The following is a 121,896-nucleotide window of genomic DNA, read 5'->3' on the forward strand; positions in this document are numbered from 1 at the left end:
TGGGACTGGTTGGAGTGGAGCTGGGAGAAACCAGAGAATCTCTGGGGAATGGGGATGAAGAGATGGGAGACACGTGGGAGGAGCACAGGGAGGTCTCTGACCTGAGGGGCTGACCCCGATAGAAATCTGGCGACGGTGGGAGAGGAGCTGGGACACACAGGAGAGTCCCTGGGGGTTGCAGGTGAAGAGATGGGAGACATGATGGAAGAGAGGCCTGAGATGTGTGAGTCTGTAGGCGATTCCTAGATTTGGGGAGTTGAGGGTTGCAGTAAGCTTGGGATGATAGGAGAGTAGCTGGGAGACACAGGAGCATACCCGAGGGCCGGGAGTAAAGAGTTAGGACACATGGGGCCAGAGCCCTGTGAGACCCCTGAGTTTCTGGTTGTTACAGTCTGGTCGGGGCGTGACTGTTGCAGGAATCTAGGGATGGTTGGAGAGTAACTGGGAGACATGGGAGAGTCCCTGGGGGCTGGGGGTGATGAGGTGGGAGACATAGGGCAGGATCCCAGCGAGGTCTGTGAGTGTCTCTGTACTTCCTGGGTATGGCAGGCTGACTGGGTCAGAAATCTGGGGATGTCTGGGGAATACCTGGGAGGCACAGGAGACTCCCCATGAACTGGGGGTGAGCTGCTGGGCGATGGCAGTAAGAACATATGGTATATTATTGATGAATGTGGCGACCCTGAAGAATCCCCAGGGGAGGACATGGGAGAGCACAATGGCTTCAGTGACTGTGCATCACGGTTAGGAAAGGGAAATGGGAAAGTGTGGCATTCTGGTGATGATGGAGGTGAGCTTGGTGAAGCCCCGCGGGATGATGAAAAGTGGCCCCGGGTCTTTGGTGAGGAGGCTGCTCTTGCGCCTACATTTCTGAGAGGGGAGAGGGATAAGCTGGGTGGGGCTGGCATGGATCTTGAGGAGGCCAGGCTTGGAGACCGCTCATAGGAGGAGCCATTAGAGGCAGACATGATTAGAAAACCCGCAGTTCCCAGTGTCACCTACCCCTTTCCTGACCCCCAGTATATGAAGGGCACTGTGTGTGTGTGTGTGGGGCGGGGGGGGGCGTAACTTGATTTGTGTCTTCCTTAAGAAAATGGGAATAAACACACAAATCAGACAGACAGACACAGATTCACTTAGCCAAGGGTTCTGTTCTTCTGTCCTCTGAATCTGCTTCTAGATCACAAGATGCTGTAAGCTTCAGGTGCTAGCAGAACCAGCGAAACTCTCCTGCCGCTGCTGTCCTCTGTGAGGATCTGAGCACAGGCCGGATAGGGTGGGTTTAAGTCGCCTCGGACAGGGCCTGAGAGTGGAAAGGGCTGAGCTTCCCGTGTCCTCTGGCTGCCACGTGGTGGCTTCACGAGGGGTCTGGGGCCCCTCACCGGAAAGACCAAGCCAACACTTGAGGGGTGGAATTTTCAGCCCCATACCCAGTTTCCGGGGATGGGAGAGAGGATGAAGTTCAACATATGTGTGTATGGTTAGAAATAGACTTTGGGGGTTTGTGTGTTTGTTTTCTCTCGAGTGGTACCACATCGAATGTCCATTCTGCACTTCGTTTATATTCACACTGTAGGTAACCTGCCCATATTCTCAAATAAACAAGTCTATCACCACCTCACCAGGGATATAGAGCATTACTGGTGTTTCATTATAAATGGCCTTCACATGTTTATTTCAATAGCGGTGCATATTCCATATATAAAAAGACACATCAGAAAAAGTGAAACTCACGCTTGATCCCTGATTTATGTGAGTGTGTGTCCAATCTTAAAGATCCCTGCCCCCCAAATGGCATAGTATCCGTTTCTGTCCCCGCGGGTCATATATCATGTATAGTTTGCCATATCATTACATAACCAAATTATTTGCAGTGCCTGCCTGTGATCCTTCAGTTTTGGGGGACATTACCCCCTTGTCACCCAGTGAACTTAACACTTTCCATTTCCGCATATCCAATGTAGACTTGCTCAGGTTCTTTAATTTTTCTAAGTTTGATAGACTAAATTTGCCCAGGTTCACGTGTTGTATTAGTTTGTTCATAAAAACTATCCAGACTGGCAAATCTTTGGTGATAAAGTGGAGCTCTCTATGGAGCGGTGACATAGGGCTGCAGTTGCTGGTTGGGGTTGGGGCCCAGAGATAGAAAGAGGAATGACTAATGTTTACAGAGATTTTATTCGGGGGGGTTTGATGAAAATGTCGTAAATTGTTATTGCAATTTAAAATGGACTGTGCACAATTATGAATATACTAAAAGCCATACACAAGACTGTCGTGACTGGAGTCTCCTACACTGAGAGATGTCATCTCAAAGCCACAGCTGCAAGCCCGGGCCCCGCCCCATGCCCCAAGCCAGGATGCTCAGTGACTCTGACGCCTGAAGCCACTTCTTGGCCAGGCAGAGCTTGCGGAAATTCCCTGGCTCCGATCCTGCACTACAGGCCACCCCTTCCTGCAGGTCCTGGAGAATCAACTGTAATTCCTGAGGACGGACAGAAGACCCCCACTGAGACCCACCTCCTCATACACTTCCCCGTTGTCTGAGACGAGCTCAGTGGGGTGCCCGACAGAAGTGGAAGTGAGTGACTCCAGACGGTCGGACATTTCCCAGAACCTCCGGCGGGGAGTTCTGAATTAGGGTCAAGACAGGGCCATAAACGCGCACCCCTTCGAGTTCTGCCCACTGCTCAGCAAGAAGAGGTGGCCCTGCGTGGTATCCCATGGTCAGATTTCAGCACCACCACTGCTTGCTTCCTTCCTTCCTTCCTTCTTTTTTTTCTTTCTTTCTTTTTGCGATGCAGTCTCGCTCTGTCACCCAGGCTAGAGTGCAGTGGCCTGATCTCACCTCACTGCAACCTCCACCTCCTGGGTTCAAGTCATTCTCCTGCCTTGGCCTCCCAAGTAGCTGGGATTACAGGCGCCCGCCACCGCGCCCGGCTACTTTTTTGTGTTTTTAGAACGTCTTTACTCATTCCTGACATATTCGTGAAGAAAACCTTACAATATTCTCAAAAAAGTCCATATCTATCACCGTTGGATATGAAGTATTACTGGTTGTTTTGGTGTAAATTATGTTTAAAGGTTTATTTCAAAAGGTTTGCATATTCAATACAAAGAAAGAAAAAAATTCTTTTTTTTTTTTTTTTTTTTTTTTTTGAGACGGAGTCTCGCTCTGTCGCCCAGGCTGGAGTGCAGTGGCGCGATCTCGGCTCACTGCAAGCTCCGCCTCCCGGGTTCACGCCATTCTCCTGCCTCAGCCTCCCGAGTAGCTGGGACTACAGGCGCCCACAACCGCGCCCGGCTAATTTTTTGTATTTTTAGTAGAGACGGGGTTTCACCGTGGTCTCGATCTCCTGACCTTGTGATCCGCCCGCCTCGGCCTCCCAAAGTGCTGGGATTACAGGCGTGAGCCACCGCGCCCGGCAGAAAAAAATTCTAACAAATTTAAAGTCTTCTGTAATCCTAGCACACGTGAGCACACTATTAATATGTTGGCTTATTTATTTTCTGATGTTTGTGAGTCTACATACATTTTTTTTAAATCCCCTCTCCCAAATGGCCCATAAAACCTTGTAACCATTTTTTTTTCCAATCACAGATAATATACTGTAGATGGTTTCTCACTACATAATGAAATCATTTGTAATGGTTGCCTAGGATAGTTTAATTTTTAGATCCCATACTACCTTGTCCTCCAGTAAGCTTATACTTCCAACTTCAGTGTGGCTAAACTAGAAATAATCATTTTCTTAATTTTATCACTACTTGATAGACTAAACATACTGACTTATTACTGACTGCATTTCCTTGATCATGGAAATGTTGAACAGGCGTCGATATATCAATCATGCTGAATTTTCTGTTTATATCCTTTGCCCACTTTCTTCATTCATTTATTTTAAATTCTGTCTAAACTAATGGTATTGACTCTCATAAATTACTAATTATTTCCCAGTTGGAAATATTATATAGTAAAGAAGTTTAAATTAAAAACACTTTGATTTGTCCAAATTTATGTGTCTTTTAATTCTGGATTCTGTATTTTCCTGTAGGATCATGAAGACTTTCCATACCGTGACTCCCAATAAATTCATGTCTATATTCACATCCAATGCTCCTATTGTTTTTAATCCCTGTGTGTGACATGAAAGGAACATCATGTTTTCTAATTCTCCAAAGGTTTGTCGAGTTTTGTCAACATTATTTCCTGAAAAATTTATGCTTTCCCTATAGATTGAAATACTGTTTTCATCGCTTACTACATTATTCTATATAATTAGATATTATCTGGGATACAGTTCTGTTCCCAAGACAGACATGTCTTTTTCTGTGCCATGGCAAGAGGTTTCAATTAGAGTGATAACACATTTCCTTATTTCTCCATTCTCATTATTGTTCAAAAATTACATCCTAGAAGTGCCAGGACTCTGTCTTCCGAATAGACTATTTAATTGTTTTGATATATTCTCAAAAACTGTCAAGGGCTCCACGGCATCCAAAGCCTCCAGGCATTTGGTCACAAACCCGCCCCTTTTTGCTTGGATATGAACTGTCCTAGTTTCCAGCCATCTTCCATTTTCACAAGTCGCTGACTTTGCCGTTATTGTTCTTCTGTCTATCCTCTCCTTTATTTTTGAACTATTACTCAGATTTCATGACCCAACTTGAATATCACTTTCTCCATGGAATCTTTATGAGTTCTCTATCATAATTCAATGACCAGATCAGTTTCTGATCCAGAAGAGCATTTGCTGTGAGTGTGGTGGATGTTATATATCACTCAGAGAATTTTCTCATTACCCTGGAAAATCAATAAATTGGAGTTTCTTAACCTGCAGAACTGAGGACCAGTCCCTATAAAATGTGGGCCCACGAATCTGTTCCAAGACGCAAGATGAACTTTCAGCCCTCATCCTCTCTCATATAAATGACAAAATATTATGTGGGATGCCTCTAATAACTGATTTTTTAAATGCTATAAATACCCACTCCCTATCAGTTTGCCATTGTTAAAGGTGTACAGCATTATGGAATACAACGGAATTGATGAAACCCATATCCACGGACAAACCGTGACTTATGATGGTTTGGTTTATGAGTTTTTAACTTTATGATGGGTTTATTGGGATATTAAATATATTTTTGAGTGCACTGGGTTTATCAGTATGTAACCCTATACTCCAGAAATAGCTGTATAAAGAAAAACAGGTGTACTGAAGGGAAAAATACTTACTGACTTGGGGGAAACCAACAGATGTTTACAATTGATGGAGAACCATGAAAGACAGATACCACTAAATAAAAACAATAACACAATTTCCTGCAACTGTCGAGGATTTCCGAACAAAACACAAGAAATAGGATGCATACAATGAATATAAAAGAGAGAGGGCAGAAGCAGCAAGAGAGGGAAGGAAGGAAGGAAGCAAGAGAGGGAGGGAGGGAGGGAAGGGGAAAACTCCTGGTGTTACTGAAACAAAAAAAATGGTTTCTCACATTTAAATATTTGAAATAGAAGGGGAAAACTAAATTTTTGCATGTTTCAAATATGTGTGGACTGCGAGGTCAAATAAAAAGAATATCTGTAAACAGTAAAAACACAAACATTTCCATCATGACTAAAAATATGAATCCTGAAAGAAAGTTTTTGGAGACATCAATGTAAAATACATATACTAGATTGTTAAAACACAAAAACCACATGATGATTTCAATAGACACAAAAGAGCATTTGACAAAATCCAACATGATTCATGATAAAAAGACTCTAGAAACTAAAAAACGTCTTTAACCTGGTAAAGAACATCCACCAAAACCCCACAGCAAACATCATGTTTACTGGCAAAATATTAAACACTTTCCACCTGACATCACAAACAAGACAAAAGGCCAGGGGCAGTGCTCATGCCTATAATCCCACTACTGGGAGGATCACTTGAGCCGAGGAAGCTGAGACCAGCCCAGGCAACACAGTGAGAGCCAATCTCTATAATAAATGACAATTATGAACAATTAGTTTAAAAAAAAAACAAAGACCTCAACTCTTGCCATATTTATTCAAGATTTTGCCAGAATTTCTAATCAGGAAAATTAGGCAATAAAAAGCATCCAGAAAACAGAGGACTAAGTAAAAAAAAGATTGTTTCTCAGAGATATTATCTTGAATATAGAAAATCTTAAGGAATGCATTAAATGATCTATTAGGACTAATACATGAATCCAGCAAGGTTTCAGGATACAAACTTAATATTCAAAAATCCACTAAATTTCCATAAAATCACAATGAACAATTTGAAAATGAAATATAGCAAATAATTCTATTAATAATGGCATCAAAAACAATAATAGGCTGAATATGGTGGCTTATGCCAGTAATCTCAGCACCCTGGGAGGTTGAGGCAGGAAGATCACTTGAACCCAGCAGATTTAGACCAGCCTGGGTGACATGGTGAAACCCCAACTCTAAAATTTAAAAAAAAACAAAAAAAAAGGCCAGTAGTGGAGGTAAGCACCTGTGGTCCCAGCAATGTGGGAGGCTTACATCAACAGTGTCACTGCCAGGTAGGACGGTCATGCTAGCCATGTCAGCGGTATTGTCACCCGCAGGGACGCCGACATGCTGGAGGTCGGTGTCAGTATGGGCGCTGGCAGCCACGTCGGCAAGCAGGAGGGTCCCGCTGCACAGCTGCGGGGCAATGATAGTCTGGGTGGTGATATCGGCCGTTAGAGGAGCCTCTTCTGCTGGCAAGAGTGTGACAGTAGCAAGCAGATGGACAGGCCTGCGTGTGAGGACGGAACGCAGGAGGGGCTCTTCTGCGGCTGGGTGTGGGGCCCTCACCAGAAATGTGGAGAAATGGCCAGGTAACTGCGTCATGTTGGCTAGTAGATTGGCCAGGCCTTTGAACTGAAGGACAATAACAGGGAGTAGCTGTCAGGCCCTGGGAGTGTCTGAGTGTAAATGGAGATGGGTTCGGGGTCACTGAGGGATACGTGGGAGCCATCGCTGTATAGACACAGGTCATAGGGAAATAATCTCGTGAGGCCTGTGAGCTTCTAGGGTTCTCGTGGGTGCCTGGGGCTGACTGCTGCAGAAATCTGGGGAAGGCGGGAGGGAAGGTGGGAGACACCGGAGAGTCCCTGAAGCCTGGGGGTGAAGAGGTGAAAGAAATGGCGGAGGGCTGCAGTAAGGTCTGTGAGTTTGTAAGTGATTCCTGGGTGTGGGAAGCTGACCCCAGCTGAAATCTGGAGACGGCTGGAGAGTAGCTGAGAGAGACAGAAGAGTCCCTGAGGGCTGGGGGTGAAAACATGAGAGAGACTGGGGAGGAACTCGGTGAAATTGGTGAGTTTGGTGGTGTGTCCTGGGTGTCTGGAACTGACTCCAGCAGGAATCTAGAGATGGCTTGAGAGTAGCTGAAACTGATAGGAGAGTCCCTGTGGGACCTGAGAGAGACTGCGGAGGATCTCAGTGAGGTCTGTGAGTCTGTAGGTGTTTCCTGGGTGTGGGAGGCCGACTCCTGCTGAAATCTGGGTGTGGTTGGAGAGTAGCTGGGACAGACAGGAGAGTCCCTGATAGCTGGGGGTGAAGACATGAGAGAGACTGTGGAGTAGCTCAGTGAAATTGGTGAGTTTGGTGGTGATTCCTGGGTGCCTGGAACTGAGTCCCGCTGAAATCTGGACGTGTTTGGAGAGTAACTGGGACAGACAGGAGAGTCCCTGAGGGATGGGGGTGAAGACATGAGAGAGACTGGAGAATATCTCAGTGAGGTGTGTGAGTTTGTAGGGGATTCCTGGGTGTCTGGAAGAGACTCCAGCTGAAATCTGGGTGTGGTTGGAGAGTAGCTGGGACAGACAGGAGAGTCCCTGTGGTCTGGTGATAAAGACATGAGAGAGACTGGGGAGTAACTCAGTGAAATTGGTGAGTTTGGTGGTGATTCCTGGGTGCCTGGAACTGAGTCCCGCTGAAATCTGGGCGTGGTTGGAGAGTAGCTGGGACAGACAGGAGAGTCCCTATGGGCTGGGGGTGAAGACAAGAGAGAGACTGGGGAGTAACTCAGTGAGGTCTGTGAGTTTGTAGGGGATCCCTGGCTGCCTGGAACTGAGTCCAGCTGAAATCTGGGCGTGGTTGGAGAGTAGCTGGGACAGACAGGAGAGTCCCTGTGGCCTGGGGATGAAGATGTGAGAGAGATTGTGGAGTAACTCAGTGAAATGGGTGAGTTTGTAGGGGATCCCTGGCTGCCTGGAACTGACTCCAGCTGAAACCTGGGCGTGGCTGGAGAGCAGGTGAGAGAGACAGAAGAGTCCCTGAGGGCTGAGGGTGAAGACATGAGAGAGACTGGGGAGTAACTCAGTGAAATTGGTGAATTTGGTGGTGAGTCCTGGGTGCCTGGAACTGACTCCAGCTGAAATCTAGAGAGGGTTGGAGAGTAGCTGACAGAGACAGAAGAGTGCCCGAGCGCTGTGGAGGAAGACGTGAGAGAGACTGGGGAGGATCTCACTGAGCTCTGTGAGTTTGTAGGTGATTCTGGGGTGTGGGAGGCTGACTCCCCCTGAAATCTGGGTGTAGTTGGAGAGGAGCTGGAACAGACAGGAGAGTCGCTGAGGGCTGGAGGTGAGCTGCTGGATGATGGCAGTAAGAACATATGGTATATTATTGAGGAACGGGGTGACTGTGAAGAATCTCCAGAGGAGGACACGGGAGAGCACAATGACATCAGTGACTGTCCTGCTTGGTTAGCCGGGGGAAATGTAAAGTTGTGAAATTCCGCTGATGATGGATGTGCGCGTGGTGAAGTCCTGAGGGATGATGAAAGGTACTTCCACATCCCTGGTGAGGAGCTGCCCCTTGGGTCTGAGTTTCTGGGAGGGGAGAGGGAGAAGCTGGGAGAGGCAGGCATGAATCTTGAGGAGTCAGGGCTGGGGGACCGCTCAAAATCTCCTGAGACCTGTGAGTTTCTGGGGGACTCCTGGCTGCATGGGGCTGACTCCCGCAGAAAGCTGGGGATGGTTGGAGAGTAACTGGGAGACACAGGGGAGTCCCTGAGGGCTGGGGGTGAAGAGATGAAAGACATAGGGGAGGAGCGCCCTGAGGCTTCTGAGTCTGTATGTGATTCCTGGGTGTGGGGGGCTGACTCCAGCTGAAATCTGGGGTTGTTTGGAGAGTAGCTGTGAGACACAGGAGACTCCCCTAGAGCTGGGGATGAGCTGCTGGGTGATGGCAGTAAGAACATGTGGTATATTATCGATGAACGTGGTGACTGTAAAGAATCCCCAGAGGAGGACACGGGAGAGCCCAGTGGCTTCACTGATTGCCCATCACGGTTAGGAAAGGGAAATGGGAGCTTTTGGGTTTCTGGTGATGACGGAGGTGAGTGTGGTGAAGCCCTAGAGGATGGTGAATGGTAGCTCCAGATCCCTGGTGAGGAGCTTTCTCCTAGGTCTGAGTTTCTGGGAGGGGAGAGGGACAAGCCAGGCGAGGCTAGCGTGACTCTCGGGGAGTCCGGGCTGGGGGACCGCTCATAGGAAGAGCCAGAAGAGACGCCACTGTTCTTAGAGGCAGACATGATTAGGAAACCTGCAGCTCCCAGGGCCCCCTACCAATTTTCTGACCCCCAGAATAAAGGAGTGTGTGTGTGTGTGTGTGTGTGTGTGTGTGTGTGTGTGTGTGTGTGGTGTGAGGTATGTGCTCCTTAAGTTAATGGAAATAAACTAATGAGACAGACAGACAGAGATTCACTTACCCAAGTGTTCCGTCCTGTCGTCTGAATCCGCTTCCAAGTCGCAAGACGCTGTAAGCTCCAAGTCCACGCAGAGACCGCAAAACGCTCTGGACGCTGCTCTCCTCTGCGAAGCTCTGAGGACAGGCCCGCCAGGGCGGGCTTAAGTAGCCTTGGGCGCAGCCAGTCAGCGGAAAGGGCGGAGCTTCACTCCTCCTTTCCAGGAGTCTCCTCCAACTTTCCCAGGCTCCACCTCGTAGGAAACTGCTATCCTGTTGTGATGTCATATCATGCATTTGGGACAATCTAAGAACCTACGCGTTTTATTGACCAAATAGAGTAGGAATTAAATGCACTTAAATCAAATGTATTCATTTGATGAAGGTGATTGGGTTAGGAATATCAAGGTGTGGTTCCAGATAATTCAATCATCTAATTAAGTTTTCAGTTAAGCTAATCTGTTTTAAAATTCCGTTTGTGTAAATCCTATTACTCAGACTGAGAATGGCAGTGCCCCAACCCCAATTCCCAGGGAGGGTTGAGAGCCTGAGGTTGAGCTGATCACCAATAGCCTATGGTTTAACCCATCATGCCTATGTAATGAAGCCTCCATAAAAACCCAAAAGGACTGGGTTTGGAGAGCTTCTGGATAAAACTTCCTGGAAAGTAGGGTGCCCCTCCCCCTGTGCCAGGCCCCATGTATCTTTTTATCTGAATTTTTTGCGATATCCTCTATAATAAAATGGTAAATGTAAGTGTTTCCCTGCGCGCTGTGAGCTGTTCTACCAAATTAATGCAACTAAAACAGGGAGTGGTGGAAACCTGATACGTAGCCAGTTGGTCAGAAGCACAGGTAAACAACGTAGGGCTTGCCGTTGTTATGAGAGTGGGAGGCCAGTTTGGCGGAACTGAGCCCTGTGGAATCTAATGCTATGTCCAGGTACAAAGTGTCATAATCGAATTAGAAGACACCCAGCTGGTGTCCACAGCAGAATGGATTGTGTGCTTGACTGACCGAGAGAAATCCCCAGACAGGTGGTCACAGAAATCTTCTGTGTTGATTGTTGTGATGTGAGAGCAGAGGAAAAACAGTTTTTGGTTTTTTCACTCAGCCTAAAATGTAAACGGGTCTATTTTCTCACACTATGGAGGATCACGTGAATTTATAATAACCATGTTTAATCTTTGTCAACTTGATATATAAAAAAGAGGTTGGTTTTCATTTTATTGCTAACAATCTAGGTGGTCGTAGTTGATGTCTTTTTGCCATTTTTCTTTTCACTGCCTTGTCATGTCTTTCACCCACTTTTTAATTATTTAATTTTTAATTTAAAAAAGTTTTTAGGCCGGGCACAGTGGCTCACGCCTGTAATCCCAACACTCTTGGAGGCCGAGGTGGACGTATCACGAGGTCTAGAGATGGAGACCATCCTGGCCAACATGGTGAAACCCCGTCTCTACTGAGAACACAAAAATTAACTGCGTAGTGGTGGGCGCCTGCAGTCCCAGCTACTCAGGAGGCTGAGGTGGAAGAATCGCTTGAACCCGGGAGGCACAGGTTTGAGGGAGCTGAGATGGCGCCATTGCACTCCAGCCTGCAGACAGAGCTAGATTCTGTCGCAAAAAAAAAAAAACAAAAAAAAAACAAAAAAAAACAAAAAAAAAAAAAACAAAAGTAGAGACAAGATTTTGCTGTGTCACCCAGGCTGAACTATAGTGGGCCAATCATAGCTCACTGCAGGCTCCAATCCCTGGGCTCAAACAATTCCCCTGCATCAGCCTGTTGAGCAGCTGAGGCCACAGGCACACACCACCAGGCCTAGCTGTTCACCCATTTTTCAAGTGTTCATTTTCCTCCCTTCATTGTTTTGTGACCATTCCCTCTTAAGGAAATTAGCTATTAACCGTCGTATGTGTTGAGAATAATTTTTCTAGTCATTTGCTATATGTTTTAATTGCAATATGTAATCAAATTCTTTGTCTTTACTTTATGGCACCTGGGTTGAGAACAATTATTTGAACCAAAAATTGGTCTGTCACTTTTTCAGTTTGAGACTTTGTTTATTTTGCCACTAGTGTTTTGTTTTTGTTTTATTTTGTTTGTTTGTTTTGTTTTTATGTTCTGGGGTATATGTGCAGGATGTGCAGATTTGTTCCATAGGTAAACGTGTGCCATGGAGGTTTGCTGCACCTATCAACCCATCACCTAGGTATTAAGCCCAGGATGCATTAGCTATTTTTCTTAATGCTCTCCCTCCCCCAACCCCACCCCATATCAGGCCCCAATGTGTGTTGCCCTTCCTGTGTCCATGTGTTCTCATTTTTCAGCTCCCACTATGAGTAAGAACATGTGGTGTTTGGTTTTCTGTTCCCGGATTAGTTTGCTGAGGATAATGACTTCACATCACTAGTGTTTTTTTTTTTTAATGTCTGCATATTTCTAGGACTTTATTTCTCTGTTTGTTAATGCAAATTACATGTATGTTTAAGATAATATTTGCTTATGTTTTAATTTATTTAAGTTGAAATGAATGTCCCCATTGCTGTATCAACCTCCTCTCTCGTTACTTTCATTTCTCTCCCAAAATTACCATTATTAACAATTTCACCTTCGTTGTTTCAGATCGGATTCTATATATTTACACACATATTTGTTTATAGTTAGGAATAGAGTTTGGGTTTTGTGTGTTTGTTTTTACTTAAGTGGTGCCATATTGACTATCTATTCTGCACCTTGTCTTGGTTTGGTTTTTTACATTGCCTCGGAGATCGTTCCATGTTCATACATATACATTACCTTATTCTTTTTCACTGTGCATAACATTTCATACTATGGGTATCTTAGGTTAATAAACTGCTATTGGTGAACATCTACTCTTTTATCTTAATAACTGTGCAGTGAACTGTTTTTGTACATATTCCTATAAATGTGTATTTCTGTAGGATCGTTCCCTAGAAATGATAAATTTAATAATTAAAAAGGAATTTTATTTTATTGTTTATTTTTAATTTTTACAATTTATTTACTTATTAGTATTATTATTTGAGACAGAGTTTCACTCTTGTTGCCCAGGCTGGCCTGCAATGGCATGATCTCAGCTGACTGCAACCTCCATCTCCCAGGTTTAAGCGATTCTCCTGCCTCAGCCTCCCGACTAGCTGGGATTACAGGCATGTGCCACCACACCTGGCTAATTTTGTATTTTTACTTAAGATGGGGTTTCTCCGTGTTGGTCAGGCTGGTCTCAAATTCCTGACCTCAGGAGGTCTGCCTGCCTCAGCCTCCCAAAGTGCTGGGATTACAGGCCTGGCCACTGTGCCTGGCCTAGGAATTTTCTTTTAAAAGGCTGAACCAATTTATAGTCTAACCAGAGTAGATGAGATGTTCATCTCCTCAAGCACACAATAAAACTGGCTGTTACTTTGGGAGGCCAAGGCAGGAGGATCACTTGAAGTCGGGAGTTCAAGACCAGCCTGGCCACCATGGTGAAACCCCATCTCTACTAGAAATACAAAAATTAGTATAGCAAGGTGGTGATCGCCTGTAATCCCAACTACTTGGGAGACTGAGGCAGGAGAATCACCTGAACTTGGGAGGCGCAGGTTGCAGTGAGCCAAGATCACACGCCACTGCACTCCAGCCTTGAAGACAGAACAAGACTCCATCTCAAAAAAGAAAAAAAAATCCTGGCTCTTATTAATCCTTTTAATTTTTAATTTTGTTCCATCAGGCGGACAATTATGGCATTATATTACTGAGAATTTTTCCAGGTAGGAGATATTGGTCATCCTCCTTTTTTTTTTTTTTTTTTTTTTTTGAGACGGAGTCTCACTCTGTCGCCCAGGCTGGAGTGCAGTGGCCGGATCTCAGCTCACTGCAAGCTCTGCCTCCCGGGTTTAAGCCATTCTCCTGCCTCAGCCTCCCGAGTAGCTGGGACTACAGGCGCCCACCACCTCGCCTGGCTAGTTTTTTGTATTTTTAGTAGAGACGGGGTTTCACCATGTTAGCCAGGATGGTCTCGATCTCCTGACCTCATGATCCACCCGTCTCGGCCTCCCAAAGTGCTGGGATTACAGGCTTGAGCCACCGCGCCCGGCCCTCCTTTTTTTTTTGAGACAGGATCTCACCCTGTCTTTAATACAATGGTGGGATCAGAGCCTCAAGCGATCCTCAGCCTCCTGAGTAGCTGGAACTACAGGTGTGCACCACTGCACCTGGCTAATTTCCTTTTAAATTTTTTTGTACAGTCGAGGTCTCACTATGTTGCCCAGGGTTGTCTCAAACTCCTGGTCTCAAGCGATCCTCCTGCCTTGGCCTTCCAAAGTGCTGGGATTGCAGGTGTGAGCCACCTCTCCCTGCCTCTTCATCCTCTTATAAGCTTATTTCTTTGTATTTCCCTTGCTATTTACTCCTTGTCTCTTTCTGGTTAGGTATTCATCTTATTTATGAACTCTTTTTGTGTATTTTTTCTAGGTTTTGATCTTTTTTCTTCTGTTATATGCATTAACAAGAAAATTACTTTCAACCTGTTGATTGACATGTATTTTCATGGTGATATGTTTTAGAAAGTAATATTTCTTAATAAGATGAATCATATTGCTAAAAGTAGTAATGATGAATTTCCATGCATTACTGTTTTACTGTAACAATTTTAATATATTGATGGATTTTGTTTGCTGCTTTTCATAAAATTTTGCAGTTCTATGAATTGAGACATTTTCCTTTAGTTTTCTGGCTTTTTTTTGTTCTGTTATGGTATATTTGGTTATCAAGATTATACTAGGATTTGTGCTACTAATGTAAGAAGTTAAGAAGCTCCTAACACATTCTGCTCTCTGGAAAAGTTGATTATAATCACCTCATTGAAGGTTTGTTTTATTTCTCTCTTAGAGCATTCAGAACAGATTTCCTATTTGGGAATTAACCTTAGGTTTCTTCTGAGGTTGTTGTTTTATTTAGCATTTATACTGCTTGTTAAATATATTTGCTTTCTCTATATATTCCCTGAAAATTATGTTCTTCATTTCATTTACTTCTGTTTTTTCTGTATTATCTGCTTTCCACTTTCTCTGGTTTTGTTTTGCTGCTGCATATCTGAGACATAGATAGTTCAGTGTTAAGAGCATGGGGCTGGGCGTGGTGGCTCACACCTCTAATCCCAGCACTTTGGGAGGCTGAGATGGGTGGATCACCTGAGGTCAGGAGTTCAAGACCAGCCTGACGAACTTGGTGAAACCCCATCTCTACTAAACAGGAAAAATTAGCCGGGCGTGGTGGCTCATGCCTATAATCCCAGCTACTTGGGAGGCTGAGGCAGGAGAATCACTTGAACCCGGGAGGCAGAGGTTGCAGTGAGCTGAGATAGTGCCATTGCACTCCAGCCTGGGCAACAAGATCAAAACTTTGTCAAAAAAAAAAAAAAAAAAAAAAAAGCATGGGGTCTGGAAACTTGCTCTCAGTTTGTTGTACTAGATTGTTTAGTAGTTGGTCTGCCTTTTACTAGACATGCTGTTCTCTGTACCTCAGTGTCCTCATGCATGCATCTGAGTCAAATTCTATGTTGACTCTGTATATAATAGATCTGATGCATCCTTATAAACTGCACCAGCTGGGTCCTGGGGTGGGGTGGGGCCCTGAAATGGGATCTCTGCTCCACTTGGTCTTTTTTTTTTTTTTTTTTTTTTCGAGAGAGTCTTCCTCTGTCAGGCTGGAGTGCAGTGGCACTATCTCTGCTTACTGCAACCTCTGCCTCCCAAGACAGGTTCAAGCGATTCTCCTGTCTCAGCCTCCTGAGTGGCTGGGATTACAGGCATGTGCCAGCACGCCCAGCTAATTGTTGTATTTTTAATAGAGACAGGGTTTCACTATGTTGGCCAGGCTGGTCTCGAACTCCTGACATCAGGTGATCCACCTGCCTCGGCCTCCCAAAGCGCTGGGATTATAGACGTGAGCCACTGTGCCCGGCCTCCACTTGCTCTTATACTCCAGCAGGTCACAGGCTCACAAAGTCATAGCAGTCACAATGGTCCGAGAAAATGAACAGAGGTGTGCATTCTGTCAGCTAAAACAAGTCACAATGCCAGCATAGATTCAAGAAATGGAAAACAGTCTTCAGCTTTTGTTGAAATAAGGGGCTACAACATCACATTGTCAAGAGTGAAGGATTTGGTCACTTCTGCCATCTCCCACAGAAAGTAATTCTTGAGCTATCATATGTGGTCTATATTTTCTTGTTCATATTAGTTTCTCAGTGCTTTTTAATGTGTGATTGAAAACTGTATTAGTTTCCTCGGGCTGCTGTAACAAAGTACCAGAAACTGAGTAGCTTCAAACAACAGAGATTAATTATCTCACAGTTCTGGAGAATAGAAATCTGAAATCAAGCTGTCAGCAGGGCCGTGCTCTCTCAAAAGCTCTAGAGAAGAATTCTTCCTTTCCTCTTCCTACCCTCGGTTTCCTGCAATCTTTGGCATTCCCTGGCTTGTATCACTCCCGTTTTTCCTCCATCTTCACATGTCAGTCTTCCTTCTGGGTGTGTCTGTGCGCAAATTTTCTCCTCCTTTTTAGGATACGAATCATTGCATTAAGGCCCACCCTAATCTAGTGTGGTCTCATCTTAACTTGATTATATCTGCAAAGATCCTGTTGGTCAATAAAGTCACGTTCATAGATTCTGGGGGTGAGGACTTGAACATATTTTTGGGATGGGGGCACACAATTCAACCCACAACAAAAGCCATGCATTTTTTCTGGTCTTTGTGATATAAAAATTATGTATATATGTAAATTTATAGCATTTTATATTTTAAAACCTTTGTATCGCCGGGCGCGGTGGCTCACGCCTGTAATCCCAGCACTTTGGGAGGCCGAGGCGGGCGGATCACAAGGTCAGGAGATCGAGACCACGGTGAAACCCCGTCTCTACTAAAAATACAAAAAAAAATTAGCCGGGCGCGGTTGTGGGCGCCTGTAGTCCCAGCTACTCGGGAGGCTGAGGCAGGAGAATGGCGTGAACCCGGGAGGCGGAGCTTGCAGTGAGCCGAGATCGCGCCACTGCACTCCAGCCTGGGCCGAGACTCCGTCTCAAAAAAAAAAAAAAAAACCTTTGTATCTTTTCATTTAATGTCACTGGCTCTGTCACTTTCTTAACGCAAATGATGTTCTTCATCACATTTGATCCCTGATCTACGTGAGTGCATGTCCATTCTTAAAAATCCCATCCACCCAAATGGCATACTATTTGGTATCTGTTTCTTTCCCTGCAGGTCATATATAATGGATAGTTCTCCACATCATTACATAACCAAATCATTTGCAATGCCTGCCTGGGATTCTTCAGTTTTTAGGGACTTTACCACCTTGTCCCCCAGTGGGCTTAACACTTTCCATTTCAGCGTATCCAATGTAGACCTGCTGACGTTCTTTCATTATTCTGTTTCATAGACTAAATTTGCCAAGGCTCACGTGTTCTATTATTCTGTTTATAAAAACTATCCAGACTGGGTAAATCTATGGAGATAGAGTGGAGATCTCTATGGAGCTGTGACCTAGGGCTGCGGTTGTGGTTGGGGGTTTGGGTTGGGGCCCGGAGACAGAATAAGAAATGACTAATGTTACAGGGATTTTCTTACGGGGTGGATGAAAATGTCATAAATCATCTTGCGATTTAAAATGGACTGTGCACAATTATGAATGCACTAAAGGCGATACAATTCATCACCTTAATTGGGTGAATCTTATCCACGGCATCCACATGGAGACAGCAGCAGACACAGGGAAAGAAGATGAGTAAATGTCTGAAATGGAGGCCGAAAGAGAGACAAGGAGAAGGCCTGTGAATGGAAGACACCGACTGCAGGGAAAACGGTCATATGTATACATCAGGGATCTGAGAACAGGGGTTCACACCGACAGTGTCACTGCCAGGAAGACAGGTCAAGCTGGCGATGTCGCTGGTGGCGTTTCCCACAGGAACGCAGATAGGCTGGGGGTTCGCGCTGGCATGGGCGCCGGCAGCCATGTCGGCAGGAAGGAGCGTCCCGCTGCACAGCTGAGGGGTAAGATAACCTGGCTGGTGATGTCGGCCATCAGAGTGGCCTCTCCTGCCAGCAAGTGTGTGATAGTAGCAAGTAGAAGGAGAGGTCTGTGTGTGAGGCCAGAACGCGGGAGGGGCTCTTCTGCGGCTGGGTGTGGGGCCCTGAGCAGGAATGTGGAGTAATGGCCGGATAACTGCATCACATTGGCCAGGAGGCTGGCAAGGACTTCGAGCTGAATGATGATAACGGGGAGTGACTGTGAGGCTCTGGGAGGGTCTGAGTGTAAAAGAAGATGGGTGTGGGGCCCCTGGGGAGTATGTGGGAGCTGTTGCTGTGTAGATGGAAGTCGTTGGGGAAGAATCTGGTTAGCTCTGTGAATTTCTAGGGATCTCCTCAGTGCTGGGGGCTGACTCTTGCAGAAAACTGGGGATGGTTGGAGAGTAGCTGGGAGACATGGAAGAGACCCTAAGGAATGGCAGTACAAAGGTCAGAGAGGTGGGGGAGGAGCACAGGGAGGTCTGTGAGTTTCTAGGAGACTCCTGTTTATTAGGGGCTGGCCCCAGGAGAAATCTGGGGATGGCTGGAGAGGAGCGGGGGGACACTGGAGAACCTCTGAGGGATGGGGATGCAAAGATGGGAGATATGGCCGAGGAGCACAGGGAGGTCTGGGGGTTGCTAGGTGATTCCTGGGCATGAGAGGCTGACTCCAAGAGAAATCTGCGGATGACTGGAGGGGAGCCGGGAGACACAGGAGAGTCCCTGAGGGCCGCAGGTGAGGAAATGGGAGACATGATGGAGGAGGGCCCTGAGATTTCTGAGTTTGTCAGTGACCCCCGGGTGTGGGGGGCTGAGTGTTGCAGAAATCTTGGGATGATTTCTGCATCCCAAGTAGCTGGGACACACACAAGAGTAGCTGAGGGCCTACTAAACTAAAGAGTTGGAGGACATGGGGATGGAGCCGTGTGAAGACCCTGAGTTTCCAGGTGTTTCCTGGGTGTGGGAGACTGACTGGTGGAGAAACGTGGGGAGTTCTGGAGAGTAACTGGGAGATGTGGGAGTGTCCCCGTGGGCAGGGGGTGAAGAGATGGGACACACAGGGGAGGAGTGCAGTGAGGACTCTGAATTTCTGGGTGTTGCCTGGGTGTGGGAGTTTGACTGTTGTAGAAACCTGGGACTGGTTGGAGTGGAGCTGGGAGAAACCAGAGAATCTCTGGGGAATGGGGATGAAGAGATGGGAGACACGTGGGAGGAGCACAGGGAGGTCTCTGACCTGAGGGGCTGACCCCGATAGAAATCTGGCGACGGTGGGAGAGGAGCTGGGACACACAGGAGAGTCCCTGGGGGTTGCAGGTGAAGAGATGGGAGACATGATGGAAGAGAGGCCTGAGATGTGTGAGTCTGTAGGCGATTCCTAGATTTGGGGAGTTGAGGGTTGCAGTAAGCTTGGGATGATAGGAGAGTAGCTGGGAGACACAGGAGCATACCCGAGGGCCGGGAGTAAAGAGTTAGGACACATGGGGCCAGAGCCCTGTGAGACCCCTGAGTTTCTGGTTGTTACAGTCTGGTCGGGGCGTGACTGTTGCAGGAATCTAGGGATGGTTGGAGAGTAACTGGGAGACATGGGAGAGTCCCTGGGGGCTGGGGGTGATGAGGTGGGAGACATAGGGCAGGATCCCAGCGAGGTCTGTGAGTGTCTCTGTACTTCCTGGGTATGGCAGGCTGACTGGGTCAGAAATCTGGGGATGTCTGGGGAATACCTGGGAGGCACAGGAGACTCCCCATGAACTGGGGGTGAGCTGCTGGGCGATGGCAGTAAGAACATATGGTATATTATTGATGAATGTGGCGACCCTGAAGAATCCCCAGGGGAGGACATGGGAGAGCACAATGGCTTCAGTGACTGTGCATCACGGTTAGGAAAGGGAAATGGGAAAGTGTGGCATTCTGGTGATGATGGAGGTGAGCTTGGTGAAGCCCCGCGGGATGATGAAAAGTGGCCCCGGGTCTTTGGTGAGGAGGCTGCTCTTGCGCCTACATTTCTGAGAGGGGAGAGGGATAAGCTGGGTGGGGCTGGCATGGATCTTGAGGAGGCCAGGCTTGGAGACCGCTCATAGGAGGAGCCATTAGAGGCAGACATGATTAGAAAACCCGCAGTTCCCAGTGTCACCTACCCCTTTCCTGACCCCCAGTATATGAAGGGCACTGTGTGTGTGTGTGTGGGGCGGGGGGGGGCGTAACTTGATTTGTGTCTTCCTTAAGAAAATGGGAATAAACACACAAATCAGACAGACAGACACAGATTCACTTAGCCAAGGGTTCTGTTCTTCTGTCCTCTGAATCTGCTTCTAGATCACAAGATGCTGTAAGCTTCAGGTGCTAGCAGAACCAGCGAAACTCTCCTGCCGCTGCTGTCCTCTGTGAGGATCTGAGCACAGGCCGGATAGGGTGGGTTTAAGTCGCCTCGGACAGGGCCTGAGAGTGGAAAGGGCTGAGCTTCCCGTGTCCTCTGGCTGCCACGTGGTGGCTTCACGAGGGGTCTGGGGCCCCTCACCGGAAAGACCAAGCCAACACTTGAGGGGTGGAATTTTCAGCCCCATACCCAGTTTCCGGGGATGGGAGAGAGGATGAAGTTCAACATATGTGTGTATGGTTAGAAATAGACTTTGGGGGTTTGTGTGTTTGTTTTCTCTCGAGTGGTACCACATCGAATGTCCATTCTGCACTTCGTTTATATTCACACTGTAGGTAACCTGCCCATATTCTCAAATAAACAAGTCTATCACCACCTCACCAGGGATATAGAGCATTACTGGTGTTTCATTATAAATGGCCTTCACATGTTTATTTCAATAGCGGTGCATATTCCATATATAAAAAGACACATCAGAAAAAGTGAAACTCACGCTTGATCCCTGATTTATGTGAGTGTGTGTCCAATCTTAAAGATCCCTGCCCCCCAAATGGCATAGTATCCGTTTCTGTCCCCGCGGGTCATATATCATGTATAGTTTGCCATATCATTACATAACCAAATTATTTGCAGTGCCTGCCTGTGATCCTTCAGTTTTGGGGGACATTACCCCCTTGTCACCCAGTGAACTTAACACTTTCCATTTCCGCATATCCAATGTAGACTTGCTCAGGTTCTTTAATTTTTCTAAGTTTGATAGACTAAATTTGCCCAGGTTCACGTGTTGTATTAGTTTGTTCATAAAAACTATCCAGACTGGCAAATCTTTGGTGATAAAGTGGAGCTCTCTATGGAGCGGTGACATAGGGCTGCAGTTGCTGGTTGGGGTTGGGGCCCAGAGATAGAAAGAGGAATGACTAATGTTTACAGAGATTTTATTCGGGGGGGTTTGATGAAAATGTCGTAAATTGTTATTGCAATTTAAAATGGACTGTGCACAATTATGAATATACTAAAAGCCATACACAAGACTGTCGTGACTGGAGTCTCCTACACTGAGAGATGTCATCTCAAAGCCACAGCTGCAAGCCCGGGCCCCGCCCCATGCCCCAAGCCAGGATGCTCAGTGACTCTGACGCCTGAAGCCACTTCTTGGCCAGGCAGAGCTTGCGGAAATTCCCTGGCTCCGATCCTGCACTACAGGCCACCCCTTCCTGCAGGTCCTGGAGAATCAACTGTAATTCCTGAGGACGGACAGAAGACCCCCACTGAGACCCACCTCCTCATACACTTCCCCGTTGTCTGAGACGAGCTCAGTGGGGTGCCCGACAGAAGTGGAAGTGAGTGACTCCAGACGGTCGGACATTTCCCAGAACCTCCGGCGGGGAGTTCTGAATTAGGGTCAAGACAGGGCCATAAACGCGCACCCCTTCGAGTTCTGCCCACTGCTCAGCAAGAAGAGGTGGCCCTGCGTGGTATCCCATGGTCAGATTTCAGCACCACCACTGCTTGCTTCCTTCCTTCCTTCCTTCTTTTTTTTCTTTCTTTCTTTTTGCGATGCAGTCTCGCTCTGTCACCCAGGCTAGAGTGCAGTGGCCTGATCTCACCTCACTGCAACCTCCACCTCCTGGGTTCAAGTCATTCTCCTGCCTTGGCCTCCCAAGTAGCTGGGATTACAGGCGCCCGCCACCGCGCCCGGCTACTTTTTTGTGTTTTTAGAACGTCTTTACTCATTCCTGACATATTCGTGAAGAAAACCTTACAATATTCTCAAAAAAGTCCATATCTATCACCGTTGGATATGAAGTATTACTGGTTGTTTTGGTGTAAATTATGTTTAAAGGTTTATTTCAAAAGGTTTGCATATTCAATACAAAGAAAGAAAAAAATTCTTTTTTTTTTTTTTTTTTTTTTTTTGAGACGGAGTCTCGCTCTGTCGCCCAGGCTGGAGTGCAGTGGCGCGATCTCGGCTCACTGCAAGCTCCGCCTCCCGGGTTCACGCCATTCTCCTGCCTCAGCCTCCCGAGTAGCTGGGACTACAGGCGCCCACAACCGCGCCCGGCTAATTTTTTGTATTTTTAGTAGAGACGGGGTTTCACCGTGGTCTCGATCTCCTGACCTTGTGATCCGCCCGCCTCGGCCTCCCAAAGTGCTGGGATTACAGGCGTGAGCCACCGCGCCCGGCAGAAAAAAATTCTAACAAATTTAAAGTCTTCTGTAATCCTAGCACACGTGAGCACACTATTAATATGTTGGCTTATTTATTTTCTGATGTTTGTGAGTCTACATACATTTTTTTTAAATCCCCTCTCCCAAATGGCCCATAAAACCTTGTAACCATTTTTTTTTCCAATCACAGATAATATACTGTAGATGGTTTCTCACTACATAATGAAATCATTTGTAATGGTTGCCTAGGATAGTTTAATTTTTAGATCCCATACTACCTTGTCCTCCAGTAAGCTTATACTTCCAACTTCAGTGTGGCTAAACTAGAAATAATCATTTTCTTAATTTTATCACTACTTGATAGACTAAACATACTGACTTATTACTGACTGCATTTCCTTGATCATGGAAATGTTGAACAGGCGTCGATATATCAATCATGCTGAATTTTCTGTTTATATCCTTTGCCCACTTTCTTCATTCATTTATTTTAAATTCTGTCTAAACTAATGGTATTGACTCTCATAAATTACTAATTATTTCCCAGTTGGAAATATTATATAGTAAAGAAGTTTAAATTAAAAACACTTTGATTTGTCCAAATTTATGTGTCTTTTAATTCTGGATTCTGTATTTTCCTGTAGGATCATGAAGACTTTCCATACCGTGACTCCCAATAAATTCATGTCTATATTCACATCCAATGCTCCTATTGTTTTTAATCCCTGTGTGTGACATGAAAGGAACATCATGTTTTCTAATTCTCCAAAGGTTTGTCGAGTTTTGTCAACATTATTTCCTGAAAAATTTATGCTTTCCCTATAGATTGAAATACTGTTTTCATCGCTTACTACATTATTCTATATAATTAGATATTATCTGGGATACAGTTCTGTTCCCAAGACAGACATGTCTTTTTCTGTGCCATGGCAAGAGGTTTCAATTAGAGTGATAACACATTTCCTTATTTCTCCATTCTCATTATTGTTCAAAAATTACATCCTAGAAGTGCCAGGACTCTGTCTTCCGAATAGACTATTTAATTGTTTTGATATATTCTCAAAAACTGTCAAGGGCTCCACGGCATCCAAAGCCTCCAGGCATTTGGTCACAAACCCGCCCCTTTTTGCTTGGATATGAACTGTCCTAGTTTCCAGCCATCTTCCATTTTCACAAGTCGCTGACTTTGCCGTTATTGTTCTTCTGTCTATCCTCTCCTTTATTTTTGAACTATTACTCAGATTTCATGACCCAACTTGAATATCACTTTCTCCATGGAATCTTTATGAGTTCTCTATCATAATTCAATGACCAGATCAGTTTCTGATCCAGAAGAGCATTTGCTGTGAGTGTGGTGGATGTTATATATCACTCAGAGAATTTTCTCATTACCCTGGAAAATCAATAAATTGGAGTTTCTTAACCTGCAGAACTGAGGACCAGTCCCTATAAAATGTGGGCCCACGAATCTGTTCCAAGACGCAAGATGAACTTTCAGCCCTCATCCTCTCTCATATAAATGACAAAATATTATGTGGGATGCCTCTAATAACTGATTTTTTAAATGCTATAAATACCCACTCCCTATCAGTTTGCCATTGTTAAAGGTGTACAGCATTATGGAATACAACGGAATTGATGAAACCCATATCCACGGACAAACCGTGACTTATGATGGTTTGGTTTATGAGTTTTTAACTTTATGATGGGTTTATTGGGATATTAAATATATTTTTGAGTGCACTGGGTTTATCAGTATGTAACCCTATACTCCAGAAATAGCTGTATAAAGAAAAACAGGTGTACTGAAGGGAAAAATACTTACTGACTTGGGGGAAACCAACAGATGTTTACAATTGATGGAGAACCATGAAAGACAGATACCACTAAATAAAAACAATAACACAATTTCCTGCAACTGTCGAGGATTTCCGAACAAAACACAAGAAATAGGATGCATACAATGAATATAAAAGAGAGAGGGCAGAAGCAGCAAGAGAGGGAAGGAAGGAAGGAAGCAAGAGAGGGAGGGAGGGAGGGAAGGGGAAAACTCCTGGTGTTACTGAAACAAAAAAAATGGTTTCTCACATTTAAATATTTGAAATAGAAGGGGAAAACTAAATTTTTGCATGTTTCAAATATGTGTGGACTGCGAGGTCAAATAAAAAGAATATCTGTAAACAGTAAAAACACAAACATTTCCATCATGACTAAAAATATGAATCCTGAAAGAAAGTTTTTGGAGACATCAATGTAAAATACATATACTAGATTGTTAAAACACAAAAACCACATGATGATTTCAATAGACACAAAAGAGCATTTGACAAAATCCAACATGATTCATGATAAAAAGACTCTAGAAACTAAAAAACGTCTTTAACCTGGTAAAGAACATCCACCAAAACCCCACAGCAAACATCATGTTTACTGGCAAAATATTAAACACTTTCCACCTGACATCACAAACAAGACAAAAGGCCAGGGGCAGTGCTCATGCCTATAATCCCACTACTGGGAGGATCACTTGAGCCGAGGAAGCTGAGACCAGCCCAGGCAACACAGTGAGAGCCAATCTCTATAATAAATGACAATTATGAACAATTAGTTTAAAAAAAAAACAAAGACCTCAACTCTTGCCATATTTATTCAAGATTTTGCCAGAATTTCTAATCAGGAAAATTAGGCAATAAAAAGCATCCAGAAAACAGAGGACTAAGTAAAAAAAAGATTGTTTCTCAGAGATATTATCTTGAATATAGAAAATCTTAAGGAATGCATTAAATGATCTATTAGGACTAATACATGAATCCAGCAAGGTTTCAGGATACAAACTTAATATTCAAAAATCCACTAAATTTCCATAAAATCACAATGAACAATTTGAAAATGAAATATAGCAAATAATTCTATTAATAATGGCATCAAAAACAATAATAGGCTGAATATGGTGGCTTATGCCAGTAATCTCAGCACCCTGGGAGGTTGAGGCAGGAAGATCACTTGAACCCAGCAGATTTAGACCAGCCTGGGTGACATGGTGAAACCCCAACTCTAAAATTTAAAAAAAAACAAAAAAAAAGGCCAGTAGTGGAGGTAAGCACCTGTGGTCCCAGCAATGTGGGAGGCTTACATCAACAGTGTCACTGCCAGGTAGGACGGTCATGCTAGCCATGTCAGCGGTATTGTCACCCGCAGGGACGCCGACATGCTGGAGGTCGGTGTCAGTATGGGCGCTGGCAGCCACGTCGGCAAGCAGGAGGGTCCCGCTGCACAGCTGCGGGGCAATGATAGTCTGGGTGGTGATATCGGCCGTTAGAGGAGCCTCTTCTGCTGGCAAGAGTGTGACAGTAGCAAGCAGATGGACAGGCCTGCGTGTGAGGACGGAACGCAGGAGGGGCTCTTCTGCGGCTGGGTGTGGGGCCCTCACCAGAAATGTGGAGAAATGGCCAGGTAACTGCGTCATGTTGGCTAGTAGATTGGCCAGGCCTTTGAACTGAAGGACAATAACAGGGAGTAGCTGTCAGGCCCTGGGAGTGTCTGAGTGTAAATGGAGATGGGTTCGGGGTCACTGAGGGATACGTGGGAGCCATCGCTGTATAGACACAGGTCATAGGGAAATAATCTCGTGAGGCCTGTGAGCTTCTAGGGTTCTCGTGGGTGCCTGGGGCTGACTGCTGCAGAAATCTGGGGAAGGCGGGAGGGAAGGTGGGAGACACCGGAGAGTCCCTGAAGCCTGGGGGTGAAGAGGTGAAAGAAATGGCGGAGGGCTGCAGTAAGGTCTGTGAGTTTGTAAGTGATTCCTGGGTGTGGGAAGCTGACCCCAGCTGAAATCTGGAGACGGCTGGAGAGTAGCTGAGAGAGACAGAAGAGTCCCTGAGGGCTGGGGGTGAAAACATGAGAGAGACTGGGGAGGAACTCGGTGAAATTGGTGAGTTTGGTGGTGTGTCCTGGGTGTCTGGAACTGACTCCAGCAGGAATCTAGAGATGGCTTGAGAGTAGCTGAAACTGATAGGAGAGTCCCTGTGGGACCTGAGAGAGACTGCGGAGGATCTCAGTGAGGTCTGTGAGTCTGTAGGTGTTTCCTGGGTGTGGGAGGCCGACTCCTGCTGAAATCTGGGTGTGGTTGGAGAGTAGCTGGGACAGACAGGAGAGTCCCTGATAGCTGGGGGTGAAGACATGAGAGAGACTGTGGAGTAGCTCAGTGAAATTGGTGAGTTTGGTGGTGATTCCTGGGTGCCTGGAACTGAGTCCCGCTGAAATCTGGACGTGTTTGGAGAGTAACTGGGACAGACAGGAGAGTCCCTGAGGGATGGGGGTGAAGACATGAGAGAGACTGGAGAATATCTCAGTGAGGTGTGTGAGTTTGTAGGGGATTCCTGGGTGTCTGGAAGAGACTCCAGCTGAAATCTGGGTGTGGTTGGAGAGTAGCTGGGACAGACAGGAGAGTCCCTGTGGTCTGGTGATAAAGACATGAGAGAGACTGGGGAGTAACTCAGTGAAATTGGTGAGTTTGGTGGTGATTCCTGGGTGCCTGGAACTGAGTCCCGCTGAAATCTGGGCGTGGTTGGAGAGTAGCTGGGACAGACAGGAGAGTCCCTATGGGCTGGGGGTGAAGACAAGAGAGAGACTGGGGAGTAACTCAGTGAGGTCTGTGAGTTTGTAGGGGATCCCTGGCTGCCTGGAACTGAGTCCAGCTGAAATCTGGGCGTGGTTGGAGAGTAGCTGGGACAGACAGGAGAGTCCCTGTGGCCTGGGGATGAAGATGTGAGAGAGATTGTGGAGTAACTCAGTGAAATGGGTGAGTTTGTAGGGGATCCCTGGCTGCCTGGAACTGACTCCAGCTGAAACCTGGGCGTGGCTGGAGAGCAGGTGAGAGAGACAGAAGAGTCCCTGAGGGCTGAGGGTGAAGACATGAGAGAGACTGGGGAGTAACTCAGTGAAATTGGTGAATTTGGTGGTGAGTCCTGGGTGCCTGGAACTGACTCCAACTGAAATCTAGAGAGGGTTGGAGAGTAGCTGACAGAGACAGAAGAGTGCCCGAGCGCTGTGGAGGAAGACGTGAGAGAGACTGGGGAGGATCTCACTGAGCTCTGTGAGTTTGTAGGTGATTCTGGGGTGTGGGAGGCTGACTCCCCCTGAAATCTGGGTGTAGTTGGAGAGGAGCTGGAACAGACAGGAGAGTCGCTGAGGGCTGGAGGTGAGCTGCTGGATGATGGCAGTAAGAACATATGGTATATTATTGAGGAACGGGGTGACTGTGAAGAATCTCCAGAGGAGGACACGGGAGAGCACAATGACATCAGTGACTGTCCTGCTTGGTTAGCCGGGGGAAATGTAAAGTTGTGAAATTCCGCTGATGATGGATGTGCGCGTGGTGAAGTCCTGAGGGATGATGAAAGGTACTTCCACATCCCTGGTGAGGAGCTGCCCCTTGGGTCTGAGTTTCTGGGAGGGGAGAGGGAGAAGCTGGGAGAGGCAGGCATGAATCTTGAGGAGTCAGGGCTGGGGGACCGCTCAAAATCTCCTGAGACCTGTGAGTTTCTGGGGGACTCCTGGCTGCATGGGGCTGACTCCCGCAGAAAGCTGGGGATGGTTGGAGAGTAACTGGGAGACACAGGGGAGTCCCTGAGGGCTGGGGGTGAAGAGATGAAAGACATAGGGGAGGAGCGCCCTGAGGCTTCTGAGTCTGTATGTGATTCCTGGGTGTGGGGGGCTGACTCCAGCTGAAATCTGGGGTTGTTTGGAGAGTAGCTGTGAGACACAGGAGACTCCCCTAGAGCTGGGGATGAGCTGCTGGGTGATGGCAGTAAGAACATGTGGTATATTATCGATGAACGTGGTGACTGTAAAGAATCCCCAGAGGAGGACACGGGAGAGCCCAGTGGCTTCACTGATTGCCCATCACGGTTAGGAAAGGGAAATGGGAGCTTTTGGGTTTCTGGTGATGACGGAGGTGAGTGTGGTGAAGCCCTAGAGGATGGTGAATGGTAGCTCCAGATCCCTGGTGAGGAGCTTTCTCCTAGGTCTGAGTTTCTGGGAGGGGAGAGGGACAAGCCAGGCGAGGCTAGCGTGACTCTCGGGGAGTCCGGGCTGGGGGACCGCTCATAGGAAGAGCCAGAAGAGACGCCACTGTTCTTAGAGGCAGACATGATTAGGAAACCTGCAGCTCCCAGGGCCCCCTACCAATTTTCTGACCCCCAGAATAAAGGAGTGTGTGTGTGTGTGTGTGTGTGTGTGTGTGTGTGTGTGTGTGTGTGTGGTGTGAGGTATGTGCTCCTTAAGTTAATGGAAATAAACTAATGAGACAGACAGACAGAGATTCACTTACCCAAGTGTTCCGTCCTGTCGTCTGAATCCGCTTCCAAGTCGCAAGACGCTGTAAGCTCCAAGTCCACGCAGAGACCGCAAAACGCTCTGGACGCTGCTCTCCTCTGCGAAGCTCTGAGGACAGGCCCGCCAGGGCGGGCTTAAGTAGCCTTGGGCGCAGCCAGTCAGCGGAAAGGGCGGAGCTTCACTCCTCCTTTCCAGGAGTCTCCTCCAACTTTCCCAGGCTCCACCTCGTAGGAAACTGCTATCCTGTTGTGATGTCATATCATGCATTTGGGACAATCTAAGAACCTACGCGTTTTATTGACCAAATAGAGTAGGAATTAAATGCACTTAAATCAAATGTATTCATTTGATGAAGGTGATTGGGTTAGGAATATCAAGGTGTGGTTCCAGATAATTCAATCATCTAATTAAGTTTTCAGTTAAGCTAATCTGTTTTAAAATTCCGTTTGTGTAAATCCTATTACTCAGACTGAGAATGGCAGTGCCCCAACCCCAATTCCCAGGGAGGGTTGAGAGCCTGAGGTTGAGCTGATCACCAATAGCCTATGGTTTAACCCATCATGCCTATGTAATGAAGCCTCCATAAAAACCCAAAAGGACTGGGTTTGGAGAGCTTCTGGATAAAACTTCCTGGAAAGTAGGGTGCCCCTCCCCCTGTGCCAGGCCCCATGTATCTTTTTATCTGAATTTTTTGCGATATCCTCTATAATAAAATGGTAAATGTAAGTGTTTCCCTGCGCGCTGTGAGCTGTTCTACCAAATTAATGCAACTAAAACAGGGAGTGGTGGAAACCTGATACGTAGCCAGTTGGTCAGAAGCACAGGTAAACAACGTAGGGCTTGCCGTTGTTATGAGAGTGGGAGGCCAGTTTGGCGGAACTGAGCCCTGTGGAATCTAATGCTATGTCCAGGTACAAAGTGTCATAATCGAATTAGAAGACACCCAGCTGGTGTCCACAGCAGAATGGATTGTGTGCTTGACTGACCGAGAGAAATCCCCAGACAGGTGGTCACAGAAATCTTCTGTGTTGATTGTTGTGATGTGAGAGCAGAGGAAAAACAGTTTTTGGTTTTTTCACTCAGCCTAAAATGTAAACGGGTCTATTTTCTCACACTATGGAGGATCACGTGAATTTATAATAACCATGTTTAATCTTTGTCAACTTGATATATAAAAAAGAGGTTGGTTTTCATTTTATTGCTAACAATCTAGGTGGTCGTAGTTGATGTCTTTTTGCCATTTTTCTTTTCACTGCCTTGTCATGTCTTTCACCCACTTTTTAATTATTTAATTTTTAATTTAAAAAAGTTTTTAGGCCGGGCACAGTGGCTCACGCCTGTAATCCCAACACTCTTGGAGGCCGAGGTGGACGTATCACGAGGTCTAGAGATGGAGACCATCCTGGCCAACATGGTGAAACCCCGTCTCTACTGAGAACACAAAAATTAACTGCGTAGTGGCGGGCGCCTGCAGTCCCAGCTACTCAGGAGGCTGAGGTGGAAGAATCGCTTGAACCCGGGAGGCACAGGTTTGAGGGAGCTGAGATGGCGCCATTGCACTCCAGCCTGCAGACAGAGCTAGATTCTGTCGCAAAAAAAAAAAAAAAAAAAAAAAAAAAAAAAAAAAAAACAAAAGTAGAGACAAGATTTTGCTGTGTCACCCAGGCTGAACTATAGTGGGCCAATCATAGCTCACTGCAGGCTCCAATCCCTGGGCTCAAACAATTCCCCTGCATCAGCCTGTTGAGCAGCTGAGGCCACAGGCACACACCACCAGGCCTAGCTGTTCACCTATTTTTCAAGTGTTCATTTTCCTCCCTTCATTGTTTTGTGACCATTCCCTCTTAAGGAAATTAGCTATTAACCGTCGTATGTGTTGAGAATAATTTTTCTAGTCATTTGCTATATGTTTTAATTGCAATATGTAATCAAATTCTTTGTCTTTACTTTATGGCACCTGGGTTGAGAACAATTATTTGAACCAAAAATTGGTCTGTCACTTTTTCAGTTTGAGACTTTGTTTATTTTGCCACTAGTGTTTTGTTTTTGTTTTATTTTGTTTGTTTGTTTTGTTTTTATGTTCTGGGGTATATGTGCAGGATGTGCAGATTTGTTCCATAGGTAAACGTGTGCCATGGAGGTTTGCTGCACCTATCAACTCATCACCTAGGTATTAAGCCCAGGATGCATTAGCTATTTTTCTTAATGCTCTCCCTCCCCCAACCCCACCCCATGTCAGGCCCCAATGTGTGTTGCCCTTCCTGTGTCCATGTGTTCTCATTTTTCAGCTCCCACTATGAGTAAGAACATGTGGTGTTTGGTTTTCTGTTCCCGGATTAGTTTGCTGAGGATAATGACTTCACATCACTAGTGTTTTTTTTTTTTAATGTCTGCATATTTCTGGGACTTTATTTCTCTGTTTGTTAATGCAAATTACATGTATGTTTAAGATAATATTTGCTTATGTTTTAATTTATTTAAGTTGAAATGAATGTCCCCATTGCTGTATCAACCTCCTCTCTCGTTACTTTCATTTCTCTCCCAAAATTACCATTATTAACAATTTCACCTTCGTTGTTTCAGATCGGATTCTATATATTTACACACATATTTGTTTATAGTTAGGAATAGAGTTTGGGTTTTGTGTGTTTGTTTTTACTTAAGTGGTGCCATATTGACTATCTATTCTGCACCTTGTCTTGGTTTGGTTTTTTACATTGCCTCGGAGATCGTTCCATGTTCATACATATACATTACCTTATTCTTTTTCACTGTGCATAACATTTCATACTATGGGTATCTTAGGTTAATAAACTGCTATTGGTGAACATCTACTCTTTTATCTTAATAACTCTGCAGTGAACTGTTTTTGTACATATTCCTATAAATGTGTATTTCTGTAGGATCGTTCCCTAGAAATGGTAAATTTAATAATTAAAAAGGAATTTTATTTTATTGTTTATTTTTAATTTTTACAATTTATTTACTTATTAGTATTATTATTTGAGACAGAGTTTCACTCTTGTTGCCCAGGCTGGCCTGCAATGGCATGATCTCAGCTGACTGCAACCTCCATCTCCCAGGTTTAAGCGATTCTCCTGCCTCAGCCTCCCGAGTAGCTGGGATTACAGGCATGTGCCACCACACCTGGCTAATTTTGTATTTTTACTTAAGATGGGGTTTCTCCGTGTTGGTCAGGCTGGTCTCAAATTCCTGACCTCAGGAGGTCTGCCTGCCTCAGCCTCCCAAAGTGCTGGGATTACAGGCCTGGCCACTGTGCCTGGCCTAGGAATTTTCTTTTAAAAGGCTGAACCAATTTATAGTCTAACCAGAGTAGATGAGATGTTCATCTCCTCAAGCACACAATAAAACTGGCTGTTACTTTGGGAGGCCAAGGCAGGAGGATCACTTGAAGTCGGGAGTTCAAGACCAGCCTGGCCACCATGGTGAAACCCCATCTCTACTAGAAATACAAAAATTAGTATAGCAAGGTGGTGATCGCCTGTAATCCCAACTACTTGGGAGACTGAGGCAGGAGAATCACCTGAACTTGGGAGGCGCAGGCTGCAGTGAGCCAAGATCACACGCCACTGCACTCCAGCCTTGAAGACAGAACAAGACTCCATCTCAAAAAAGAAAAAAAAATCCTGGCTCTTATTAATCCTTTTAATTTTTAATTTTGTTCCATCAGGCGGACAATTATGGCATTATATTACTGACAATTTTTCCAGGTAGGAGATATTGGTCATCCTCCTTTTTTTTTTTTTTTTTTTGAGACGGAGTCTCACTCTGTCGCCCAGGCTGGAGTGCAGTGGCCGGATCTCAGCTCACTGCAAGCTCTGCCTCCCGGGTTTAAGCCATTCTCCTGCCTCAGCCTCCCGAGTAGCTGGGACTACAGGCGCCCACCACCTCGCCTGGCTAGTTTTTTGTATTTTTAGTAGAGACGGGGTTTCACCATGTTAGCCAGGATGGTCTCGATCTCCTGACCTCGTGATCCACCCGTCTCGGCCTCCCAAAGTGCTGGGATTACAGGCTTGAGCCACCGCGCCCGGCCCTCCTTTTTTTTTGAGACAGGATCTCACCCTGTCTTTAATACAATGGTGGGATCAGAGCCTCAAGCGATCCTCAGTCTCCTGAGTAGCTGGAACTACAGGTGTGCACCACTGCACCTGGCTAATTTCCTTTTAAATTTTTTTGTACAGTCGAGGTCTCACTATGTTGCCCAGGGTTGTCTCAAACTCCTGGTCTCAAGCGATCCTCCTGCCTTGGCCTTCCAAAGTGCTGGGATTACAGGTGTGAGCCACCTCTCCCTGCCTCTTCATCCTCTTATAAGCTTATTTCTTTGTATTTCCCTTGCTATTTACTCCTTGTCTCTTTCTGGTTAGGTATTCATCTTATTTATGAACTCTTTTTGTGTATTTTTTCTAGGTTTTGATCTTTTTTCTTCTGTTATATGCATTAACAAGAAAATTACTTTCAACCTGTTGATTGACATGTATTTTCATGGTGATATGTTTTAGAAAGTAATATTTCTTAATAAGATGAATCATATTGCTAAAAGTAGTAATGATGAATTTCCATGCATTACTGTTTTACTGTAACAATTTTAATATATTGATGGATTTTGTTTGCTGCTTTTCATAAAATTTTGCAGTTCTATGAATTGAGACATTTTCCTTTAGTTTTCTGGCTTTTTTTTGTTCTGTTATGGTATATTTGGTTATCAAGATTATACTAGGATTTGTGCTACTAATGTAAGAAGTTAAGAAGCTCCTAACACATTCTGCTCTCTGGAAAAGTTGATTATAATCACCTCATTGAAGGTTTGTTTTATTTCTCTCTTAGAGCATTCAGAACAGATTTCCTATTTGGGAATTAACCTTAGGTTTCTTCTGAGGTTGTTGTTTTATTTAGCATTTATACTGCTTGTTAAATATATTTGCTTTCTCTATATATTCCCTGAAAATTATGTTCTTCATTTCATTTACTTCTGTTTTTTCTGTATTATCTGCTTTCCACTTTCTCTGGTTTTGTTTTGCTGCTGCATATCTGAGACATAGATAGTTCAGTGTTAAGAGCATGGGGCTGGGCGTGGTGGCTCACACCTCTAATCCCAGCACTTTGGGAGGCTGAGATGGGTGGATCACCTGAGGTCAGGAGTTCAAGACCAGCCTGACGAACTTGGTGAAACCCCATCTCTACTAAACAGGAAAAATTAGCCGGGCGTGGTGGCTCATGCCTATAATCCCAGCTACTTGGGAGGCTGAGGCAGGGAATCACTTGAACCCGGGAGGCAGAGGTTGCAGTGAGCTGAGATAGTGCCATTGCACTCCAGCCTGGGCAACAAGATCAAAACTTTGTCAAAAAAAAAAAAAAAAAAAAAAAAAAGCATGGGGTCTGGAAACTTGCTCTCAGTTTGTTGTACTAGATTGTTTAGTAGTTGGTCTGCCTTTTACTAGACATGCTGTTCTCTGTACCTCAGTGTCCTCATGCATGCATCTGAGTCAAATTCTATGTTGACTCTGTATATAATAGATCTGATGCATCCTTATAAACTGCACCAGCTGGGTCCTGGGGTGGGGTGGGGCCCTGAAATGGGATCTCTGCTCCACTTGGTCTTTTTTTTTTTTTTTTTTTTTTTCGAGAGAGTCTTCCTCTGTCAGGCTGGAGTGCAGTGGCACTATCTCTGCTTACTGCAACCTCTGCCTCCCAAGACAGGTTCAAGCGATTCTCCTGTCTCAGCCTCCTGAGTGGCTGGGATTACAGGCATGTGCCAGCACGCCCAGCTAATTGTTGTATTTTTAATAGAGACAGGGTTTCACTATGTTGGCCAGGCTGGTCTCGAACTCCTGACATCAGGTGATCCACCTGCCTCGGCCTCCCAAAGCGCTGGGATTATAGACGTGAGCCACTGTGCCCGGCCTCCACTTGCTCTTATACTCCAGCAGGTCACAGGCTCACAAAGTCATAGCAGTCACAATGGTCCGAGAAAATGAACAGAGGTGTGCATTCTGTCAGCTAAAACAAGTCACAATGCCAGCATAGATTCAAGAAATGGAAAACAGTCTTCAGCTTTTGTTGAAATAAGGGGCTACAACATCACATTGTCAAGAGTGAAGGATTTGGTCACTTCTGCCATCTCCCACAGAAAGTAATTCTTGAGCTATCATATGTGGTCTATATTTTCTTGTTCATATTAGTTTCTCAGTGCTTTTTAATGTGTGATTGAAAACTGTATTAGTTTCCTCGGGCTGCTGTAACAAAGTACCAGAAACTGAGTAGCTTCAAACAACAGAGATTAATTATCTCACAGTTCTGGAGAATAGAAATCTGAAATCAAGCTGTCAGCAGGGCCGTGCTCTCTCAAAAGCTCTAGAGAAGAATTCTTCCTTTCCTCTTCCTACCCTCGGTTTCCTGCAATCTTTGGCATTCCCTGGCTTGTATCACTCCCGTTTTTCCTCCATCTTCACATGTCAGTCTTCCTTCTGGGTGTGTCTGTGCGCAAATTTTCTCCTCCTTTTTAGGATACGAATCATTGCATTAAGGCCCACCCTAATCTAGTGTGGTCTCATCTTAACTTGATTATATCTGCAAAGATCCTGTTGGTCAATAAAGTCACGTTCATAGATTCTGGGGGTGAGGACTTGAACATATTTTTGGGATGGGGGCACACAATTCAACCCACAACAAAAGCCATGCATTTTTTCTGGTCTTTGTGATATAAAAATTATGTATATATGTATATTTATAGCATTTTATATTTTAAAACCTTTGTATCGCCGGGCGCGGTGGCTCACGCCTGTAATCCCAGCACTTTGGGAGGCCGAGGCGGGCGGATCACAAGGTCAGGAGATCGAGACCACGGTGAAACCCCGTCTCTACTAAAAATACAAAAAAAAATTAGCCGGGCGCGGTTGTGGGCGCCTGTAGTCCCAGCTACTCGGGAGGCTGAGGCAGGAGAATGGCGTGAACCCGGGAGGCGGAGCTTGCAGTGAGCCGAGATCGCGCCACTGCACTCCAGCCTGGGCCGAGACTCCGTCTCAAAAAAAAAAAAAAAAACCTTTGTATCTTTTCATTTAATGTCACTGGCTCTGTCACTTTCTTAACGCAAATGATGTTCTTCATCACATTTGATCCCTGATCTACGTGAGTGCATGTCCATTCTTAAAAATCCCATCCACCCAAATGGCATACTATTTGGTATCTGTTTCTTTCCCTGCAGGTCATATATAATGGATAGTTCTCCACATCATTACATAACCAAATCATTTGCAATGCCTGCCTGGGATTCTTCAGTTTTTAGGGACTTTACCACCTTGTCCCCCAGTGGGCTTAACACTTTCCATTTCAGCGTATCCAATGTAGACCTGCTGACGTTCTTTCATTATTCTGTTTCATAGACTAAATTTGCCAAGGCTCACGTGTTCTATTATTCTGTTTATAAAAACTATCCAGACTGGGTAAATCTATGGAGATAGAGTGGAGATCTCTATGGAGCTGTGACCTAGGGCTGCGGTTGTGGTTGGGGGTTTGGGTTGGGGCCCGGAGACAGAATAAGAAATGACTAATGTTACAGGGATTTTCTTACGGGGTGGATGAAAATGTCATAAATCATCTTGCGATTTAAAATGGACTGTGCACAATTATGAATGCACTAAAGGCGATACAATTCATCACCTTAATTGGGTGAATCTTATCCACGGCATCCACATGGAGACAGCAGCAGACACAGGGAAAGAAGATGAGTAAATGTCTGAAATGGAGGCCGAAAGAGAGACAAGGAGAAGGCCTGTGAATGGAAGACACCGACTGCAGGGAAAACGGTCATATGTATACATCAGGGATCTGAGAACAGGGGTTCACACCGACAGTGTCACTGCCAGGAAGACAGGTCAAGCTGGCGATGTCGCTGGTGGCGTTTCCCACAGGAACGCAGATAGGCTGGGGGTTCGCGCTGGCATGGGCGCCGGCAGCCATGTCGGCAGGAAGGAGCGTCCCGCTGCACAGCTGAGGGGTAAGATAACCTGGCTGGTGATGTCGGCCATCAGAGTGGCCTCTCCTGCCAGCAAGTGTGTGATAGTAGCAAGTAGAAGGAGAGGTCTGTGTGTGAGGCCAGAACGCGGGAGGGGCTCTTCTGCGGCTGGGTGTGGGGCCCTGAGCAGGAATGTGGAGTAATGGCCGGATAACTGCATCACATTGGCCAGGAGGCTGGCAAGGACTTCGAGCTGAATGATGATAACGGGGAGTGACTGTGAGGCTCTGGGAGGGTCTGAGTGTAAAAGAAGATGGGTGTGGGGCCCCTGGGGAGTATGTGGGAGCTGTTGCTGTGTAGATGGAAGTCGTTGGGGAAGAATCTGGTTAGCTCTGTGAATTTCTAGGGATCTCCTCAGTGCTGGGGGCTGACTCTTGCAGAAAACTGGGGATGGTTGGAGAGTAGCTGGGAGACATGGAAGAGACCCTAAGGAATGGCAGTACAAAGGTCAGAGAGGTGGGGGAGGAGCACAGGGAGGTCTGTGAGTTTCTAGGAGACTCCTGTTTATTAGGGGCTGGCCCCAGGAGAAATCTGGGGATGGCTGGAGAGGAGCGGGGGGACACTGGAGAACCTCTGAGGGATGGGGATGCAAAGATGGGAGATATGGCCGAGGAGCACAGGGAGGTCTGGGGGTTGCTAGGTGATTCCTGGGCATGAGAGGCTGACTCCAAGAGAAATCTGCGGATGACTGGAGGGGAGCCGGGAGACACAGGAGAGTCCCTGAGGGCCGCAGGTGAGGAAATGGGAGACATGATGGAGGAGGGCCCTGAGATTTCTGAGTTTGTCAGTGACCCCCGGGTGTGGGGGGCTGAGTGTTGCAGAAATCTTGGGATGATTTCTGCATCCCAAGTAGCTGGGACACACACAAGAGTAGCTGAGGGCCTACTAAACTAAAGAGTTGGAGGACATGGGGATGGAGCCGTGTGAAGACCCTGAGTTTCCAGGTGTTTCCTGGGTGTGGGAGACTGACTGGTGGAGAAACGTGGGGAGTTCTGGAGAGTAACTGGGAGATGTGGGAGTGTCCCCGTGGGCAGGGGGTGAAGAGATGGGACACACAGGGGAGGAGTGCAGTGAGGACTCTGAATTTCTGGGTGTTGCCTGGGTGTGGGAGTTTGACTGTTGTAGAAACCTGGGACTGGTTGGAGTGGAGCTGGGAGAAACCAGAGAATCTCTGGGGAATGGGGATGAAGAGATGGGAGACACGTGGGAGGAGCACAGGGAGGTCTCTGACCTGAGGGGCTGACCCCGATAGAAATCTGGCGACGGTGGGAGAGGAGCTGGGACACACAGGAGAGTCCCTGGGGGTTGCAGGTGAAGAGATGGGAGACATGATGGAAGAGAGGCCTGAGATGTGTGAGTCTGTAGGCGATTCCTAGATTTGGGGAGTTGAGGGTTGCAGTAAGCTTGGGATGATAGGAGAGTAGCTGGGAGACACAGGAGCATACCCGAGGGCCGGGAGTAAAGAGTTAGGACACATGGGGCCAGAGCCCTGTGAGACCCCTGAGTTTCTGGTTGTTACAGTCTGGTCGGGGCGTGACTGTTGCAGGAATCTAGGGATGGTTGGAGAGTAACTGGGAGACATGGGAGAGTCCCTGGGGGCTGGGGGTGATGAGGTGGGAGACATAGGGCAGGATCCCAGCGAGGTCTGTGAGTGTCTCTGTACTTCCTGGGTATGGCAGGCTGACTGGGTCAGAAATCTGGGGATGTCTGGGGAATACCTGGGAGGCACAGGAGACTCCCCATGAACTGGGGGTGAGCTGCTGGGCGATGGCAGTAAGAACATATGGTATATTATTGATGAATGTGGCGACCCTGAAGAATCCCCAGGGGAGGACATGGGAGAGCACAATGGCTTCAGTGACTGTGCATCACGGTTAGGAAAGGGAAATGGGAAAGTGTGGCATTCTGGTGATGATGGAGGTGAGCTTGGTGAAGCCCCGCGGGATGATGAAAAGTGGCCCCGGGTCTTTGGTGAGGAGGCTGCTCTTGCGCCTACATTTCTGAGAGGGGAGAGGGATAAGCTGGGTGGGGCTGGCATGGATCTTGAGGAGGCCAGGCTTGGAGACCGCTCATAGGAGGAGCCATTAGAGGCAGACATGATTAGAAAACCCGCAGTTCCCAGTGTCACCTACCCCTTTCCTGACCCCCAGTATATGAAGGGCACTGTGTGTGTGTGTGTGGGGCGGGGGGGGGCGTAACTTGATTTGTGTCTTCCTTAAGAAAATGGGAATAAACACACAAATCAGACAGACAGACACAGATTCACTTAGCCAAGGGTTCTGTTCTTCTGTCCTCTGAATCTGCTTCTAGATCACAAGATGCTGTAAGCTTCAGGTGCTAGCAGAACCAGCGAAACTCTCCTGCCGCTGCTGTCCTCTGTGAGGATCTGAGCACAGGCCGGATAGGGTGGGTTTAAGTCGCCTCGGACAGGGCCTGAGAGTGGAAAGGGCTGAGCTTCCCGTGTCCTCTGGCTGCCACGTGGTGGCTTCACGAGGGGTCTGGGGCCCCTCACCGGAAAGACCAAGCCAACACTTGAGGGGTGGAATTTTCAGCCCCATACCCAGTTTCCGGGGATGGGAGAGAGGATGAAGTTCAACATATGTGTGTATGGTTAGAAATAGACTTTGGGGGTTTGTGTGTTTGTTTTCTCTCGAGTGGTACCACATCGAATGTCCATTCTGCACTTCGTTTATATTCACACTGTAGGTAACCTGCCCATATTCTCAAATAAACAAGTCTATCACCACCTCACCAGGGATATAGAGCATTACTGGTGTTTCATTATAAATGGCCTTCACATGTTTATTTCAATAGCGGTGCATATTCCATATATAAAAAGACACATCAGAAAAAGTGAAACTCACGCTTGATCCCTGATTTATGTGAGTGTGTGTCCAATCTTAAAGATCCCTGCCCCCCAAATGGCATAGTATCCGTTTCTGTCCCCGCGGGTCATATATCATGTATAGTTTGCCATATCATTACATAACCAAATTATTTGCAGTGCCTGCCTGTGATCCTTCAGTTTTGGGGGACATTACCCCCTTGTCACCCAGTGAACTTAACACTTTCCATTTCCGCATATCCAATGTAGACTTGCTCAGGTTCTTTAATTTTTCTAAGTTTGATAGACTAAATTTGCCCAGGTTCACGTGTTGTATTAGTTTGTTCATAAAAACTATCCAGACTGGCAAATCTTTGGTGATAAAGTGGAGCTCTCTATGGAGCGGTGACATAGGGCTGCAGTTGCTGGTTGGGGTTGGGGCCCAGAGATAGAAAGAGGAATGACTAATGTTTACAGAGATTTTATTCGGGGGGGTTTGATGAAAATGTCGTAAATTGTTATTGCAATTTAAAATGGACTGTGCACAATTATGAATATACTAAAAGCCATACACAAGACTGTCGTGACTGGAGTCTCCTACACTGAGAGATGTCATCTCAAAGCCACAGCTGCAAGCCCGGGCCCCGCCCCATGCCCCAAGCCAGGATGCTCAGTGACTCTGACGCCTGAAGCCACTTCTTGGCCAGGCAGAGCTTGCGGAAATTCCCTGGCTCCGATCCTGCACTACAGGCCACCCCTTCCTGCAGGTCCTGGAGAATCAACTGTAATTCCTGAGGACGGACAGAAGACCCCCACTGAGACCCACCTCCTCATACACTTCCCCGTTGTCTGAGACGAGCTCAGTGGGGTGCCCGACAGAAGTGGAAGTGAGTGACTCCAGACGGTCGGACATTTCCCAGAACCTCCGGCGGGGAGTTCTGAATTAGGGTCAAGACAGGGCCATAAACGCGCACCCCTTCGAGTTCTGCCCACTGCTCAGCAAGAAGAGGTGGCCCTGCGTGGTATCCCATGGTCAGATTTCAGCACCACCACTGCTTGCTTCCTTCCTTCCTTCCTTCTTTTTTTTCTTTCTTTCTTTTTGCGATGCAGTCTCGCTCTGTCACCCAGGCTAGAGTGCAGTGGCCTGATCTCACCTCACTGCAACCTCCACCTCCTGGGTTCAAGTCATTCTCCTGCCTTGGCCTCCCAAGTAGCTGGGATTACAGGCGCCCGCCACCGCGCCCGGCTACTTTTTTGTGTTTTTAGAACGTCTTTACTCATTCCTGACATATTCGTGAAGAAAACCTTACAATATTCTCAAAAAAGTCCATATCTATCACCGTTGGATATGAAGTATTACTGGTTGTTTTGGTGTAAATTATGTTTAAAGGTTTATTTCAAAAGGTTTGCATATTCAATACAAAGAAAGAAAAAAATTCTTTTTTTTTTTTTTTTTTTTTTTTTGAGACGGAGTCTCGCTCTGTCGCCCAGGCTGGAGTGCAGTGGCGCGATCTCGGCTCACTGCAAGCTCCGCCTCCCGGGTTCACGCCATTCTCCTGCCTCAGCCTCCCGAGTAGCTGGGACTACAGGCGCCCACAACCGCGCCCGGCTAATTTTTTGTATTTTTAGTAGAGACGGGGTTTCACCGTGGTCTCGATCTCCTGACCTTGTGATCCGCCCGCCTCGGCCTCCCAAAGTGCTGGGATTACAGGCGTGAGCCACCGCGCCCGGCAGAAAAAAATTCTAACAAATTTAAAGTCTTCTGTAATCCTAGCACACGTGAGCACACTATTAATATGTTGGCTTATTTATTTTCTGATGTTTGTGAGTCTACATACATTTTTTTTAAATCCCCTCTCCCAAATGGCCCATAAAACCTTGTAACCATTTTTTTTTCCAATCACAGATAATATACTGTAGATGGTTTCTCACTACATAATGAAATCATTTGTAATGGTTGCCTAGGATAGTTTAATTTTTAGATCCCATACTACCTTGTCCTCCAGTAAGCTTATACTTCCAACTTCAGTGTGGCTAAACTAGAAATAATCATTTTCTTAATTTTATCACTACTTGATAGACTAAACATACTGACTTATTACTGACTGCATTTCCTTGATCATGGAAATGTTGAACAGGCGTCGATATATCAATCATGCTGAATTTTCTGTTTATATCCTTTGCCCACTTTCTTCATTCATTTATTTTAAATTCTGTCTAAACTAATGGTATTGACTCTCATAAATTACTAATTATTTCCCAGTTGGAAATATTATATAGTAAAGAAGTTTAAATTAAAAACACTTTGATTTGTCCAAATTTATGTGTCTTTTAATTCTGGATTCTGTATTTTCCTGTAGGATCATGAAGACTTTCCATACCGTGACTCCCAATAAATTCATGTCTATATTCACATCCAATGCTCCTATTGTTTTTAATCCCTGTGTGTGACATGAAAGGAACATCATGTTTTCTAATTCTCCAAAGGTTTGTCGAGTTTTGTCAACATTATTTCCTGAAAAATTTATGCTTTCCCTATAGATTGAAATACTGTTTTCATCGCTTACTACATTATTCTATATAATTAGATATTATCTGGGATACAGTTCTGTTCCCAAGACAGACATGTCTTTTTCTGTGCCATGGCAAGAGGTTTCAATTAGAGTGATAACACATTTCCTTATTTCTCCATTCTCATTATTGTTCAAAAATTACATCCTAGAAGTGCCAGGACTCTGTCTTCCGAATAGACTATTTAATTGTTTTGATATATTCTCAAAAACTGTCAAGGGCTCCACGGCATCCAAAGCCTCCAGGCATTTGGTCACAAACCCGCCCCTTTTTGCTTGGATATGAACTGTCCTAGTTTCCAGCCATCTTCCATTTTCACAAGTCGCTGACTTTGCCGTTATTGTTCTTCTGTCTATCCTCTCCTTTATTTTTGAACTATTACTCAGATTTCATGACCCAACTTGAATATCACTTTCTCCATGGAATCTTTATGAGTTCTCTATCATAATTCAATGACCAGATCAGTTTCTGATCCAGAAGAGCATTTGCTGTGAGTGTGGTGGATGTTATATATCACTCAGAGAATTTTCTCATTACCCTGGAAAATCAATAAATTGGAGTTTCTTAACCTGCAGAACTGAGGACCAGTCCCTATAAAATGTGGGCCCACGAATCTGTTCCAAGACGCAAGATGAACTTTCAGCCCTCATCCTCTCTCATATAAATGACAAAATATTATGTGGGATGCCTCTAATAACTGATTTTTTAAATGCTATAAATACCCACTCCCTATCAGTTTGCCATTGTTAAAGGTGTACAGCATTATGGAATACAACGGAATTGATGAAACCCATATCCACGGACAAACCGTGACTTATGATGGTTTGGTTTATGAGTTTTTAACTTTATGATGGGTTTATTGGGATATTAAATATATTTTTGAGTGCACTGGGTTTATCAGTATGTAACCCTATACTCCAGAAATAGCTGTATAAAGAAAAACAGGTGTACTGAAGGGAAAAATACTTACTGACTTGGGGGAAACCAACAGATGTTTACAATTGATGGAGAACCATGAAAGACAGATACCACTAAATAAAAACAATAACACAATTTCCTGCAACTGTCGAGGATTTCCGAACAAAACACAAGAAATAGGATGCATACAATGAATATAAAAGAGAGAGGGCAGAAGCAGCAAGAGAGGGAAGGAAGGAAGGAAGCAAGAGAGGGAGGGAGGGAGGGAAGGGGAAAACTCCTGGTGTTACTGAAACAAAAAAAATGGTTTCTCACATTTAAATATTTGAAATAGAAGGGGAAAACTAAATTTTTGCATGTTTCAAATATGTGTGGACTGCGAGGTCAAATAAAAAGAATATCTGTAAACAGTAAAAACACAAACATTTCCATCATGACTAAAAATATGAATCCTGAAAGAAAGTTTTTGGAGACATCAATGTAAAATACATATACTAGATTGTTAAAACACAAAAACCACATGATGATTTCAATAGACACAAAAGAGCATTTGACAAAATCCAACATGATTCATGATAAAAAGACTCTAGAAACTAAAAAACGTCTTTAACCTGGTAAAGAACATCCACCAAAACCCCACAGCAAACATCATGTTTACTGGCAAAATATTAAACACTTTCCACCTGACATCACAAACAAGACAAAAGGCCAGGGGCAGTGCTCATGCCTATAATCCCACTACTGGGAGGATCACTTGAGCCGAGGAAGCTGAGACCAGCCCAGGCAACACAGTGAGAGCCAATCTCTATAATAAATGACAATTATGAACAATTAGTTTAAAAAAAAAACAAAGACCTCAACTCTTGCCATATTTATTCAAGATTTTGCCAGAATTTCTAATCAGGAAAATTAGGCAATAAAAAGCATCCAGAAAACAGAGGACTAAGTAAAAAAAAGATTGTTTCTCAGAGATATTATCTTGAATATAGAAAATCTTAAGGAATGCATTAAATGATCTATTAGGACTAATACATGAATCCAGCAAGGTTTCAGGATACAAACTTAATATTCAAAAATCCACTAAATTTCCATAAAATCACAATGAACAATTTGAAAATGAAATATAGCAAATAATTCTATTAATAATGGCATCAAAAACAATAATAGGCTGAATATGGTGGCTTATGCCAGTAATCTCAGCACCCTGGGAGGTTGAGGCAGGAAGATCACTTGAACCCAGCAGATTTAGACCAGCCTGGGTGACATGGTGAAACCCCAACTCTAAAATTTAAAAAAAAACAAAAAAAAAGGCCAGTAGTGGAGGTAAGCACCTGTGGTCCCAGCAATGTGGGAGGCTTACATCAACAGTGTCACTGCCAGGTAGGACGGTCATGCTAGCCATGTCAGCGGTATTGTCACCCGCAGGGACGCCGACATGCTGGAGGTCGGTGTCAGTATGGGCGCTGGCAGCCACGTCGGCAAGCAGGAGGGTCCCGCTGCACAGCTGCGGGGCAATGATAGTCTGGGTGGTGATATCGGCCGTTAGAGGAGCCTCTTCTGCTGGCAAGAGTGTGACAGTAGCAAGCAGATGGACAGGCCTGCGTGTGAGGACGGAACGCAGGAGGGGCTCTTCTGCGGCTGGGTGTGGGGCCCTCACCAGAAATGTGGAGAAATGGCCAGGTAACTGCGTCATGTTGGCTAGTAGATTGGCCAGGCCTTTGAACTGAAGGACAATAACAGGGAGTAGCTGTCAGGCCCTGGGAGTGTCTGAGTGTAAATGGAGATGGGTTCGGGGTCACTGAGGGATACGTGGGAGCCATCGCTGTATAGACACAGGTCATAGGGAAATAATCTCGTGAGGCCTGTGAGCTTCTAGGGTTCTCGTGGGTGCCTGGGGCTGACTGCTGCAGAAATCTGGGGAAGGCGGGAGGGAAGGTGGGAGACACCGGAGAGTCCCTGAAGCCTGGGGGTGAAGAGGTGAAAGAAATGGCGGAGGGCTGCAGTAAGGTCTGTGAGTTTGTAAGTGATTCCTGGGTGTGGGAAGCTGACCCCAGCTGAAATCTGGAGACGGCTGGAGAGTAGCTGAGAGAGACAGAAGAGTCCCTGAGGGCTGGGGGTGAAAACATGAGAGAGACTGGGGAGGAACTCGGTGAAATTGGTGAGTTTGGTGGTGTGTCCTGGGTGTCTGGAACTGACTCCAGCAGGAATCTAGAGATGGCTTGAGAGTAGCTGAAACTGATAGGAGAGTCCCTGTGGGACCTGAGAGAGACTGCGGAGGATCTCAGTGAGGTCTGTGAGTCTGTAGGTGTTTCCTGGGTGTGGGAGGCCGACTCCTGCTGAAATCTGGGTGTGGTTGGAGAGTAGCTGGGACAGACAGGAGAGTCCCTGATAGCTGGGGGTGAAGACATGAGAGAGACTGTGGAGTAGCTCAGTGAAATTGGTGAGTTTGGTGGTGATTCCTGGGTGCCTGGAACTGAGTCCCGCTGAAATCTGGACGTGTTTGGAGAGTAACTGGGACAGACAGGAGAGTCCCTGAGGGATGGGGGTGAAGACATGAGAGAGACTGGAGAATATCTCAGTGAGGTGTGTGAGTTTGTAGGGGATTCCTGGGTGTCTGGAAGAGACTCCAGCTGAAATCTGGGTGTGGTTGGAGAGTAGCTGGGACAGACAGGAGAGTCCCTGTGGTCTGGTGATAAAGACATGAGAGAGACTGGGGAGTAACTCAGTGAAATTGGTGAGTTTGGTGGTGATTCCTGGGTGCCTGGAACTGAGTCCCGCTGAAATCTGGGCGTGGTTGGAGAGTAGCTGGGACAGACAGGAGAGTCCCTATGGGCTGGGGGTGAAGACAAGAGAGAGACTGGGGAGTAACTCAGTGAGGTCTGTGAGTTTGTAGGGGATCCCTGGCTGCCTGGAACTGAGTCCAGCTGAAATCTGGGCGTGGTTGGAGAGTAGCTGGGACAGACAGGAGAGTCCCTGTGGCCTGGGGATGAAGATGTGAGAGAGATTGTGGAGTAACTCAGTGAAATGGGTGAGTTTGTAGGGGATCCCTGGCTGCCTGGAACTGACTCCAGCTGAAACCTGGGCGTGGCTGGAGAGCAGGTGAGAGAGACAGAAGAGTCCCTGAGGGCTGAGGGTGAAGACATGAGAGAGACTGGGGAGTAACTCAGTGAAATTGGTGAATTTGGTGGTGAGTCCTGGGTGCCTGGAACTGACTCCAACTGAAATCTAGAGAGGGTTGGAGAGTAGCTGACAGAGACAGAAGAGTGCCCGAGCGCTGTGGAGGAAGACGTGAGAGAGACTGGGGAGGATCTCACTGAGCTCTGTGAGTTTGTAGGTGATTCTGGGGTGTGGGAGGCTGACTCCCCCTGAAATCTGGGTGTAGTTGGAGAGGAGCTGGAACAGACAGGAGAGTCGCTGAGGGCTGGAGGTGAGCTGCTGGATGATGGCAGTAAGAACATATGGTATATTATTGAGGAACGGGGTGACTGTGAAGAATCTCCAGAGGAGGACACGGGAGAGCACAATGACATCAGTGACTGTCCTGCTTGGTTAGCCGGGGGAAATGTAAAGTTGTGAAATTCCGCTGATGATGGATGTGCGCGTGGTGAAGTCCTGAGGGATGATGAAAGGTACTTCCACATCCCTGGTGAGGAGCTGCCCCTTGGGTCTGAGTTTCTGGGAGGGGAGAGGGAGAAGCTGGGAGAGGCAGGCATGAATCTTGAGGAGTCAGGGCTGGGGGACCGCTCAAAATCTCCTGAGACCTGTGAGTTTCTGGGGGACTCCTGGCTGCATGGGGCTGACTCCCGCAGAAAGCTGGGGATGGTTGGAGAGTAACTGGGAGACACAGGGGAGTCCCTGAGGGCTGGGGGTGAAGAGATGAAAGACATAGGGGAGGAGCGCCCTGAGGCTTCTGAGTCTGTATGTGATTCCTGGGTGTGGGGGGCTGACTCCAGCTGAAATCTGGGGTTGTTTGGAGAGTAGCTGTGAGACACAGGAGACTCCCCTAGAGCTGGGGATGAGCTGCTGGGTGATGGCAGTAAGAACATGTGGTATATTATCGATGAACGTGGTGACTGTAAAGAATCCCCAGAGGAGGACACGGGAGAGCCCAGTGGCTTCACTGATTGCCCATCACGGTTAGGAAAGGGAAATGGGAGCTTTTGGGTTTCTGGTGATGACGGAGGTGAGTGTGGTGAAGCCCTAGAGGATGGTGAATGGTAGCTCCAGATCCCTGGTGAGGAGCTTTCTCCTAGGTCTGAGTTTCTGGGAGGGGAGAGGGACAAGCCAGGCGAGGCTAGCGTGACTCTCGGGGAGTCCGGGCTGGGGGACCGCTCATAGGAAGAGCCAGAAGAGACGCCACTGTTCTTAGAGGCAGACATGATTAGGAAACCTGCAGCTCCCAGGGCCCCCTACCAATTTTCTGACCCCCAGAATAAAGGAGTGTGTGTGTGTGTGTGTGTGTGTGTGTGTGTGTGTGTGTGTGTGTGGTGTGAGGTATGTGCTCCTTAAGTTAATGGAAATAAACTAATGAGACAGACAGACAGAGATTCACTTACCCAAGTGTTCCGTCCTGTCGTCTGAATCCGCTTCCAAGTCGCAAGACGCTGTAAGCTCCAAGTCCACGCAGAGACCGCAAAACGCTCTGGACGCTGCTCTCCTCTGCGAAGCTCTGAGGACAGGCCCGCCAGGGCGGGCTTAAGTAGCCTTGGGCGCAGCCAGTCAGCGGAAAGGGCGGAGCTTCACTCCTCCTTTCCAGGAGTCTCCTCCAACTTTCCCAGGCTCCACCTCGTAGGAAACTGCTATCCTGTTGTGATGTCATATCATGCATTTGGGACAATCTAAGAACCTACGCGTTTTATTGACCAAATAGAGTAGGAATTAAATGCACTTAAATCAAATGTATTCATTTGATGAAGGTGATTGGGTTAGGAATATCAAGGTGTGGTTCCAGATAATTCAATCATCTAATTAAGTTTTCAGTTAAGCTAATCTGTTTTAAAATTCCGTTTGTGTAAATCCTATTACTCAGACTGAGAATGGCAGTGCCCCAACCCCAATTCCCAGGGAGGGTTGAGAGCCTGAGGTTGAGCTGATCACCAATAGCCTATGGTTTAACCCATCATGCCTATGTAATGAAGCCTCCATAAAAACCCAAAAGGACTGGGTTTGGAGAGCTTCTGGATAAAACTTCCTGGAAAGTAGGGTGCCCCTCCCCCTGTGCCAGGCCCCATGTATCTTTTTATCTGAATTTTTTGCGATATCCTCTATAATAAAATGGTAAATGTAAGTGTTTCCCTGCGCGCTGTGAGCTGTTCTACCAAATTAATGCAACTAAAACAGGGAGTGGTGGAAACCTGATACGTAGCCAGTTGGTCAGAAGCACAGGTAAACAACGTAGGGCTTGCCGTTGTTATGAGAGTGGGAGGCCAGTTTGGCGGAACTGAGCCCTGTGGAATCTAATGCTATGTCCAGGTACAAAGTGTCATAATCGAATTAGAAGACACCCAGCTGGTGTCCACAGCAGAATGGATTGTGTGCTTGACTGACCGAGAGAAATCCCCAGACAGGTGGTCACAGAAATCTTCTGTGTTGATTGTTGTGATGTGAGAGCAGAGGAAAAACAGTTTTTGGTTTTTTCACTCAGCCTAAAATGTAAACGGGTCTATTTTCTCACACTATGGAGGATCACGTGAATTTATAATAACCATGTTTAATCTTTGTCAACTTGATATATAAAAAAGAGGTTGGTTTTCATTTTATTGCTAACAATCTAGGTGGTCGTAGTTGATGTCTTTTTGCCATTTTTCTTTTCACTGCCTTGTCATGTCTTTCACCCACTTTTTAATTATTTAATTTTTAATTTAAAAAAGTTTTTAGGCCGGGCACAGTGGCTCACGCCTGTAATCCCAACACTCTTGGAGGCCGAGGTGGACGTATCACGAGGTCTAGAGATGGAGACCATCCTGGCCAACATGGTGAAACCCCGTCTCTACTGAGAACACAAAAATTAACTGCGTAGTGGTGGGCGCCTGCAGTCCCAGCTACTCAGGAGGCTGAGGTGGAAGAATCGCTTGAACCCGGGAGGCACAGGTTTGAGGGAGCTGAGATGGCGCCATTGCACTCCAGCCTGCAGACAGAGCTAGATTCTGTCGCAAAAAAAAAAAAACAAAAAAAAACAAAAAAAAACAAAAAAAAAAAAAACAAAAGTAGAGACAAGATTTTGCTGTGTCACCCAGGCTGAACTATAGTGGGCCAATCATAGCTCACTGCAGGCTCCAATCCCTGGGCTCAAACAATTCCCCTGCATCAGCCTGTTGAGCAGCTGAGGCCACAGGCACACACCACCAGGCCTAGCTGTTCACCCATTTTTCAAGTGTTCATTTTCCTCCCTTCATTGTTTTGTGACCATTCCCTCTTAAGGAAATTAGCTATTAACCGTCGTATGTGTTGAGAATAATTTTTCTAGTCATTTGCTATATGTTTTAATTGCAATATGTAATCAAATTCTTTGTCTTTACTTTATGGCACCTGGGTTGAGAACAATTATTTGAACCAAAAATTGGTCTGTCACTTTTTCAGTTTGAGACTTTGTTTATTTTGCCACTAGTGTTTTGTTTTTGTTTTATTTTGTTTGTTTGTTTTGTTTTTATGTTCTGGGGTATATGTGCAGGATGTGCAGATTTGTTCCATAGGTAAACGTGTGCCATGGAGGTTTGCTGCACATATCAACCCATCACCTAGGTATTAAGCCCAGGATGCATTAGCTATTTTTCTTAATGCTCTCCCTCCCCCAACCCCACCCCATATCAGGCCCCAATGTGTGTTGCCCTTCCTGTGTCCATGTGTTCTCATTTTTCAGCTCCCACTATGAGTAAGAACATGTGGTGTTTGGTTTTCTGTTCCCGGATTAGTTTGCTGAGGATAATGACTTCACATCACTAGTGTTTTTTTTTTTTAATGTCTGCATATTTCTAGGACTTTATTTCTCTGTTTGTTAATGCAAATTACATGTATGTTTAAGATAATATTTGCTTATGTTTTAATTTATTTAAGTTGAAATGAATGTCCCCATTGCTGTATCAACCTCCTCTCTCGTTACTTTCATTTCTCTCCCAAAATTACCATTATTAACAATTTCACCTTCGTTGTTTCAGATCGGATTCTATATATTTACACACATATTTGTTTATAGTTAGGAATAGAGTTTGGGTTTTGTGTGTTTGTTTTTACTTAAGTGGTGCCATATTGACTATCTATTCTGCACCTTGTCTTGGTTTGGTTTTTTACATTGCCTCGGAGATCGTTCCATGTTCATACATATACATTACCTTATTCTTTTTCACTGTGCATAACATTTCATACTATGGGTATCTTAGGTTAATAAACTGCTATTGGTGAACATCTACTCTTTTATCTTAATAACTGTGCAGTGAACTGTTTTTGTACATATTCCTATAAATGTGTATTTCTGTAGGATCGTTCCCTAGAAATGATAAATTTAATAATTAAAAAGGAATTTTATTTTATTGTTTATTTTTAATTTTTACAATTTATTTACTTATTAGTATTATTATTTGAGACAGAGTTTCACTCTTGTTGCCCAGGCTGGCCTGCAATGGCATGATCTCAGCTGACTGCAACCTCCATCTCCCAGGTTTAAGCGATTCTCCTGCCTCAGCCTCCTGACTAGCTGGGATTACAGGCATGTGCCACCACACCTGGCTAATTTTGTATTTTTACTTAAGATGGGGTTTCTCCGTGTTGGTCAGGCTGGTCTCAAATTCCTGACCTCAGGAGGTCTGCCTGCCTCAGCCTCCCAAAGTGCTGGGATTACAGGCCTGGCCACTGTGCCTGGCCTAGGAATTTTCTTTTAAAAGGCTGAACCAATTTATAGTCTAACCAGAGTAGATGAGATGTTCATCTCCTCAAGCACACAATAAAACTGGCTGTTACTTTGGGAGGCCAAGGCAGGAGGATCACTTGAAGTCGGGAGTTCAAGACCAGCCTGGCCACCATGGTGAAACCCCATCTCTACTAGAAATACAAAAATTAGTATAGCAAGGTGGTGATCGCCTGTAATCCCAACTACTTGGGAGACTGAGGCAGGAGAATCACCTGAACTTGGGAGGCGCAGGTTGCAGTGAGCCAAGATCACACGCCACTGCACTCCAGCCTTGAAGACAGAACAAGACTCCATCTCAAAAAAGAAAAAAAAATCCTGGCTCTTATTAATCCTTTTAATTTTTAATTTTGTTCCATCAGGCGGACAATTATGGCATTATATTACTGAGAATTTTTCCAGGTAGGAGATATTGGTCATCCTCCTTTTTTTTTTTTTTTTTTTTTTTTTGAGACGGAGTCTCACTCTGTCGCCCAGGCTGGAGTGCAGTGGCCGGATCTCAGCTCACTGCAAGCTCTGCCTCCCGGGTTTAAGCCATTCTCCTGCCTCAGCCTCCCGAGTAGCTGGGACTACAGGCGCCCACCACCTCGCCTGGCTAGTTTTTTGTATTTTTAGTAGAGACGGGGTTTCACCATGTTAGCCAGGATGGTCTCGATCTCCTGACCTCATGATCCACCCGTCTCGGCCTCCCAAAGTGCTGGGATTACAGGCTTGAGCCACCGCGCCCGGCCCTCCTTTTTTTTTTGAGACAGGATCTCACCCTGTCTTTAATACAATGGTGGGATCAGAGCCTCAAGCGATCCTCAGCCTCCTGAGTAGCTGGAACTACAGGTGTGCACCACTGCACCTGGCTAATTTCCTTTTAAATTTTTTTGTACAGTCGAGGTCTCACTATGTTGCCCAGGGTTGTCTCAAACTCCTGGTCTCAAGCGATCCTCCTGCCTTGGCCTTCCAAAGTGCTGGGATTGCAGGTGTGAGCCACCTCTCCCTGCCTCTTCATCCTCTTATAAGCTTATTTCTTTGTATTTCCCTTGCTATTTACTCCTTGTCTCTTTCTGGTTAGGTATTCATCTTATTTATGAACTCTTTTTGTGTATTTTTTCTAGGTTTTGATCTTTTTTCTTCTGTTATATGCATTAACAAGAAAATTACTTTCAACCTGTTGATTGACATGTATTTTCATGGTGATATGTTTTAGAAAGTAATATTTCTTAATAAGATGAATCATATTGCTAAAAGTAGTAATGATGAATTTCCATGCATTACTGTTTTACTGTAACAATTTTAATATATTGATGGATTTTGTTTGCTGCTTTTCATAAAATTTTGCAGTTCTATGAATTGAGACATTTTCCTTTAGTTTTCTGGCTTTTTTTTGTTCTGTTATGGTATATTTGGTTATCAAGATTATACTAGGATTTGTGCTACTAATGTAAGAAGTTAAGAAGCTCCTAACACATTCTGCTCTCTGGAAAAGTTGATTATAATCACCTCATTGAAGGTTTGTTTTATTTCTCTCTTAGAGCATTCAGAACAGATTTCCTATTTGGGAATTAACCTTAGGTTTCTTCTGAGGTTGTTGTTTTATTTAGCATTTATACTGCTTGTTAAATATATTTGCTTTCTCTATATATTCCCTGAAAATTATGTTCTTCATTTCATTTACTTCTGTTTTTTCTGTATTATCTGCTTTCCACTTTCTCTGGTTTTGTTTTGCTGCTGCATATCTGAGACATAGATAGTTCAGTGTTAAGAGCATGGGGCTGGGCGTGGTGGCTCACACCTCTAATCCCAGCACTTTGGGAGGCTGAGATGGGTGGATCACCTGAGGTCAGGAGTTCAAGACCAGCCTGACGAACTTGGTGAAACCCCATCTCTACTAAACAGGAAAAATTAGCCGGGCGTGGTGGCTCATGCCTATAATCCCAGCTACTTGGGAGGCTGAGGCAGGAGAATCACTTGAACCCGGGAGGCAGAGGTTGCAGTGAGCTGAGATAGTGCCATTGCACTCCAGCCTGGGCAACAAGATCAAAACTTTGTCAAAAAAAAAAAAAAAAAAAAAAAAAAGCATGGGGTCTGGAAACTTGCTCTCAGTTTGTTGTACTAGATTGTTTAGTAGTTGGTCTGCCTTTTACTAGACATGCTGTTCTCTGTACCTCAGTGTCCTCATGCATGCATCTGAGTCAAATTCTATGTTGACTCTGTATATAATAGATCTGATGCATCCTTATAAACTGCACCAGCTGGGTCCTGGGGTGGGGTGGGGCCCTGAAATGGGATCTCTGCTCCACTTGGTCTTTTTTTTTTTTTTTTTTTTTCGAGAGAGTCTTCCTCTGTCAGGCTGGAGTGCAGTGGCACTATCTCTGCTTACTGCAACCTCTGCCTCCCAAGACAGGTTCAAGCGATTCTCCTGTCTCAGCCTCCTGAGTGGCTGGGATTACAGGCATGTGCCAGCACGCCCAGCTAATTGTTGTATTTTTAATAGAGACAGGGTTTCACTATGTTGGCCAGGCTGGTCTCGAACTCCTGACATCAGGTGATCCACCTGCCTCGGCCTCCCAAAGCGCTGGGATTATAGACGTGAGCCACTGTGCCCGGCCTCCACTTGCTCTTATACTCCAGCAGGTCACAGGCTCACAAAGTCATAGCAGTCACAATGGTCCGAGAAAATGAACAGAGGTGTGCATTCTGTCAGCTAAAACAAGTCACAATGCCAGCATAGATTCAAGAAATGGAAAACAGTCTTCAGCTTTTGTTGAAATAAGGGGCTACAACATCACATTGTCAAGAGTGAAGGATTTGGTCACTTCTGCCATCTCCCACAGAAAGTAATTCTTGAGCTATCATATGTGGTCTATATTTTCTTGTTCATATTAGTTTCTCAGTGCTTTTTAATGTGTGATTGAAAACTGTATTAGTTTCCTCGGGCTGCTGTAACAAAGTACCAGAAACTGAGTAGCTTCAAACAACAGAGATTAATTATCTCACAGTTCTGGAGAATAGAAATCTGAAATCAAGCTGTCAGCAGGGCCGTGCTCTCTCAAAAGCTCTAGAGAAGAATTCTTCCTTTCCTCTTCCTACCCTCGGTTTCCTGCAATCTTTGGCATTCCCTGGCTTGTATCACTCCCGTTTTTCCTCCATCTTCACATGTCAGTCTTCCTTCTGGGTGTGTCTGTGCGCAAATTTTCTCCTCCTTTTTAGGATACGAATCATTGCATTAAGGCCCACCCTAATCTAGTGTGGTCTCATCTTAACTTGATTATATCTGCAAAGATCCTGTTGGTCAATAAAGTCACGTTCATAGATTCTGGGGGTGAGGACTTGAACATATTTTTGGGATGGGGGCACACAATTCAACCCACAACAAAAGCCATGCATTTTTTCTGGTCTTTGTGATATAAAAATTATGTATATATGTATATTTATAGCATTTTATATTTTAAAACCTTTGTATCGCCGGGCGCGGTGGCTCACGCCTGTAATCCCAGCACTTTGGGAGGCCGAGGCGGGCGGATCACAAGGTCAGGAGATCGAGACCACGGTGAAACCCCGTCTCTACTAAAAATACAAAAAAAAATTAGCCGGGCGCGGTTGTGGGCGCCTGTAGTCCCAGCTACTCGGGAGGCTGAGGCAGGAGAATGGCGTGAACCCGGGAGGCGGAGCTTGCAGTGAGCCGAGATCGCGCCACTGCACTCCAGCCTGGGCGACAGAGCAAGACTCCGTCTCAAAAAAAAAAAAAAAAACCTTTGTATCTTTTCATTTAATGTCACTGGCTCTGTCACTTTCTTAACGCAAATGATGTTCTTCATCACATTTGATCCCTGATCTACGTGAGTGCATGTCCATTCTTAAAAATCCCATCCACCCAAATGGCATACTATTTGGTATCTGTTTCTTTCCCTGCAGGTCATATATAATGGATAGTTCTCCACATCATTACATAACCAAATCATTTGCAATGCCTGCCTGGGATTCTTCAGTTTTTAGGGACTTTACCACCTTGTCCCCCAGTGGGCTTAACACTTTCCATTTCAGCGTATCCAATGTAGACCTGCTGACGTTCTTTCATTATTCTGTTTCATAGACTAAATTTGCCAAGGCTCACGTGTTCTATTATTCTGTTTATAAAAACTATCCAGACTGGGTAAATCTATGGAGATAGAGTGGAGATCTCTATGGAGCTGTGACCTAGGGCTGCGGTTGTGGTTGGGGGTTTGGGTTGGGGCCCGGAGACAGAATAAGAAATGACTAATGTTACAGGGATTTTCTTACGGGGTGGATGAAAATGTCATAAATCATCTTGCGATTTAAAATGGACTGTGCACAATTATGAATGCACTAAAGGCGATACAATTCATCACCTTAATTGGGTGAATCTTATCCACGGCATCCACATGGAGACAGCAGCAGACACAGGGAAAGAAGATGAGTAAATGTCTGAAATGGAGGCCGAAAGAGAGACAAGGAGAAGGCCTGTGAATGGAAGACACCGACTGCAGGGAAAACGGTCATATGTATACATCAGGGATCTGAGAACAGGGGTTCACACCGACAGTGTCACTGCCAGGAAGACAGGTCAAGCTGGCGATGTCGCTGGTGGCGTTTCCCACAGGAACGCAGATAGGCTGGGGGTTCGCGCTGGCATGGGCGCCGGCAGCCATGTCGGCAGGAAGGAGCGTCCCGCTGCACAGCTGAGGGGTAAGATAACCTGGCTGGTGATGTCGGCCATCAGAGTGGCCTCTCCTGCCAGCAAGTGTGTGATAGTAGCAAGTAGAAGGAGAGGTCTGTGTGTGAGGCCAGAACGCGGGAGGGGCTCTTCTGCGGCTGGGTGTGGGGCCCTGAGCAGGAATGTGGAGTAATGGCCGGATAACTGCATCACATTGGCCAGGAGGCTGGCAAGGACTTCGAGCTGAATGATGATAACGGGGAGTGACTGTGAGGCTCTGGGAGGGTCTGAGTGTAAAAGAAGATGGGTGTGGGGCCCCTGGGGAGTATGTGGGAGCTGTTGCTGTGTAGATGGAAGTCGTTGGGGAAGAATCTGGTTAGCTCTGTGAATTTCTAGGGATCTCCTCAGTGCTGGGGGCTGACTCTTGCAGAAAACTGGGGATGGTTGGAGAGTAGCTGGGAGACATGGAAGAGACCCTAAGGAATGGCAGTACAAAGGTCAGAGAGGTGGGGGAGGAGCACAGGGAGGTCTGTGAGTTTCTAGGAGACTCCTGTTTATTAGGGGCTGGCCCCAGGAGAAATCTGGGAATGGTTGGAGAGGAGCTGGGGGACACTGGAGAACCTCTAAGGGATGGGGATGCAAAGATGGGAGATATGGCCGAGGAGCACAGGGAGGTCTGGGGGTTGCTAGGTGATTCCTGGGCATGAGAGGCTGACTCCAAGAGAAATCTGTGGATGACTGGAGGGGAGCTGGGAGACACAGGAGAGTCCCTGAGGGCCGCAGGTGAGGAAATGGGAGACATGATGGAGGAAGGCCCTGAGATCTGTTGAGTTTGTCGGTGACCCCCGGGTGTGGGGGGCTGAGTGTTGCAGAAATCTTGGAATGATGGGAGAGTAACCGGGACACACACGAGAGTAGCTGAGGGCCTGGAGTAAAGAGTTGGGAGACATGGGGAGGGAGCCCTCTGAGGACCCTGAGTTTCCAGGTGTTTCCTGGGTGTGGGCGGCTGACTGGTGGAGAAAGGTGGGGAGGTCTGGAGAGACTGGGAGACATGGGAGTGTCCCCGAGAGCTGGGGGTGAAGAGATGGGACACATAGGGGAGGAGTGCAGGGAGGACTCTGGGTGTTACCTGGGTGTGCAGGCATGAATGTTGTAGAAATCTGGGGCCGGTTGGAGAGGAGCTAGGAGAAACCAGAGAGTCTCTGGGGGATGGGACTAAAGACATGGGAGACATGTGGGAGGAGCACAGGGAGGTCTCTGAGTTTGTCAGTGATTCCTGCATGTGAGGGGCTGACCCCGATAGAAATCTGGCGACGGTGGGAGAGGAGCTGGGAGACACAGGAGAGTCCCTGGGGGTTGCAGGTGAAGAGATGGGAGACATGATGGAAGAGAGGCCTGAGATGTGTGAGTCTGTAGGCGATTCCTGGGTTTGGGGAGCTGTCAGAGTAAGCTTGGGATGATGGCAGAGTAGCTGGGAGACACAGGAGAGTATCCAAGGGCCTGGAAGTGTGAGCCACCGCACCTGGCCAACATACGCTATTTCTTGATGTGAGCCATCAAACGTTTGCAGGACATTTTCCCTGATGGCCTCAGACTGCCCCAAGTTTTCCCATCTTTCTTGCTTATAGTTCTCAAGAATAATTGTAGGGCTGCTAAAGTCTTTGGACAAGCCTTGTACTCACTCATTTTCGTGTATTCACTTTGCATAAGAAGTTCTTCCTGGAACAGCCATACTTCAGGCTCTTATAGTTCTTACTGTTGATGTATAGAAGTATTTAAGCATTAACTCCTTCCTACTCAACAGTGAAGTCAGCTACAGGGCTGCTCACTATGCAGTCTAGCATTTGTTATTGTGCCATGGAGGTGACTGCTTCATGCAAATGTTTTTCTCCTGGTCATTCTCAGCCTTTTCTAGTTCTTGGAGATAGAATGACTCCAGGACAGATAATGTAGTTTGTTCTCCTAATTGTGAAGGATCTCAGTCAGTAGTTAAGGGCTGTCCACCTCACTTCAGAGAAATGTACCTGCTGAGGACATCTACTTCCTCCCACACTCCTGCTCAGTTGTTACTGATTTTGCAGTGTTTCCACCTTATTTTGTGATTTTATCTTTCACTTTATGCCTAGGTTTGACAAAATTAAATATGCTTCTATTGATATTTTTGAGATTTCAGCTAGGAGGGGGAAATCTAGACTTTTTGAAGCTGTTTTTAGAGACATCTTTTATATTTAAAAAATTTAATGGATTTTATACATAATCAATGCCATCTATTCTGTATGTCTCATTTAATGTACTTGGTAAATCCTGTTAATCTTACCTTAGGCCCATAGAACTTTATCTTGAAAAATAAGTATTTTTCCAATCTGTTGATAAAAGTTGCACATGGACTCAATTTCACTTGAGAAGCCTGTGAGACAGTTCACAGCACTGATTACCAACTTAGATCTGAGTTCATCAAAACAGAACACACATGCGACAAGTTACATGAGATGGGTTTCCTACTTACAGGCAGCAAGGGGCATCAGAATCCTAAAAGTCATTGTGAGCTGGTCCCCCAAGGCTTGGGAAAGCTGCCTAGGGTGGATGGATGTGCAAAAGCACCAATTAAAAATACTGACAATGACACATATTATTTAAAAATAAACAGAAAAGATAGGAAGCAGCAGTAATTCTGAAGACTTCCTCCTAGACAACTGAAACGAAGACAAAAGCAATTAAGCATTATGAAAGGTAGAATGTGGGGCTACAACACTTGTCAAACAGTTTCAAAGAGAATGCAAAGAAAAGCAATAGAAGACTGAAGAGGTCACTGCTGAGAAAGCTACATAACCTAGAAATTATACCAAGTTCCTGCTATTAAAAACATACCTGAAAGAAAGAGTATTTTTTTCTATTCTGAGTAGAAAAAAATCCATAGCTTGGATTACTCTATAAAGAAATAATGGATTATTCAAAAAGATTCTCTTTGGCATTAAATACCAGAAGAAAATATATTTTCAAAATGATGTAGGAAAATCATTGTTAGCTAAAATTGTCTTCCTGAGCCAAGTTACCATTCAAGAGTCCATGACCACTGAGGACACTTTCAGGCAGGCACAGAAGTGAGCACACAAGGAAGACAGGAAAAAAAAAAAAACAACAAACAATGTTAAATAGAATCCCCCTAGAAGAATACAACTCTTGACTCTATTTTGCTTTGTATTATGTTAAGCTTTTACATATTTCCATTTGTTAGTTTTTGTTGCTGTTTCTGTTGGTGTTCATTTATGTTATTGTTTCCATAACATCACCATGGGTCCTCATGTTTATTTGCCTTTCTCCTTTGATAAAGAAGTCATTTAAAGCTATCACCTTTCTATTTTATTCTGAGAACTGCTTTTTCTGTATCTCACGGGTTTGGGCATTAAGTGTTCTGATGTAGTACTTCCAAGGCGGTGTTAAAGTTCAGTTTTGATTTACCCTTTTAAAAAACTGGTTTAAGGAAAGCATTTCTTACCATCCAGGTATTGAAAACATTTTGGCACCTTTTATTTACAATTTTTCTGCAATAGGGTTAAATCTGGCCTATACAATCTCTATAAATTTTTCTATGGTATAGTTTGATTTTTGTGAATTTTACACAGCAAAAAGTGTTTAGTCATAAAATGTTATGTATATATTCATGTGTCATATGTAACTAAAATCTAGTTATTGATCCTTTTTAACCCTAAACTTTAGGCCCAAGAGTTTAATTACAAATTTTTGGCCTGTTGATGCCTTATTTTTCATTCACCACTTTTTAATTATAATATCTTTTCTGCAAAGCAAAATTATTGAGCAAATGATAGAAATTACTCTGACATTTTTAATTATTGAAACTGTCTTGGCCACCATAAATCACCATCCACTTATCCCTCAGTATATTTGGGGAATTGGTGCCAGAAACCCCTGTACACCTAAATCCATGCATACTCAAGTCCCACAGTTGGCCCTGTGTAAGCATGTATATAAAAAGTTGGCCCTCCATAGGGTGCAGTGGCTCATGCCTATAATCCTAGCACTTTGGGAGGCCAAGGCAGGCAGATCATCTGAGGTTGGGAGTTCGAGACCAGCCTGACCATCATGGAGAAACCCCGTCTCTACTAAAAATACAAAATTAGCCAGGAATGGTGGTGCATGCCTGTAATCCCAGCTACTCGGGAGTCTGAAGCAGGAGAATTGCTTGAAACTGGAGGTGGAGACTGTGCAGAGCCGAGATCGTACCATTGCACTCCAGCCTGGGCAAGAAGAGTGAAACTCTGTCTCAAAAAAAAAAAAAAAAAAAAAGTTGGCCCTCCATATACTTGAGTTTTGGATCCTGCAAAAACTGTATTTTTGATCAGTGTTTGATTGAAAACCAATCCCCATATATGAGAATCCACACACTTCAAATACGTATTTGGTTTTATCTATAACTTGTATTTTATATTATAAATTATAGAAAATATAATTTGTATTATATATAACTATATATAATATATAAATTATAATTTATCTATACATCATAGGAAAGAAGCCAGTATAGGTCCCTAGCCTATTAGGGCTTTTTACAGTTTTATGTGCCCTTTCCAGGAGCCAATGTATGAATACTTGCTGTTCCCCTACCTGCACATTCATGAACTGACTAGAAATTCTCCTGGGATCGGGAGGCAGTTTTCTAGACATCAGCAACTGTTTTTCCAGACCTGGCACTGCCAGGTGTGCAACAATCTCTGGATTAATCCTCATAGAGATGGCTCCACTTAGGGTCATCTCGTAGGGACAGAATTTTACTAAGGATAACCCCATCAGTTACCCTTTAAGTTTTCCTTCCTGTCCCAAGGGTATCAACCTCTATTATCTGATCTCTCAGTTCAACTTTGAGCTTATTACCTTTCTGGGATCAGAGGCTTCAATATATGGTAATCCACAGGATTCAAGTTCATGATTCAGGGAAAAGGTCAGAAAGATATGTTAATCAAATCTTAAATATCAAAGAGTAACTAAAACCTTGCCTCATTAAAGCATTCTTGCAAGCATAATTTAGATGGTCAGCACTGAGTCAGGGAAGCACCCTTCTATTCAGAGTACTCTCACATCAGGGAACATATCCCAGAGGAAAGAGACAATACTACATGAGAAGAACAAAAACATGAAAACAGAGCTCCTTAATATTGCTTTGCATATATGAAAACAAGCCCACTTGCCCTCTATAGTTCCCACACATTCTCAATTCTTCATAGGAAACCATTTCTGGCCAAAATTTCTAGTTACCTATTTCCAGGGATCTATTTTATTTTCAGTGAGGAATGTTCCTAGGAATCTATGTCCTAAATAGTAATCTGCTCATGCTAATCCAAACATAAACCTCATTATCCTGAGGGATCTTTTGCTATTTGGTTGCTTAGTCTTTCCTAAATAGTCAAAGAAGGAAATCTTTGGATTTCATTTTTGTTTTTGAATAAGTTTTACTCGTTATATCATTTATCATAGCACAACAGCATACGTTCCAAAAAGGCCAAACATAAACCAAAAAACTGAATAGATATATCCATAATCCCTTTCTATTCTAATCCATACACAAATATTTTATCATAATGGTTATATAAGTCAATATTATTTCTATATTATTTTTCCACATTTTTCACTATGTATCGTAGACACATTCCTAAAATTTACAAAATCTTCACATAAAACAGCAAGTGCTGTAAGGAACAGATTACAAGCTATCTCATTGGAAGATCATGTAGTAAAATTAAGCACTAAAATATGGTTTTCCAGCCTAAGTTTAAACACTACAGCAACCTTTCAATCTTCGCAGTAAGTCCATTAGTGTTAGTATTCCATTTACTCTTTATGGAAAAAGGTCTAACACACTGGCAGCTGGCTTTGGCATATGATTTTCTCTGATTCAGGTCAGAGTGCTTTCTGCAAGGAAAAGTGCCAATATTTATTATTTTCGTAGGAATATGTCATAAGAATCAAGTTTAATGTTGTATATGGAATTGCTAGGTTGAAAAGTCATTCATAGATTTTCCCCCTTTCTTTTCCAGAACAAATTTCAGACGCACAATTAACAGAGGACTGGAAGTTTTCTCACATATATTGTTTTTTACAGTAGTTCTTCCCACAACATGTACTACCTTAAAATAAACTTTTTAAAAGAATAAAAGGGAATAAATCCAGCTGACTTAGAAACTAGTTACATTCATAGAGTTTCTCTTCAGTATGAGTTGCCTGATGCCTGATAAGTTTATAGCTATTAATGAAAGCTTTTCCACACTGAATACATGTAAAGGGTTTCTCTCCAGTGTGAGTTCTTTGATGCACAATAAGTCGAGCACTCAAGCTAAATGTTTTTCCACACTGATTACATTCAAACGGTTTCTCTCCAGTATGAGTTCTCTGATGTTGAGTAAGGCATGAACTCTGTCTGAAGGACTTCCCACATTGACTGCATTCATAGGGCTTTTCTCCAGTATGAGTTCTCTGATGTACAACAAGAACATAACTCTGGCTGAAGGATTTCCCACACTGATTACATTCATATGGTTTTTCCCCAGTGTGAATTCTCTGATGCATAATGAGGTGAGAACTGCGGTTAAAAGATTTTCCACATTCACTACATTCATACGGTTTCTCTCCAGTGTGTGTTCTTTGATGTGCAACAAGCTGAGAGCTCCAGCTGAAGGATTTCCCACACTGATTACATTCAAAGGGTTTTTCTCCTGTGTGAGTTCTCTGATGAGCAACAAGTTTATAACTTTGACTGAAGGATTTCCCACACTGATTGCATTCATAGGGCTTTTCTCCAGTATGAATTCTTTGATGTGCAATAAGTTTATAGCTCTGGATAAATGATTTCCCACACTGATTACATTCATAGGGCTTCTCTCCGGTATGTGTTCTTTGATGTGCAATAAGTTTATAGCTCTGCCTGAATGACTTTCCACATTGATTGCATTCATAAGGCTTCTCTCCAGTATGAGTTCTTTGATGCACAACAAGGACATAACTCTGGCTAAAGGATTTCCCACACTGATTACACCTGTAAGGCTTCTCTCCAGTATGAGTTCTCTGATGGGAAACAAGGTGTGAACTCCGGCCGAAGGATTTTCCACATTCACTACATTCATAAGGTTTCTCCCCTGTATGAGTTCTCTGATGTGCAACAAGATGAGAGCTCCAGCTGAAGGATTTCCCACACTGATTACATTCAAAAGGTTTCTCTTCAGAATTATTTCTCATGCTTTGAGTAACGGAGGAACTCTGAGAGGTTTTACTACACTTATATTGACTCTCTTCAAAAGGAATTCTCTGTTGTTCATTATGGGATATGTTGGGGTTCAAAACTTGCCCACATTCTTTAAAATCAAAGGTTTTTCCTCCTCCATGAATTTTTTCATGTATATGTAGGGGTGTACCATGGCAAAAAGATTGAATACTGTCACTAAATCCATAGGATTTGTCTTTTGTTTGAGTTCTTGTAAACTGAATAAGGTGAATGCTCTCAGGGGGTTTTCCACATTCATTATTTTCATATAGAGTCTCATTCTCATTAATCTTCTGATGACTGTTTACAGCAGAATTAAGATGCCATTTTTTAGCATGTGATACATGTTTATGAAAATGGTTTCTTATGGATATAATTGGGGACGAAAATAGACTGGAATTCAGACCACTCTTCTCCCCAGGTTCATCACTTTTGCAGACTCTCTCATGAATAACTGCATTCCTTTGAGTGAATGCCACTTCCTGCAAAAGTATCTCTTGTTTTTCCTGTTGCTTCTCCAACTGGTCTTTATAATCACCAACTTCTTCACATGAAGATAACCAAGGATCATCCCTTGTAAGCCTTTCTATCTTCACTCCATTAGCTGGTTCTTCATCAAAAATGCTCTGCTTTGAAGTTGGATCTTTTTTTCCAACTGCAGTTGTCAAGTCTGAAAGAAAGCAATATAAGATATCTTAGCCAAAAAATATCAGAGCTTGAAAAATGGAATAAAGCTAACAAGAAAGTATGAAAAATATATATGGATTTGTTTTCAAATACTGATCAATAACCTAGGTTGAAAAAGCAAAAGGGTGAGATAAAGCATTAAGTACAGAACTACCACAGCCCAATATTACAATAGAGCATTAAAATGGAACATTGTAATCTTGGTTTAATCTTAGTCCAAATAAATAAGACTCTGGATGTCAAATACCTGCATATTCCAAAATAAGATCATCTACGTAGAACCTACAGAATTGCAACCCAATTTTGCAATATGTAAAGAATAGAGTCTTTTCCACTCTTTAGTGCTACACAGGTGTTCACTAAGACATTAGTGTCTACCTATCTAGGAATTTCTGAAGGCATAAAACTTGCTAAATACTCTACTCTGTGTCAGTGAGACATAAGGATACTACGTTTGTGAACAAAAGAAAAGGAATGGGGCATTATTATCCAGTTCCCTAAATACCTTAGGAGCTAATATAGCCCCATGAATTTCTGTGATTCCAACTGAAAGAGACTAGAAGTTTGCTCCCAGTAGCCTGGGTGGCTACTAAGTCAAGCAATAGAGAGTATATATGGAAAAAGTAGTCATATATACAGTACATCAGGAGGTAGGAAATGAAGAAAAATGTGGCATCTTCTATGGGGATTTTTTCAAATGAACCTTCTACACCTGTAATGACCCCTATGTGTCTGGTTCTCACTTGAACACATGTATTGGAAAATTCTTTTTATATTCTTTCCCTTGCTCCAACTAGGAGACTGTATCTGGTTCAAAAAGCTGATAAGGAAATATATAGGAATTTGAGTGTTCAAAACTGGGAACAAAAGAAAATTACTGCAGAATCTGGTCCCAGACTTTGGTCTTTAGGAACATGAAGACTGAAAATCTCAAGCCCAAGAATCTGCACTGTTTCTCCCTACAAACTAAAATTAATCTTCACTGAGGAATAAAAAGCACAAACACAATCTATATGCAGCCAAAATCATTCTGGCTGCTGAATTTCACAGTTCTTAATCAATCAGAATGTGAAATCATTTCAGTATATGGATCTTCATTAAAGAGGAATGTATTCTTACCCCAAGAGACTAGGTCCCTGTGGTTCTCCAGGATCACATCTCTGTCCAGGGTCCTCTGAGCAGGGTTCCAAGTACCCTGTTCCTCCTGTGTGAAGTCCACAGTCACAATTTTGAAGTTCACTCCTTCCTAAAAAAGGACACAAATTCCCGCTCAGCTGGGCGTCATTTCCTTCCAAAGTTTATGGAGGAAGAAAAGTCTGACAGACGGAAAAAGGAAAATCTGGTGACCTGGGAGTTGTCCTGAGATTGTCAGTGCCCAAAAGATTCCAGTCAAGATGTACAGGTGCCTTCTGGGTGAGCTCTTTGGGTTTTGGATGCTGGACCTGTTTTTACAACTCCAAAGAGGAACACCAGATAAGAACTGATATAAACTATTTTATCTTGTCCGCCTTATAAAAAGATGCTTATTCTGACTTTTGCACAGTGAATATAGAATTCCCACTTAGGAATTCCCTCGAAATTCCCAAGAAACTAATGAAACAAGGGTGGTTAATTTTTTTTCTGTCAAAGGCCAGATAGTAAATATTACACTTTGCCAGTCACACAGTCTCTGTCACACTACTCAATTCTGCTGCTATAGCAAGAAATTAGCCACAGAAAATATATAAACAAATGGGTGTGGCTACATTACAATAGATCTTTATTTACAAAAACAGCCACAGGCTGTACTTTGCTAATGCATGAGACAGAAAATGAAATATGGACCTCGATGAAAAGCAGTATGTATAGGTGAAGAACACTAGATGTAGAAGATAAAAAGACTTGGCTTTCTTACGTATAAAGGGCATATATCTGGCTTAAAAAATATATCTAACAATTTGTCTTTTTTTTTTTCTTTTGAGACAGAGCCTCACTCTGTTGCCCAGGATGGAGTACAGTGGCATAATCATGGCCCACTGCAGCCTCCATCTTCTGGGTTCAAGTGATCCTCCCACCTACTCTCCCAAGTAGCTGGGACTACAGGTGTGTACCACCATGCCTGGCTAATTTTTAAATTTTTTGTAGAGACAGACCCTCATTATATTGCTTAGGCTGGTCTCAGACTCCTGTGTTCAAGGAATCCTCCCATCTCAGACTCCTACAGTGCTGGAATTACAGGAATCAGGGATGAGCCACCACACCTGACCCAATCTGTCTTTTAGTGGTGAGTTTATTCCCTTTCTATATATTAGGCCTAATAATACCTAACTCATTGGGTTGAATGAATAATTACAATGATCTATGAAAAGCAGGGTTTACTGATGAAACAACAAAGGCCAGCAATTACAGGATGAGTATCCCTTAGCCAAAATAATTACAACTAGAAGCATTTTAGAAGCATTTTGGATTTCAGAGTTTGAAATATTTGCATTTACATGATGAGATGCCTTGAAGATGGGATCCAAGTCTAAACACAAATTCATTTATGTTTCATATACACCTTAAACATATAGACTAAAGGTAATTGTATGCAATTTTAAAAAATTTTTGTGTATGAAACAAAGTTTTGACTGTGACTGGTCACATGAAGTTAGGTGTAGAATTTTCCACTTGTGGCATCATGTCGGGGCTCTAAAACCTTCAAATTTTGGACAATTTCAGATTTTTGGATTGGGGTGCTTAGCCTATACTGTTACACGAGTAGGTCTCAGGATCCTGAAAGATTGACTGAGAGTCAAGGTGACCTTTATTCTGAACGCTCAGCCTTCAAATAACAGTTCTGTTTCTATCCATATCCAGCTGCATGGCAGAGCCTTTTAGGAGACATTCGCTGTTATTACTGCCATATAAATGGGGTCTCTTGGGCTGCCTCCTCTAAGCAGGAAAGGGCCTGTTCTTAAGATAACTGGGCAGGAATTTTAATCCAAAAAAGAAGTGCTAAGGGTGATCTGTCCTTATCCAGGAGCAGCAAAGGCAAGGGGAAGTTGAATGCCTCTTGCCACTAAAGGCTCTTTAAATAGACCAGGAATTCTTGAGCTGCAGTTCATGAATAGGATACAGGGTCCTGAATGTCATGAAAACACATGCAAAATACTGCTGTATATGCCTCTTTCTAAGTTTGAGCCTAAAAATTTCACTGAAACCTCAAATGTTTTCATGATTAGCCCAACGTGAAATTCAAAAAATAACTTGCCAACTGCCACCTGTATTTAACATTAATCTTTAAGATGTTGTCTTTCAATCTGTAATGCATGCTTCTTTTTAATAAACACTCCCCCTTTCTGTTTAATATAGGTCTCTTTAGTATAAAGCTTGTTCAAATGTCAAACAGATAATACTCAACTAGATTAGCACCCCCACTCCACTCCCAACTATATACTCTCAAAGCTCCATGGACTTCTATCATCACACTTTCCTATTTGCATAATAGTCATCTCTGTCACTAGGCCATGATCCATGAAGGCAGAGACAAGGTATTTACAGTTTGCAAATGTAACTTCAATGCTTAACATAGTATTTATATATAGTAGATATTACATTTATATTTAGTAAATTATTTCAGTAAGTGAATCAACAGTATCAATAAACCTTCTAATATATTAAAATAACCCTCACCCAGATTGACTTAACTCATCTTCCCTCACCTGAATCTCACAAGCTGTACCACATACCCATTTGAAAAGGCTCCTCAATGTGCAGATACTAGCTTTTCTGGACTTCTATCCCACTTATTTTATTCTTTTCACTTGTCCCAAACTCCCCATGCCTGAAAACTCCTTCCTAAAACCTTCAACCGTGCCCTCGAAACTCATCTTTTGTAACAATAAAATAGGCCAGGTGTGGTGGCTCATGCCCATAATCCCAGCACTTTCGGAGACCAAGGTGGGTGGATCATTTCAGCCCAGGAATTCAAGACCAGCGTGGGCAACATGGTGAAACCCAGTCTCTACTAAAAACACAAAAACTTAGCTTGATGTGCTGGTGCGTGCCTATAGTCCCAGCTACTCAGCAGGCTGAGGTTTGGAGAATCACCTGAGCCTGGGAAGTCAAGGCTGCAGTGAGCCATGATCACACCACTGCACTCCAGCCTGCAGTTTCAATATCCTTCACCAAACATTCCCTATACATCCCTGTGTTACTGGAGACTTACACTTCCCACTGACAACTTCCCTCCTCCTCAGTCCTCAGAGGCTAAGAATGCTCATACTCTCCAATCCTAGGGATTTCAGCATCGAAGAAGGAGTGCATGCCCTCCCAGTTACTCTGAAACTCAAGCCATTTACCTCACTTCTTGGAGCTCTGTCCTACCCACCTCCTGAACACCACCCCCACCCCCATTCACTGAAGATTCATACTTGGGATTTACCCTCTACTATAAGAACTTGTACTGTCTTGTCTCATATTGTCTATAGCATCCACTTATACACTCAGCTGATGAGAATATAAAAATAACTGACTTTAATGAGTTTGCATGAAGCACCACCACAGTGTCAGGCATTGTGCTAACATGTCACATAGATTATCATTCATTTAATTCTCATAGGGCTCCTGTGAGGAAACACTAGTAGCAGTACTACTTTTTTCTTATGAAGACCAAGGGAGTCAGAGAAATTAAGACATATGCCTAAGGTTAGTAGTTGGAATGTAACCTCAAGCTTGTACATTTCAGAGACTGTGTTCTCAGTCATCAATTCATATGGCTAACCCAAGTCTCATATCCTGAAGCTGCTCTTCATCAGCTCACTCTTAGGGGGACACCCCAGACCTTGAAATTATCATAAAACACTCCACCTTTTGAGTCACAAATACAAAACTGCCCATGTTTCACTACAATGTCAGATTGCTCCACTGTATTGGCTCAATTGTCTCCCTTTACTCTTGTTCCTTGATGGTTTAGGGCCATTACGCTACTGAAATGTCTACTATTACCACTACCAGCCTATATTCTTGTCATTTCTACTTAGTGGACTCTTTATCACTTCCATATTAATTACTCAATTTAAGGTCCATGGATCATTCTTTTTAATCTTTCTACTTGAGATATTTTTAAATTCCCTTTCAAATATTCCCTTGATCTTTGGAGGGTCCACTCCATAGGAAGTGGACCTGGCAAATTACGAAAACTAAATTAATTTGAATGTCAATCTGCTGTCTGTGGAAAGTGGACTACAAATTGCCACTGCAGGGAAAAAATCCACAAAAGCAGCAGGATAGAGTATTATAAATTAATGGCCAATATCTCTGAATGAATCTTTCAGATTGACCAGCAATCCTATTACATTTACTGGAGCAGCCTGTTTCCTCTCATAATCCAAAATTGCTATTTTAAGCCTTCTCTACCTTGTCATACATCTCTCCATTCCAGTTCCCACCAACATGCTCATCTGATTTTTCACAGTGAAAGATCAAGCTTTCAAATAACTCCCTCAACCTCACTGTTCCTATACAAATCCTTCTCCTCATATACAGCTAATTTATTCAAGATGTTCTGAATTAATTTCTCTGATGCTAACCAAGGACTCTGCTTTACAGTTTCTCTCTTGTCTCCTGATCAATAACTTTTTTTCCTCTACTAACTCCTTCCTGTAATCATTTAAACTGAATTCAATCTTTTCAATCCCTTTAAAAAGAAAAAACCCTCAATCTCAAAAGTCCTTGAAGTTTTCACTTTCTTCTACCTTTCACACAATAACCAAACTTCTTGAAAAAGTTGTCCACTCTTATCTTCATTTCCTCACTTTCTACTCACTTCCCAGCCATGCACGTTTCTCAGTGCAAAGACAGAGGCCTTGCCCAACCTACCTGAGATGGGATGGTCAGTGACCCAGTGTCTTCTCCCTCGACTTTGATGATAATCTCTTGAGGAAGGAAAGAATCCTGAGAAGGCAAAACAGATGAGAAAAAGGAAGACAATCAGGGAGCTAAGTGGCAGCTCAAATCTCCTGTCAGTGGGCTAAGATTTGACATACCACCTACTTTAACGCCTCCCTCCCACCATATTTCTGCTCCCTCCTCCCAGTGGTAAGCTCAGCTAACCATGTGGAGAGAGACAGGAGATACCTGGAGGAGCATCAAGGCCTACAGAGACCTGGGCATGAGGTTTTTCTGGGTCTTCTGGCCCAGCCCAGTTGCAGCTAAATGCAGCTGACTGAGTGATCCAAGACACTAAGGAGCAAAGAGCTGTCCAGCGGGCCCTGCCAAAATTCCTGGGTCACAAAATTATAAGCAAGTAAAATGGAATACAGCATGACCAATGCCAGAATCATAAAGAAAAAGATCAACAAATTAATTTCATAAGATGTTTAGCAGGCCGGGTGTTGTGGCTCACACCTGTAATCCCAACACTTTGGAAGGCTGAGGCAGGCAGATCACTTGAGGTCAGGAGTTTGAGACCAGCCTGGCCAACATGGTGAAACCCCATCTCTACTAAAAATGCAAAAACTAGCCAGGCATGGTGATGCGCACCTGTAGTCCCAGCTACTTGGGAGGCTGAGGCAGGACAATCACTTGAACACAGGAGGCGGAGGTGGCAGTGAGCCAACGTCACGCCATTGTACTCTAGCCTAGGCAACAGAGCAAGACTCTATCTCAAAAAAAAAAAAAAAAAAGTGTTTAGCATAAAGTGCCACATGATCAGTTAGAATCTATACTATTAAGACTTTTTCCAAATCAGTAAAAGGTAGCCTCAACAGAGAAACAGACAAAGAAAAATGCACACGCAACCTTGAAGAAACTGCCGTGAATATACAAACAGATGCTCACCTCTTTACGTCAAAATCAAACATCTATTTCTGTATCTGTATATATTAGAAACCATAAACGCACTGGGATACCTCCAATTACAATTCAATAACACATTTTGTTCTATCTAGCTTTTCTCCTTTCTTTATGTATACCTTCTTTCTCTCACTCCCATTTTCCTCTTTATATTTACTTATTTGCTTAAACCCTGTACATAACCACCATCCTGACCACATAGGGTGTTTTTGTGACAGTCACAGTCATTAGTCTGTTGCTAACGACTCCAGCTCTGGCGATCCACTGGCCAAGAGCTTCATATATTCTTAGAAGAAGTATAAATTGATAGAACCATCCTGTATTGGCTATATATTAAATATTTGTATTTATAAATAATGCTTTATTTTGAAATCCTTAAAGATTCACAAGAAGTGGCAAAAATAGAGCCACACTCAGCTTTCCCTGGTAATATCATATATAACCACAGTGCATTGTCAAAACCGGGAAATTGACATTTTGGTCCGATATTATTAATTCATATACAGAGTTGATTCCATTTTTATATACATTCTTTTATTTTTTTAAAAAAGGCAGTATTTTTTAAAGTGTAATGTAACATCCAGTAAGTCTACTTGTAAGTACTTATCCTTAGGAAATAACATAAAGTACATCAGGATGCATGTACAAGAAATCTCACTAGCAAGTTATATTATCATAGCAAGCTGGGAAGGGAGATTAAATGTCCATTAGGAAGTGCCTGGTTAAATAAATTATGCTTTATTCAGATGACTGAATACTATTTAGCAGCCAAGAGAAGAAGACATAAATTTGCATGTACTAACACACACAAATAATAGAAAGATGTAATATATTGAGTGAAAAAATTAAGAACATTATACAGAAGATGAACAGATTTCTATAAAATATAAATATGCACGGAAAAGTCTGGAAGGATGTTCTCAGAAGCATTAAAAGGAGTTATTCTTCGAAGGGGTAGAACTGAGGAGCAGGTTCACTGTCTCTCTTTTTATACTGCATCTATGTTTTTCAAAAGCGCTTATTTTAATTAAATATTTGGAAACCAGAAAAGGTGTTTCCCTCTTTAAAAACAACACAATTCCTTTGTAGTGTCCTCAGGTTTTTTCCTACAGGATACAATAATTCAGTCTGTTAAATGAGAGTCCATTTAAGTACACTTTGCTCCTTCTCAAATCAAACACTGAAAAGCAACTACTGCTAATTTTTGATAACTCATTTATTTAGAAGCCATTGGATCAAAAACTAAAAGAAAATAAAAGTGGCCAGGTGCAGCAGCTCATACCTGTAACCACAGTGCTTTGGGAGGCTGAGGTGGGAGGATCACTTGAGCCCAGGAGTTTGAGACCAGCCTCGGCAACATAGCGAGGCTCCCCTGTCTATACAAAATATATAAAATAGGCCGAGCATGGTGGCTCACATCTGTAATTCTAGCACTTTGGGAGGCCGAGGTGGGCAGATTGCCTGAGATCAGGAGTTCAAGACCAGCCTGGTCATGGCAAAACCCCATCTCAACTAAAAATACAACTAAAAATACAAAAAAAAAAAATTAGTTAGGTGTGGTGGCACACACCTGCAGTCCCAGCTACTAGGGAGGCTAAGGCATGAGAATCACCTGAATCTGGGAGTCGGAGTTTGCAGTGAGCTAAGACTATGCCATTTAACTGGGGGACAGAGTGAGACTCCATCTCAAAAAATAATAATAATGAATAAATAAATAAATAAATAACCTAGGCATGGTGGTACGTGCCTACAGTCCCAGCTACTTGGGAGGCAAAGGTGGGAGGATCACTTGATGCTGAGAGGTCAAGGTATAAGTGTGTCCATTTTTTCTCCTTATCTATCTAGAAAATATTTTACTATTACAGTAGGAATGGTTTTAAAAATGGCTAGCATTAATGTATTTAAAGGTAGGAAAGGACTCTCCAAACCTAAAAACACCACTGTATATTTACTGGGTAGGTTGTGAGGGTCACAAGAAGTATCAAAGAGCCAGAGCTACCGCAATGTAAAGAAGGCCCAATGTGAAAGCCAAGAGGTGGTGTTGCTTGCATCACCACCACACATACTACAACAGTTAAACTATCTTTTTATTTTTTGTAGAAGACAGGATCTCATCATGTTGCCCAGACTGGTCTCAAACTGCTGGTATCAGCGCCATGACAGTTTACAAATGCCATGGCAATGTCAGGAAGTTACCCTATGTGGTCTAAAAAGGGGAGGAACCCTCAGTTCTGGGAATTGTCCACCCCATTCCTGGAAAACTCATGAATAATCCACCCCTTGTTTAGCATAAAATCAAGAAATAACCATGAAAATGGGCAACCAGAAGCCCTTGGGGCTTGCTCTGCCTATGGAGTAGCCATTCCTTATTCCTTTATTTTTTTGTTTGTTTTTGTTTTTGTTTTGAGACGGAGTCTAGCTCTGTCCCCAGGCTGGAGTGCAGTGACGCGTTCTCAGCTCATTGCAACCTCCACCTCCTGGGTTCAAGTGACTCTCCTGCCTCAGCCTCTTGAGTAGCTGGGACTACAGGCACATGCTACCACGCCCAGCTAATTTTTGTATTTTTAGCAGAGATGGGGTTTCACCATGTTGGCCAGGATGTCTTGATCTCTTGACCTCATGATCTGCCCACCTTGGCCTCCCAAAATGCTGAGATTACAGGCATGAGCTACTGCGCCCGGCCTACTTTTTAAAAGAAACTTGCCTGAAAGAAAAGAAAAGAAAACAAAAGAGAGAAGAACAAGAAGGGAAGGGGAGGGAAGGGAAGGGGAGGGGAGGGGAGGGGAGGGGAGGGGAGGGGAGGGGAGGGAAAGGGAGAAACAAGAAAGAGAAAGAAAGAAAGAAAGAAAGAAAGAAAGAAAGAAAGAAAGAGAGAGAGAGAGAAAGAAAGAAAGAAAAGAAAAAGAAAGAAGAAGGAAGGAAGGAGAGAGAAGGACAGACAGGAAAGAAAGAGGGGAAAGAAAGAACAGAAAAGAAAAAGAAAAGAAAGAGAAAGAAAGAGAAGGACAGACAGGAAAGAAAGAGGGAAAAGAAAGAACAGGAAAGAAAGGAAAGGAAAAGAAGAGAAAGACAGGAAAGAAAGAGGGAAGGGAAGGGAAAGAAAGAGGGAAGGGAAAGAAAGAGGGAAGGAAAGGGAAGGGAAAAAGGAAAGAAAGAGGAGAAGGAAGGAGGGAAGGAAGGAAGGAAGGAAGGAAGGAAGGAAGGAAGGAAGGAAGGAAGGAAGGAAGGAAGGAAAAAGAGAAAACAAAGAGAAAAGAAAAAACAATACAAAAAACTACTGGTCTTAAGCGATCCTCTGGCCTCAGCCTCCCAAAGTGGGATTACAGGCATGAGCCACCACAACTGGCCTAAACTGCCTTGAAATTGCTGCATGAACATTACAAAATAGCCCCAAATGCCAGAAAACAAAAATAAAACTCACAACGCCAAAAAATAGCCACAACCAAACTACAGACGGTACAAGGGAGCCAAAAGTTTTGACCCCAAACTGTTAATGTATTCAATCTTATCTGGTCTGAAAGAAAAATTCCAGGCCGGGCGCGGTGGCTCAAGCCTGTAATCCCAGCACTTTGGGAGGCGGAGATGGGTGGATCACGAGGTCAGGAGATCGAGACCATCCTGGCTAACACAGTGAAACCCCGTCTCTACTAAGAAATACAAAAAACTAGCCGGGCGCGGTGGCGGCGCCTGTAGTCCCAGCTACTCGGGAGGCTGAGGCAGGAGAATGGCGTAGACCCGGGAGGCGGAGCTTGCAGTGAGCTGAGATCTGGCCACTGCACTCCAGCCTGAGCGACAGAGCGAGACTCCGTCTCAAAAAAAAAAAAAAAAAAGAAAAAGAAAAATTCCATTCCTGATACACACCCATGACAAACACATCTTTTCTTGAAAAATGCCTGGGAAATGAGAAAAGCTACTCAAGAAAGGAAAATTTGTAAACATTAACCTGTATTTTAAGTTATTACAGACTCCTTCAGATAACATCACACTCTGTCGGTTAATTTAAAAAAAAAAAACAACTAATATCAGTTAAGAAATAATACCAAGAATGGGACAACTTAATGTTTTTCTCAGCAGGTACTTGGCAGAAACAAAATTCCAAAATGTTACTATCTGCCATAACTGCTAAAACTATTTTACTTGGAGAATATGGTTATACCTCCTCTTGAATGAAAACTGTTTTCAGCACCTTTTTGTTTAAAAAGTTTTCACAAAAAAACAAAAGAAAGCTCATCTTTCCTCAAGGCAGACTCTGGATGAAATGTCCTTCCTTGCCCCAACCCCAGCAGTCAACTCCATCACTTCACCCTGCTTTCACATCTTCACATCACATACATTCTTCTACCTTTGGCTTTTCATTTAACTCTTCCACTAGAGGGAGCTTCATAAGAGCTGAGATCTTGTCTGTCCTGTTTACTGTGGCTCCACCGTGCTTAGATCGCTACTGACACACAGTAGGCTCTTCATAAATGTGTGCTGACTATAAACAGCCACTAGGAGAAGGGACATGGAATGTGCTACCTGTACCTTTGCATTTGTCCCTGGGGTCCCTGGAGGCACTAAAGCAGAGCTGAGCTCAAGCCCCTCCCTTGGTTAGAGGAAACCTGTGTTGGGTGCCTTTTCTTCTCAGAAAATTCCAAGTGTCAGCATCCAGAACCTGCTCCCAACATACCCTTACAAACTAAATGCTCAGAAATAAGCTTGTGACAAATGCACGTGAGCCCATGAATGCATGCACACCCACACACCCTCACTTTTTCCCTAGGTTCTACTCACTTTGGATTACTGACCATTTTAGGAATATCTCCTGAATTTACATCTTAGCTTTCTCAGTTTCCTTCAGATAATGTCAATGTAGTCTATCATTTGCCTAGTATTTTTAGTAATACATAGAGTACTTCAACTCAGAATTTCCATCTCACAAAATCATCTAAACTTTTTTTTTTTTTAAGAGCTAGGGTCTCATTTGGTTGCCCAGGCTGGAGTGCAGCGGCACCATCATAGCCTACTATAGTCTTGAACTCCTGGGCTCAAGCTATTCTACTGCCTCAGCCTTCCAAGCAGCTGGGACTACAGAGGCACGCCACCACAGCTGGCTAATTTTTTTGTTTTTATTTTTTGTAGAGGTGGGAGTCTCACTATGTTGCTCAGGCTGGTCTTGAACTCCTGGCCTCAAGTGATCCTCCCACGTTGGCCTCCCAAAGTGCTGGGATTACAGGTGTGAGCCACTTTACCCAGCTTAAACTTTTTTGAAGGAAAGAGTAATATGTCTATTTCACCAATGCAGACATTAATGGTAATAAAGTTTAGTAAGCTCATTTAAGTCCACTGATTGCCTGACACAAACTCTTCTGCTTTCCATTGTCTTACCAAGGTCTGTCTAATCACCCAAGTCCCAGATCAAATGCTACCTCCTCCATGAAGCATTCCCAGATAGCGGAAAGCTTCATCTCTTCTTCTCTCAGGACTTCTTAGCTTTGCTGAACCTTTACTATACCAGTAAAATTATTCTTTTCATATTACTTCCATTTCTATATACCTCTCCCCTGGGTCCTGGGTTCTATATTAGAAAGCACTGTATATTTTTTCTTTACATTCTCCTCAGTATTGAGTAGGAGCACAATAAAAGTTCTCTGCATTTGACAAGACTAGAGACACGTGCAGAGTTTGGCACATAGGAATAGAATTGAAAACCTTTACTTTCTGTATGCTCTGGAGCATTTTTAAATTACCTTCTTGCTCAACGGTCACCTTTCTAGGTCATAAAGGAGTATTTCCCTTTTTCTTTGCAGACTTTACAAAATGGGAACAGGAATTAGACTGTTGACTTCCACAGAGAAAAGGGTTGTGGGCAGGAGATAATAACTGTTCCTTCTGTAACGTAGGTGGGACCCCAATGGACCCAAAGCGGGGAAAAGAGACAAGCAGAGCTATCACGGAGTGACCTGTCCACTTCATAGTGACACAGTGGTCAAGTCAGACCTAGGGCTAGGGCTGCTTGCTCACCTATAAATAGAGACGACCAAATATTCCTTTCCCAATGTGAGGCATTCTTGGGGCAATAAATGAAGTTTCTAAACAAATCACAGAAGTATTACTGGACTCAATTCTCAGAGCTCTGCTTTGGGGATGTACTGGCAGGAAACCTTCTCTATCTGTGAGGACATTTAGAAAACACAGGCGTTACACAGGCAGACTTCTTGGTATGTTTCCATCTCTTCCTGCCCTGGGAGCTGGAAGATGGAGCTCACATTTCAGCTCAAGGGATGTGGCATCCACAGAGCCCATGTGGCAGGTCCTGAGGTTTCTTAATCACCAAGTCTAGAAGGCATAAAACCAACCTTCGCAAACTACAGCACTGGAAAGAAGGTTCCCCTCTCTGATTTTCTCAGAAATCATCCTGACAAGAAGATCCCTTCAGTCCTTATGCACAAGAAAATTCCCTCTCCGGCCCCACCTTATCATCCATGAATAATTCTCACTGTCCTCAAATATACAGAATAGACCATCCACATGGGGCCACCAACAACCTGCACGACTTTGAATGTTGAGAATGACAGTGGATGGGTGAGATTCCACCACCTACTTGGCAGCAGTTTTGGTCTCAGTCCCTGAAGGCAGGTAGGGCTCAGAGTTGGCTCAAGGCCTTCCCTGGACCAGCTGCTACTTCCCCGTGTATAAGCCACTAAAATCGCTACGGTGATGCTCCAATATCCAGATGGTTTCTTCCTAGATCGGCTCACTGGACTCATGGCCTTCATTCAAAGCAAAGGCTTGGGTTACCTTGATTTTTCTCTCCTTTCCAGGGTTCTAATATTCTTCAGGTCCAAATCAAGTACTTGTTCATCTTCTGATAATAATTAAAATTAACTAGAGGACATTCAGAGTTGAGAAGTGTGGTAGCCAGACTCTGAGATGGCTCCCAAAGACCCTTACTACCTAGTATTCATGCCTTTGTGTAGTCCTTGTCCAATGGTACCAAGGTGGGTCTGTGTGACCAACAGAATATGGAAGAAGTGATGGTGTGTCACTTCTGAAATCAGATGATAAAAGACATTGTGGCTTCATCTTGATTGTGTGCAACTAACTGTCTTGCTCTCTCTTGCTCTCTGTCTCTCTCTCTCACTGGGATAATTTGCTCTGGCAGAAATCCACTGCTACGCTGTGAACAGTCCTGGAGAGAGGCCTCTCTGGTGTAGAGCACCTCTTACCAAGAGCCATCTAGTGAGTTTGCAACAATATCCTCCCACCTAGTCAAGCCTTCAGAAGTCAGCAACCCAGACAACAACTTGCCTGCAACCTCATCAGGGGCCCTGAACACCAGAAATAACCAGTTAAGCTGACCTGGATTCCTGACCCTCAGAAATTGTGTGACAAAATAAACACTGGCTATTTTAAGCTGCAAAATTTTGGGGTACGTAATAACAGAAAACTAATACAAGAAAGAGGATGTTTCTGCTTTTCCTATGTAGCCTTGGAAAGTATAAGAAGCACATTTCTGGTTGTGAGAACTACGTCATGCAGAGCAGTGTTGTCTGCCTCATCTTTCCCCACAGTGCTTCACACTGGGCCTTACACTGGTTAGGCAGTCAATAAATATGTGACGAAAGTCATATAATGAACAGACTTCTAATTCAGCTCACAAAAAAGAAAATGGCAAAAGGACCATTACGAGTCCCAGAAAACACCTAGTGCCTCACTTAAATTAGAACACCAATGGCCACATCAAAACACATTCTACCAGCCAGGCACTGAGGCTCACCCTGTAATCCCGGCACTTTGGAAGGCCAAGGTGGGAGGACGGTGTGATCCCAGGAGTTCGAGAGCAGCCTGAGCAACAGAGCGAGACCCTGTCTCTACAAAAAATAAAAAATAAAAAAAATTGCTGTGTGCACCTGTAGTCTCACCTTCTCAGGAGATTGAGCTGGGAGGATCACTTGAGCCCAGGAATTCCAGGCTGCAGTGATCTATGTTGGTGTGCCATGTACTCCATACTGGCTGACAGAGTGAGACCCTGTCTCTTAAAAAATAAGATAACAAAAACCCACACATTTTACCTGTAGTTTTGATAAAGATATAAATGTAAACTTATATTTGCATAACTCTTTCTAAAACAATTGCACATGTATACAAGGAATCACATACAAAACATTTACATCAGTGCTATTTGTAACAGCAAAAAAAATTACCACTGAAGAGCCATTAACAATAAACCCATAAAACCTGTAACATATTTAGAAGGTGAAGTATGGGCGCTAGGTATGTATAGTGGTATTGGGATGTCACTGCTCCCGGCCCTCCACGGACAGACAGGCAGTCTGTGTGCACATATACGCACACAGACACAGGCACACATCTCTATATATTTCTAGATTAATGTGTACTGAAAGCCATGAGCCCACATTAAAACCTCCAATTCCCACTGCACACCAGAGTCCACTCAAATGTTCTTTCTTGCCATATCTGTACCTTCCTGATTTGATGGCAAAGCACCTGGCTCCAGTCCCTTATTACACACTTACTTATCTGATCTGGCGCCCTGGAGGTAGCTCTGCTCCCATTTCCACAATGATGCCCTCTCCCCATGGATGCTTTCCCCAGACTCTCTGGGCTCTGCCATTGCACACTAGGCCACCCTCTGCCAAGAGGAGCTCCTCACCCTGCTTAGGCTTTGACTCCCCGGGCTAGGCTGCCCCAACTCTCAGACTCACTCCTCTGCCACTTGGACTTGGACAGCCCACATGAGGCCAACCCACTGTGTCCGTACCCTCCACATGCTGCTGGGCTCTGACACCCCTGCAGGCCACCCTCATGCATGATGCCCCCAACATGCTCATGCTCTGACATGCCACACCAGGCTGCACCTGACCCCCAACGCAGCTGCACATCTCACCTCACTCTGGCTCCAACACCCTATCAACCATGGACACCTGCTCACCGCACTTGGGCTCCAACTGCTCCCAGTGAAGCACCCCATCTCTGGAGGCCTTGCTCACCTGCTCTGACCCCGTCACCTCACACCAGATCTCCATATATGGACACTGGCCTCACCCACTTGGGCTCTGACACCCACATTGGGCTGCCTCGCGTGCACAAGCGTGGGCTCTGACTATGCTGGGATGTCATTCCGTGCAGATGCAATCCTCACCCTGCTTGGTCACTGACCCTGCACAGGGACACTCTCTTCACAGCAGGCAGCCCCGACAACTGTAGGTGCCACCTAGCACTGCCCCCACCTCATGGCTTCAGGGCTGAATTGTTCAGGAAGAGAAAGGAGAAGCTCTAATTTAACAGTTTTAAGAAATTAAGAGTTTTCAAAGAATATTTGCAGTAGGAAATGTTCTAAATTGGGAACTTGTTTTTTAGAGACAGAGTCTTACTCTGTTGTCCAGGCTGGAGTGCAGTGACACAATCATAGCTTACTACATCCTAGACCTCCTGGGCTCGGGTGATCCTCCCACCTCACCCACTCAAGTATCTGGGACTATAGGTGGGCACCACTATCCTGGCTAATTTTTAAAAATTTTTATAGAGACAGGGTCTCACTATGTTGCCCAGGCTGGTCCTGTACTCCTGGCCTCAAGCAATCCTCCCACCTCGGCCTCCCAAAGTACTGGGATTATAGGTGTGAACCACTGTGCTTGGCCAGTTGTTAATGTTTTTACCTTAAAGTGCACTGTACAAAAATATGAAAATACAGGCCAGGTGTGGTAGCTTATATCTGTAATCCTAGCACTTTAGGAGATTGAGGTGGGAGGATGGCTTGAAGACCTTCAACACCAGCCTGGAAAACATAGTGAGATATCGTTTCTACAAAAAAATTTTAAAATACACACACACAAAAATATTAGCCAGTCTTGGTGGTGCCCAACTGTAGTCCCAGCTATTCAGGAGGCTGAGGCAGGAGGATGGCTTGAGCCCAGGAGTTTGAGGCTGCAGTGAGCTAGGATTGTGCCACTGCACTCCAACCTGGACGACAGAGCAAGATCCTGTCTCAAAAAAAAAAAGAGAAAGAAAGAAAGAAAGGAAGGAAGGAAGGAAGGAAGGAAGGAAGGAAGGAAGGGAGAGAAAAAGAAAAATACTGATAAATGATAAAACAAAGTCACTTATAAAGTAACTACAGATAATGTTTGTTAACTGACTGCTATATTTATATATAGTCTTCTAACGTACTTTCCATATACACAAAAACTATATCCCTTTTTAAAAGGTGATGATTTCTAAGTGCAGTTTACTTTTTTTTTTTTGAGACGGAGTCTTGCTCTGTCACCCAGGCTGGAGTGCAGTGGCCGGATCTCAGCTCACTGCAAGCTCCTCCTCTCGGGTTCACGCCATTCTCCTGCCTCAGCCTCCCGAGTAGCTGGGACTACAGGCGCCAGCCACTTCGCCCGGCTAGTTTTTTGTATTTTTTAGTAGAGACGGGGTTTCACCATATTAGCCAGGATGGTCTCGATCTGCCGACCTCATGATCCGCCCGTCTCGGCCTCCCAAAGTGCTGGGATTACAGACTTGAGCCACCGCGCCCGGCCTAGTGCAGTTTACTTAACGTAGGTAATAAATAACTTTTTCTGTCATTAAATTTGCATTATCCTATCAGTTTCAATGGCTACAGTGTATTCTATTTCGCGGTCTTACCATAATTCATTCGGCTATCCTCTTGCATCACACATTTAGTATATTTCCAATTGTTCATTCTCCAACAAAGCTGTGAATTGCTGGCCAAAAGGGAATCAGTATTCTAAGGGCTTTTGATTCAGGATGCCAAATTCCTTCCAGAAAGAGTTACCTAGGCTAAAAACGTGAGGCAACCAGCAGGGAGATTCATAAAATATATAGTGTGTAAGTGTTGGAAGCCTGAGAGCCATGAGGGCCCCAAACCCCCTAAAAGGCTGCAAAGTGAGTCAGGGAGGAGCCACAGCCTCCCAAGCCCAGAAGGTCAGGCTGCAGACAGACCCCAAGCTCTGGGTCTCTCTGGGAAAGGTGGCTCCACTTACCTGTGCACAGGCCTTCGGGGGCTCTGGGGGCTTCTCATCCTGCTCTGCCATGCTCTCCTCCAGGCACAGCAGGGTGCTGACGTCTTGAGCTGCACTAAGAGAAGCCCCAAGTACAGCATTTAGATGCAGGTCTGCCAGAACTGCTGGGCCCCCACCCCCATTAGTCCCTGCTCCCAGGATGCAGGATGCATTCCCATAGCAAATGCACTTCTGGAGGTTCCTGCCGGCTTCCTGCCCAAATACCCGTGTATGTACTGAGAGTCCCTCAGTCCCTCTCCCGGGCCAAGTTTCTGCAGCTCCAACCTGGTTCCTCCACTATCTTGGGCCCCTGGACCATCTACCTGTAAGCCCAGCTTATGCCCAACATGGCCTTCTGCCCACCACCAAAGTCTGCAGCACCAGTCCGTCCCTCTCCTATCCCACTGGGCCCTGGGATCCCCACAAATATCAGGCATATCGAGGACCCCCTGGTATTCACCCCATCCTACCCCTACCAACCTCAATCTACAGCCCCAAACCAGCACTTCTTCCTAGGGCCAGAATCACACTCACTGCATGAAGCTGGTGACACAGCTCCACTGACTGCTCCCAGGAACTGATTCAACAACTAAGACTGATCCTACCCTTCCTAAATCAGCCAGGCCTGTCCCTCCAGCAACCCAGCGCAGAGGGCCACCCACTTCCTGCTCAAACAGCCAAGTGTATATGCACAGAGCTCAGCTGTACTCACATCCTGTTCCCTCCACACTTCTGGGGTCCACTGGCTCCTACTCCAACAGCGCCAGCCAGATTCCTACCCCAACACCCTCCCAGGCCCTGAATTTGCAGCTCTAAACCAGTCCCTCCACCAACTTGGGTATACTCAGGCCTGAAACTGTAACAAGGCCTGCATAGGACTGGGGGCCTCCAACAGACACCAGCACAAGTCAGACAAAAGCAGCCCTACCTGCTACCTACAGCTCTAAATCCATGTCTCAGAAGCTCAGGTGTCTCTGTACCAACTAGGTGTTTTGGGATCCAAGGCTAGAGCAGCCCCTGGCAAATCCTACCCCAGGCAACCCATCCCCTGCACCCCATCTCTCCTACTTACTCTCTCTCCTGCTCCCACCATATTCTCACAGGGCATAGTGTAGGTTCACAATGGAGCTGTTTCCTGAACTTGCACCCAAACTGTTTCCTCCGCCTTACTCCACAGCCCCCTGCTTGAGCCACACCTGCCCAGACTCTGGCCAAACACCTTTCGGGGCACCTGTGGCTCAGGAAGATCCTGTCTTTCCACCAACCTGGGCACCATCAGGCTGTGATCAGGGTTCCAATCACGCAAAGACCCCAGCACCCTCTGTCTAAAACTCATCTCCGGCCTCCTGTTTTCCAACCAAACACCTGTGTGTGTGCACAAGGGGTGCCTGACACAGTCCCGCCCCTCTGCAGCTGCTTCCTCCACACACCTGGGCATCCTCAGGCAGAACCAGGGTCCTAGGACTGCCCATGCCTCCCCAATCTGCCCAAATGCCAGCACATGTGCAGAGTGCTGCTGGAGCAGCCCCTTGTCTCCTAAGACCAGAGCCAAACTGGAGCCCCCAGACCTCTATTCAGCAGCCACTGCACACGGGCCACCCACCTAGGCTCCCTCCTCCTACTGACACAGCCACAGAGCAGGCTCATGCTCACAATCTGCATCCAGGACCTGGCTCCTCTGCCAGTCTGGGGGCACACCCTGTTCCTGAGACAAGAAGCTACATCCCTCACCCTGTGTCTCAACCTGCCTGGGACATCTAAGGCACCCACAGCCTCTGTGTGGGTTCGGGGGTCACCTGCCCCACTATTTGCCTGCAGCCAGAACACTACAACAACTAAACAGTAGCTTGAGCATACAGCTCCACAGTCAGCCCCGGGACTTGGGTACTCGCCAGCGTAGGGGTTCTCAAGCCCATGATACAGCAGCTCAATAGGAACTAGGCCCTTTGGCCTTCTCTTGCCCAAACACGAGGGCCTGGGTATCATGCGGTCAGCTCTTCCCAGCACCAAATCTGCAGCACAGACTCTGTCCCTCTACTAACCTGCACATTCTCATGCCTGCAAGTAGCATAGCCCAAGTAAAGGTCTCAGCAACACCTGCTTCATAACGATGCTGGCAGCATACTGCTTCCTCCCCAGCTACCAATTTGATGGCAGCTGTTGCAGCTCTGTCCTTCCTGGACTCAAATTCTGTATCTCCAACCCGGAGTCTCTGCCCATCTTGAATGCCCTAGAGCTCTGCACTATCCTACATAGGTCCCTACTATCCGTTCCAGTTTCTGTTTTCCATTCAGACACCCCCAGGACGTGCAGGGTGCCCTCTGCCCACAACCTGTTTCTAGGCCCTGATACCCTCCTTCAGCCTGCAACTCCAACCTGGTCTCTCCACCAACCACAGCGCCCCCCAGACCTTGGAGAGGCGCGCTGTCTGCACCAGGGGCCCAGGGGCCCAGGGTCACCTGCTCGGAATCTTACCTACCACCTCTTGCTTCCTACCCAAATACTTGCTCAAGAATAAAGGGACAGTGGCACAGCCCTTCTTCTTCAGAAACCACAATCTGCAATGGAGTACTCCATCAACCCGGACATCCCCAGGCCTCCACTAAATATGCCCGGCATTGGAGGAGGGGAGTTCTCAAGATGTCCCCTTACATCAATTCATGTGCCCTGTGTTCCAGCCACCTGGGCATCCTCAGGCCCCAGACAAGAGCACCACCTGACCAAGCACCTGCGCATGCACGCAGAGGACAGTCGCAGAATACACAGCTGCCTCGGTAACTCCATCAATCCCGGTGACCCCAGGCTAACGCGCCACCCGCACAGATACCAGGTCTCCCCGCTACACTCACCACCTCTTCCAGCTTCCCGCCTAGACTCTGCGCATGCGCGCATCGGACACCAAGAGCTGCCCCACGCCCCACCAACCTGGGCGTCCGCTGGCCCGCAGCCCAGGCTGGGCCTGTCACCGCCTCAGTGCCTGGCACGGCTCTGCGGCAGGACGAACTCGGGTTAAGCAACCCCCTGCCCCGATTCTGCCACACGGTCGACTCGGGTTAAGCTAGTTCGGTCCCCTCCCCTAGTCAGCATCCGCAAGGTCGCTGGGGGTTAACTCTGAAGGGCTGAGCTGCTCGGCGACAGCAACCGTCCGCGCGCGGGACAATGGCTGCGCTTGTGGCCGAACCCGGAAGTGCACTGAGGCTCGGCGAGCCAGAACTACAATTCCCAGAAGCCTCCGCGGCGCGGGCGGTGAGTGGGCGGGGTTCCGGCTCCTCCAAGGAAGTGGGGCGGTGGACCTGGTCAGAAGCTGAGCGGGCGTCGGCGTCCGGTGCCTGGAGGGGTGCTGCACCTGTGCTTGTGCAGGTAGGTCTAGGGGAGCCCTAAGACCAGACGCGGGACCGGGAGGCCGAAGCCAGTGCATCGACGCGTAGGGAGTCGCTCTGGCATGACTTCAGAACGAATAGAAAAGGCGGGGACCCTTCCTGGGTGCCCCTTCCTGTGAGACGCTGCGCGCGACCCACTGTCTCCTCTAGTCCTGGGGGAAACCTGTGAGACAGTTGCGACATCCCCATTTTACAGTGGAGGGAGCGTCTACCGAACCCTTCAGGAATCTATGTTTTTACATTTAATAATAGTAAAATATAAAGAATCATTTTATTTTTAAATTTTAAGTTCTTTGTCTGCCTATAAGGCCTGAATGATCAGTTCCCCCACCTCTCCCCTTTTCTCTGTTTGTTTGTTTTTGTTTTGTTTTTGTTTTGAGACGAAATTTCGCTCTTGTCGCCCAGGCTGGAGTGTAATAGCGAGATCTCGGCTCACAGCAACCTTCACCTCACGGATTCAAGCGATTCTCCTGCCTCAGCCTCCTGAGTAGCTGGGATTACAGGCGCCCAGCTAATTTTTGTATTTTTAGTAGAGACAGGTTTTCACCACGTTGGCCAGGTTGGTCTCCAACTCCTGACCTCAGGTGATCCGCCCGCCTCGGCCTCCCAAAGTGCTGGGATTACAGGCGTGAGCCACCGCGCCCGGCCCCCTTTTCTTTTTGCCCTCATTTCTTGCCCATTTGCTTTGCACATTTTCCCCATTCTCCAACAGATCCAGCAGACTGCAGCCCCCGGGCGTTTGCATGTGCTGTTTGCACTCCTTGGCAGCCTGTCCTGAGGGATTCCTTTGGTTCTCACCGTCTGCTCATTAGGGGAACATCATCTTCTCATTAGGGATTACCCCACTACCCGTTGTGAACTTGCAAGCAAACCCTTCCCTCCCCATATGCTCCCTGCCTCCTCCTTCATCTTTTATTTTTTTCTCTAAAGAACTTTTCACTATCTAGCACACTATATATTTTAAGTATTTATTTGGTCTACTGTCTGCCTTCACCACTACAATGTCAATTCCATAAGGAAAAGCATTTGTATCGATGTTGATCACTGCTGCATCACCAACACCTAAAAAAATAAAACAGAGAGACCTTGCACATGATAGATGCTCAATAAATATTTGTTGACTAAATAAAGCTTCCTGTCTCTGTATTAAACACTTTGATATCTCATTATCCAGCCCAATCACCCTATGAGGTAGTTGTGTTAATTTTCGTCCTACCAGGGAGGTGGCTGAAAATTGGAGCCCTGCTGTATGAAAATACATAATCTTAGTTTTTTAAAAATGCTTGCCAAAGCATTCCTGTAGTTTTCTTCACGTAAATTCTGACCTTTAACAATAACGAATTACTACTATTTGAAATGTAATCTATTCCCAAAGCTGTTTTGTTTTGTTTTGTTTTGTTTTTGAGACGGAGTCTCGCTCTGTCCCCCAGGCTGGAGTGCAGTGGCGTGATCTCGGCTCACTGCAAGCTCCGCCTCGCAGGTTCACACCATTCTCCTGCCTCAGCCTCCCCAGTAGCTGGGGCTACAGGCGCCCGCCACCACGTCCAGCTAATTTTTACTTTTTTATTTTATTTTATTTTTGTATTTTTAGTAGAGACGAGGTTTCACCGTGTTAGCCAGGATGGCCTCGATCTCCTGACCTTGTGATCCACCCGTCTCAGTCTCCCAAAGTGCTGTGATTACAGGCGTGAGCCACCGGCCCGGCGCCAAGTTTCTTATTATTAGTTATTGTGGTTGATCTTTTAAAAAATACTTATTTTGTATCTGGTTAACCTACTGCAATGTTATTAATTCTTATAATACTCCAGTTGTCTTGGCTTTTCTATTGAGACAGTTATCTACAATTTCATTTTTTCCTTACCAGTATTTTAAATTAGACTTTCTCTTTCATGTTGGATTATATTGGCTACCATTTCAAAACAGTATTACTAAAAGAGGCATTCTTTATTTTATTTTATTTTTTTTTTTGAGACGGAGTCTCGCTCTGTCGCCCGGGCTGGAGTGCAGTGGCCGGATCTCAGCTCACTGCAAGCTCCGCCTCCCGGGTTTACGCCATTCTCCTGCCTCAGCCTCCCAAGTAGCTGGGACTACAGGCGCCCGCCACCTCGCCCGGCTAGTTTTTTGTATTTTTTAGTAGAGACGGGGTTTCACCGTGTTAGCCAGGATGGTCTCGATCTCCTGACCTCGTGATCCGCCCGTCTCGGCCTCCCAAAGTGCTGGGATTACAGGCTTGAGCCACCGCGCCCGGCCTTAAAAGAGGCATTCTTGTTTGTGTTCTTTTAATGGGCATATCTCCGAGGTTTGAGGGTTAAATGTGACGTTGGTTTCTAAATTGAAGTAAGTAGCTTATTTTTTTAACCTTTTATTTTGTAAATTTCAAAACAAAAGTAGGGACTCAATGAATGACCCCCTATGACCTATGTCATCCAACTTAACTATTTTCACTCAGTCTTGTTTCATCTGTACTTCCACCTATATTGTGCTTTCCACTCTCTTCATCTCTCAGGGATTTTAAAGCAAATTCTACATATTATTTTATTTTGTCTGTGAAATGCTACATTTCAGCGTATGTCTAACGAGAACTGGTTTTAAAAAGAAAACTTCAATACAAAATAGATATATGTTATAACTACTGGGTACAAACAATACAAAATTATTTCCAGATGTTATTAGCAGAAGACCCAAGAGAGTTAACTAAAAGCAATTAACATCGAGGAGAGTTTAAAAGTAATTAAATGTGATACAAGTAATAATAAACATTTATGTTACACTCTATGCTAATAATAATAAACCTTTATGTGAAACTCGGTGCTAAGCAGTCTTGTAAGATCCATATTTTATATACAATATATTAAATATATAATATGTATTACATATATACATATATATTACATATAATACATATTATATATTTAATATATTATATATAGCGTATATTATTTTTTCTCATTTAGTCCTCACCACAACTCTTGTGAAATGAGACTGTTATTTACATTTTACAGAAGACAAAACTGAAGCCTAGAGATAAGTAACTTACCCTAGACTGTATTAGGATAGAGTTGGAATTTGAGACCAAGAAGTTGAACTCTAGAGTCCACACTCTTAACTTTTACATTATGTTGCCCCTTGTCTACACGTCAATATCTTTCCTCTACATGCAAGTAATACTAAGTTTGCAAACAAGACAGAAAAAGCAAAAAAAAAAAAAAAAAAAAAAAAAAAAAAGCCTTATAAATAAATTTAGTAAGATAAATATAGGTCATCTGAAGAAACCCTCAAAACCTTACTGAAAGAGAAAATGGACACATAGAAATGCCGTGTTGCTAGCTGTGTTGTAAATATGTAAAATCTTGCAGATTGATCTGCAAATACAAATATGACAAAATCAGAATGGGATGCCTTGAGTGTTAGTTCATCTTCCTTTTTTCACTTCATTTATTTTTCTGCTAATTGTTTAAGATATTCAGAAAATAGGCCAGGCGCAGTGGCTCACACCTGTAATCCCAGTACTTTGGGAGGCTAAGGCGGACCAATCATGAGGTCAAGAGTTCGAGACCAGTCTGTCTAACATGGCGAAACCCTGTGTCTACTTTAAAAATACAAAAATTAGACAGGCATGGTGATGCATGCCTGTAATCCCAGCTACTCAGGAGTCTGAGGCAGAAGAATCGCTTGAACCCGGGAGGCAGAGGCTGCAATGAGCCGAGATTGTACCACTGCACTCTATCCTGGGCAACAGAGCGAGACTCTGTCTCAAAAAAAATTCAGAAAATAGAGCATTAGTACTATAAAATGTAAAACTGACTTTGTTTATCTGTCTTTTGTTTAGTCTTTTTTATTTTCTTTCAAAATGAACAAAGTGGTAGTGTTTACTTCCAGGAACCTATAAATCCTAACTTAACCTAATATTACAGGACTTTAGAAGAATTACCACTGCTGGGGGCAGTGGCTCATGACTGTAATCCCAGCACTTTGGGAAGCCGGAGCAGGAGGATCACTTGAGCCCAGGAGTTTGAGACCAGCCTGGGCAACATGGCAAAACCCCATCTCTACAAAAAATACAAAAATTAGCCAGGCCTGGTGGCACAAGTCTGTAGTCCCAGCTATTCAGGAGGCTGAGGTAGGAAGGATTGCTTGAGCCAAGGAGGCAGAGGTTGCAATGAACCAAGATCACGCTACTACACTCCAGCCTCAGTGACAGAGCCAGACCCTGTCTCAAAATAAATAAATAAATGAATAAAAAAAAAATTAAAAAAAAAAAAAGAGTTACCACTCAGGAACATTCTAGAAAGAATTCTAGAAAGATGCCCATCTAATCTAGAGATTTATCTATCAACTGTCTGGGGAAGAGCTGACACCAAAGTTCCATATTAAGGTTCTGTTTATTGGCCAGGAATTGGGTAAGGGCTCAACATACAGTGAAGAGCAAGAAAATTATGAATCCATTTACTATAAATAATAGAAGACAAAAGTAAGAGTCACTAGAGGGTAGAAGGGCATGATCTGTCTCTAGGATGTCGGGGGAGGGGGACATTTCTTGGCAGGGAAGAGGAAAGTTCCCAGCATTCAAATAGGGTGGTGTTTCTGGCACTACTGAGTGCAACCCTTAGGGTCCTAACTCTAGTCTCTTGTATCACATCTAATGATTAATTTTTAAAATCTGAATTAATGTTATCATCATCATGATAGCCATTCAGCTCCGAGGATAGCAACAACCCATTCTGAAAACTCTTTCTTCATTTCCAGGAGTTTTCAGTATTGGTTTCCCCCGTGTTGACAGTCCTTTTCTGTCTCCTTTGCTTGATGTCTCCTGTAAACATCAGAGGGACCCAGGAATCAGCTGTCAGCCTGTCCCTTGCCTTGTCTTCATCCACTCTGCTTGGGGTTGACATACAGGCCTATTGCTCAAACCCTGTAAGTTCCCAAGAAAAGTCCTGTTTTCCTGACTAGCCTTTGGGCAGCTCTGGGAACTGAGCTCTCATAATATCCTATCTGGTAAGAGTCCTTTTGTTTGCCTGAGGCCTCGAGCCGTGCTGTACCAGTTTGTCCAGATGGTTTATACTAACAGTGTGATTTATGGAGGAACATCTGGAGTCTGGAGCGTCAGTGACTGACCCTTTACAAAAAACCATGGACACCCAGGTTTAGGTGAGTTTCCCTCGATGTCAATGCTTCACACACGTCATCACACATCATTGCTGGGAGATTTCCCATGTGCTATGGTTTGGATATTTGTCTCCTCCAAAACTCATGTTGAAACTTAATCCCCAGTATGGCAATATTGAAAGATGGGGGCTTTTAAGAGGTGATTGGCTCACGAGGGCTTTGCCTTCATGAATGGATTAATCCATTCATGGACTAACGGATTAACGGGTTATCATGGGAGTGGAACTGGTAGCTTCATAAGAAAAGGAAGAGAAACCTGAGCTAACATGTTACCACACTCAGTCCCCTTGGCATGTGAACCCCTGCACCCCTTCAGGACTCTACAGAGTCCCCACCAGCAAGAAGGCTCTTACCAGATGCAACCCCTTGACCTTAGACTTCTAAGCCTCCATAACTGTATGAAATAAATTTCCTTTTTAAAACAAATTACCCAGATTCAGATATTCTGTTATAGGCAACAGAAAGCAGACTAATACACCATGTGACTCCACTGAAAGAGAACACTTGGAAGCTGGTGCAGGGTATCCTCCAGACTTCACCCCATGCACCTTTTCCCTTTGCCAATTTTATTCTCCATCCTTTTGCTGTAATAAACTATAACCATGAGGTTAACAATTGGGTCCTGTGAATTCCTCTAGAAAATCTTTGAGCATGAGGTGCTCTTGGGGACCATCCTGACAGAGGAGTTCATCCAGCCCCATAACTTTAAATCCCACTGACAACTCTCAAATGTGTATCTCCAGCCATGATCTATCTAGACTTTTATGAACAATTGCCTACTTGATTCTCCAGCTGATTCTTGACATGTCTAAATTCTTGACATGAAGCAAATTCTTCATTTCTCTCCTTATCCCAGAGTTGCTCAGAAAGTGACCTGTCAGTCATCCAGTTGCCCTGGCAAGAAACCATGGAGATATCCTTGTCTCCTCACTCTCTTTACCTTCAGCAAATCTCATTCTGACTCTCTCCACCCCTGCAATTCCCAGGATTCTAAGCATTTCATGCCTACCTCTCCTAAGGAGCCTCAATCCCTCACTTCACTATGTGTTTTCTCCTTTTATTAAGAGCTCTTAATTTCTTAAGAGCTCCTTGTTCCTTATCTTCTGCCATGATTTGAAAAGCCACTTCTTCTCTGACCCCTGCCTTTGTCACCTGCTCCTCTCTGGCTGACTCAGACTTACTCTTCTCCCTGGAGTCTATGTCCACCAACGGTGTTTGCTCAACCTCAACCTGCAACTATGATATCCTATGCTGTTCAGTCTCAAACCTCGGCCCTCTAACTCTAGATCCACGGGCTGTCATTTTTACCATTACCATTGCTTTGAAAAAAAAATATGAGTCAAAATCTAAGATTCTGTGGGAGCTAGGGCCTGACCAACCCATTGCAATAGAACATCACAAGGTATACAGAGATGACAGAGAATGACTGGCTTATAATATGCACTTAATAAATATCATTAAATACATGATCGAGCATGGTTTCTCTAGGACTCCTGGAGAAAAAGAGCTCTGCTTCCGTTAAACCAAGGAGTTGATTTGGACGTAAGTGTTGGGCTCTGGATTCACAAGCTCCTGTTAAACAAAAAGAAAATGTGAGCTCCATTTGCTAGGTGGACCCTCCCAGTCTACTCACTGTAGTCTGTGGCCCAAACAGCCTGGTACTTTCCTTTCTTTGGAAATTCCAGAAATCTTCCTCCATTCTCATCACACTTTAGTAACACTGACACCTCTCTGTTCCTGGAATGGCCCATGTACTTCCCCACTGTGGTAAACAGACTCTAAAATGGTCCCCATAATCCCTGCTTCCTGGTATTCATTCCTCTATGTAATCTCCTCACCTTGAGGGCAAGACCTGCATCTAACCTTGCATCTAACCAATAGAATATGGCAAAGGTGGTAGGATATGCATGATTGCATGTATGTGATTCTGTTACACAAGATTATGACTTCTGTCTTGGCTTTGAAGAAACAAGATGCAATGTTGTGAACTGCCTATGGAGAGGGCCACCTGGCAAAGAACTGAGGATGACCTCCAGCTGACAGTAAGAAACTGAGGCCCTCATTATGACAGCCTGCAAGGAACTGAATGCTGCTAATAACCACGTGAACTTGGAAGTGGATCCATCCCCAGTTGAGCCTCAGATGAGACCAGGCTTTGACTGACACCTTGATTATATAGCCTTGCAGAAGAGCTGTCTAAGCAATGCCTGAACTCCTGACCCACGGAAACTGTGAGATAACAAATTCATGTTATTTTAAGCTGCAAAGTCTGTGGTAATTCATTATACAGCAATGGATAACTCTACACCCACTTCTGGGCCTTTTCTCCTGATGCCTCTCAAGTTGGACTGTTTCTCTCCACACTGTTTGCATGGTTTGCTCCTTCTAATCCCTTCAGAATGTAGCAGACACTGAGTTGACTGACCTAGCATTCTTCCCCACACCACCTCCCTCGCTTGCTTCTATTGAAGAGACTGGGAATGTTAATGTATCACTTTCTCAGCCTCTGTTGCTGCGAGGAGCACCATATGACCTTATTCTGGCTGAGATATAAGAGGAAGCTTACTGAGTGGGATTTCTGGGAAGACCTTTTGCCCTACTAATAATAGGAAACAAACATGGCTCCCCTACACAGACACTGGTGAAGAGAGGGACTCAGGTGGCTAAGGTTTTACCAGTTCAAAGCTGATTACAGAGCTGACAAACCTAAACATGATACCGTGGCCTAAACCAATCTGATTCTCCTATGGAGAATTTGAACCTAGAAATGCTTGAAGGGCAGCAGAAGATGTTATTATATATACTCTGAAGTTATAGAGAAGCAATGACCAGTGACTTACATAGAAATTCAGTCTGAATTGAGAGAATGAAATGAATTCATAGATTAGTGAAAATGAGAAACTGCGTAATAAGAGAGAAACAGCTTCTTTGTGGCATTCGAGTTGCCAAGAGGCCCAGGAGTAATTTCTGAAATTGAGTTATCTGATATTTCTCAGTGTTCTCTCAATTAATCCCCATTCAAACTATATTCAAAGGGTTTAATGTTCTTAACATTAAAAATTCTTGACTAAGATATTAATATATGAAACATTCAGCCAGGTGCAGTGGCTTGCATCTTAATCCCAACACTCTGGGAGGCCAAGGTGGAATGATTGCTTGAGCCCAGGAATCTGAGGCTGCAGTTGGCCATGATCGCACTACTGCACACAAGCTGAGCGAAAGAGCAATACCTTGTCTCAAAAAAATACAAAGGTATATAGGATATTCACATTTTTCTTTTTTCTTTCTTTTTTTTTTTTTTAGACGGAGTCTTGCTCTGTCGCCGGGGCTGGAGTGCAGTGGCCGGATCTCAGCTCACTGCAAGCTCCGCCTCCCGGGTTTACGCCATTCTCCTGCCTCAGCCTTCCGAGTAGCTGGGACTACAGACGCCCGCCACCTCGCCCGGCTAGTTTTTTGTATTTTTTAGTAGAGAGGGGGTTTCACCATGTTAGCCAGGATGGTCTCGATCTCCTGACCTCGTGATCCGCCCGTCTGGGCCTCCCAAAGTGCTGGGATTACAGGCTTGAGCCACCGCGCCCAGCAGGATATTCACATTTTTCAAGAATAGTTCATCTGTTAGGCTAAAATCTACCCCTCTTTTACTTATCCTCCATGGTAATTTATCTGCCCTATGGAACAACAAGGAACACATTTATCCCTCTACCTGAAGCCTGTCAGACACTAAAATAATGGAGTCCTCTGTCTCTAAATTTTCTCTTTTCCAAACCCAATAAAACCCTGTCAGTAGGACATGGATTTGAGCCCGTGTTCCGGCCTCTCACTTATTCCTCCTCTGGATAAATTCTGACTGGTCACTGACTTGTTCAGAATATAGAATCTAAAGTCCATTCTTGGAAATGGAGTAATCTGGCTGTCCTGATGACAGGGTTAAGATCACTTGCATTCTCTAAAGTAATTCTACTAGTCCTTAGAACTATGGAGCCATCACTTGACTGCTCTAAACTTGTTATTGGAACCTTTGCTTATGCCTGGATGAACTAACAGTTTTCTTCTTTTTAATTTTTTTCTGAGACAAGGTCTTGTTGGGTTGCCCAGGCTGGAGTACAGTGGCTGGACCTCAGCTCACTGCAACCTCTGCCTCCCAGGTTCAAGTGATTATCCTGCCTCAGCCTCCCAAGTAGCTGGGATTACAGGTGCCTGCCACCATGCCCAGCTAATTTTTGTATTTTCAGTAGAGACGGGGTTTCACCATGTTGGCCAGGCTGGTCTCAAACTCCCGACCTCAAGTGATCTGCTCACCTCCACCTCCCAAAGTGCTGGGATTACAGGCATGAGCCACCATGCCTGGCCCAGTTTTCTTCTTTTTGAATAATGTAACTAATCATACCTCTCTGTTTTATTGTTACCAGGAAGCTTAGAGACACATAAGAGATATAGGGGCAGATATCATGTAGGCCCAGCATATATTTTTTACTTTTTACCCATATCTTGACTTCTTGCTATTGTTAAAAATATTTTTTCTGATTGTAATTTCTATTTCTAATTTAACACCATTTTGTAATGTTGTATATAAACTGCTTCAAATCTTCCACAGGAAAAACTGCTTCAAATCTCCCATGAGAAAAATGTGGGGAAGTAAATATCATGAATGAAATGAAAGATTGGAAAGGAAAGGAAGGGAATGAAAAGGAATAGACTGTTTAGGAATGTAACTGAAAGAGATGGCAAAAGCATAAATGAAATGGAGGGAAACTGAATAGGACAGAAAGGAATACAATATAAATTAAAGGCAGAGAATGGAGTGAAATAAAATGGCATGATGTCCAAAGAAGTGCAAATGAAAGAAATTAAATGAAAAGGAAAATTGTAGTGGAAAGAAAGAAACAAAGGAAAATCAAATGGAGCAGAAAAGAGAGTAATAAAATAAGGTAATGAGCGGGAGAGAAATGGAGAGGAAATGGGAGAAAAGTAATATAGTAGAAGGAAAGTCTAACATTAAAGAACAAAAATAAAGCAACAAAATTAAAAAAAAAAACAGAAAAGGGATGAAATGGAATGCCATGGAATATAAAATAATGAGATGAAATGAAACTGAAATCAATGGTGTAAAGAGTAGGAAATGCAAAGGACTGCAAAGAAATGGAAAGAGCTTAAATGAAGTGAAAAGGAGTGGAATGGAATGACTTGAAAAGAAGAAATTAAATGGAAAGCTTCAAAAGGAAAGTAATAAAGACAAGGGAATGAAGTGCCATAAAGGGCATAAAGGGACAGGATGAAGTGAGAAAACATGGAGTAGAATGGAATGGAATAGAATAGAGTGGGATGGATTGGAGAGAAATGAAAAGGGAAAGGAATTGAAGAGAACAGAGGGAGAGGAATGGAAAACAGTGAAATATAATTGAATGAAAGGGGAGGGGATGGAGAAGAGAAAGTGAATGGAAAAGAAAGAAGGGAATGGGAAAAAAGAAAAAGTGAATGGGAAAGGAATATAAAGAATAAGAACTGGAATGCAGTGGAATGAAATGAAAACCAATCAAATGGAAATGAATGTAAATAGGGACATTGACTAGGAAGGAATGGAGAAGTAGAAAACAAAACGGATGAAATGGATTAAATATATGGATGGAAATAAGAGGACTGAAATGGGATGGGAAGAGTAAGACTGCAAATGAAATAAAGTCGTGGGATGGGAATTGAATGGGCTGGAATAAAATAGAGTGTAATGGAATGTAAAATAAATGAATTGAAATGAATTAAAAGAAAAAATAAAAATGGATAAAATGTAATAGAAAGAAAGGAAAAGAATGAAAAGGAATGAAATAAGAAAGAGATGGAAAGGAGTGTAAAGGGATCAAACAGAGCTGAGTGGGATGGAATGAAAAGGCATGGAATGAGCCAGACATGATGGCTCATTCCTGTAATCTCAGCACTTTGGGAGGCCAAGGCGGGCAGATCAATTGAGGTCAGGAGTTCAAGACCAGCCTGGCCAACATGGTGAAACCCCATCTTTACCAAAAAATAAAAAAATAAGCTGGGTGTGATGGCTCAAGACTGTAGTCCTAGCTACTCAGGAAGCTGAAGTGGGAGAATCCCTTGAACCTGGGAGGCGGGGGTTGCAGTGATCAGAGATTGAGTCACTGCACTCCAGTCTGGGTGATGGAGCAAGACCCTGTCTCAAAAAAAAAAAAAAAAAAAGAAAAAAAAAGAAAGAAAAGAAAAGGCATGGAATAGAGTAGAGTGAATGGGAAGAGATAGGATGGGGGGGAATAGAGTGAAAGGAAATAAACCAAATGGGATGGAAAGAAAATGGCAGAGTGAAGTGATATGGAAATACAGGAAATGAATAAAGCTAAATGGATAGAAAGGAAATGGGTGGAGTGAAACATGGAATGCAATAAAATGGAGTGCATTGGAAAGGAATGAAGGAAAACTAACTAGAAAATGACATGATGGAAATGGGTAGGATGGAATTGAGAAGATTTTTAAAGGGAAATTTTCTTTATAGTTCATCCTACAGACTCTTTAGTAGGGAAGAAAAACCAGATTGATGACAGATTTCCACCTGTCCAAAGACTCAGTGTGGCATAAACATACCTCATAGATTGACTCCGTGTTTTTTGGCACAGTGGAGAGCAATCTGAGTGGGGGCATCAGAGGTTTGGGTGGTGGCTTCCATGGGCTGAAGGAATTGCCTCCAGGGCTTGCTGAAGGCAGCTTTGTCTGCAAGTAAGCAGAGAAATCAGGCAGGGCCTACAGTCATAGATTGCCAGGAATGTACAAACTTACACTCGTCAGAGACCCAGAGAGTGGAAGGAATCTGTTCAGATTCTTGCAGATAATCAGAGGTGGAAGCAGGGTTAGAACCCAGGCCCTTGCCCTGGCCCAGAACTCTCCTTTTTCCTGCTGGCTCTGCAACCTTTACTCCCAGCCTGTGCTGGTCCAGTACCACCTCACTGGCAGTCCAATTCCAAGCCCTGGAGGTGGAAGGAACAAAAGAGGATCCAGGGTCTTGGCATCTGACCCAGCTCCCTGTGAGGCCTTAGGCTACTCTCTTCCCATTCCCGGCCCTGTGCTGTGCCATGAAAGCTTGACAAGATCATCTCTCAGGCTTATCACACATAAAATTCTCAGACTGTCTTTTCTCCACAGATTCTTTAACCAAACCCATCAGGGCCAATGTACCTCATAGGTCTCCTCTGGAAGGTCTGGTGGTTGCATCTGGGGAAAAACAAAGTTGCAGAGAGGTCATAGGGCTTGGAACAGGGGCACCCCAAGAGATTCTCAGAAATAGCTTTGGCCTCAGAGGCAGTTATAGCTCTTCTGATTCCCAGAGGGCTCAAAGCTAGGAACTGTCATGTCAAGGAGTAAGAAGACGAGGAGAAGAGATGAAAAAACTCGGAAGGGTCTTAAGATCCTCAGAGAAGTCAAAGGAGGAGATGCAGAGAGACTCAACCTGGCACTGGGTTTTCTCAAAATATCATGCCAGTCCCCACCCTAAGAAGTAAGACTACAGCAGCCTGGTCGGCGGATCAAGGAGGGTCCCTCTGCAGCATCACTCACCTTTTCGACTCTGATCCGTCCCTGCAGCTGGGATATGTTGCAATACTCAGGACTCAGGCTTTCTAGAAAAAGTGAATCTCAGTCAGGAGCTGGAGTTAGAAAGAGATATGGGGCAAGGGGCTGTTTTTCCAGGACCCCTGTCCCCAGAAAGGAAGTGCAGAAGTCTTCCTTCCCAGGACTCCCTGTCGTATTTCCACTGAGCTTGACCTGGGAATGTCCTGGAAGTCAAGTTCTAGGTTAGGTAAGGCTGTCTGGTGACACAAATGAGGAGCGAAATCTAAGTTCTAGCCCCAGTTTTGACAGTGGGTCCTCTGTAGCCTGGGTTTAGCCCTTTATCCCTCACGGCCTTGGTTTTCCTCTCTGTAAAATGGGGCTGGATTGGACAGTTTCTAGAAAGCCTTCCATATCAAAAGGCCTGTCCTTCCAGAATCCCAGACCTAGAGATGGCAAATGTTTCATTTTGTCTTTGGTTAACTCTAACCCATCAGTAGAGGGCACTCGAGGCACTCTATTGAGATATGAGGCTGGATTTGGATTCAGCAGGATGTAGTGTTGTGATTGATTCATTCTGTCTACAACAATCAATTAACAAAGTTTTCTGAGATTGAGAAAGGAGAGCATTCCAGCATGTTGTCCTGCTTTTGCTATGACTATTGAAACAGGCAGAACCCGTTAGAGGGCTTGACTCCAATCTCATCCATATTCCAGATGGGAACACAGAGGCTCAGAGTGGGCAGGGTTTGCCCTGATCATACAGTGACCTGGTGGCAAAGCTGGGAGCCCCCAGCACCAGCCTCTTCTCCAGCCCTCACCCCCGCCCCAGGCATCATCCATAGAGTCACTCACCGGAACTGGGCTCTGTGGGGTGCTCCTCCTTTGGAGTGGGTTGTGAGGTCTCATGACTGGGGTCCTCTGCTGTTTTCCTTGAGGGCCTGAAACCCCAAAACCCTCATTCTTCTGTGCCTCTAGTCCTTGCCCATCTCCACAGGTTCTGTCCGTATACCATGTCCATTCTTGGACAATGCCCCCAGCCCTCTGAATTCCCCAGGTGCCAGACACGACTCAGCACCATGGTCAGCAACACGCCAGGCAGGCGCGCCCCCTGCTGGCCACACCCCCATCCCCCACCCTGTATCCCTGTATTACCGTCTGGCATTTCTGATGTAGAGAAAATAGCCCAGTTCTGAGGCCACAGCAATGACAGCCAGGATCCCGATGACAATACCAGCAATGGCCCCTGAGGACAGGGAGGAGGACTGGGGACCTGGGCAAGGAGAGAGAATCAAGACCCAGGCCTGACACACCCTCATCCCTGCCCCCAGCCCATTCCCAAGCTTGCAGCTTTTTCTCTACTGACATTTTGTGAGCACTGGTTTTCCAGTCGTTGGGAGGCATCAGATTGTGGTTCTTGGTTTTTGGTTTTGCTTTTTTTTTTTTTTTTCCAGACAGAGTCTCGCTGTGTCACCCAGACTGGAGTGGAGTGGCGCGACCTCAGCTCACTGCAACCTCCAGGTTCAAATGATCCTCCCACCTCAGCCTCCCCGAGTAGCCGGGACTACAGGTACCTGCCACCATGCCAGGCTAATTTGTTTTATTCTTTGGTAGAGAGGGGGTTTCACCATGTTGCCCAGGCTGGTCTGGAACTCCTGACCTCAAGTGATCCATCCGCCTCAGCCTCCCAAAGTGCTGGGATTACAGACATAAGCCACTTCACCTGGCCTCAGTCTGTGGTATTAACAGCATCATTTCTAAAATAAATATCCAGTTTCTGGGTCCAAATTTCAGCAGTGACTTTGGGCATGCTACTTAACCTCTCTATGCTTCAGTGGTCTCTTTTGTAAAATGAGAACAACAGGGTTTATAGGACTTCCGGAAAGATTAAACATATATGTATTCATGTTCTATATATATAGTGTTTGTTTGGAACCATGGAAAGTGATCAGTAAATGTTGGCCATGATGACAATGCCAATAAGCATAATGGATCAAATATGGCTTTGCCTTTCTTTCCTCCCAGAAAAGAGGCACACACCAGAGAAAAGAGCTTTGGCAACCAGAAACCCGGCTTTGACTTAGAACCCTTTGACTCGCTGGGTCCGTGTGACCGTGGACAAGTGAATTCATTTCTGAGTCTCATTTCTTCATCTGTAAATAGCACAGGATGTTTGCAAAGATGAGATGAAATCATGAATGTTGACACCTGGCACATAGTAGGTGATTAATAAATGGCAATTGTTTTCATTAATCAGGTCTGCCAATTGCCCATCTCACTTCTGCCTGAACCTTTCTCAAAAGGGTGAAATCGAGCCACTGGAATTAAGAACACAGCCACAAGGGTCAGGAGTGTGAGGAAGGAGCTCTGCTTTGGAGGGGCAGGAGGGAACTTCCTGGGGTGCCTCAGGGATTCTTAGTTTCATTCTTTGCACCTCCATTTTTCTTTCCCCGCACCCCCCCCCCCCGCTTTTTTTTTTTTTTTAGATGGAGTCTTGCTCTGTTGCCCAGGCTGGAGTGCAGTGGCGCAATCTCAGCTCACTGCAACCTCCACCTGCCAGGTTCAAGCAATTCTCCTACTTCACCCTCCCAAGTAGCTGGAATTACAGGTGTGCACTGCCATGCCTGGCCATTTTTATGTGTGTGTATTTTTAGCAGAGATGGGGTTTCACCATGTTGGCCAGGCTGGTCTCAAACTCCTGACCTCAGGTGATCCACCCACCTCAACTTCCCAAACTGCTGGGATTACAGGTGTGAGCCACCGTACCTGGCTGCATCACCATTTCTTTCTTTCTTTTTTTTTTCTTTTTTTTTGAGACAGAGTCTCGCTCTGTTCCCCAGGCTGGAGTGCAGTGGCACGATCTCGGCTCACTGCAAGCTCAGCCTCCCAGGTTCACGACATTTTCCTGCCTCAGCCTCCCAAGTAGCTGGGGCTACAGGCACCCGCCACCACGCCTGGCTAATTTTTTGTATTTTTAGTAGAGACAGGGTTTCACCATGTTAGCCAGGATGGTCTCGATCTACTGACCTCGTGATCTGCCTGCCTCAGCCTCCCAAAGTTTTGGGATTACAGGCGTAAGCCACCAGGCCCGGCCTCTGTTTCTTTGTATCTCTAGCAAGAATAAGAATTCCAAACTCTACAGACTCTTTAAAATTTTTTTTGAGACAGAGTCTTGCTCTATCACCCAGGCTGGAGTGCAGTGGCATGATCTTGGCTCACTGTAACCTCTGGCTCCTCTGCAACCACTGCAACCTGGCTGCCTCCCAAGTGATTCTCCTGTCTCAGCCTCCCAAGTAGTGTGATACAGGCGCCTACCACCATGCCCGGCAAATTTTTGTATTTTTTAGTAGAGATTGGGTTTCACCATGTTGCCCAGGCTGGTCTTCAACTCCTGACAATATGTGATCCACCTGCCTCACCCTCTCAAAGTGCTGAGATTACAGGCGTGAGCCACTGTGCCCGGCCTCTATAGACTTTTGAAGGGATTAACAAGATCATGTATAAAACTACCAGCACAGTGCCTGATACATACCAGATGCTTGACAAATGGTGGTGGTGATGATGATGATAATGATGATGATGATGATAGAAGCAAGCTCTAAGCACCAAGAGGCCTTCATACATGATCTCATTCAAATCCTACAATATCCCCGTGAGCATCAGCTGAACTCACCACTTCCTTCCCTGAGCCTCTGTTGCTCCATCCATCAAATGGTCTTACCAAGACCACAAGATTGCTCTGAAGATTAAATGAGGTAATTTGGAAGTTGATATAAATGGTGTTCTAGGCTTAGTGAACAACTTGAGGAGGCCAGCCTGGTTTTAAACCTCGATGACAGGATTTGAGTCTATAGATCTCAGTTTCCCTTCCTGTACAATGAAGAAACCAACAGGCTCACCTCAAAACTGACTGATAGAAAGTACCCAAGAAGTGTCTGCTGATATTATATATGGGAAAGTTGGATTCAGACATGTGGCACAGGCTCAATAAACAATAATTTTAGGCTGAGCGTGGTGGCTCAAGTCTGTAATCTTAGCACTTTGGGAGGCCAAAACAGGAGGATCACTTGAGCCCGGGAGTTGTGCAACATAGGGAGGCCATCTCTACCAAAAAAATATAAATAAAAAATTAGCTGGGGGTGGTGGTGCACACCTGTAGTCCCAGCTTCTCAGGAGGCTGAGGTGGGAAGATGGCTTCAGACTGGGAGGTTGAGGCTTCAGTGACCCATGATCTTGCCACTGCACTCCAGCCTGGGTGACACAGTGAGACCCTGTCTCAAAAAAAAAAAAAAAAAAAAAAGAAGGAATAATTTTATTTGTTTAACAAATACAATATGCCAATCACTGCCCTAAGAACTTTACAAATGTTAACAATCTTCAACAACCCTAAGAAATAGGCAGAATTATTATGTTTTTTAGATAATAAATCAGAGGCCCAGAGAGGGTAAGTAACTTGCCCAAGGTCACACAGCTAATAAGCATTGGAGAAGGATGTGAATCCCAGTGAACAGTAACACTGTTGCCTTCTCAAGAACTAAAGACAGAGATACAGGGACTCCCTGCCAGTCATGTCCAGTTGCTATTAACATCATTTCTGATTCCCCATATAGCTCACTCCTTCCCTCACTGGGTATGTCTCTGACTCATTGTCCTAAATGACTGAAAGATAGGCGTCACGATATGATTTGCCTGTGTCCCCGCCCAAATCTCATCTTGAATTATAGCTCCCATAATTCCCAAGTGTTGTGAGAGGGACCTTCTGGGAGATAATTTCATCACGGGGGCGGTTTCCCCCATATTGTTCTTATGGTAGTGAATAAGTCTCACGAGATCTGAGGGTTTCATAAAGGGTTTCCCTTTTTGCTTGGTTCTCATTCTCTTGTCTGCCATCATGTAAGACATGCCTTTCGCCTTCCACCATGATTGTGAGGCCTCCCTAGTCACGTGGAACTGTGAGTCCGTTAAACCTCTTTTTCTTTATAAATTACCCAGTCTTGGGCACGTCTTTATCAGTAGCGTGAAAACGGACTAATACACGTCACAAACCGAATTTACAGGCAAACAAACTGAGGCTCAGAACAGCTTGGAGAGTTTTCCAGGGAACATAGCAGGGAGTAGAGTTCCTATGTTCCCCTGAGCATTAGGGGTTAGGATTCAACAGCTGTGGACTGAGAACCTGCTCAGGCAGTGTAGAGACTGCCACACTCCAGCCCTCGGTAGGGGTAGACTAGGTGGCTGGGACCAGCATCAGGAAAGGCCCCTCGGGTCCTAGGGGAAGGCAACCCTGAGAGACTCACCTACCACCTTGACCAGGACTGAAGCGGAGCGGGCCAGGCCGGTGAGAGGGTTGGAGGCTGTGCAGTTGTAGATCCCGTTGTGTTCCCAGGTCAGAGCCCTGATGATCAGTTGCTCTCCCAGGTGCTCCCAGGTGGAGTGTTCAAGAGTCCAGCGATACTCAGCGCCTGGCTTGGACTCGGCACAACACTGCAAGGTCAGGCTGGAGTTTAGCTCTGCCTCGATGGTGCTGACCATCTTCGATGCCGACTCCCTGGTGATGTTCACTTTGTCAGGACCATCTGTGTGTAAAACCAAACGTGATGCACCCTGGCCCCCATCAGCGAGCCATTCACTTTCACCTTGGAATTTCAGTAAAATAAACAGAACATGCTCCCTTTTGCTCCTTAGCTGTCTGACAAGCACAGTGTGGTCCACAACACTGTGGGTGGGGGAGATCAAAACAAAAACAAGGGCCGGGCGCAGTGGCTCACGCCTGTAATCCCAGCACTTTGGGAGGCCGAGGTGGGTGGATCGCGAGGTCAGGAGATCGAGACCATCCTGGCTAACATGGTGAAACCCCGTCTCTACTAAAAATACAAAAAATTAGCCAGGTGTGGTGGCGGGCACCTGTAGTCCCAGCTACTTGGGAGGCTGAGGCAGGAGAATCACTTGAAACTGTGAGGTGGAGGTTGCAGTGAGCTGAGATCGTGCCATTGCGGTTCAGCCTGGGTGAGATAGCAAGATTCCATCTCAGAAAAAAAAAAACAAAAAACAAAACAAAGAAAACCCCTGCCTTTGCAAAAGTTAATTCAAAGAAGAGTTTTAGGTCACTTGGGCATCAGAAATTGTTGCTAGGCCAAGCGCAGTGGCTCACACCTGTAATCCCAGCACTCTGGGAAGCCGAGGTAGGTGGATGTGAGTGGAACTCCTGAGACCAGGAGTTCAAAACCAGCCTGACTAATGTGGTGAATCATGTCACTACTGAAAAATAAAAATAAAAACCAGCTAGATGTGGTAGCACATGACTGTAATTGCAGCTACTAGAGTGGCTAAGAATCGCTTGAACCTGGGAGGCCGAAGTTGCAGCAAGCCAGCAAGCCAAGGTTGCGCCACTGCACTCTGGCCTAGGAGACAGAGTGAGAAGGAAGAAAGAAGGAGAGAAAGAGAGAAAGAGAGGGAGAGGGATGGAGGGAGGGAGAGAGGGAGGGAGGAAGAGAGGAAGGGAAGAAGGGAGGGAGGGAAATTGTGGCTGTGTCCTGTGCATATAATTCCTAAGGGAGGAAGGGAGGAAGGGAGGAAGGAAGGGAGGGAGGGAGGGAGAAGGAAGTGGGGGAGTGAGGGAAATTGTGGCTGTGTCCCGTGCATATAATTCCTAACTTCTAGTCCTGTGTATTCTCAATGGTATAAACACGTGCAAATTTTCTTTGTAATGTCAGAGGGGATCATTGTCACTTTTCTCTTCTACCACATACCAGAAGGAAACAAATGAAAGTAGTTGTTGGATTCCTCATATAAATTAAAAGAGTTTGGGCCTGGAGCCATGGCTCATGCCTATAATCCCAGCACTTTGGGAGGCTGAGGCAGGGAGATCGCTTGAGCTCAGGGGTTCAAGACCAGCCAAGGCAACATAGTAAGACCCTGTCTCTATTTTGTAAAAAACCTAAAAGAGTTTAAGAGTCAAACTTTATTTAAATTAATGTAAAACACTAGAAGGGATGCAAAAGGTTGCTAATTGAGATATTCCAGGAGGGGAGGAATACTCCTTCTCTGCTCCCTCCCAAACATCCTTTGAACCTGTTCATTTCTCCCTATCCTGACCTCATGGCCACTTGGATCCCTCACCTGCATCCCAGCTCCTCCTGGTCTCCCCCATTCCAGTCTCATCCTCCACAGAGTAGCCAGAGAAGTCTTCCTAAGTACTAAATTGTCACTGTCCCTCCTGTGTTCAGAACCCTCTGTGGCTCCCCAGTGCCCTTGGGACAAAGCCTGTGGCTGATGAGGCCATTTACAATTTGATCCTTAGAGACCCCCTCCGGTCCCACCTTTCCACACCTCTTGCTCTCATTCAGGAATTAAATCCCACTCGGAGATTCCATCCTTGTTACACTCTCTTGCCTCAAAGCCGTCGCACACTCTCTTCCCTCTGCCTGGAATGCTCTTCTCTGCCTCTGCTCTAACCAGCCTACTCCAACTCATCCTTCAGCTCTCACGGTGGACATCCCCATTCATGATGAGCCTTCGCAACATGCCTCAGATGGAGGCTTCCTTTGGGCTCCCCATACCCTCCCTTTGTCCCCCAAGTTCCCATTTATCATGCTGTGTTTTATTTGCCTACTTAGTGACCTCGCCATCTCCAGCAGGCTGTGAAAGCTGAAAATCATGGCAAGTATCAAATGCTCAACATGTTGCTTACCACAGAGAGAGCACAAAATATATATTTTTGGTTTAACGACTGAATTGAGAAGGAAAGAGGAGAGAGCAACAGAGAAGTGTAAAGAGGAGCAAAGACATGTACTTAACCCCTACCTCTGCGTTCCCTGCTACTTCGCATGTACAAAAGTGCACCCCTCCTTTCTCTCCCAGCAGAAACCTCTTCTCCCCCAATCTTCTCCATCTTGGTTCATGACTCCTACATCCTTTCAGTGGCTCAGGCAATAAACCTTAGAGTCATTCTTGACTCCTTTCTTTCTCTTTCACCTAATATCAGTCAGCAGCATATTCAAAATACATCCACAGTGCAACCACTTCTCAACACCCGACAGTGGCCATTCTGGACAGCTGCAACACTGGACAGTTGCCATTGTGGCCACCAGGAGAAGCTCTTCAAAGACCTCCAACAGCAGAAATGTAATTGACCAAGGGCCCAATTGCTGTGCCCCCAGATCTACTCCCAGCCCTCCCACAGGCTGCACCCTGCCAGTACCTGAGTGCATCCAGGAAACTAAGGCAGGCCCCTTCCTGGGAGACATGGGAGGTCCCAACAGCCTTGATGGGTGTTCCTTCAACTGCATGGTTATCCAGGTGCTTCTATTCAAGTCTCTGTCCCTCTCCCTGTCACTTGGGGTCACACTCGCATCTCAGTCTCTCAGTCTGATGGCTCTCCCCAACCTTCCTGCAGCTGCCTCCCTAGTTATCCTCACAGGAGCATTTCCCCTAATAAAACCCTTGCATGAATAAACCCATTAATCCCACCTTGGGGTCTGCTTCTCCAAGGATCCAGACAAATACAGCTCCTCTTACTCCCCTTCTCCCTGGCTTCTATGTTTGCCTCCCCGTAGACAAGGGCCAGTGAGACCCTGGGAAAGCTTAAATCTGGTGGTGTCCCTAAGCCTTATCCCGTGCTTCTCTGTTTATGGTCTGGTTTCTCCACTAGAACATAAGCCCCCTGAGGGCAGGCGCTTGGCCTTGTCCAGTGCCCAGATTCATGCCTGGCACAGAGCAGGAGCTCAATAATCATAGCATGAATGATTGGAAGGAAGAACTTAAAGAGAAGGAGGGAAGCAGGGAGAAGGGGAAGGTCCAGGCCCCGGCTGACTCACAGTTGATGGTCAGCTCAAGGGGCTCACTCCGGGCCCAGCTGCCCCAGTTCCAGACCTCACAGGCATAGGGCCCCGTGTCATTCCGCTGGAGGCCGTGGATGATCAGGGTCCTGTTTCCAGCTGACAGCTGCAGGTGCTGACTGGGCAGGAGGGGCTGGCCACTCACGAACCACTGGACATTCACAGTCTCATTGACGGTTTGGCAGGTCAGGTCCACGGACCTGGCGTTCTCCACAAGGTTCAGGCTTGAAGGCACGACTCTTGGCGTGGTCAGTTTTTCTGGAAACACGTGGAGGTACAGGGTCAGGTTCAGGAAGATTTCCCCCATCTCTTGCCCTTGTGGGGCCCACAAGTTTTTCCAGGAGTGTGTGTGTGTGTGTTGTGGGTGGTGTGTATGTGTATAGGATTTGCGTATGACTGGTGTGCGGGGTACATGTATGTCTTTTGTGGATGAATGTGTGTTGTGTGATTTTTCATGTGAATATGTAATGAGTTTTGTGTATACGGAGAGAGTGTGGTGCGCGTGTGTTTTGCATTTCTTGTGTGTGTTGGGTGTATGTGTTGAATATGAAGTATGTGTGTGGTACACATGTGCACTTTGTACGTGAGTATATGTTATGTGTATTTTTTTGTATATGAGTGTGTGTTCTGTGTCTGTGGTATTGTTATGTGTTTGTGTTGTGTGATATGTGCATATGCACTGAGTATGTGCTACATGTGGTATGTATATGTATTTTGTGTGTGCATTGTGTGTCTGTTGTATGTATGTGTTGAGGGTGTTGACTGTATGGTATGTGGTGTGTTTTCCATGTTGTCCATCTTGAGTGTCTGATGTTGAATGGCTGTAATGTTTAGCGGGTGCTGAATGTCAATGATATATGTTGTGTGTGTCCATTAGTGCATATTAGGTGTATATATGTTTTATGTGAGTGTGTCATGTATATGTGATCTTGTTTGTTGTGTAGATGTATGTGAGATATGTGTGTCTGTGTTTTGCATGTCATGTGTGTTGTATATGTGTTGTATGTGTGACCATTTTGCGTGTGTGTTGTGAGTTTGTGTGTATGTGTTATGGATTTGTATGCATATGCTGTGTGGATGTGTGTGCTGTGGGTTTGTGTGTATGTGCTGTGGATTTGTATGTGTTGTGGGTTTGTGTGTATGTGTTGTATGTCTGATGTGTTATATACTTTGTGATGAGTGAGTTGTACGCCTCTGTTGTGTGCATGCTATATGTGTGTATGTTTTGTGTGAGTGTGTGTTGTATGTCTGTGGTATTGCACAGTATGTGTACGTGTTATATATGAGTTGTGTTTACTGTGTGTATTGTACATGTGCGTGAGTGTGCTGTGCATGTGGGGTTATTATCTGTGTGTGTATGGAGTACGTGAGTGTTGTGTTAGTGTTTTTAAATGTAGACAGTTAACCTCCCCCCATCTTCAGAGAATCAAATCATGGGCACCCCCTAGAGAGCCACCAGGGTCTCCTGCAGGATGTGCCAGGCCAGGCAAAGGAGCCAGTGTGCCCAGCCTTCCCTGCGGTCGGAGCCCTGCTCAGTCACCAGCTGCATTGGATATCCCCCTGGTCCTCCTCAAACTCTGGGGTATTGATGCAGCTCAGTGGCTCTTAAGATTTTTTTGTTTTTTAGGCAGAGTCTTGCTCTGTCGCCCAGGCTGAAGTGCAGTGGCCCGATCTCAGCTCACTGCAAGCTCCGCCTCCCGGGTTCACGCCATTCTCCTGCCTCAGCCTCCCGAGTAGCTGGGACTACAGGTGCCCGCCACCACGCCCGGCTAATTTTTTGTATTTTTAGTAGAGATGGGGTTTCACTGTGTTAGCCAGGGTGATCTCGATCTCCTGACCTCATAATCTGCCCGCCTCAGCCTCCCAAAGTGCTGGGATTACAGGCGCGAGCCACCGTGCCCGGCCTCTTAAGGTTTTTTTTTAGAGTTCAAGATCCCTTCAAAAATCTGATGACAATCCTGGACCCTTCCTCTAGAATACGGCGCAAACATTATGCAAGCAACTCAATGTCATGCAGGGGTTTCTCCCTCACACAGTATCCAAAGGCCCTGGATTAAGAACTCTTGGTTCCTTCTGACATGGCCAGCATCTGACTCTCAGAAGAACAAAGGAGAGGAACCAGGAAAGGAGACTTACCGAGGACTTGAACCTTCAGAGTACCCAGGCGGGACAGGTGGGTGGCACTGTTGGACACCAAGCACTTGTACAGGCCCTCATGTTCTCTGGACACAGCATGGATGGTGAATGTGCTCGTGGTGTGAGACAGAATGGAGTCAAGGAGAAACCAGGTATAGGCAGAGGGTGGGTGAGACTTTGTTTCCGCCAAAAAGGTCACGTCAGAGCCCTCCATCACCTCAACCACCTCCCCACTGGCAACACCAGACATCAATTTGATTTCAACAGGATCAGGACCATCTGAGAGGAGAGGAACAATTACAGCAGTAACAATAGCATCAGCAACAGGTCTCTTATGGAGGTCTTTAATGGATCAATAAATACTTTATTTCCCTCCTCCCCACTCAAAGGCTAGATCAATTACAAACGAGGTGCAGTAGTCAGATGGAAATGAAATGTCAGCCTCATCCCTGGGTAAAGCAAGGTTGAAAGATACGTCTAAAGTATGCCAGCTGAATGGTTAAGGTAGCTCACACCTGTTATGTTTTGTGTGAGTGTGTGTTGTATGTCTGTGGTATTGCACGGTATGTGTACGTGTTATATATGAGTTGTATTTTGGAAGGCTGAGGCAAGAGGATTGATTGGAGCAAGGAGTTTAAGACCAGTCAGGGCAACCTATCAAGATCCCATCTCTACAAAAAATTTAAAAATTAGCCAGGTGCAATGGCTCATGCCTGTAGTCCCAGCTACTCGGGAGGCTGAGGCAGGAGGATTGCTTGAGCCCAGGAGGTCGAGGCTGCATTGAGCTATGATTGCACCACTGCACAACAGCCTGGACAACAGAGTGAGATCTTGTCTCAAATAAAATGAATGAATGAATGAATGAATGAATAAATAAATAAATAAAGTGAGCCTGCTAATGCTCTTTGCTCACCCCTATCCAGGCAAGGTTTTGGATCAAACGTCTGAGGTTTGGGAGCTCAATTTTAGACACATTAAGTTGGAGGTTTCCAGTAGAATCCAAGTAGAGATGTCAAACAGTTATACATCTGAAGTTCAAAGGTAGACAAGTCCACATCTGGATGGTATTTCAAGCTGTGAGACTGAACAAGGCACTAAGGAAGTGAGTGTTGGTGAGGGGTTGGAGAGAATGGAAAGGGACTCACACTTCACGTCCAGGAAGATGGGGTCGCTGCTCTGGCGCAGAAGGGCATCTCGAGCTTCACAATGGTAAGTCCCCGAGTCCTCCCGCTGGACAACGAGGATGGTGAGGTTCTTGCCATCCTTGGACAGCTGCATGCGCTCATGGAACACGAGGGAGAGGTTGTTGGAAACCCAGTGGATGGTAATGTTGACATCCTTGGTGTTGCAGTAGAAGGTCACCATATCCTTCTGCTCAATGGCAGTGCCCGGGCTGACTGCAATGGTAGGCTTGGCCAGCTCTGAAAGCAAGCGAGGGAGACAGAGGCAGAGACACAGGTAGAGGAAGAACAAACAAGATGTAGTCACAGGGGGACCCAGAGAAACAGGACTAGACTGGAATTGCTGGAAGACACTCTGGAGTTGGATGCCTGGGCTTGAATGCTGGATCTACTGCTCATTCTAGGCGTCATCTTGGGCAAGTTACTTCCCTTCTCCAAGTCCCATTCAAAGTGATTGTGCAAGTGAAGCAAAGGGTCTGGGACCTGACCAGGGGTCAATCAATGTCAACTGCAATGACAATCAAGCTTATGACACGGGTGCCAGCAAGGGCCCCCTACCCACTCTTTTTCTTTATTGATATAGGGTTTCGCTCTGTCACCCAGGCTGGAGTGCAATGGTGCAATCATAGTTACTGCAACCTTGACCTCATGGGCTCAAGCGATCCTCCCACCTCAGCTTCCCAAATAGCTGGGACTACAGGTGTACACTACCATACCTGGTGAATTTTTTTTTTTTTTTTTTGTAGACATGGTGTCTCCCTATGTTGCCCAGGTGGGTCTCGAACTCCTGGGCTCAAGTAATCCACCCATCTCAGCCTCCCAAAGTGCTGGAAATGACAGGCATAAGGAACTGCACCCAGCCCCCCCACCCACTTTTTAGCCAACTTTGCCCACCCCAGCCATGACAGTCACAGCCCTCCCTCTTTACCCCGACCCCTGGCACAGATGACTGGACCAGTTATTGCCAGACTCTGGCTGAGCCAATCAGATTCGTCCTCTTGGGACTTTGGGTGTGAGGCCCGGATGGGGGATCTCCATGGAGGCAGAGATCAACATGACCATCTTGTTTTCTGGCTCCCACCTCTGGATCTGCCATGAATCTGGGGTATCCTGGGGGTCCCAAACACAGACAGAACAACATCCTCACTTTGGGTGGCATCAAGTGGGTTGGCATCAAGGGTGAGCTGGGCTGCAGCTGGAGGATTCCATAGGGTCCAAAGCGAGGCTAGAAGGGGAGAGAGGAGGCATTCAGGGAGGGAGAGGTGTGTTGGGGGGTGCCTGACTAGGGTCTTCAGAAGCACAGGGAGCTCTGAGGTCATAGGGCTGGCATTCCACCCATGGAGACCTGAGTCCTACTCATTACTTACCAGCTATGTGACCTGCAGCATGTTTTTTGTTTGTTTGTTTGGTTTTTGTTTGTGTGTTTTTGTTTCCTGAGGCAGAGTCTGGCTCTGTTGCCCAGGCTGGCATACAGTGGCACAATCTCAGCTCGCTGCAACCTCCACCTCCTGGGTTCAGGTGATTCTCCAGCCTCAGCCTCCTAAGTAGCTGGGATTACAGGCACAGGCCACCACGCCTAACTAATTTTTGTGTTTTTAGTAGAGACGGGGTTTTGCCATGTTGGCCAGACTGGTCTCGAACTCTTGACCTCATGTGATCTGCCTGCCTCAGCCTCCCAAAGTGCTGGAATTACAGGCATGAGCCACTGTGCCCAGCTGCAGCATGTTTTTGTCCTCTCTGAGCCTCAGTCTCAACTGTAAAATTGGTGTTCTATCACCTGCTTCCTAGGGTTGTTGTGGGGGTGGTAATGAATATTGGCAAACTTTAATTGGGCTGCCTGATAGTCACTGTGTTCTCTCCAATGATGTGCCCTCTACTGGAGCCACATGATGGTCCCTGTATTCCACATAGAGGAAAACCGATGCTCAGAGAAGTGATGTCACTCACCAAGACGGTATTATCAATGGCAGAAGCTAAAAACCTGGCCTGCCAGGCCCTGAAGACTGCGCTCTCAACACTGTAATTCCTCCTGTCAGCCCAGAGATGGCCACAGAGCCAGCCCTTGATTAACAGGTACTTCTACTGTGATCTTGGTGAAAAATATTGACTTTTGGTACTTCCTCTGATGTGCCCCTAGGCAAGATTTCACTTGCATGGGGAGGAAAGGAGAACAAGATAGCAGAAGTTCCCAGTTTTTGGCGGGGTATAGTGGCTCATGCCTGTTATCTCAGTACTTTGGGAGGCTGAAGTGGGACGATCACTTGAGCTAAGGAATTTGAGACCAGCCTGGGCAACATAGTGAAGCTTTGTCTGTACTAAAATTTTTTAAAATTAGCTGGGGGTGTTGGCGTACATCTGTAGTCCCAGCTACAGTCTGAAATGGGAGGATCACTTGAGCCTGGGTGTTTGAGGCTGCAGTGAGCTGTGATGGCACCATTGCACTCCAGCCTGGGTGACAGAGCAAGATCCTGTCTTAAAAAAAAATACAAACACACACACAAAAAATGAGTTCCCAGTTTTCCATTTGATCATTCTGCACACCACTACGGAGGCTGCAAGAGACTATGGGACCTGGCACGGTGGCTCATGCTTGTAATCCCAGCCCTTTGGGAGGTCGAGGCGAGCGGATCACTTGAGGCCAAGAGTTTGAGATCACCCTGGTCAACATGGTGAAACCCCGTCTCTACAAACAAACAAACAAAAAAATACAAAAACTAGCCGGGTGTGGTGACAAGCACCTATAAACCCAGCTACTTGGAAGGCTGAGGCACGACAATCTCTTGAACCCAGGAGGCAGAGGTGGTGGTGAGCCGAGATAGTGCCATTGCACTCCAGCCTGGGTGACAGAGCTAGACTTTGTCTCAAAACAAAAACAAACAAACAAACAAAACATGAGACTTTGCTGGGGCCCAACCCCAGCAGCTGTGCTCACATGCAACTGACCTCATCTCTCCCAAGAGCCCCATTAACGCAGACCCTCTGCCCCTCTCAAAAGGGCCCCAATGTGGCCCTAACACTGCCCCATTCTCTGCCCAGTCAGTGAATAAGGGCACGAGCTCTTAGGAACAAATATGAGCTCTGTCACTTACTAGCCCTACTATCATGGGTAAGGGACTTTCTCTTTGTGCGGCTCAGTTTCTTCAACTGAAAAATGGAGATAATAGTAGAACTCAGCTTATCTGGTGGTTGTGAAGTCTGAGTGAGATTATCAAATGTGACATGCTTAACAGAGTTCATAGCAAATATTCAGCCACCATGATGGCAACGATGATGACGATGATGGTAGTCTTGATGACGGGTTCTCGTGTCTGTGGTTTCTCTGCCTCAAATGCTATTAGAGGTTAGGCCCACAGCCTCAGAGCCTGACCACCTGGGTTTGAATCTCATTTTTGCCATTTATTTGGGCAAGTGATATCCCCTATCTGAGCCCCAGTTTCCCCATTTGAAAAATGGAGGTAGTAACAGTTCCAGCCTCACTTAACTGTCGTAAGTATAAGTGAAATGATGTGAGCGAAAGCATTGATAGGGGCCTCATCATATCCGCCCGAGACAGGAAGCCTCCCTCCGTGGAAAGCCTGCCGTGGCCCCTTCCCTCTGGCTTTCTTCTCACATTGCCCTGCCTTTGTGCCATCAGGAAGAGGCAACACTCACAGAGACACCTGTGGATGCGGCTGATAACTCTCAGCCTCCCAGGACTACGGAGCCCCTGCAACCTTCCAGGGTCAGCCAGGAAGCGCCGGCCCAGAGAAGGAGAAGCTGGTCTCAGAGACACATAGCAAGGCTGGGCTGAGCCCTCACCTCTGCACATGACCTGTTGCAAAATAATGTCTTCACTTCCAAAATACTTTTTTCGTCAAAATATTCTAGTTTCTTCCTTTTGTCTCAGATGCCTTTTAGGCAGAAATTTCACATTCATCCCCATCCTGATCCGTGGACCTGGCCACCCAGGGCTGGCACAGCCTCCCTCCGCCTATCTCTCATCTGCTTGTCTGAATCTCCATGATACTCCCTCTCTCCCTGTGTCTCTGAATCTATTTCTGTCTGTGTCTTTACACAGTTCTCTCCCTGTCTCTTTGTTCTCTGTCTCCATCTCTCTCTGCCCCTCCCTGTTTTTCCCACTGGTCTTTCTTTTCTTTTCTTTTCTTTTCTTTCTCTCTCTCTCTCTCTCTTTCTTTCCCTTTCTTTTTTTTTTTTTTTTTTGAGACAGACTTTTACTCTCACCCAGGCTGGAGTGTAATGGCACAATCTCGGCTCATTGCAACTTCTGCCTCCCGGGTTCAAGCAATTATCTGCCTCAGCCACCCAAGTAGCTGGGATTACAGGTGCCCACCACCACACCCAGTTAATTTTTGTATTTAGTAGAGACAGTGTTTCACCATCTTGGCCAGGCTGTTCTTAAACTCCTGACCATGTGATCCACCCACCTCGGCCCCCCGAAGTGCTGGGATTACAGTCATGAGCCACTGCGCCTGGCCTCCACTGGTAACATTTCTAAGGTTATTTTTTTACCTTTTGTCTCTGTCTCCCTGTGTATCTCTTCTTCCTGTATTTCCCTCTCTCTCTCTCTTTCTCCCTGGGTCTCTGGTTCTATGGCTCTGACTCCATCTTTCTCTCTCTCTCTCTTTCTCTGTACACACACACACACACACACACACACACACACACACACACACACACACTTTGGCTTTCTCTCTTGTCTCTAGTCTCTGTTTATGTCTCCTTCTGTCAGTCTCTTGCATCTGTATTTGTTTCTGTCTCTGTCTCTGTGTCTGTTTCTCTCTGCCTCTGTCTCTCTTTCCTCAAGTGTGTACACACACACACACCACTGACAAATATACATATATTTTTGTCTCTCTCTTTGTCTCTGGTCTCTGTTTAGGTCTCCTTCTGTCAATCTCTTTTGTATCTGTCTTTATTTCTATCTTTCTCTTTCTTTCTTTCTTTCTCTTTCTTTTTTTTTTTTTTTCTTTTGAGACGGAGTCTTGCTCTGTCACCCGGGCTGGAGTGCAGTGGCCGGATCTCAGCTCACTGCAGCCTCCGCCTCCCGGGTTCACGCCATTCTCCTGCCTCAGCCTCCCGAGTAGCTGGGACTACAGGCGCCCGCCACCTCGCCCAGCTAGTTTTTTGTATTTTTTAGTAGAGACGGGGTTTCACCGTGTTAGCCAGGATGGTCTCGATCTCCTGACCTTGTGATCTGCCCGCCTCAGCTTCCCAAAGTGCTGGGATTACAGGCTTGAGCCACCGCGCCCGGCCTCTCTTTCTTTCTTTCTCTTTCTTTCTTTCTTTTTCTTTCTTTCTCTCTCTCTTCTCTCTCTCTTTCTTTCTTTTTTGAGACAGGGTCTTGCTGTGTCACTCAGACTGGGGTGCCGTAGTGTGATCTCGGTTCACTGCAGCCTCCGCTGCCGAGTTCAAGGTTCAAGTGATTCTCCTACCTCAGCCCCCCAAATAGCTGGGACTATAGGCGCCTGCCACCACACCCGGCTAATTTTTGTATTTTTAGTAGACACATGGGTTTTGCCATGTTTTCCAGGCTGGTCTCAAACTCCTGGTCTCAAGTGATCTGCCCACCTCAGCCTCCCAAAGTGCTGGGATTACAGATGTGAGCCACCACGCCCGGCCCTATCTTTATATCTGTATCTGTCTTTATTTCTGTCTCTGTTTCTGTGTCTCCATTTTTTTTTTCTCTGCCTCCATCTCTTTCCTCGAGTGTGCGCGCATGCACACACACACACCACTGACAAATAGATGGATACAACCCCCCTCCACCCCCACTCACCTGAGAGCAGGATTCCCATCCAGTGGTGTCCCCATAAGTCAGCAGGCCCCATGGGTCCCAGCACCTGACTTCAGTGTGCCAGGCCGTCTGTTGTCCCGGCTTGCACACACAGACACAGTCCTCACTGCAGCTGCAGCCCCTCCACCTCCCTTCTCTCCTCTCCCCCACTGCTACAAAGTCACACACACTGTAGTGACTGCCGCTCTCGGGACAGACAGGGGTGGTGGCAGGGAAGTAACTTTGACCCCACCTCTGCCCTCCACCCCCAGGGCTGACTTTCCTTCCCTGCCCAGCGTGGAGAGCGGAAAGTCCAGGAACTCTGGAGACCGGGAACTGAGATTACGATGGTCAATAGCAATGATAAGAAAAAAACAACAATGACCAGCTCCTTGTTTCTGAGAGCTTAATAACCAGGCCCAGTGCCAAGTTCATTATAAGCAGCCAATAAATATTAAATGAGCTGGAATCATGCTTGTGATATAGATCCCAGTCATAAACGAAAGCTCTGGAGTCAGACCGGCAGGAATCACAGACTGAGCAGGACTGGGGGAACTCCAGGAGGAGCTCGACGTGGTCTTGGGAGAAGGGGCAGGGAGGGCTTCCTGGAGGAGTGGACATCTGAGCTGAAACTTGGAGAACATAGTAAAGGTTCTATACATAAAAGTTACTTTTAAAAAATCTCTATGAGCAAGACAAGCTGTTGGTCTTTGAGAGTATATAGACCCAGACCCAGAAGATTTAACAGAACCAACCAGCTGAGGGAACTATCATTAATCCATGTATCATGTATCCATCCACTAATTTATTTAACAAATACTTCCTGAATTCTCTTCCTTTTTTTTTTTTTTAGATGGAGTCTTGCTCTGTTGCCCAGGCTGGAGTACAGTGGCATGATTTCAGCTTCCTGCAATCTCCACCTCCCAGGCTCAAGTGATTCTCCTGCCTCAGCCTGCCTAGTAGCTGGGACTACAGGCGTGTGCCTCCACACCCAGCTAATTTTTTTTTTTAATTATATTTTATGTTCTAGGGTACATGTGCACAACATGCAGGTTTATTACATATATATACATGTGCCATGTTTGTGTGCTGCACCCATTAACTCATCATTTACATTAGGTATATCTCCTAATGGTATCCCTCCCCCCTCTCCCCACCCCACAACAGGCCCTGGTGTGTGATGTTCCCCTTCCTGTGTCCAAGTGATCTCATTGTTCAATTCCCACCTATGAGTGAGAACATGCGGTGTTTGGTTTTCTGTTCTTGCGATAGTTTGCTGAGAATGATGGCTTCCAGCTGCATCCATGTCCCTACAAAGGACAAGAACTCATCCTTTTTTATGGCTGCATAGTATTCCGTGGTGTGTATGTGCCACATTTTCTTAATCCAGTCTGTCATTGATGGACATTTGGGTTGGTTCCAAGTCTTTGCTATTGTGAATAGTGCTGCAATAAACATACATGTGCATGTGTCTTTATAGCAGCATGATTTACAATCCTTTGGGTATATCCCCAGTAATGGGATGACTGGGTCAAATGGTATTTCTAGTTCTAGATCCTTGAGGAATCACCACACTGTCTTCCACAATGGTTGAACGAGTTTACAGTCTCACCAACAGTGTAAAAGTGTTCCTATTTCTCCACATCCTCTCCAGTACCTGTTGTTTCCTGACTTTATAATGATTGCCATTCTAACTGGTGTGAGACGGTATCTCACTGTGGTTTTGATTTGCATTTCTCTGATGGCTAGTGATGATGAGCATTATTTCATGTGTCTGTTGGCTATATAAATGTCTTCTTTTGAGAAGTGTCTGTTCGTTTCCTTTGCCCACTTTTTGATGGGGTTGTTTGTTTTTTTTTGTAAATTTGTTTGAGTTCTTTGTAGGTTCTGGATATTAGTTAGCCCTTTGTCAGATGAGTAGATTGCAAAAATTTTCTCCCATTCTATAGGTTGACTGTTCACTCTGACAGTAGTTTCTTTTGCTGTGCAGAAGCTCTTTAGTTTAATGAGATCCCATTTGTCAATTTTGGCTTTTGTTGCCATTGCTTTTGGTGTTTTAGATATGAAGTCCTTGTCTATGCCTATGTCCTGAATGGTATCGCCTAGGTTTTCTTCTAGGGTTTCTATGGTTTTAGGTCTAACATTTAAGTCTTTAATCCATCTTGAATTAATTTTTGTATAAGGAATAAGGAAGGGATCCAGTTTCAGCTTTCTACTTATGGCTAACCAGTATTCCCAGCACCATTTATTAAATAGGGAATCCTTTCCCCATTTCTTGTTTTTGTCAGGTTTGTCAAAGATCAGATGGTTGTAGATGTGTGGTATTATTTCTGAGGGCTCTGTTCTGTTCCATTGGTCTATATCTCTGTTTTGGTACCAGTACCATGCTGTTTTCGTTACTGTAGCCTTGTAGTATAGTTTGAAGTCAGGTAGCATGATGCCTCCAGCTTTGTTCTTTTGACTCAGGATTATCTTGGCAATGTGGGCTCTTTTTTGGTTCTACATGAGCTTTAAAGTAGTTTTTTCCAATTCTGTGAAGAAAGTATTGGTAGCTTAATAGGGATGGCATTGAATCTATAAATTACCTTGGGCAGTATGGCCATTTTCACGATATTGATTCTTCCTATCCATGAGCATGGAATGTTCTTCCATTTGTTTGTGTCTTCTTTTATTTCATTGAGCAGTGGTTCGTAGTTCTCCTTGAAGAGGTCCTTCACATCCCTTGTAAGTTGGATTTCTAGGTATTTTATTCTCTTTGAAGCAATTGTGAATGGAAGTTCATTCACGATTTGGCTGTTTGTCTATTATTGGTGTATAAGAATGCTTGTGATTTTTGCACATTGATTTTGTATCCTGAGACTTTGCTGAAGTTGCTTATCAGCTTAAGGAGATTTTGGGCTGAGATGATGGGGTTTTCTAAATATACAATCATGTCATCTGCAAACAGGGACAATTTGACTTCTTCTTTTCCTAATTGAATACCCTTTATTTCTTTCTCTTGCCTGATTGCCCTGGCCAGAACTTCCAACACTATGTTGAATAGGAGTGGTGACAGAGGGCATCCCTGTCTTGTGACAGTTTTTAAGGGGAATGCTTCCAGTTTTTGCCCATTCAGTATGATATTGGCTGTGGGTTTGTCACAAATAGCTTATTATTTTGAGATACGTTCCATCAGTACCAAATTTATTGAGAGTTTTCAGCATGAAGCGCTGTTGAATTTTGTCAAAGGCCTTTCCTGCATCTGTTGAGATAATCATGTGGTTTTTGTCTTTGGTTCTGTTTATATGCTGGATTACGTTTATTGATTTGCATATGTTGAACCAGCCTTGCATCCCAGGGATGAAGCCCACTTGATCATGATGGATAAGCTTTTTGATGTGCTGCTGGATTCGGTTTGCCAGTATTTTATTGAGGATTTTTGCATCGATGTTCCTCAGGGATATTGGTCTAAAATTCTCTTTTTTTGTTGTGTCTTTGCCAGGCTTTGGTATCAGGATAATGTTGGCCTCATAAAATGAGTTAGGGAGGATTCCCTTTTTTTCTATTGATTGGAATAGTTTCAGAAGGAATGGTACCAGCTCCTGCTTCTACCTCTGGTAGAATTTGACTGTGAATCCCTCTGGTCCTGGACTTTTTTTGGTTGGTAGGCTATTAATTATTGCCTCAATTTCAGAGCCTACTATTGGTCTATTCAGGAATTCAACTTCTTCCTGGTTGAGTCTTGGGAGAGTGTATGTGTCCAGGAATTTATCCATTTCTTCTAGGTTTTCTAGTTTATTTGTGTAGAGGTGTTTATAGTATTCTCTGATGGTAGTTTGTATTTCTGTGGGGTCAGTGGTGATATCCCCTTTATCATTTTTTATTGTGGCTATTTGATTCTTCTCTCCTTTCTTCTTTATTAGTCTTGCTAGTGGCCTATCAATTTTGTTGATCTTTTCAAAAAACCAGCTCCTGGATTCATTGATTTTTTGAAGGGTTTTTTGTGTCTCTATCTCCTTCAGTTCTGCTCTGATCTTAGTTATTTCTTGCCTTCTGCTAGCTTTTGGATGTGTTTGCTCTTGCTTCTCTAGTTCTTTTAATTGTGATGTTACAGTGTCAATTTTAGATCTTTCCTGCTTTCTCTTGTGGGCATTTAGTGCTATAAATTTCCCTCTACACACTGCTTTAAATGTGTCCCAGAGATTCTGGTATGTTGTATCTTTGTTCTCATTGGTTTCAAAGAACATCTTTATTTCTGCCTTCATTTCGTTATGCACCCAGTAGTCATTCAGGAGCAGGTTGTTCAGTTTCCATGTAGTTGAGCAGTTTTGATTGAGTTTCTTAGTCCTGAGTTCTAGTTTGATTGCACTGTGGTCTGAGAGACAGTTTGTTATAATTTCTGTTCTTTTACATTTGCTGAGGAGTGTTTTACTTCCAACTATGTGGTCAATTTTGGAATAAGTGCGATGTGGTGCTGAGAAGAATGTATATTCTGTTGATGTGGGGTGGAGAGTTCTGTAGATGTCTATTAGGTCTGCTTGGTGAAGAGCTGAGTTCAATTCCTGGATATCCTTGTTAGCTTTCTGTCTCGATCTGTCTAATGTTGACAGCGGGGTGTTAAAGTCTCTCATTATTATTGTGTGGGAGTCTAAGTCTCTTTGTAAGTCTCTAAGGACTTGCTTTATGAATCTAGGTGCTCCTGCATTGGGTGCATATATATTTAGGATAGTTAGCTCTTGTTGAATTGATCCCTTTACCATTATGTAATGGCCTTCTTTGTCTCTTTTGATCTTTGTTCGTTTAAAGTCTGTTTTATCAGAGACTAGGATTGCAACCCCTGCCTTTTTTTGTTTTCCATTTGCTTGGTAGATCTTCCTCCATCCCTTTATTTTGAGCCTATGTGTGTCTCTGCACGTGAGATGGGTCTCCTGAATACAGCAAACTGATGGGTATTGACTCTTTATCCAATTTGCCAGTCTGTGTCTTTTAATTGGAGCATTTAGCCCATTTACATTTAAGCTTAATATTGTTATGTGTGAACTTGATCCTGTCATTATGATGTTAGCTGGTTATTTTGCTCATTAGTTGATGCAGTTTCTTCCTAGCATCGATGGTCTTTACATTTTGGCATGTTTTTGCAGTGGCTGGTACTGGTTGTTCCTTTCCATGTTTAGTGCTTCCTTCAGGAACTCTTGTAGGGCAGGCCTGGTGGTGACAAAATCTCTCAGCATTTGCTTGTCTGTAAAGGACTTTTTTTCTGCTTCACTTATGAAGTTTAGTTTGGCTGGATATGAAATTCTGGGTTGAAAATTCTTTTCTTTAAGAATGTTGAATATTGGCTCCCACTCTCTTCTGGCTTGTAGAGTTTCTGCTGAGAGATCTGCTGTTAGTCTGATGGGATTCCCTTTGTGGGTAACCCGACCTTTCTCTCTGGCTGCCCTTTACATTTTTTCCTTCATTTCAACTTTGGTGAATCTGACAATTATGTGTCTTGGAGTTGCTCTTCTCAAGGAGTATCTTTGTGGCATTCTCTGTATTTCCTGAATTTGAATGTTGGCCTGCCTTGCTAGGTTGGGGAAGTTCTCCTGGATAATATCCTGCAGAGTGTTTTCCAACTTGGTTCCATTCTCCCCGTCACTTTCAGGTACACCAATCAGATGTAGATTTGGTCTTTTCACATAATCCCATATTTCTTGGAGGCTTTGTTCATTTCTTTTTACTCTTTTTTCTCTAAACTTCTCTTCTCACTTCATTTCATTCCATTTGATCTTCAGTCACTGATATTCTTTCTTCCAGTTGATCGAGTCGGCTACTGAAGCTTGTGCATTTGTCACATAGTTCTTGTGTCATGGTTTTCATCTATATCAGGTCGTTTATGGACTTCTCTGCATTGGTTATTCTAGTTATCCATTCATCAAATCTTTTTTCAAGGTTTTTAGTTTCTTTGTGCTGGGTTTGTAGTTCCTCCTTTAGCTTTGAAAAGTTTGATCGACTGAAGCCTTCTTCTCTCAACTTGTCAAAGTCATTCTCCATCCAGCTTTGTTCCGTTGCTGGCGAGGAGCTGCATTCCTTTGGAGGGGGAGATGCACTCTGATTTTTTGAGTTTTCAGGTTTTCTGCACTGCTTTTTCCCCATCTTTGTGGTTTTATCTACCTTTGGTCTTTGATGATGGTGACGTACAGATGGGGTTTTGGTTTGGATGTCCTTTCTGTTTGTTAGTTTTCCTTCTAACAGTCAGGACCCTCAGCTGCAAGTCTGTTGGAGTTTGCTTGAGGTCCAGTCCAGACCCTGTTTGCCTGGGTATCAGCAGCGGAGGCTGCAGAAGAGAGAATATTGCTGAACAGCAAGTGTTGCTGTCTGATTGTTCCTCTGGAAGCTTCATCTCAGAGGTGTACCCTCGGAGACCGTGTGAGGTGTGAGGTGTCAGTCTGCCCCTAGTGGGGGATGTCTCCCAGTTAGGCTACTTGGGGGTCAGGGACCCACTTGAGCAGGCAGTCTGTCCGTTCTCAGATCTCAACCTCCATGCTAGGAG

General features: G+C 45.0%; 2 protein-coding genes and 1 long non-coding RNA gene across 30 annotated transcripts; 1 reads left to right on the plus strand and 2 right to left on the minus strand.

Moving 5' to 3' along the window:
• Window positions 1–61,024: 61,024 nt before the first annotated feature.
• On the minus strand, window positions 61,025–84,555 carry ZNF180 (zinc finger protein 180). 15 transcript variants are annotated; one of them, XM_077980280.1, is made up of 7 exons: window positions 84,287–84,555; window positions 81,344–81,432; window positions 79,498–79,600; window positions 69,378–69,452; window positions 64,884–64,990; window positions 64,656–64,782; window positions 61,025–63,519 (listed from the first exon to the last, which is right to left on the minus strand). In XM_077980280.1, the coding sequence occupies exon 7, from the start codon at window positions 62,822–62,824 to the stop codon at window positions 61,775–61,777; it is 1,050 nt and encodes a 349-aa protein (XP_077836406.1). In that variant the 5' UTR covers window positions 62,825–63,519; window positions 64,656–64,782; window positions 64,884–64,990; window positions 69,378–69,452; window positions 79,498–79,600; window positions 81,344–81,432; window positions 84,287–84,555; the 3' UTR covers window positions 61,025–61,774. The 15 variants fall into 15 exon arrangements, with proteins under 15 accessions (XP_077836406.1, XP_077836397.1, XP_077836403.1 ...); XM_077980271.1 differs by lacking the exons at window positions 64,884–64,990; window positions 79,498–79,600 and adding an exon at window positions 78,112–78,205; XM_077980277.1 differs by lacking the exon at window positions 79,498–79,600 and having other exon boundaries at window positions 81,344–81,437.
• A 59-nt stretch (window positions 84,556–84,614) lies between these two features.
• Window positions 84,615–85,871, plus strand: LOC106994796 (uncharacterized). 2 transcript variants are annotated; one of them, XR_001441482.3, is made up of 2 exons: window positions 84,615–84,721; window positions 85,454–85,871. It is a non-coding gene; the product is annotated as an uncharacterized LOC106994796 (long non-coding RNA). The 2 variants fall into 2 exon arrangements; XR_013409838.1 differs by having other exon boundaries at window positions 84,628–84,721; window positions 85,147–85,871.
• A 2,316-nt stretch (window positions 85,872–88,187) lies between these two features.
• On the minus strand, window positions 88,188–115,617 carry CEACAM20 (CEA cell adhesion molecule 20). 13 transcript variants are annotated; one of them, XM_077980285.1, is made up of 12 exons: window positions 115,389–115,616; window positions 110,760–110,837; window positions 109,577–109,852; window positions 108,432–108,710; window positions 106,275–106,553; window positions 102,756–103,034; window positions 98,614–98,731; window positions 98,314–98,399; window positions 97,468–97,529; window positions 97,090–97,125; window positions 96,502–96,627; window positions 90,394–91,479 (listed from the first exon to the last, which is right to left on the minus strand). In XM_077980285.1, exons 1-12 carry the CDS (start codon window positions 115,438–115,440, stop codon window positions 91,426–91,428), a joined length of 1,725 nt encoding a protein of 574 aa, XP_077836411.1. In that variant the 5' UTR covers window positions 115,441–115,616; the 3' UTR covers window positions 90,394–91,425. The 13 variants fall into 13 exon arrangements, 10 of the variants coding, with proteins under 10 accessions (XP_028694772.2, XP_077836410.1, XP_028694770.2 ...); XM_028838938.2 differs by having other exon boundaries at window positions 110,694–110,837; XM_077980283.1 differs by lacking the exon at window positions 115,389–115,616 and adding an exon at window positions 113,264–113,712.
• Between the last annotated feature and the right edge of the window lie 6,279 nt (window positions 115,618–121,896).

The sequence above is a fragment of the Macaca mulatta genome, chromosome 19, assembly GCF_049350105.2.
Source record: "Macaca mulatta isolate MMU2019108-1 chromosome 19, T2T-MMU8v2.0, whole genome shotgun sequence".
Classification (NCBI taxonomy): Eukaryota; Metazoa; Chordata; class Mammalia; order Primates; family Cercopithecidae; genus Macaca; species Macaca mulatta.

Bases quoted from the DNA above. Each gene is read 5' to 3' on its own strand.
- ZNF180 (XM_077980271.1), bottom strand. From the start codon at position 81,381: ATGAGAAGCCCCCAGAGCCCCCGAAGGCCTGTGCACAG. The intron at 64,783-69,377 runs GTAGGTTGGGCA...GTCCTTTTTTAG, and splicing joins CACTGACCATCCCATCTCAG to GAAGGAGTGAACTTCAAAAT. The intron at 63,520-64,655 runs GTAAGAATACAT...GCTTTCTTTCAG, and splicing joins CAGGGACCTAGTCTCTTGGG to ACTTGACAACTGCAGTTGGA.
- CEACAM20 (XM_028838936.2), bottom strand. From the start codon at position 113,420: ATGTGCAGAGGTGAGGGCTCAGCCCAGCCTTGCTATGTGTCTCTGAGA. The intron at 103,035-106,274 runs GTGAGTCAGCCG...TTTTACACACAG, and splicing joins CCTTGAGCTGACCATCAACT to ATGGTCCTGACAAAGTGAAC. The intron at 96,628-97,089 runs GTACATTGGCCC...GCTTACTTGCAG, and splicing joins TTCCAGAGGAGACCTATGAG to ACAAAGCTGCCTTCAGCAAG.